This window comes from Girardinichthys multiradiatus, chromosome 18, assembly GCF_021462225.1.
Source record: "Girardinichthys multiradiatus isolate DD_20200921_A chromosome 18, DD_fGirMul_XY1, whole genome shotgun sequence".
Taxonomy (NCBI): domain Eukaryota; kingdom Metazoa; phylum Chordata; class Actinopteri; order Cyprinodontiformes; family Goodeidae; genus Girardinichthys; species Girardinichthys multiradiatus.
This window is the reverse complement of record NC_061810.1, coordinates 26,135,581-26,237,980: the sequence shown is the minus strand read 5'-3', so window position 1 is coordinate 26,237,980 and position 102,400 is coordinate 26,135,581. Positions and strand designations below refer to the sequence as shown.

The window sequence follows — 102,400 nt, the reverse complement described above, 5'->3', positions numbered from 1 at the left end:
GTGTTAAAGTAAATCAATAACGATCGGCCAGAGTTTGACATCTAAGTTTACTGCAAAAATTAGTTCTTGATAATATACATATACTACCGAAATATCATCTTATGAAAGCTCTTGCTGTTAATGTACAGAATGGATGCCCCTATGTTGAGCAGATTTAACAACGTTAAAGCCATTTTTGACCCACTTACTCAAAATGTAGAGTGATCAGATTTAAATGGATTATTTTATACTTACCAATATATTTTGTAACATTAGGTTTGATGTTTGTTAAACCATTATGCAATTTTCTAAAATTAAAAAACAGGTGATTTTGAAGATTTACCTTATTTCTTTCAACCTCCCCTCTAAAAAAAACCGATTGTAACTTTTGATAAATTTAAATGTTATTTTAAACTGACTGTATTGTATTTTTTTGTTTTCAGGAATTGTATAAACTCTCTTACATCGCAAACAGTGTCCGTCATTAATGTAGAATATTTCTGTCCAGGTTTTACCTGTCCATTGAATGTAGTTTTTCAGGTAAGCTGGTCTCAAGCCAATAGAATGCCTGAAAACGGCCTCTTTGAATTTTCACGGAAAAACAAAAATAATATTCTTTAGAAATTATGGCTTCAATGTAAAAACACAGGTTTGAGTGGCAGTCTATGGAAAGTTAAGGTTTTAAGATGGAAGTGGTCTGGAGCAAAAAATACAACAGCAATAAAGTAGCCTTTCAGATGAGTTCAGTTTTTGTTTTATAGAATTTGTCTTCTGTCTGTCTTTAGTGTAGAATAACTCTGTTCAGGTTTGAGTTGTTAGTACATATATATATAAAAAAAAATTAAACCAGAGTATTTATTCTAGTATATTTAAGTATTTAGTTAATTTTACACACAAAGAACCATAAAACTTCCTGACACATACAAAAACAATATTTAGGGCAAGAAATATAAACTGACCATACAAATCAACTAGAGCATTTAAACCATCTACAGTTTAACTCTTAGGGCATAATACCCACTCAGGCCAGATTCTGATAGGTAAACCATCCCATGGTTTAATAAAATAATTGTGTAGTAAGTTTTTAAGATGGACCCAATCTGGCATCAAGACAAAAAAGTCCCATTTGCCCGAGTTTTCAGAAATTGATTGAAATTTGTTTTGAATATAAAATAATCCATAATCCTTATCAAGTCTGAGCACTCAAATTATTGCAGCTACAGCTTGAACCAGTCAGACAAAGGTAGTGAAAACTCCTGATATTCAGTGGAATATTCCTTTTTTGAAGTCCAGAATTTGAAGCTGCAAATGGCTATGATGTTAATCCTTACAACATTTTAAAGTTGGCATCGAACCAACGCCGTTTTGGGGCCGCTGTCTTGGAAACGCCCCTTAAAAGACTTTGCACACCCCGCCTCCTCTGTGCAACGCCACGTTCGCCGGCGCGTTAATGGTGCGGAGCCCGTGCTGTCTGCAGGATGAGCTCACGGGTTATCTCTGCTGAGCGTCATGCGGCTTGTTCCCTGTACAATAATAAATGCTTACTTAGGCGAGCAGGAAGCCTGTTTGTAGGAGCGGCTGCTGGAGCTCTAACCGCTGTCTGGCGAAGCATCACAGGGGAGCTCAGCTTTAATGCAGGTAAATGTCTGCTACACGCTACAGGTCTATGCTTGCCCTAATTTCTTTATAGAAATTCGCAGAAGGTTATAATTTTGTTCGTTGCTAGGAAACAATTTAACTTTAGTAACACTTGTTCGTTGCTAGGAAACAATTTAACTTTAGTAACACTTTTAAGCCAATTTGTCAAGCCAGCTGATGTAAGAATATTTGTTGTACTGTCAGATTTCAGGTATTAACCGTAACCTTTTCTTAGGATTAAAACTGCTCAAGATTTTATGATTTTTTTTTCTTTTGTTAGTCATCTAGCATTAACAAAAATGTGTCTTACTGAATTCAGTTAGTCTTTTCTGGCTTAAAGGACTACATCTTGTCACTGTATTTAATTAAATAATGAGTTAAAGTAAATCAAATATGTTGAAGCTGGAAACAAGCTCTTTTTGTATATTTTCCATATAAGTGTGTATAAGGGCCCTCCATAAAGCCTCTATAACTGGAGCCACTGCTGCAACAATAGGTGTGCAGGAATGAATACGCACCAAGGAGTAGGGCAAAGCCAAGAGCAGGATGAGGTGACAGGACTGGTTTGTCAGGAATCTGATCTGCATGACGGACAGTGAGTAACAACTCGCCACAATTCACTGAAGGGAAAAAGGTCCGATTTTTGAGCAACTGTGGCTCAATTGTTCTTCTTTTGTACATTTTATGTTTTTGCAGAATGAAGGAGGTAACCGTGGAGGACCAGAAGGTGCTGTTGGTCCGTACCAACGGTCAGTACAGTGCAGTTGGAAGCAGGTGCTCCCATTATAATGCCCCTCTCATTAAAGGTAAAACATATTATTACAGATTATTTTTAATATTCTTGATCAGCACACACAAAATGTGACCAAATACTGATTAATAAATTCCCAGGAACACTGGTTGGAGAGAGTGTGAGGTGTCCTTTTCATGGTGCCTGCTTCAATGTGAGAACTGGAGACATCGAGGAGTATCCAGGCCTGGACTGTCTACCAACCTACAAGGTAGAACCATTTTAAAAAGCAGCATTGTCCTTCAACATAACTCGAGGTCGTTTGAACTTAAAGTCACAAACTGAAGACCAGACGTCAGTTCTTGACCTTGAGGGTTTTTCTGTAGCAGAATTTATGGTTCAATCAATTGATTCAAGTTGTCCAGGTCCACAAGCAGAAAAGTAGCCCCAGATCACTACCACCTTGTTTGATTGTCCATGTGATGTACCCTTTTCTAAAATACTGTCAAGTTTACACCAGATGAGATGCGCACCTTCCAGAAAAAGTTCCACTTTTGTCTCGTCAGTCCACAGAATATTTTTCCAAGAATCCTTAGTAAGGATCAGCTTGCTATTTTTTGGTAGATTTGAGATGGGCCAATGTTCTTTTTGGTCAGCAGTGATTTTCTCCTGGTTGGCTAAAAACTGAGAGAAATAAGGCCTACATTTCTTTAGATGTTCTGGGTTCTTTTGTGACATCCTGGGCGAATCTTTGATGTACTTTAAAAGTAATTTTGGTAGGCCATCCCCTTTTGGGAAGGTTCACCACTGTTTCATGTTTTCTCCTTTTGTGGATTATTGTTCTCACTGTGGTTCGCCGCTGTCCCAAAAGCCTCCGGAATGGCTTTCCAACCCTTTCCAGACAGATTAATTTAGGTGAATTAATCTGTCCTTCCATTTCTTTAGATCAGGACATGATGTGTTGTTTTTGAGATGATTTAGCCTACTTCATGTTGTCAGACAGGTTCTATTTTAAAGTTTTCTTTAAATCTGCCACTCTGGTAGTAATCGGCTCTGGATTTGGCTTGTGAAATTGAATAAAAAAAGTGAAGGAGTTAATTTCTTTTACACATAGGGCCAGGTTGGTTTGGATATGTTCCTTCTCTTGATAAATAAAACCATCATTTGAAAACTGCGTTTTATATTTTCTCAGGTTACCTTTGACTCATAATAAAATTAGTCTGACTATCTGAAACCTCTGAGTGTGACGCAAAGAACAAATGGGGGCAAATGTTTGTTCATGGTATTGTAAAGGTAAAAAGTCAAATGATATCAAAACTATCTTTTGGTCTGGAAGCAAATCAAAAAAACATAAAATTGAATCAGCTGCATAAATACCACTCTAAAAGTGTCCATCTACACAGAAATACACCTATAGTTCACTGACCAGAAATGTTATTTTTCTTGCTGCTTCCTGACTCTGTAAAAATAGTTCCTCTATTCATGGCAGGTGCTGTGGTGAACATTTTACTTTTAAAAACATGACTCGGCTCTCAAATGCAAATTATTTGTTTGTTTTTTTTGTTTTTTTTTCCGACAGGTCAATCTCCAAGATGGCAATGTTTATGTTTCTATTAATAAAAAAGTAAGCCATATAAATGATTTGTGCCTTAAATTTATAAAATGTCCTTTCATTTAGTGTTAAATCATTCATAATTTATCGCCCTCAGTCTATGAAGTTGACCAAGAGGGTGAGGGAGATGTGCACAGTTCAACCTGACGTCAAACACACCATTCTGCTGGTAGGAGGAGGTAAGTTCAGGTAGTAGTAGCTCTTTTTCAGGGTCAACTGTTCCTAAATTAGTGGCCAATATGGAAACGATTGGAAAATGTTTGGAAAGCATCAAATCCAGGGCATAAATTCAGTAACTTTCAGGCCCTGCCTCGCTGGTTTGTGCCGAGACTCTTCGTCAGAACTGCTACCAGGGTCGCATCATCATGGTAACCAAGGACAGCCTGCTTCCGTTTGACAAACCCAAACTGAGCAAAGTGAGAAACCTGATCCAAAAAGGGAAAATAACCTTTAAACTCTCTTTAATTGTCACTTTAAGACTGGTGAAATAACATTTTGGCTGTGTTTTTAATTATGTTCAAGGCTATGAACGTGGAGAGCAGCAGTATGCTTCTGCGGCCGCATGACTTCTATCAACAACACGGGATAGAAATGTGGACGAGGAAAGAAGTGAGAGCCAGAACCACCCAGCTACACGTGCATTTGTTGGATTGCTGTCATACTGGGTTCAGCTGTTCCCATGTTTTCCGTCCTGCAGGTGGTTTCTGTGAACCCGGCTAAGAAATTTGTGAAGATGAGCGATGGCACCTCAGAGCGTTATGATCAGCTCCTCCTCTCAACAGGCTGCAGGTGAATCTCAGCATCTTCTAAGCAAACTGTCAGTACACAGTAAATGCACAAAATCAAATGCACAAAATCAACCCAAATTAAAATATTTCTATGTCGACAGAGCGTGCCCTCTCAGGTGTCCTGGATCAGATTTAAAGGGGGTGTATCTGCTGCAGAGTTATGAAGATGCCAAAGGGATTCACACATCCTCTCTCGGCCACAGAGCTGTTGTAATCGGAGCGTCTTTCATAGGTTTTTATTTAGACTTTAATTGTTCGTTTATTGGATCATGATGAATTTTCTCACCACTGGATTGTTTTTCAATTGTAAAACAGGTATGGAGGCAGCTTCATACCTGTCGGACAAAGCTGCCAGCGTGGCTCTGGTCGGTCCCACCAAGTACCCGTTTGAGAAGTCTCTGGGGCCGGCGATTGGCAAGATGACCATGGAGGTAAAAAAGGAGTAGAAACTCATTTTAACTAATGAGTGCTGTGATTTAAAAAAAAAAAAAATCTGATAAGCTTTAGTTTTCTTGTTGTTTTCCCATTGCAAGATGTTGGAGGAAAATAATGTAAAGTTCTTCATGGACAAGAAAGTGACAGAGATCAGAGGGGAGAACGGAAAGGTAACCGTTTCAACTTTGTGTCCTGTTCTCAAAACTCTTTCACACTTTCCCTTGGTAAAGATGTGTAAAAAAACATTAAAAAATATTTTTGTTTGAGTACAGTCATTAGATAAAAATCCCATTGTGTTAAATAATTGTTTTTAACAAATTATTTAACAATCCTTATAAAATAAGTTTTTACGTTAATTTTTTAATTTAATACGAGTGCCTTAAAAATGCGAACAGGTAATCAATGACCTCCTGTTTCCTTGGGGTATAAAAATGACATTAAAACAGCCTCCTATGTCTCTTAGTCTCTCTCCAAAATGACAAACATGCTATTCAAGTAAGGCAGATATGTGTTGATCTTTTCTGTCATTTGACTGCGACAAAAAAACAAATACTAACAAAAATTAGCTCATATTTACAGTATAATAATTAAAGTTTTTAAACAAGTAGGAGCAATTAAGGCTGGACTGGGGCCCACAATTTTATTTTCACCACAGAGTGAGGTGGATGGTACTTCATATCTTGACAGGAAGAAATAATTACAACATTTAAGACAGTGAAAGTGTGACAGGTTTATCTGGTATCATTCCAATGTAAGCAGGGGTTGCAAGGGAGGTGATAAAAACCTGCATAGCTCACTTTTGGTAATCGGCGACTTCCTGTTTCTCTAAGATATAAATACGATGTAATACGAGCCTATTTCTATTATCCCATCTTCAAAATGGGAAAGACAAGAGAAGGTGTCATTCAAGTAAGGGATGAAATGGGTACAGGAAAGCATATTCTCTTCTCAACCTGTCCATATTTACAATCAGACCAAAAATGTAAACATTTTAAAGGAAGAACAACAGCAAGGACATCTTGAAAGGTCTGCAGCAAGGTCACTAAGTCTCCATATCAATAATTTATCCTTAGGCTTTTGTACTACAGGCGTAACGATACACATATTGATGCAGAAGACTATTCGGTACAGGCCTGTCAGGTGTACCGAATGAACGCAGGGTTGTTTTAAAGCTGAACACATGGAACGACTGCAGTCAAGTGAGCCCACGCTTAGAAACACACGGTCGAGCCAGGCAAACGTAGCTCTCTGTTGAAGATTAGCTTTGTGCATACATGGTGCATTAAAGTAAAACAGCAGCACCAGTGCCACTCCAGGCAAAATAATTGAGGAATGTTGAGAAAAAGAGTTGAAAAACCTTTAAAAGCAACTATGTGCAAAACTAAAGAGTGCAATTATATGCTCTGCTGTGCAACAGACACAGAACCAAGCCAAAGCAGAACTCCAAGCTGCTCCCAGCTACCACTAAAGTCTGCAATTAGCGAACATGAAGGTTTCTTATTCAGCTACAGAGAGGTGGATGGAATCAAAGCTTCATGTCAGTGCTTTTCATCAGTGATAAGAAAGGTAGCTCTTAATTACTTATTTACTCAATTTGAGCGATGACGAGCAGAATTTAAACCTCACTGGTACCGAGAAAAATAGGCTAAAGTTCAGTTCCCGCTACCTGTTGCATTCAACCAACCCCCAAATGCAACGTGAGCCTTTCTGATGGCAGACATATAGACCAGGAGTCTGTCCAGTGGCCAGGTTTTCCCAACAATTGTTCTTCTGTGGTGCATTCAGGTACAACTAGTAACTAAATCTCCAATCAGATCTATTCTGGCTACTTTAATTTCTGGAACATACTGATAAAATCAAATTATTGTCAGAGTATTTTAACTTTTTTTGTTTCCTGCTAAAAAAAATATTTATTTTGTATTTCTATGATTGGAATATACTGAAAACGTACCAAACTGTGACTTTAAAACCAAGGTATGTACTGAACCATAATTTTTCTGTACCTTTACAGCCCTATGTTGTACACATCTTTCGTAGGCATGCCAATGACTGTAGAGGGCGCTGCATTAAGGGATAATTAAGTGTAGTAGATACTACAAATCCTCAGTACCTCTCTCATAAGCTCTGAAATGTATTGTCTGTTTTGTTTTATATTGCCTGTATTTAGGTGAAGGAGGTGGTGCTGAATGACGGTACTGTTCTGGCTGCTGATGTGGTGATTGCAGGAATCGGTAGGGTCCATATTTAGGAAGCGCATCAAACCATGTAATTGTTTTACAGATGACATTCAGTCCTATATGCTAGTTAAACTAAGCAGCACTAATGCACTGACACCCTTATTGAACCGTTTGGCTGAAATTAAAATCTGGAAGAGGTTAAATTTTCTAAACCTTAATGAAAGGAAGACTGAGGTCATCAGGTGTGTAAAATCTAATCTCCCCCATTGCAACCTCTTGGTTCTTTAACTACTGGCAGTGACTCTGCAGGACTCTAGGTGTTATTTGGAACAGTTGTCTTAGTGGACAAATAGATAAGTGCTGTTATCAAGTCTCTTATTATCTCGCTTTTAGTCATTCGTGTTTTTATCACTTCTCATCTGGTCTATTGTTACTCTTTTTACATCAGGCTAGATTAGTGGTTCTGAAATTTATTCAGTTGTGCCCTCCTTTTGAAGAATGAATAAATTTCAGGCCTCCCCATCCTAACAAAACGTAAAGACAATAGGTCAAAAATGTAACTGTTATAAAAAAAAGATAATAAATTTTGACTATTCTTTAAAAATAACAAAATGTGCCACCACATATTTTAAGACAGTAATGCAAAGTTGTTTGTGTGCAAAGAAAAAATATTTTTGGTAACAAAAATGAATCATATAGTTTGTACGAACCAACTTAATTGTATCACAGTAATACTCCCTACAATGAGCCTTTTGTCCACACCTTTTCAGTACAAGAGCAATAAGGTGCAACCTGTGCAAAGAACGACATGTCTCTACATATTTTCTCTTCTTGGGATTTGCCGTTTAATCATTGTCCTCAAATGAGTCGGAGTCCTCCGACATTCACATCAGTTCCGTACGTGCGCTGTATTTTATGGACAAAAAAAAAGGTCAGGTTGTTCTTGTGTCAAATCCAGATCTTCAGGCCAAATGTAGTTTTAATTTCAGTTAAAAATTTGGCCTCAATTTTGAGAGAATGTCTGATTATTACATTCAATTTAATAGATCTTGCCGGTTTTTCATGTATTTAGATTGTTTGTTTTATAGTTGAAGTACATAACCACAATTTTTTCCCTTTCAGTTCCCAAGAAAAACACAAAGCTTTTCTTACAAAGACATTTTTGTCTATTTCAATCTTATGGAAAATAAAGAGAGAAAAACATTTAATTTGTGACTTAATGGAAAAAAGTGAGCAAAAATTTAAAAAATGTTAGTTGGACCGTTAGATGTATATATTGCATATAAACACACAAGAAATTTGCTAAAACTAGCATTTGTTATCTTTATCTTTAACCACAGCGCTCGGTTCTTAATCATGTTTGGCCAAGGTTATTAAGAGCCTTTGTAAAGGGGCTAAACAGCCACCTGCAGCTCCACAGCCACTGGTTCCCTGTGGTTTGTTAGCCCAGTGAAAGTTGTTTTCCTTCAGCTAATATTTATTTGTAAAGAAATTAATTTTAAGACTTTTTCCTTTTGTGTTTTAGGTGCAATTCCCAATTCAGACTTCCTAGCAGGAAGTGATGTGGCAGTGGATTCAAGAAAAGCGGTTATTGTTGACAAGGTACCATCCAAAACAAAGGAGAGTATCTGACAAACTCTTATCTCTTTCATGGAAATGCAGAAACACTTTTGTTACTGCTTTTTTGACAATAATTTAAAAAATACATTGAAAATCTATACCTCCCCCAAATCTAGCCACTAAAAGAGACGCAGTTAATTCATAAAGGAACTGTTATGTGATTCAGGTTCACAGAAACATTATTTTCCAGGCAGTGTGGAGCTGGATGTCTCTTTGGGATGCGATGCTTTAGGCCTTTAGGCAAATCATTCACATGTACAAAAACATTAAATTAATAACATTATTATCACATTCTGTTAAGAAGAACAGTGACAGAGAGTTTACTATTTATTGCTTAAGTAATGGATTTAATTATAGTGCAAAAGGCTAGCTCTGAGTTGAAGGACTGAAAACGTGTCAGAAAAGGACCTCAGGTGTTGTGAAACTTGTCACTTTGATTCTGGATCTAACGATAAATCTTTCCAAGGATGAGATGAGACATGATGTCTGAAAGCCAATCTGAATGTAAGCGTGAGGCAGCAGTTTTCCGTCTCACTGATACGGCAGGTTGCAACAAAGGGAAGACTTTACAGCTCTATTTTTATGACAGACTGATTTTTTAAATATTCTACCTGATATGAAAGCAGTGCGGTTTTTATTTTCATTTTTAGAGGTAATCTGGCTGTGTTGAAGGTGAGACATTGGCATTGGACTCATTATCTGTCCCATCTGTTCTCCCAGTTCATGAGGACCAATAAAGCCGACATTTTCGGTGCTGGAGACGTTACCTCCTTCCCTCTGAGCATTCGCGGGGACCAAAGAGTCAATATCGGTCACTGGCAGATGTCCCACGCTCACGGTTAGAAGCTTCAAGATTTAAAAAAAAATCTATACTTTCCTTTCACCTTTTTGAGCTGTATTTTTATTACACACATTTTACTCTGTTATAAACCTTAACTTGGTTTTAACACCAGGAAGAATAGCAGCTCTGAGCATGCTGAATAAACCAACTCCGATCGAGTCAGTTCCTTTCTTCTGGTCCATGTTTGCTGGAAAGAGCATCAGATACGCAGGTCGAGTATTCAATATGAAGTCTCCTTTTTTTAGTTCATGCTTTTGTTACTAATTATTTTTTTAATAACAAAATGTTTTTCTAAAAACTGCAACTTTTTTGATTCAAAGTTGAATCCTCCTTTCACTTTCATCCCTCTCTTTAGGTTATGGTGAGGGCTACACAGAAATCATATTTAAAGGCAAAGTGGAAGAGCGGAAATTTCTGGCCTTCTACATAAAGTGAGCAGTTGTGGAGTGACTGTTTGTACAGCTGGGGATAAATCTGCACTGGTCCTGTTAAAATGCCTCCTGTTTGTGTTGCAAACAGGGATGAGGTGGTGGTAGCTGCGGCCAGCCTGATGTTTGATCCTGCCGTGGCTCATGTGGCAGAGCTGATGGCTAAAGGCAACGTCATAACAAAGGCCAAGGCTCAGTAAGTCAAACTAGAACGCATGCAAAGATGCGTCTTTCAATAAATTCATCTTTTATTGCAGAGGTATAGTTTCAAATGAAAAAACTCAACCTTCGAGTCAATTTATTCAGTGGGGAAAAATTAATATTCATCTCTGATTGTTTCTTGGCAAATCAACAATGCAACAATTAGCAGCAACACAGTACAATTCATGTATAAAGTAAATTCAATGGAAGCATCTTTTTAATTTTAAGATGGCAAGAGTGTCTTCTAACCTTTAAGCAGTAATCCCTAAACTGTATGAATATGTTATAAGTATATAAATAAAACGTGACCCGGAAGATCATTTTATTTAACCACTTTTTAAATTGTGAAAGACAATTGTGGAGGGTGCTGAACATGATGAGGATGTTTTGTATTTCACTTTGACTGCATTTTTATTACCATTGACAATGAAGCTCCCCGGACTTCTTGAGAGATGAAATTTAGAAGTATTACAAAGATGCAGCCGCAAAATGGTATTGGACTTCACATTTTCATAAAAACAAAACAGATTTTTTTCATGTGTGTTCCATATAATCACCTCCCACTCCACCTATCCTGACATTGAGTTAAAAGGAGAAGACAAAAAAACTAATACTAATTCTAATACCAATAATAATAATAACAACACAGGCACAGATGGACTCCATTCTGGAGAAGTCCATAACGGCAGTTCACTCCAGGGCCGTCAACCTGCCTCGTTCATTACCCAAAAAGTTACACTGAGTGCCTCGAACATGGGTCATTTGATAGCAACCGCGGAGCCACTGGGAGAGTGGGAGCCTGGTGGGTGTGTGTGTGTTCAGGAACAGGTGGAAGCAGAGCAGTATAACCTAGACGACGGTAGCGGTAAAACCTGAATGGTGACTCAGAATGGACTAATTGTAAGTTACAGCTAATCACTGATTCACCCAGCAAGACATGAGGTGGAGGTTCACTAATGAGCATCATCGGGGTCATGAAGAGGGACTTTCACCTGAGCTGCAGTTAAATTATCTGGCTGTGATAGAAAACAGTAGCAACCTTCTCTGTGAGCTTCTGGCTGGATTTGCATCATAATGTGAAAATATCTGGTCCTTTACTTCAGTCAAAGTAAAAGCATTTAATCCTAACGTAGCTGAACACATTAAAAGGTCCTTCAGATCAACACATTACATCTCATTGCTGCAGACAGTCTTATAGTCTAGTTCTACATGTAGACAGAAAAAAGTGTTGCTCAATAAACTAGGAAAATATCTCCTGGTGCCAGTAAGACGTAGTAGAAAGTATAAAAGTAAGCCTCCCTCTTCTCTTTCATATCTTCTGTGCTGATTCTAAACATACAGCTCTGGGTTTAAAGATGCAGTATAATTAAGAAATAAATCACAGTTAATTACAGGTGGACCATTGATTAATTAACTATTATAGTTTTCTGAAACACTCATGTAATATTATATAAACTAAACTAATTAAACAAGGATAGTTTTACTGAAGGTGAGACATACATACCATATGTATACAGTTATTAATAACTGTAATATTAGTACTGATAAGGTCCAGGGTGAGGCTTTATGCAATATTTTAAACACCACAACTTAACACCCTTTCCTCTCAAAGTGTTTAATAGTAAGAACTGCACTAATGTCTCACATGCAGAACAAAAGACTGTTGAAAAATGTTTCTTTTATTATTTTTGGCAGGACAACTTTCTCCAGAAGTGGAATGAAGGGCTGAAAAGATGGCGATAAAATAGAACAGGTTCATAAAAGAAGGAACAATTTTAATAAAATGTTTTGAAAGCTCTTGGCATAATTAAAATAAATAAATGTGTTTTAGGATTTTATCATTTGACTAAGATTTAAGAAAATCAACCTTATTCCACTTTCCTTTTTTGAAATAAAAGAATAAAGACAATAGAGCTTTAGGAGTGGAGGTGATTTATGTAGATGACAAAAGAAGCACATTTATCTGGCCCAAAGTAAACATCTCTGAGTTTAAGGAAACGTTTTGTCAGTAAAGATTCAGATTAAGTTTTTTTTAGAAATACCTCAAAATGTGCCATTATCTGCTTCAGCAAAATGGCTTTTCGTCAGTCCTAAACTCTGTTTCCTTCATTCAGCTTCTAACCAAAATAAAAACCAAGTTAAATTATTGTAAACCTTTTTTGTTTGATTCACAATAACTTACATTCAGTCTAAAACCAGCTGAGACAGAGAACTGGTACAATATGTCCTATGTTATTTTAACTTTAAAATACTTATAAACTGTCTCATGGAAATGTAAGTACTTTGGGGTTGGGCTAAAGCTCCCAATGTTTTGAGACCCTAAAAACGCCCCTGTATTGTATGCTTAGTTTATCGTTGAGCTGGTGGACACGACTAGCCTTAACAGTCCATGTTTGGGAAAACATAAAGCAAATATTTAAAAAGTTTTGAAAGAGAAGAAGATGGATAACATTTATTCTTGTTGAGTCTTAATGGCAATAACAGTTTATTTTTGACGACTTTAAACAGTATAAAGTCTGCATGAAGATTAAATGAATAATCGTTACTGACAGTAAAATTCTGTATAATAACTAAGTTGCTGATCTTTGCAGAGCTGAAGACCTGAGCTGGCTGCAGATGTAGCCGGGTATCGTCAGAAGCAGGAACATCCCTGCGATCAATTGATGTTGTCTCCATCTTCTTGTTTTCTGTCATCCTCTACAGTGCCTACTTTGATTGGTCCATTAATTGCTTTAGGCGTCGCAGTCAACTAATCTTTTCTTACTTAATAATGCTGTTACCATAGCAGCCAATAAAACTTAATTGCCGTAACCGTCTGTTTGTTTCACTGTTGAATTGTTTGTGCTATGTCTGACTTGTTCACTGTGTAATATGCTTTGACCAATTAAGTGCAATAAAATTGGTTTCAGTTTAACAGAGCGTTAAGAGTTCCTGCTGAACGCGTGCGTCAGAGACTCATGAAGGTGCTTTTAGTGTGATTCTAACAAAATCAACGCTACTTCGTTAATCTACTTGTGTTGTAGGAGGATGAATAGGACACTACACTCTCTTTATATTTACATTTAAGTCTGTGGTGCTGATTATCTTTTAAAACTTGAAAACCATCATAATGTTAGGCATCTTCCATACTGTTTGTTATCCCATCAAAACATGCATACAGGGTCCTACTTCAACAAGTTGCTACAAAGCTCATAAATATAATTGAAATACTGTTTAAAGATCTGCACAAAAGCATTGAAGGACGTTTTTTCTGGAGACTTGGTGATCCCAAAGTGTTGCTCCCACAGCTCTCTATCTGCAAGCTTTGGAGATGTCTTTATGTCTATTAGCATGTGTGTCCATGTGAGATTATGCTGCTGCAATAAAAAATATTTGTGGACCTTTTACCCATTATGGTGCCTAAATACTTGTGGAGGTTGCTATATAAATCTCTCAGGTTCATGTGTGAAGAGCTAACATGTCTTATGTGTTTTAAAATCAAATTATAAAACTAAAGTGATGCACTTTGTCTTCTGCTTCTAATAAAATACCTGCCTAATAGATACCGAAACTGTTTATTTCTCCTCAAACTATTGTTCATATAACCTGATTTCTCACCCTGTACACCATTTTCTTGGTTTGTGAGCACATCTGTCAGACGTTTACGTACTCTTTTGTATGTTGAAGAATTAATATGCAAGAAATGCCAATACTTTTTAAGAGCAAGAGCTTGATGCAAAAGTTTTAATTTATTGTGGATTCTCTCTAATCCACACAGGCACAAAACTACAGAAGCTTAAATGTGTACAGAAACCCACACTAACACTTTGTCAAAGTGGACAACTGTGGTTCAGTGGGTGGAAGAGTTATCCTGCAGTTAGAAAGTTGTGGGTTCGATTCCAGCCACATGGAGAAAGCTAGTGAAAAAACGATTTATGGTCAGAGGAGATACAGACTGAGGTGTTTAGTTACAGTAACAATCAGTATGTTTGGATTTGTCCAGGTGAGGTTTTCAAATCTAAGAACAGCAGACCTTGTCAAGTATGGTGGTGGTAGCATCATGCTGAGGGTCTGTCTTGTTGCCTTTGATACTCATGCCTTGCACAAAGTGATTGGAATTATGAAGACAAGTTCAACACGGACATAATTAGGTGTTTTAATCCCGATAATGGTCCTAAACCAACATCAAAACAGATTGTTGAATGGAGAGTAGGCTGACAATAACCCTCTTGTTTGCCCCCATACTTGACATTATTGACAATGTGTGGACCATCTATAGAAGCCAGGTCCATAATAAAAAAAAAACAACCAAATTTATATAAAATACCAATTCCGATTAGAAGAGAGCTCAACTATGCTGCTAGAAATACATCAAAAGCTCATTGAAGGGTACTAAAGATGTGTGATTCCTCTGCAACTAGCCAATAAAGATAAATTAAATATTAGCATGAATGTGTGTATTTATTTGGGCCTGTATATGTAATCTGACCCTGTGTGGATTAGAGAAAATCTGCAATAAATTCCAACCTATACACCCCAGTTTTGCATCAGAATTGTACACCATTAAAAAACAAAACTTAACATTCAAATTGCCCTTGAGTATTAGGATGCCTTTATTTTCTTCATAGCTGTCAGATGAGATTTTCTCTTTTCTATAGTACTCTGATCACTCACTACTCCAAAAAACATTTTTGTAAATGTAATTATTTCTTTCAGTCTTCCCCATCTTTACTATGTATTAAGGTGACGTTTTGCGTCCATTTAGCAAAATCACATCCAACTAAATTTAATTCCTTCATTCATTCCTTCACAGATATTAGTAGTTATAGACACAAATTACATGTACATTATGAATTAAACATAGGAAAAAAAAATACACGTCTGTGCAGTATTTTCCTTTCAGATAATTTCAGCTGGTTGTTCTGTTTATCTGGACGTTTTGGAGCACTGTTTCACAGAGGACCCCCATCTGTCAGCCAACAGGAATGGGTTGAGGTGGCAGTACTGCAAAGAATAAATAATAACTGTAGTTACATCATAAAGTAGTCCATAGCTATCAGAATAATAACAACACACATGTGAAAGTCAAATTACCCAATAATTAAACTCTAATGAAATAGAATGTCAGAAACACCACTATAAAAAAAGTATTTGTCATCTGTTTGTTTCTGTTTTTTGCTTTATTGTCACATATAAATGTTTTTAAATCATGAAGCACATTTTATTATAACAACAAAATACCGAATTCTGAGTGAATACAGAATGCGGTTTTGAAAATATGGGAAAAAATAATCATCACTGTTATTAAATAATGAATTAACTGTCATTAACAACATTTTCTGTAAAGCTGAGTTCCAGCTATAAGCCACTCCCAGCTTATTACTCCTGGACCAAAATCACTTCAATAGAACCTGTCTGACAGCATGAAGTAGGTGAAAAGATCTCAAAAGCAAACACATTATTGCCCAATTTAAACAAAATTCAAGAACATAGAAGAAAAAAAGACACAAAGGAATAGACTGGTTAGAACCACTTCTACCAGTAAACCCTGAAGAAGAATGTCCAGCCATCAGTTCATGAGCTTCATCTGAACCGCACTTGGATTATGCAGCAGGACAATGATCCACAGCATACCAGCAAGGATGTCTCAAAATAAAGAAGGTCCAGAAATGGTCCAGTCAAAGCAGGACAATGGTCCAAAGCACACCAGCAAGTCCACCTCTGAATGTCTTAAAAAAATGACATGGAGTTTTTGGTATGGTCTTGTTAAAGTCAGGACTTAAATCCAACTGATATGCTGCAGCATGACCTCAGACAGACTGTTGATGGATCAAATCCCTGTCCCGGCGACCTTGTCTGCACACCCTTCCCCCACTCTTTCCACCATTTCCTGTCTGCTTACTATTAAAAATAATAAAATGAAGGCTACTAGTGCTGCAAAAACATTTAAAAAGACAGACTGTTGATGCTTGAAAGGTCTCCTATTTGAATAATTAAAACAATTATGCAAAGAATTCCACAACAAATCTGCTGAGTTACCATAGAAAAGATAGGTCACATAATTAAACTATACATTTATACAAAAACCTGTAAAATTTTGCTTTGATTAAATGCTTTTAATCTGTAATGTCAGCTTCACACTGCACCAAGAAAACATATATCATAAGCTACCTGTGGTGTTGACTCGGAATCAGACTTGTGTGTATCCAACATCCTGACTGTGAAATCTGAGGAGAGTCTGGAAACCTGGAGGATCGCTGCCATCTCTGCATCTACCTCCACCTCCTGATCCTTCTGCACAGGAAAAAAAAAAGCAAAAAACAAAACAAATCTTGGTTATTGAAGCAGAGTTTAATGCTGATTTTTGCTTTATCAGAGTGATAAATATTCTGTTAATAAATGTCCCTGAGTAAATATCGATAAAAAAGCATTTGTCCAATTGGCCTCCTCACCTTGAAACAGTGCGAGGAATCAAAGTCCAGCTGATCTGGAAACTCGGGAATGGTTCCCTTATAAATCACAGCAGCGCCTGACTTCCCTGGTTGTTGAGGCAACTTGAAGAGCCTGTAGGTGCCTGAAGCATACCTGATGTCACCTGGAAAACAAAAGGCTTAAGATGAGTTGTGGAGCCAACTCTTATACAGGTCCTTCTAAAAAAATTAGCATATTGTGATAAAGTTAATTATTTTCCATAATGTCATGATGAAAATTTAACATTCATATATTTTAGATTCATTGCACACTAACTGATATATTTCAGGTCTTTTATTGTCTTAATACGGATGATTTTGGCATACAGCTCATGAAAACCCAAAATTCCTATCTCACAAAATTAGCATATCATTAAAAGGGTCTCTAAACGAGCTATGAACCTAATCATCTGAATCAACGAGTTAACTCTAAACACCTGCAAAAGATTCCTGAGGACTTTAAAACTCCCAGCCTGGTTCATCACTCAAAACCCCAATCATGGGTAAGACTGCCGACCTGACTGCTGTCCAGAAGGCCACTATTGACACCCTCAAGCAAGAGGGTAAGACACAGAAAGAAATTTCTAAACGAATAGGCTGTTCCCAGAATGCTGTATCAAGGCACCTCAGTGGGAAGTCTGTGGGAAGGAAAAAGTGTGGCAGAAAACGCTGCACAACGAGAAGAGGTGACCGGACCCTGAGGAAGATTGTGGAGAAGGGCCGATTCCAGACCTTGGGGGACCTGCGGAAGCAGTGGACTGAGTCTGGAGTAGAAACATCCAGAGTCACCGTGCACAGGCGTGTGCAGGAAATGGGCTACAGGTGCCGCATTCCCCAGGTCAAGCTACATTTGAACCAGAAACAGCGGCAGAAGCACCTGACCTGGGCTACAGAGAAGCAGCACTGGACTGTTGCTCAGTGGTCCAAAGTACTTTTTTCGGATGAAAGCAAATTCTGCATGTCATTCGGAAATCAAGGTGCCAGAGTCTGGAGGAAGACTGGGGAGAAGGAAATGCCAAAATGCCAGAAGTCCAGTGTCAAGTACCCACAGTCAGTGATGGTCTGGGGTGCCGTGTCAGCTGCTGGTGTTGGTCCACTGTGTTTTATCAAGGGCAGGGTCAATGCAGCTAGCTATCAGGAGATTTTGGAGCACTTCATGCTTCCATCTGCTGAAAAGCTTTATGGAGATGAAGATTTCATTTTTCAGCACGACCTGGCACCTGCTCACAGTGCCAAAACCACTGGTAAATGGTTTACTGACCATCGTATCACTGTGCTCAATTGGCCTGCCAACTCTCCTGACCTGAACCCCATAGAGAATCTGTGGGATATTGTGAAGAGAACGTTGAGAGACTCAAGACCCAACACTCTGGATGAGCGAAAGGCCGCTATCGAAGCATCCTGGGCCTCCATAAGACCTCAGCAGTGCCACAGGCTGATTGCCTCCATGCCACGCCGCATTGAAGCAGTCATTTCTGCAAAAGGATTCCCGACCAAGTATTGAGTGCATAACTGTACATGATTATTTGAAGGTTGACGTTGTTTGTATTAAAAACACTTTTATTTTATTGGTCGGATGAAATATGCTAATTTTATGAGATAGGAATTTTGGGTTTTCATGAGCTGTATGCCAAAATCATCCGTATTAAGACAATAAAGGACCTGAAATATTTCAGTTAGTGTGCAATGAATCTAAAATATATGAATGTTAAATTTTCATCATTACATTATAGAAAATAATGAACTTTATCACAATATGCTAATTTTTTGAGAAGGACCTGTATATGGTGTTACCTGGAGCTACCTTTCACAACCTGCTTTTGCTTTGAGTTGGCTGTTGTGGACCTCAATATGGCTTGCTGAAACCAGAAGTGGAGTGCTGAAGCCCACACTGTGGGCCAGGAAGACGAGATCTTTCCAGAACAGAGAGCCACCCATTCCCTCACCTGCAACAACAAATAAAAGGGGATTCTAACCAGGGTAGTTTTTTATGCGAGGCTTCCCTTTGGTTCCAATAAAGTTGTAATGTTACCCCACAGGACAGGATCCTGCTTCATGTGATCTGGAATGATATTGCTGGCATACATGTCACTGAAGTACAGCTCTCCTCCATCCTATTTAAAATGATGAAGAGTTAAAAACACAAAACAGGGTGAGGTTTTACACATCACTGCAGTAACTTCTGAAACTAACCTTCAGAACATCGTAGGCTTGTTGCAGCACTGATTTTTTATCAGGACAAAGACAGATCACACAGTTGGAACTGAAAAAGAGAGATTATGCTCCTTCATCCATCAGATCCCTTTAGTTGGCTAAAGAATCACAGCTAAACTCTTAACCCACATCAGAACATCCATGGAGTCTCTCTGTATCCCTGCTTCACAGAGCTTTTCCATGTATCCCTGGATAAATGTGACATTGGGCTCCTTATGGCCGAACTTCCTCTGATGGTACTCGACAAACTGGCGAGATGCTGTAATCTACAGAAGCATGACTGAATCAGCAGCAGAAAAAGGCACAGGGATGAGGTGTGATGTGCTCGTGTATGTGTATCTTACCAGCTGCTCCGTCATATCGATGCCTGTCACATGTCCACTCGGTCCAACAAGTTTACTGAAGGCAAAACAGTCCCGTCCTGATCCGCTGCCGAGGTCCAGGACTCTGCAGCCCTCAAGCTTCGCTGGAACCGGAATGCCGCACCCGAAGAATCTGGAAAAGCGTATTACTAATAGAAGCGCATTGCCTTGAACTTTTCCACATTAGTCCCTCCAAAACCCAAATACTTCAATGTATTTTATATGGGCTTGTATGTGATAAACCAACACAAAGTAGTGCATAAAGGGAAAGTGGAATTAAAAGGACGGTTTTCAAACTTTTCACACAAATCAAAAATCTGAAAAGTCTGTTGTGCGTTTTTATTCAGCCTCCTTCAGTCAATACTTTGTAGAACCGCCTGTTGCTGCAATTACAGCTGCAAGTTCTTTAGGGAATGTCTCTACACCTACAGACTAAAATGTTTCCCATTCCCAATGTCTGAATAGCTCAAGGTCAGTCAGATTGGATAGAGAGCGTCTGTGAACATCAGTTTTTAAGTCTTGCCACAGATTCTCAACAGAATGTAAATCTGGACTTTTTTTTTTTACTAACTGGGTGACCTATGAAGACAATTGGCAGCATTGGATTTTTGCTTACATAAAAATGCATGCCACACTTTTCATCATTTGTCTTCTACTTTACAAATATGTACTACTTTGTTTTAGGTTTATTGCTCAGATCTCCCCAAGATTAGTTGATGCCTGTGTTTGTGACGTGACAAAACATGAACAGGGGCGCCATAAATGCAAGGCACAGTATATTATATTTTAGAAAAAGTAAACAGCATGTAGGTAAACTCCTGGTAGATGCAAATATTCGACTATATGTTCAGGGAAATAAACAATGAGCAAGCTATACAATACACTTGAATACTTCCCATAAAAAACATTTATATGTTATTATCTGCAATTTATAGGCAACATTCTGGTTTTGTTGTCACCATTTGGATTTAAGCAGAAGTACCTTTTGATGACTTCAGGGTGAACCAGACTCAGCGCCTCTGTTACACTGCTTGGCAGCGGGCTGCGGGGCAAACTGCAGGAAGTAGCGCTGGTTTGCAAGTCACTGGAGGACTCCAGGCGACTGCCATAGTACCTCTGAATGGGTGAATGTTTGCTTTAAACATACTATTGCTTGTAATCTATATGGAAGTGAAGGTAAAGTTGCATTAAAGCTACAGATATTCATGGTTATTTAATGTCGGAGTTTTATTTTCTTATGTGTCTGAAACTTTGTCTGGAGGCACAGTGTTAATTTGAGCTCATGGTAAAACCTTAAAACAGCAACAACCACAAAAACGCTCCTGAGCAATAAGAATCAAGCGGTAACAAGCAGCAGCTATTATAACATATATGGCAAAACGTTTGTAAAACTTTTCCATGAAATAAGCATAAAGTTTGATCCACATTAACCAGTGACGTACCTTCACATTCTCCCGCATTTCGTCACTCTTCGACATTCTTCTTTAGAAACACAATGTCAAACTGATAGAAAGAAAATGAACTTCGGGCAATAAAAAACACCACTGGGGTCAGATTTTTTGCCTTTTCCGCGTTAACATTTCAGAATAAAAGCTTAATCATACACACAACAACAATACATTTTTAAGATTTGTTCTCGAAGATGTATGAAAGGACTTTTGGTGCTTTTAAAATCTAGATTTCTGTCTTGTCCAGATATCTTAAATTACAAAATATCGTAAAAACAACTGCAGTGTACTCGCAAAAAATAGAAAAGTATACAAATGGAAGGGGAAAAAAGGAAGTATTTCAAATGTCTTCTTAGGACATAAGGAAGAGGACTTCAAAATATCTACTAAATTGGGAGATGCAGATTAGTCCTTCCATCAGCCATCCTGTTTGCTAATTTTAGATCGATAACTTTATTGTCATTGAGAAGCACATCAAAAGTTTTTTTTTCCTGCGACATATGCGTATGACTTAATAATAAAACGAAAGTACTGAGTTAAGAAAGAGTAAATAGATATACTGTATAAAAAAATAAAACACAGCTGAATGAAATGTTTAAAAAAACACGTTTAAAATGTCCTGTTCCTCGTACACCAGATTTATTGAAGAAGCAAAAAGACGTTTTGCATATAAATAATCTTGTAACAGCTAGAACGCTCTCATACTACACATACTACACGTTTACTACACACTTTCCTTTATAATGGACAGTGGACAAAAAAATCATTAAAAAATAGTAACATAAGCAGAGTTGAATTAAAACACCTATTTTACTATTACAAAAGAATAAAACGTTTTAATCACTTTAACAAGGCTGTACACTTGTGTGAAGTATAACGAGTATCCTCCTCTGTTGGCTGTCTCAGGTTAAAATGTGATTTAACTCGATTTAATCCGCTGCGTTATGCCCTCCAAGACCGCAGGGGACAGTAGTGTGCCGGAAATCAAATTGGTATTCACAAAACAGCGCTTCTTTAAAGTTTGCGCATCTTTTTTGCGTAGGGGCCATCTCAGTGTGTTGGCAGAAGCAAACACTTAGGCGTAAGTGTTATATGTGAATCATTCCGAATCGCGTTAATCGTGGGGTTACCGTCGTGCGTTGGAGCAGCTCGGTACAACGCTGAAGCGGAAAAAAGCACGATACGGTCACACGAGTGGGGAGAGATGTTGTAGAAGCTGTTATTGACTGGTCAGAGGCTGTTTTTAACGTAAAGAATCGTCCTTGGTGCAAAAGTATTGAGGTGTGTAATCTTTAATATTCTTTTTTGTTGTTACTTAACATGCAGCCGTTAGCCACTATGCAAACGTTAGCATTAGGCTAGCGTTTACCTTGCACCATGTTGGGCCTGCAGTTAGTAATTTATGTAGTGATACTAATTTGCAGCAAAGTGGATGTTTAACTATTCCTACTTTGCTAACGTTAAATTGAGACGACTTTGTAAACGTTTGCCGGGTGATGTTGCGGTTTTATTTCTGGTTGTTTTACATGGTTTGTGTTTGCGCCGCCTGATGAAGCCGTGTTGAGCTAACTAAGTTAGCAAGGTCCGCAAACAAGAAGCTGCTGTTTTTCACCTAGGGTTGTTGCTAAACAATATATTTTTAATATAAATGTCTAATTTGAAGTGCTATTGTCTTTAACCTAAACCGTGGAGTGTCGGCCTTTACTTTGATTTTAGTTTTAGACTCATGCTAATTTAATCGAGGAAAATACAGTCACTTAGCAGACACAAAGACTAAAACCACTAAAAGGAACAGAGGGGTTTGGGTTTTGGCGAAGCTTTTTCGGTACAAATCATATTATTTGAAATTGTATTTAAAAAACTTTGCACAATGTGTGTAATTTCAGAATGACAGCTACAGCCTTCAAAAAGCTGAAATTCTAGGGTATTTATGCTCCTCAACTTGCCTTCAAATTATAACAAATTGTTTAATTTCAAAATTTTTTGAAATATCCAGGAGATGTTGAATAGTTCTTTAATGAATCTAACAGAGACAGAGAATATTCTGCCTTGGCCAAAAACATAAATGACTTACATTGTTTCTGAAAATAAACACTATAGTGACTGAAATTAATATTAAAACTGTGATTGAATCTAGGTGTTGAGCATCCTGTTTAAGCATGTGTGGGGAAAAAAATCAAGTCGGTTAAGTTTTGTATTTAGGTAGATGAAAAACATGGACCAACAGATTATTTGGTGGATTAAAAAACAAACCTATCTTCAGTTAAATCAGATGATTTTTTTTTTTTTTTTGTAGAACCAAAGCTTTACAATAAGCCTATAAATAACCCCCAGAACAAATTATGTTCTGGGTATTTTTACTTTACGTTTGCGATTGGAATTCCTTAAACTGTATCCTGCATAAGCAAAAACATAGGTATTAAGTGATGGAAGGAAAAATCGCATTTGCTGAATGGCTGACAGTCACAGACATAATAAAAGGGTTGTGGATTTATCGGATTTTTTTGCTGCTCCTTGTGTTTATCGCTAGCTTAATATGAAACATAACTGTCTGAGGGATGCAAGGTATTTCCCTTAATACCTATAAAGTTATTTTTGCTATGCCCTAAAAAATAAAACCATGTGTATTTGTCATAAGTTATCTTAATAAATGTATTAAATGTATGTGTGTGTGCATTGTAATAATAAAAACCCAATCCTGATGAGTGGTCGTTTTTTCTCTCAATCTTTTGTTTTGGCCAGTGAGGCAGCATGGCAGCTGCCTTTCCCTACAGAGGAGTCCCTCCAGGGATGCCACCAGGTGTTCCTCCTGGTGTACCTCCAGTTGTTCCCCCAGGTCTTCCACCAGGGGTCCCCCCTGTTGTCCCCCCTCCTGCGCCTGTTCCAGACTACATGTCTGAGGAGAAACTACAGGAAAAAGGTTTTACTTTTGGTTTAAATCAGGACATACTACATCATTTTTGTAAAATTAGCCAAATAATTACTGAAATGTTTGATAACAAATGTTTTCAGCAAGGAAATGGCAGCAGTTGCAGGCTAAACGCTATGCAGAGAAGAGGAAGTTTGGTTTTGTGGATGCTCAGAAGGAAGACATGCCTCCTGAACACGTCCGCAAGATCATAAGGGACCATGGAGACATGACCAATAGAAAGTTTCGTCACGACAAAAGAGTCTACCTAGGGTAAAACTCAATTGTACTAAGAGTGTTTCTTTTTTGGCTAAGTAACATTTTCTTTTATGTACTGAAGTGATAATTTTGTAATTGCCTGCATGATTTTGTTTCACAGTTAATTGAAATATTTTTTTCCATCCCCTTTTAAGATAATCAACCACTTGGACTTCAGCTTCTTTAGATCTCATCATGTGTATTTGTTCTTGTTGAGCAGTGCCCTGAAGTACATGCCTCACGCAGTGCTGAAGCTTCTGGAAAACATGCCGATGCCCTGGGAGCAGATCAGAGATGTGCCTGTGCTCTACCACATCACTGGAGCCATTTCCTTTGTGAATGAAATCCCTTGGGTCATAGAGCCTGTCTACATCGCTCAGTGGGGGTGAGAGATTTGGTCATGCTTCTATTTTGTGCCGTTTTTATTTGCTCACCTAAAAGTTCGTGCTGGATGCTGTTTGCATGTCCATTTTTTTTTATTTTATTTTTTGCATAACTGTCAGTGTTATTTCTTACAAAATCTCAGAACCATGTGGATCATGATGCGTCGTGAGAAGCGTGACAGGAGACACTTCAAAAGGATGCGCTTTCCACCGTTTGACGACGAGGAGCCGCCACTGGACTACGCTGACAACATCCTGGATGTGGAACCTCTGGAGGCCATTCAGATGGAGCTTGATACTGAGGAAGATTCTTCAGTTGTGGAGTGGCTGTATGAGCACCAGCCCCTCAAAGACAATCCCAAGTGAGTCTTAAGTTATTTAAAATGTAAACTTCAGCTGTAAACTGACTTGGTATCACGAACATTTATTGTTCATCTTTCAGGTTTGTGAATGGCACCACTTACCGTCGCTGGCAGTTCACACTCCCCATGATGTCGACGCTGTATCGTCTGGCCAATCAGCTTTTAACAGATCTGGTGGACTATAATTACTTTTATCTGTTTGACCTGAAGGCGTTCTTCACTTCAAAAGCCTTGAACATGGCCATTCCAGGAGGACCAAAGTTTGAGCCCCTGGTCAGAGACATCAACCTACAGTACGTACCTTCTACTCAGTCCGGACTGTATTGTTTGCCGGGCTGTTGGAGAATTTTCTCAATTGATCAGAAATTGTTATATTATCGTTTGCTTCACCCTAAGCCAGAGGTGGAAATTATTTTCTTTCGAGTTTGGCTGGAGGAAGAAAAGTCTTTATTTTGTATAAACAAATTTTCTAGTTCTGGAAAAGTATAGGAAAAAAATTGAGTTTCCATACTTTATTCTTTTTTCTAAAAGATGAAAACAGTCCCAAAAAAAGGGTAATACTATTTGTGTTTAGTTTATCTTACCTTTCATATTTTTCAATATTAATTAGTTTTAGAGTTAGTCAGAGGAAGCTACTGACAAAAGATTTGTTTTCAAAAAGTAAAATTCACTGCACCTGTGTAGTTTTAAAACTTGGTCTGATTTAGGTGTCCAACTAATAATGAAGGAATCAGAGATGTGCACACTGTATATCATGTAGGAGAATTATGTCCATTTGAAATATTTTCAAGTTTCATTTATTTAAAGGTTGAGCTGATTCCAAAAAATAACTTCCTAAACCAGTGTCCTTTACCACACATCTGGATCAAAAGCCAGCCTCGCCTCAGCGTTGTTTTTGCATGGTTCATAGAACACGAAACCCAACCAGTGGAAATATTTCTGTGCTGAAATATTGTGGAAAATCTTTTTAAAATTTAAAATGTGCAGGGGGCCCCCATCCCTTCACCACAGCTGATTATAATGTTTGTTCTGCAGGGATGAAGACTGGAACGAGTTCAACGACATCAACAAAATCATCATCAGGCAGCCTATCAGGACCGAGTACAAGATTGCTTTCCCCTACCTGTACAATAACTTGCCTCACCATGTGCACCTTACTTGGTGAGAACTGAATGGTGGACTCTCTGTTAGAACAAAGATATGTTCGGTTGCATCCCTTATTTCTGTTGAAACATATATTTTTCTACGATGCATTTTTTTTGTGCGAGCTGGGTTTTTACAGCTGTTTTTCTGCAGGTACCATACACCCAATGTGGTATTTATCAAGACCGAGGACCCGGATCTTCCAGCGTTCTACTTTGATCCGCTGATCAACCCCATATCTCACAGACATTCTGTCAAGGTTTGCGGTTCATTTTTATTTAGCTGCTAATGACTCATAAAGCGGTGCCTTATGAAAAGGTCCTCTTACAAAGGCGCACTTGCATTGGCCTGCTTGCATGTGCGTAAGAACAAGAGGAACATTAACACGAATGGTGACTGTTTCTTACACTTGTCTGCAGCTGCAGAGCACTCCTCACCATTCAGATATACTTTCTAATCACAATTTCTCCTTTTCTTGACTATTTTTCTCAAACTCTTATTACAATGTTCTTAATTTCCTTTTCTCAATTAGAGCCAGGAGCCTCTCCCTGATGACGATGAGGAGTTTGAACTTCCAGAGTTTGTGGAACCGTTCCTGAAAGAGACACCTCTCTACACTGACAACACGGCCAATGGCATCGCTCTGCTTTGGGCCCCGAGACCCTTTAACCTGCGCTCTGGTCGCACAAGGCGTGCCATTGATATCCCCCTGGTCAAAAACTGGTAAGTCAACAACCATAATGTTGTAAAAATAGAAATAAAAGTGTTTATTCAGCTCTGATATAGATTTTCAGAAACTTTAAACTAGAGTGAATTATTCTTCAGGTACCGAGAGCATTGCCCTGCAGGACAGCCGGTGAAAGTGCGCGTGTCGTACCAGAAACTGCTGAAGTACTACGTGCTCAATGCTCTCAAACACAGACCCCCCAAGGCTCAGAAGAAGAGGTGACGATCAGTTGCTATAATTTTCATTTCTGTTAAAATAAGTCTTGAATTTAAAGGTGTTTAATCGTCATTTGTTATGTTTTCTGTAAAGTTTCTGCCTCTGTTGCCTTTCAGGTATCTGTTCCGCTCCTTCAAGGCAACCAAGTTCTTCCAGTCCACCAAGCTGGACTGGGTGGAGGTCGGCCTGCAGGTCTGCAGACAGGGATACAACATGCTTAATCTGCTTATTCACCGTAAGAACCTCAACTACCTACATCTGGACTACAACTTCAACCTAAAGCCTGTCAAAACACTCACAACAAAGGTACAATTCCCAGCACAGATGATTCTGTTTAGGTGATGAAATCTGGTGCTAAAAACTTCCTAAATGTGTTGAATACTCCAATATTGAGCGTAAACTGTGGTATGGTACACGTTTAACCTGCAGGAAAGAAAGAAGTCCAGATTCGGCAACGCCTTCCATCTGTGCAGAGAGGTGCTACGTCTGAGCAAGCTGGTGGTGGACAGCCACGTCCAGTACAGGCTGGGAAACGTGGATGCTTTTCAGGTGTGCCTTTTTAAAATGTTCTCCTGTTTGTTCTGTATCAACTACAGGCTTTTTGTTTGTAAACAGCATATATCTACCTTTCTAGATGCACATTTTGAGCTACATAGAGCACCTGAACATTTTGCTGGGCACCAATGTTACAGTTTAACCCCTTGAAGTACTAGACTGGAGAACATACGTCCTTTTTTGCAGTTGGTCTCCTGATACTCTCAAAGTTTATCTTTAGTCGATCTGTTTTAGCATTAGCTGGCTGGGCTTATTGTACAGAATACGACCTCTCTTTGCTGTATTGCAGTTCTGGCAGTGTGCAGCAACAGATGAAGAAAGCATAGTTCTGCATTACTCAAGGCTACATGTAGCCAAAGAAAAGTCAGACCTGCACTTTCTCTGGCATCTTACCAGTAGGCCTTTAAGTCATAAACATATTTTTATTTGAAGATTGCAGTAGTTTGGAAACCGTAACTTTGTAAACCTTTGTTGGGTCCTGATATGAGAAACCGGGCCATGCCCAGTTGGATTTGGCCTTGTGGATCATTTTACATAGTGACTTATGTTTCTGTGTGTGTTATAGCTGGCTGACGGGCTGCAGTACATTTTTGCTCATGTGGGACAGCTGACGGGCATGTACCGCTACAAGTACAAGCTGATGAGACAAATCCGCATGTGCAAAGACCTGAAACACCTCGTCTACTACCGGTTCAACACTGTGAGTTAACACACAATGTACCTCCACTGTTTCTAAACGCAAGGTGATTTCAACATGCATTTAAAGAATCTCCAATAATGAGAGCTTTTAGACCTCTGAAGCTGTCTCATTCATGGTTGATCAGGGGCCTGTGGGCAAGGGACCAGGCTGTGGCTTCTGGGCTTCTGGCTGGAGAGTGTGGCTCTTCTTCATGCGGGGCATCACTCCACTGTTGGAGAGGTGGCTTGGGAATTTGCTGGCCAGGCAGTTTGAAGGTAAGGCATCCTACAGCACTTCGAGTGCTGTTGTGCACATGTTCAGATGTTGTATATGGGAACCAGTGTAAGCAGCACAATTGCTCTGTTGAATTCCTCAACAGGACGTCATTCCAAGGGCGTGGCCAAGACCGTGACCAAACAGCGTGTGGAGTCTCACTTTGACCTGGAGTTGCGTGCTGCAGTGATGCACGACATCCTGGATATGATGCCTGAAGGAATCAAACAGAACAAGGCCAGAACCATCCTTCAGCACCTCAGTGAGTCTTGGAGGTGCTGGAAAGCCAACATCCCATGGAAGGTCAGTGCTCCATAGAGATCGTCTACAAGGTTATCCCAAGAGATACGAGAATTCTTGGAGCTTCAGTTTATAGGGTGATATAAGGTGGTGTTAGGGGTCATTATTTGACATTAGGAACTGACTGTGTGAAACAGGGTTTTACTGTTTTTAAAAGCTTCTTTTATTAGTGATAATGGGCACTAGCATAACTAAGCAGCCCTCTCCATGTGTATTCCCTAGAGGATTCAAGCTGCTCCTTATAACTTAAAGATTTAATTAGATAGGATAGGCTGCCTACATTTTCAAATCCACCGTGTTTCATGGAAGCTCAACAGGATAAGACCGAGCAGCTTTGCCTAACTCCATTCAGCCTTCCTAGTATCTCCTCAAGGTTTCTCTCTCATGTAGCCTGAATGAACCGCCCTGATGCTAAAACAATTTCATTTTGCTCTTTTTTTTTTTTGCCTCTATTTTAAACACCTCACTGGTACAGAAAAACCCAACTTTGAGACATTTTCAATCAGTATGAGCATCCACGCTAAAATGCAACCTTGTCGGTTTGGTGCGTTCACTGATTAAAAATAAAAATGTTGATTTGGTGAAACCTGCCGGTCAAGGTCAATCAAGCTGAAATCATCTGATTCCAATCACCTCCAGGTTTCTCTCTGCATCTCTAGTTGTCCTCATTGAATTTCTCAGTATAGTCACTGTGTTACTTTAGCTGCTCAGGGTGTGATATCACCTCATGTTTGCCTATATGTTAAATGTTCCTCATAAAAATAATTGTTGTCTTAGTTTCAGAAGTTTATGATTATCTTGAGTATATAAACACCAGTTACCAGCGGCACAAAACTGGTTCAAATTCTAGATTTTCACCTACTGTAACAATGAATAAAATAGTTTTTTTTGCTTAACCATTAATTAGGTGCCCGGCCTCCCCACTCCCATTGAGAACATGATCCTGCGATACGTGAAGGCCAAAGCTGACTGGTGGACCAACACGGCTCACTACAACAGAGAGAGAATTCGTCGCGGAGCCACTGTGGACAAAACCGTGTGTAAGAAGAACCTGGGCAGGCTGACCCGTCTATACCTGAAAGCCGAGCAGGAAAGACAGCACAACTATCTGAAGGTAATTTTCTCTCAGCACGTAGAAACTGTTTCTTCTCACAGTTCAGTCGTGAGGTAAAGGAGTTTCCGTTTGACTCCTCAGTTAGAAAACACGAATATTCATCAAAACAATCCAATTTCATCATTTTTGAAGTCCTCTTACAAAGGCGCACTTGCATTGGTCAGCTTGTCTGTGCGTAAGAACTGGAGGAACATAAAATTGAATGGTTGATTTAATGTAGCTGGCTGCATGAGCAGTTGGCTTCTTCACTGTTTAGACACTTGGTTATAAGATTTATACAAGCTAATGCATAGAATAGCAAAATGTTTCACTAAGAAGTTTCTTTTTCACTAAAATCGATCTTGATTTGTGTTTTCTGCCTCCAGGATGGACCCTACATCACTGCAGAAGAGGCCGTTGCCATTTACACCACCACTGTGCACTGGCTGGAGAGTCGGCGGTTCTCTCCCATACCTTTCCCCCCACTGTCTTACAAACACGACACCAAGCTGCTGATCCTGGCTCTGGAGAGGCTCAAAGAGGCATACAGGTAAATGCATCTTTATGACAATCGTCAACAATGTTCGGTGCCGTAGCATTTAATAAATAATCTTTGGATGTTTTTGTGTCCGGTAGCGTGAAGTCTCGTCTGAATCAGAGTCAGAGGGAGGAGCTTGGCCTGATAGAGCAGGCCTATGACAACCCTCACGAGGCCCTTTCTAGGATCAAACGTCACCTGCTCACACAGAGAGCCTTCAAAGAGGTCAGCACCAAGAAATGCAGACAGTTGGAGAATTTTAGCTGCAGTTTTCTCTTCAAGGCAGGGACTTGCAAGCTCAAAACATTGTTTGAAAATTTTTCAAAACCTTTTAAAATGACCTCGGGTCGGTTTGAGAACATTAAGACGTGACAATCATTTTGTCGGTTTCTTCTAAAATAGCTTTGAAGTCAGCCCTGATATCTTTCTAGACCAACGCTTAAATGTATTAAAGAGTTTTCTTCTCCACCAGGTGTGATTTCTTTATCAGACTTTATGTATTTTCTTCCTTTGCAGGTTGGTATCGAGTTCATGGACTTGTACAGCCACCTCGTGCCTGTGTACGATGTGGAACCTTTGGAGAAGATCACTGACGCGTACCTGGACCAGTACCTGTGGTACGAGGCAGACAAGAGACGTCTTTTCCCTCCCTGGATCAAACCTGCTGACACTGAGCCTCCACCGCTTCTGGTCTACAAGTGGTGCCAAGGTGCATTCGCATGTCGCTTGTTGATATTGGAAAAACATTTTACACTATTGGAGCCTTGAATTTCATGACAGGTTTGCTATAGAGTCAATAAGTATGGACCTTGATTTTTTTAGCATTTTCCAAATCTGGATAAGTAATCTAAACTTCAAATTTCCAAACTATTTTTCAATACCTAAGAAAATAACTAAGCCTTTTCAATTTTATTTGTCTAAAGGTCTCCTCGGATCATATTTTTAACCCGGTTCTTACACTGGGTCTGGATTACATTTCCAATAAAGCGTTGTTTTTTACAAACAAAATAAAGAATGAGAGATGACAAACTGTGAGGGAAAGAATCTGAATTTATTGTAATTCCATTTCAAAATATTGACTTTTGAAATGGTGCCTTTTTTAGGTTTTACTACCTCCAAAAAAAAAAGGTGAAATAGTCCTAGAATGCAGAACCTAAAATCATCTTCAGCTTTCTGTTGTGTTGTGATAAAACTGAACTACATAAATGTTTTCTACTGAAATGTCCATTGAATGTTGTAGAAAATAATAGAAAAATCCATACATTTGAAGATGGAAAAAGTGTAACAGTTTGAAATATAAAGTTTGTAGAACCCTGTAATAGTTTCTAAATATTTCCTAAAACCTTAACATGTCTGTTTATTCTTCAGGCATCAACAACTTGCAGGATGTGTGGGAAACGTCTGAAGGCGAGTGCAACGTGATGCTAGAGTCTCGCTATGAGAAGATGTACGAGAAGATCGATCTAACCTTGCTCAACAGACTGCTGCGTCTTATTGTGGACCACAACATTGCCGACTACATGACGGCCAAGAATAACGTGGTGATAAACTACAAGGTAATCTCTTTTGTCGATTTTAGGACGTAATTTGCCAGTCCGGTTCTGGGAGACAAATGCTTTTACCTTTCTTGCAGGACATGAACCACACCAACTCTTACGGCATCATCAGGGGACTCCAGTTTGCCTCGTTCATTGTTCAGTACTACGGCCTGGTGATGGACCTGCTGGTGCTCGGTTTGCATCGTGCCAGCGAGATGGCAGGGCCTCCCCAGATGCCCAATGACTTCCTGAGTTTCCAGGACACCACCACCGAGTCGGCCCATCCTATCAGGCTGTACTGCCGTTACATCGACCGCATTCACATCTTCTTCAGGTAGGGTTAAAACAACACGACAGGATGGTTGTTTTCAGTTCGGATCGGTTTGCTTTACTTGAAGGCTATAGGAACTTTTAAACAATATTAACTATGTTATTGATTGTGCAGATTTTCTGCTGATGAGGCGAGGGACCTGATTCAGCGGTATCTGACGGAGCACCCAGACCCCAACAACGAGAACATCGTGGGATACAACAACAAGAAGTGCTGGCCTCGTGATGCCCGCATGAGGCTGATGAAGCACGATGTCAACCTGTAAGTTTAACCTTAATCAGCCAGAGGTTTGGGTTGAATAGACTTTGTAAAAGAGTTATTTGAGAGAGCTGTAGAGTTAAAGCCTCCTCTTAATGTCCTCAGTGGACGAGCAGTGTTCTGGGACATCAAGAATCGCCTGCCGAGGTCCGTGACCACAGTCCAGTGGGAGAACAGCTTTGTGTCAGTCTACAGCAAAGACAACCCCAACCTACTCTTCAACATGTGTGGCTTTGAGTGCCGCATCCTCCCCAAATGCCGCACCAGCTATGAAGAGTTCACTCACAAAGATGGCGTTTGGAACCTGCAGAATGAGGTGGGAAATAACCAACTGATTAGTTAAACGGTGAAATTTGAAGTCAGAAGTTCAGCAGTACGTGCTTTTCTTCTTCAAATGAGTCTGAAGGTCTCTTGTCTTGCAGGTCACCAAGGAAAGGACAGCACAGTGTTTCCTGCGTGTGGACGATGAATCCATGCAACGCTTCCACAACAGAGTGCGTCAGATTCTCATGGCTTCTGGATCCACCACTTTCACCAAGGTTAGAAAACGATATTTGCAACCACAAGCTACTGTGGAAACACACCGTTCATTGACGGGCAAGAATCAACTTAATATATATTGTTCTTGCGTTCAGATTGTGAACAAATGGAACACGGCTCTGATCGGTCTGATGACGTACTTCCGTGAAGCTGTAGTCAACACACAGGAGCTCCTGGACCTTCTTGTAAAATGCGAGAACAAGATCCAGACCCGTATCAAGATCGGGCTGAACTCTAAAATGCCTAGCCGTTTCCCTCCTGTGGTCTTCTACACTCCCAAAGAGTTGGGCGGTCTTGGCATGTTGTCCATGGGTCACGTGCTCATCCCACAGTCTGACCTACGGTAAGGACATCTGCTGAGCTCCATCAGATTGGTTGTTATGCCTGAACAGCTGACTCATTTGGTTGTGTCTTTGTTTGCCAGGTGGTCCAAACAGACAGATGTGGGTATCACCCACTTCAGGTCTGGAATGAGTCATGAAGAAGATCAGCTCATTCCTAACTTGTACCGGTACATTCAGCCGTGGGAGAGCGAGTTCATTGACTCTCAGCGAGTCTGGGCCGAGTATGCCCTCAAGAGACAGGAGGCCATTGCCCAGAACAGGTATGCCCTTAAGCAACAAGTTGAATCTATTTTATACAGATCTTACTGTGCCTTGAAAGACTATATACACCCCTCTAATCTTTTTACACAGAGTCTTTTGTTGCCAATCATTGCAGACTAGCTCTAGCTCAGTCAGATTGGACCGTCTAACAGGTTTTCATCTAGTATTATCCTGTATTGAATGTCTGTCCATCTTCCCATCAACTCTAACCAAGTTCCCTCTGAAGAATCGTATCACCCCAGCATGATGGTGCTACCACCATGTTTCACATTTGTGCTGCAGCGTTTGTTTTCCAACACCCATAGCATGTTGCATGTAGCCCAAGAAGTTCGATTTTGTCCTAATCTGACCAGAGCACTTGTTTGCTTTGTCCCTCTCATGGCTTGGGACGACCTGCAAATGGTTTTCCTCTTGTTCTTCTTTCAAACCAGCCAGTTTAGGTAAACCGTAAACACTGCCATGTCTTGCAGGCCATTTTGAGATGATCAGTTGAATAGTGTTGAAACTTCTTAGCTCCTGACCTTTCTGCTGTGTTCCTTGGTTTTTATGATGCTGTTTGTTCTCGGAGGCTTTCACAGAACAGTTTTCTTGGTACTTGAATCTAATTATACAGAGCACTTTGCTAATAAGGTGACATCTGACTGGATTTTATTTCAGGGTATAAAAGTAAAGGGGGCCAAAGACAAATCCCACTGCTGCTTTAGATTTTCTTGTGGAAAAAAACAATTCCAGTATATATTGTTTTTCTTTTGTTTCAGTTATGGGATATATGTTGGTTTATGCTGTAAAATCCCAATAAAACACATTAAGATTTGTGGTTTAAAAAAACCTTAAGGGACATGAATACATTTCCAAGGTATTGTAAATTAATTTTGCTTTAATTAATTGTGCTACAATATTTGTTTGTTCCAGGCGTCTCACTCTGGAGGATTTGGAGGACTCCTGGGACAGAGGAATCCCTCGGATCAACACACTTTTCCAGAAGGACAGACACACACTGGCTTATGACAAAGGCTGGAGAGTCAGGACAGACTTCAAACAGTATCAGGTACAGTTGGGCTATTGAGACAACGGAGGAAGTTAAGCTACTTGATAACATGTTTTGCATACTGGAGTTTCCTTAGACAGTCTCTGATGTGATTCCCAGCTGAAGGGCATTAAACTTAGAAAAATTTACCTACATCGCTCACTATGATCATGTTAATGTCTCTCTCCTGAGTTCAGGTGCTGAAGCAGAATCCGTTCTGGTGGACCCACCAGAGGCACGATGGTAAGCTGTGGAACCTGAACAACTACCGCACAGACATGATCCAGGCTCTGGGTGGTGTGGAGGGCATCCTGGAGCACACGCTCTTTAAAGGCACTTACTTCCCCACCTGGGAGGGTCTCTTCTGGTACGTCGGGTTTACCACTGAGCATGATAATGGTTCATTTGATGGACCTCTCAAAGCAAAGCTAATTGGAACAATTTCTCTACTATTTCTGAGCTCATCGTGTTTTTTTTCCCCCTGTGACTAAATACTTCAGCTTGTCATTACTGTTATAGCGCTCAGTCCGATGATCAGCTTTTCATTTAGTTATTACTTGCTTCAGGGAAAAGGCCAGCGGCTTTGAAGAGTCGATGAAATGGAAGAAGCTGACAAACGCCCAGAGGTCTGGTCTGAACCAAATCCCGAACCGTCGCTTCACTCTGTGGTGGTCACCCACCATCAACAGGGCCAACGTTAGTACAGATGTTTCTAAATGAACTTGTCTACTGGCTGTGAATGTCTGCTCTAAGTTTTTATTCTGTCTTGTCTCCAGGTCTACGTGGGTTTCCAAGTACAGCTTGACTTGACAGGAATCTTTATGCACGGCAAGATCCCCACACTGAAGATCTCCCTCATTCAGATCTTCAGGGCTCACTTGTGGCAGAAGATTCATGAGAGCATCGTCATGGATCTCTGTCAGGTGGGTTCTCATCGCTTACAGTATTTTGCCAGTAGTTAAGGAGACTTGTCCACAAAGAAAATCTCAGAACAAAAGTCTGACTGTTCCAGAAGACTTAATAAGTTGTCCTTCTTGGATCTCAGGTGTTTGACCAGGAGCTTGATGCTCTGGAGATCGAAACTGTGCAGAAGGAGACCATCCACCCCAGGAAGTCCTACAAGATGAACTCCTCCTGTGCAGACATCCTCCTGTTTGCGTCATACAAGTGGAACGTGTCGCGCCCATCCCTGCTCGCTGACTCAAAGTAGGTCTTTTGGAGAAAAGGTTTTAAAAATGTAACATAAAATACTGATCTGCATGCAAGTAAATCTGACCTGTGACCTTCTTCTGCAGGGATGTGATGGACAGCACCACCACACAGAAATACTGGATTGACATTCAGCTCCGATGGGGCGACTACGACTCTCACGACATTGAGCGCTACGCCAGAGCCAAATTCCTGGACTATACCACGGACAACATGAGTATCTACCCCTCCCCCACTGGGGTGCTCATTGCTATTGACCTGGCTTACAACCTGCACAGGTGTCCGTTGTTTGATGGATTATACTAAACCTAGACCTTTTTATTGAATAATTTTCTGTATTTCCTGGGATTGGGTGAAATCGGTGTATTTAACGTTGTCTTTCATCTGCTTTTCATTTAGCGCCTATGGTAACTGGTTCCCCGGGAGCAAGCCTCTGATCCAGCAGGCCATGGCCAAGATCATGAAGGCCAACCCGGCTCTGTATGTGCTCCGAGAGCGCATCCGCAAGGGTCTGCAGCTATACTCCTCAGAGCCCACTGAGCCTTACCTGTCCTCTCAGAACTACGGCGAACTGTTCTCCAACCAGATCATCTGGTTTGTGGATGACACAAATGTGTACAGAGTCACTATCCACAAGGTCAGAACTGTTACTGTAAAATAAATGTCAGGATGCAGTTTTTACACCTAAATTTACAAAAAATGTGTTTGGAATTCTGTCATGTTTATGATTTAATTTGTGCCGACAGACTTTTGAAGGAAACTTGACCACAAAGCCCATCAACGGAGCCATTTTCATCTTCAACCCCAGGACAGGTCAACTATTCCTCAAGATCATCCACACATCTGTGTGGGCTGGACAGAAACGTCTTGGCCAGGTGAAAACCACTTAGCCTATTTGATTGAATTCACCCTTCTGGTTTACATTTCATTCCAAAATATTGTTTTATTTATGTTCATTCTATTTATTAGAAATGTCTTAGAAATAATGTGGGTTCTTGTTTTGTCTTCACTTTAAACCATTTAAAAGTAAAATTTTACCTTGAATTCCCAGAATTTGGTTAATTGATTGTTTTGTCATTTTATGGTTTTTGTCTGTTTTTGCTAAATGTCTTTAACATTATCTTTTTATTTTTGTAGCTGGCCAAATGGAAAACAGCTGAAGAAGTTGCTGCCCTGATCCGCTCCCTTCCTGTGGAGGAGCAGCCAAAACAGATCATTGTGACCAGGAAGGGCATGCTGGACCCTCTGGAGGTAAGACGTTCCTCTACTTTAACAGTTTCTTTGAGAATTGTCCTCCATAGATGGGAAATTTAGTGCCTAAAGTCTTTTTACAGTTATGGTCACTGCTGTCTTCATTTAGGTCCACTTGCTCGACTTCCCCAACATCGTGATCAAGGGCTCGGAGTTACAGCTGCCCTTCCAGGCTTGTTTGAAGGTGGAAAAGTTTGGAGACCTGATCCTGAAGGCCACAGAGCCACAGATGGTGCTGTTCAACCTCTACGATGATTGGCTGAAGACCATTTCATCTTACACTGTGAGTGTAGCTTAGTTGAAAACTTCTGAGAGTTTTACTCTTAAACAAGCTTCTCTTCCAGGTTGACCCAAGCTGATTTTCCAATAAACACTGTTGGAGATCCTTCTGAATTCTTGCAACAAACTGACTTTCTCAGTGTGAAAAGCTTCTTTGGTTCTCTCCTCCACATCCAGGCCTTCTCCCGTCTAATCCTGATCCTAAGGGCGCTCCACGTCAACAACGACCGTGCCAAGGTGATCCTGAAACCTGACAAAACCACAATAACTGAGCCTCATCACATCTGGCCCACGCTCACTGATGAGGAGTGGATCAAGGTGGAAGTTCAACTTAAGGATCTCATTCTGGCCGATTATGGCAAAAAGAACAAGTAAGAGCTGATTTGTTCATTTATTTAGGATGTAGTGTAAGTAATTTTAAGGAGCAGAAAAAAGCAGAGCTGGTATTTTGCAGTAACAGCTCGTCTTCTCTGTGTGCAGCGTGAACGTTGCCTCACTGACCCAGTCTGAGATCCGTGACATCATCCTGGGTATGGAGATCTCAGCCCCGTCTCAGCAGCGTCAGCAGATCGCTGAGATTGAAAAACAGACCAAAGAGCAGTCACAGCTCACAGCCACACAGACCCGCACCGTCAACAAACATGGAGACGAGATCATCACCTCCACCACCTCCAATTACGAGACGCAGACCTTCTCCTCTAAGACTGAGTGGAGAGTCAGGTATGTGGAGACTTAGGTTTGAGGTATTATTTGTGAAGGTATTAACTGGAGTCTTCCATGCTAGCTTACTGTAATACGTTTTGATGTATTTTTATCAGTTGGCTTTAATTGTCCTCGCTTTTCTCTGCCAGGGCCATATCTGCTGCCAACCTCCATCTCCGAACCAACCACATCTACGTGTCTTCTGATGACATCAAGGAGACGGGTTACACATACATCCTGCCCAAGAACGTTCTCAAGAAGTTCATCTGCATCTCCGATCTGCGAGCACAGGTATGACCCCCTTAAGCTACACAGGAATCAGGCGCCTCTTGCTCCATAATGTCATTGCTCTGCTGTCATGTTTTGACAGAGTATCTGAATGAAAGTTATTCTTGTTAATGTTGCGTTGCTCTAGATTGCAGGCTACCTGTATGGCACCAGCCCACCAGACAACCCCCAGGTGAAGGAGATCCGTTGTATCGTCATGGTACCACAGTGGGGGACACATCAGACTGTCCACCTCCCCAACCAGCTGCCTTCCCATGAATACCTTAAAGTAAGAGCACAAAATAAATTCTGTCCTCTCTAATTTATGATACATGGGTATTAGTAGTTCAATTATAAACTTACTTATTTTGCTTGATCAGGAAATGGAGCCCCTTGGCTGGATCCACACGCAGCCGAACGAGTCGCCACAGCTGTCCCCACAGGACGTCACAACCCACGCTAAGATCATGGCTGATAACCCGTCATGGGATGGAGAGAAGACCATCATAATCACATGCAGGTGGGTTTCATTTCAGCTTATTTCCTGTGAGTGTGGATACAACTAGAAACTTTACTTTAAGAAAGATCAAAAAGTGTGAAAAGCATGTGAAACAATGTAATCAATGAGTTTTCTGACTGATTTTACATTTTGTTTCAGCTTCACGCCTGGTTCCTGCACACTTACAGCCTACAAGCTGACACCCAGTGGCTATGAATGGGGTCGCCAGAACACCGATAAAGGCAACAACCCTAAAGGATACCTGCCATCCCACTATGAAAGAGTTCAAATGCTGCTTTCTGATCGCTTCCTGGCCTTTTTCATGGTTCCAGGCCAAGTCTCCTGGAACTACAATTTCATGGGTCAGTAGCCTTACTTTACTTTCACCCTTTTTATTATTTTTTTTGTCCCGGAACTGGTAGAAATTATGATTTTTGTCAACAGGTGTGCGCCACGATCCCAACATGAAGTACGACCTGCAGCTCTCCAACCCCAAAGAGTTCTACCATGAAGTCCATCGGCCATCGCACTTCTTAAACTTCGCCTCGCTGCAGGAGGGTGAGATTTACAACGCCGACCGAGAGGACATGTTCAGCTGAGCGCCATCTTTCTGCTCTTCAAATGTTTGTAGATAGATCTGCCAGAATCATGAAGATCAGGTGCAGAAATGTCTCTGTAATATTTCTTCTGAGTACATGTAATTGTGATATTTTGTTTTTTTTTATGTGAAGACTTGAGGAACTTTTAATAACTAGTTTTGTTTATTTTTCATGAATGTTTTGTTCCTTCTGCTGTCACATTACAGTAAAACTCGCAGTAAGTCTTGGTTCTTGTGGCTTCTCCTAAATCTTTTACGTGAACTAGTATTTTCCAGGACACAATATTTGGTGTAACTTTTGATATTATTTCAGAAGGTTAAACACAGCTTCCTCTTCTTAAATGAAATTGAAAGTTGCATTTCCATACTAGAAATACCCTGTTAACATGTTCCAACTGTACATCCTGTGATGTTGTACGCTGGGTTTAAATAAAGATTAGTTTCTATAAAAGATTTTTGGATAATGTCCTTCTGATGCTTTCCCTGAGATTTACATGACGAGTGATTAAAGAGGAAGTTATTCTTCTAGATTTACTATGGTTGTACAAGTGAACATTAGTGCACAGGTTAGGAAAAAAGTCATAAGCATGATTATGAGCTAAAACATCCCAAGCTTCGAACATCTCTCAGAAAACTGTTGATTTCCACATCTGAAAATAGATACTATTGGACAACTCCAATTTAACTCCTATTTAATAGTTCCCACTATCCATATTGAGACACTAAACGGGTTGCAGAAGATGCTCTAGTCAGATGAGACCAAAACAAATGCAAAATATGGTGGAAAACTACCTACACACCATCCCTACTGTGAAACATGGCAACGTCATGCAGTTGGAATAATTTTCTTCTGCTGTAACTGGATGAAGCTAAAAACGGCAATCTTGGGGAAGGGGTTCATTTTCCAGCAGACCAGACACAGTCAGAGCTGCAATAGAAAGGTTCACACAGAACCACTTTCAGATGTTAGTGTCCTAGTCAAAGTCCAGACCTGAATTCAATTGAGAATCTGGCGAGGCTTGAAAAAGTTGTATCTTAAACCCTTTGCTTAGGGGCGGAGGGTGAATACAAAGCACGCCACACGTTTCAGATTTGTCTTTAATACGTTAAAGTTTGTAACGAAGCATGAAGCCTTTTTAAGGAATGTGAATATTTTTGGGAGTATCCTGCCACTCGAGCATGCATTTGCAGACTAATGGTGGTTTTAGCTGCAGAGAGGAAGCCCAGCATTCACGCTCAGCTGGCAGCGAGTAGATGCATGAATCTGATCTGGCGTTACATTGGTCAGAAGAGGAGGAGGTTCCTGCAGCGGGTTCACAACAGAACTCTGCCCAGCCTTGTTCCACCACACCGCTTCTTGTAGGGTTTCATAGGAGACCTAACATTAAGTAATTGAGAGCTGGGAACGTGAGCAGGCATGTTGGCAGCGTACGTTCAGCCTATTGCGCTTTAATGTGCACACCAAAGCAGGCGGGTGTTCAACTTTTTCGGGAGATTTAACTTTCTCTGTTTCACTTTCGCATCGAGCGAACGAGCCAGCTTTTAGTGGGGTGAGCATGTGAAGCGAACTCCGACTGCTGCTGCAGAGGACATCATGGACACGGACACGGAGACCAGTGTCCCGCAGGAGTCCTGCTGCTTCAACAGGACCTTCTCCGCCCTAACCGTCGACGATGTGTACGAAATAGCCAAGCTGGTCGGCGCCGAGGTGGAGAAGCTTATCGACGGCTACGGCAAAGAGAGCGTCGAGGGTCTGGTTCCGAAGATAGTGAAAGTGCTGGAGCTCCTGGAGAGCTTCGCCTCCCGGAACCAGGCGTTCGGTCTGAGGGAAGACGAGCTGCTGAAGACCTTCGAGCAGATCCAGCTACAGCAGCAGAGGAAGCGCGGGGCGAAGGACAGCGACGACGGCAACGAGAAGAATGAAATACGAGTGAGCTTTAAAATACAGCCACCATTTTGGAAACATTAATAGCAACTATGTATATATCTAATAACTCCGTCCTAACAAACAGCTCTGTGTCGTCAGGCTGCCGACGGCTGACATGGCTGAATGTTGCTAAAACATGTTATTTGACATTTAAAGTGTATTAAACAGTAATATAGATAATAAAATGCAAATTAGTGCTGGATGTAAGTACACGATATATATATATATATCTTTGTTTGGTTAGCCTTTTTTTTTTTATAAATAACCCCTTCTAAATCCCTCATCGTCAAGGCAACAAGATCAGTACAGTTACTTAGTTAACGTCTTGATTGATTATTTTAAATACTGAATAACATTACTGTTTACACATAGGTAAACCGTTATATGTATGAAAACCTATTTTCACCTCTGTGAAGAAAAATCCATCATATCTGTAACATAGCTGTTTTATTAATGGGATATAAGGTACTTCCTTGTTTTTATTTCGCTATCTCATACTGTCTCATAATAATGAGATACTATCCTGCAACCTCCACAGTTAAGAGGATAAAGATAATGGATGGATATCTAATAATAATGTAAGATAGTATCGCACCTATGTGATAATGTCTTAATTAGAAAGCTGTGATTATCAGATTACTTTCTCATAAGTAGTTATTACAATGTAGTATCTCATACTTATATCTTACTTAAGGTATTATATCATAATTAAGACTTATTTATCTCTATGATATGTCCTAATTATCAGATCTCATAATTATGACATAGCTCAATCATAATTATGAGACCAGTGGCAGTCTTTGATTTGGGGGCATATAGGCAGGTGCCCAGGGTGGCATTAGGTAAGTGGGTGCAGGAGCACCAGATAATAGAATGTAAGTTATCTGTCTATTGACCCCTGAAGACATTTTCTATTGCTTTTATGCATGTCAATTGTAGTTCACTGCTTGCTGCTGAGAACAGGGAGACTTCTTATTCTCCCCCACAATCTGAAATAATTTTAATTGGAGGGCGGCGCAGGGAGGGGCTCACACAAGGATCCGTTTATGCGAGAGCCGCCACTGTATAAGATAGTATTTCAGAATAAATAGTAATTATAAGATAGAATTAGCTGTATCATATTTTGAGAAAAGTATCTAATATTTCTGAAATATTTCATTATTTTGACTTGGGTATCTTTCAAGTTATAATAATAATAAATACAGTAAATATTTATTATTATAAGATAGCATCTCATAAATATGTCTTAGCTATTTCTACCTTATACTTTTGGTAAGATCATCTTCCATATAAATGCGTTGTATCACACAACTACAAGTTAGAAATCTTATAATTATGAAATACTACTTTAGAATTATGACTTAGCTATGTCATAACAAGCCATGACTATAAGGTCATAATTAGGAGATAGTATCTCATAATAATTGTTGATTATAAGATAGAAAATTAATTGCTAAATCATGAACATGAGATAATATAGAAACTAATGGCTATGACCTGGCTTTCTAAATATTAAGAAATACAATTTTATGACATAGCTATCTCAAAGTTATTGGATAATATCTCATAATAAATCATGATTGTAAGATTGAGATCGCTAAGTCATAATACTATTTTGAGATAGTAGTTTATAAATATGTATAAAATCATAATATAGTGATAGTATCTCAATTTACTCACCAAATTGGCAATGATGGACAGAGTAGGGGAAAAATGAGAAACGTTATGGAAAAAACCAGTAAGGAACTATTTTACATCTCCTGATGTTTTGTAAAGACTGTAAGCCAGTGTGGTGTAGACTTCACAGATGAAAAGCACGATTTTTCACAAGGCTCCATGATTCTTACATAACATTTGCCTGAAAGGTTTTAGGCATTGGATCACATCATAGTTTAATGTCCTTTTAAGGAACTCTGACACTTGTGGTTTGTGCTGTTTTATTGACCTACTAACCAGGTCTTTGTATATTAAGTTCTTTGACTCGACTCATGCATGCCTGTCTCCGCTCTCACTTTAGCCCGTAGTAGTGAGTTAAAAAGAAAACATATCAGATAAACAACAAATCATTACTGGAAGAGCTATGAGGTGTGGTTGTTACTTGGCAGTTTAGATGTCTTCGCAATAATATACATACCATCTTTGATAACTCAATAACAAGACGACACACCCACTGTGGATGGATCAATAAACTGGTCCAGGTTCTCAAATGTTGATGAGAGAAACATTATATCTAGTTCTTCTGGAGTCATGTTTTTTTCCTCATTTCCCTCCTATTCTGGGAGCAGGAGCTGCAGCAGAAGGAGGAACAGTGGGAGAGGAGATGTGAGGAGTTGCAGATCCAAGTGCAGCAGCTCCAGGAGGACAGGAAGGAGCTGCAGAGCAGGTTAGAGGGCAACAATGCTCAGGAAGGTACGTTCATTGATAACATGTTTAATTAACTAAGCTCTACCTGCTCTAATCTGTTGGGTTTATTATTATGATGTAGTTCAAACTTTCTGTGACAGAAAACACATTTCAAACAGGATATGTTTGGATCTGATTCTTTTTTGTTTTTTTTGGGGGGCTTTTCAAAGTTGCAAACATTTGCTGCACCATCTTTTTGCTTTGCTTCAACCAAGTCAACCCACCTCCAGGCCTTGTGGTTACCCTGTTTTCATTCCCAAATTCAGTCATGCTGGCATATGTAATAGATTCAGCTGTATGGAAATTTATCAGCCGGTTACTGCACAAATTCAAAACTTTGGTTTAACTGTAAGGCCTGCATGCTAAGCCTGAAAGCAGCCCAACTGGTTAACTCTGGGCTCACAATGCACACACTCTGCTCTGTTCTTGTTAGTTCTATATCAGAAGCTGCTTTAAACATGTGTTTACTTTGCCAACATAAAGAGGAGGCTCACACTGACAGAAGGGTAGGATTCCGTAGAGGAATATAGCTTCACTCCTCATGGGTACGAACACCATAATAAGTTGGCCCACCCACTTTTGCAGCCATCAACAAGGTTCTGGGACATTTCTGGTTGGATATTACACCACTCCGCTCAGTGGAACTGGTGGAGTTCATGTAGATCGTTTGGGTTCTTGGCACAGTCAGCGTTTGAAAGTGTAGTTCACGTATTTTCTGTACTGTTGAGGTTGACGTGATACAAAACCTGAATGTATGAATGCTAGGATGTTCTAGAACAACCCAGGAACCACCAAGGCTCAAGGCTATTCTCAACACCAATGTGTTTTAATGTGCTTCAATTTTAATGTGATTCATACATAAGTTGGATTTAGAAGCTCCTGCTTCAATCTGAAATACGCTGCTGCCTACAATATAAACAAGCCAACAGCCTTCTGGAAAAAAGCTTTAGGGTCAAATTTCCACCCACAGTTTGGATGAGTCAAATTAAAGCTTCCAAACCTAAGCATATTGCAAGCTGTTAAGCATGGTAGTGGTAGCATCATGCTAAAGGCCTATTTTGCTGAAAAACAATAAAAATAGAGGACTGCAAATTCTTCAACTTCACCTTAAAATCAACAGCAAGAAACGTTAACATGGTTGAATGCACCAGCAGGGCAAAGGTCATACATGATCATCACTACAGGTTTTAAAACGTATGAAGCAGGCTAATATTAAGCTTCTGTGAGGGACTCCAACCTCAAACCTTTAATATGAATGGGTTATGTTTAAAAGTACGCAACAGAAAACCAACCAGTTAGAATGAGATCTACCACTTCTGATATATACAAGCCTTTGTGTTTAATTATGACTGTGTGTGGATGTTAGGAAATCCTTCATAAAATCAAACATGTGTGGACCATTTTTTGTCTTTTTGTCTAAAAACAGAAAAAAATTGCATTATCAGTCTTCAGCAAAGGAAGAGAGCTCCAAAAAAAAGTATGGAAAGTTTATAATTAAAATGACACTCATGCTTATGATAAGTACAATAGGCATCTGTTTGGAGCAGAATAATAAATGTGTATTATATTAATATAAATAATCTTAAGGCTGTGAAAAATATTTTAGGATTTATGATTTAATTTCAACACACTTGAACAATAAAATACCTAAAAAGGCTAAATCTGACACATGAAAATGAGCTTGGAGTTATGCTGACTCGTGTTTTTTATGATGAGGAAAATAAAAGAGGAACTAAATTTACCAGTGTAAGTAAAAATTAATGGGCTTCTGTGTTTCCTGCTCGGGTCAACGCTAAGGTCAAATATCAAACTTCATGTTTATTGGACTAAAATTGGCAGGTTTTAAATGTCCTCTTTTGATGTATCTGAATTGTAAGATGAAACCTGCGTCTTCCCATGTTCTGTTCCCGTTCAGTGGGCAGGAGACAAGGCGAGTTTATTTTTTAGCACATTTTAGCAACAACACAATTCAAAGTGCTTTACATGATGACAAAAAAAAAAAAAAAACACCAGAAAGTACATTGCAGTGGCTTGAAAAAGAAAAGTAAAGAAACTACAGATAAAAAAAATCGTAAGACTAAACAAACCCCCTGCAGAAAAATGTAAATCCTTAACCCATTCATTGATGCACTCGCTTTTTGGTCCATATTTATTCACCATAAAATCAGACGTTCCTCCCTGGCGAGGTATTTCCTTACAACCCTTCTGGGTAATGGGGGAATATTCCTTTTACACTTGTCCAAGTCTGGACCAAGAGTCAGAGCCTTCTTGGTGCTTTTTAACCTTCCCCCTATAACTCTTGTTAGGAGAGCCCAGCTCAGCCACAGTCAGTCAGGGAGGGGTCTTCTGCAGTGAACTGCTTATCACTGCACACAGCAAGGTCCACCTCGCTCGGTTCTAAGGTGGAAACTCTAAAGTGGGGATCGCCAGTCAGTCACACAGATCTAAAACCATGCATGGACACACTCAGACCTAACGGCAAATTTGAGTCACCAATTAACCCAACGTGAATTATTTAGGACAGCAGCAGTAAGCTGTGGGACCTGCAGAGAATCTATGTATAGGGAGACCTTGTATCCTCCATGCAGAAAGGCCCAACGGGACCTTCTTGCTGCAAGGCAACAATACTCACAACTGCTCCTAAAAGGCAAACAGAAAGATTAAATCTACGGTGTTATATTTTTCCAAATTCAAGCACATCCTTATCTCTGTGCAGTAACATCGTGCAGGTGGTTGAGTCACTGCTGGCTGATTTTCTTGTACTAAAACAGAAAAACATGCCGTCTCTGTATGTTTTGGATTGATTTGAAAAGAGACGTGTGTGGCAGGTGAAAGCGGAAACTGTTTAATGTTTTGATGGTGCTGAAGCTATTTCTCCTCATGAACCAAACGTTTACGTCAAAGTCTTGGTTTTAGGACAGGAACTTTGTTCCTTGCCTTAGTGCAGCCCCAGTTTAGTCAGATATGATAAAAAGCGTATCTTACTTTGAATGGTATCGGTGTGATGTATCTATCTTTCTGTGCTCAGGTTTAGACATGCACCAATGTGTTTTGGTCTGTGTTGTACCATACAGTAGAATAGTGATGAATAGAAAGTTATTTGTGGTATGTTTGGCTTAGCTTTGCTTTGTTGTGAAATGTTTGCTTAACACAGTATTCTAGTTGGATGACTGGGAATTCTCAGCGCAAACTGAGAAGTCCCCACTTACAGATATTTCTCAGGGTTGTCCATGGTGCACTTTGGTGTTTTATTTATCAGATATTTATGTGATATCTCTTTCTATTATATCACAATTAGAGTGCTACTTATCTCTATATGAAGTAACGGTAGCATCGTTTTAAAGGCACGCGCTTCAAAGCTTATCAAACGTAAAACTGCATGGAAGGCACACTAACACTAGGTGGGTTGCATTACTTTCAATATTTAATAATAGCAAAACGTTTTCTAATGACAGTAAAGCATGAAAGAAGATAAATGTATTAATGCCTCTTGTTTTCTTCTGCCTCTAATGAGCATGTTTGTCCTTTTTAGATCGTACTCAGAAGCAGGAGCGGGAGGTGATGCTGAAGCTGAAGGAGGTGGTGGACAAGCAGAGAGATGAGCTGAGGGCTAAAGTCCAGGAGATTGCCACAGTCTCCAAAGAGGTGGAGGCGGTAAGAAGGCGCAAAAATATTCACCCTTACCATCCACTCCTATAACCTCAGTCTGAAAAAAACACTGTGACAGATATCCGGGGTTACAGTCCAATTTACAGAATATAGTGCTGAAGCACCAGTGAGGCGATTCCCATAGAGTTATTATCTGACTATTAGTTGGCGAAATAGTAGGTGATCACCTGAAATTCTTATGCACTCACTACATAATATGCTGCCCAAGGTCAGCTACTGGAAAGGAAAGTCCGGCAAAAGCTGCCAAAGTCCAACAAAAAAACATCAGAAAGTCTGGAGAACTAATGATCAAGGTCACTTTAAAACACTACAGGAAGGCCTGGCTCCTTGGAAACAAAGCATGAACTCAGAAATGTTTTATGAAGCACAGAGAGACAAGTTAGAACATGTAAACAACACAAATAACGGCACTGGACCAGTGGGAATATGTTAATGGTTAGTAAAAGAGTGAAGAGGTTGTTCTAATTGTTACTGGTAGAAAATTTCAGGCAAGTCCGGGCGTTGTTTTTGCCCACACAGCTTCTGTGTGTGTGTGTGTGTGTGTGTGTGTGTGTGTGTGTGTGTGTGTGTGTGTGTGTGTGTGTGTGTGTGTGTGTGTGTGTGTACTCTGGAATGATTGCTTGTATGTGTCTCTGCATCTGTCAGGGCACGAACATCACATGATTTATACAGCGGCCAAATCTGGGTGTGTTTGTTAATGCTTAACTTGTTGCTCCCAATCAGTTGACATAAAGGATAAAAAAAACAAAAACTTTAATGTCAGCTGGTGGAGTTTAGCCGATGACGTATGTTTGTCTCTTTAACTAAATACATTTGTTTTGACAGTGTGTGGTTTATTTTTTAGCATGTGCAGTGCTTCAAGCTGAGTTTCTGTTCAGGTGTCATGCATATAGTTGATTTGAGAAAGGTCTGTCATGAGTGCGGTTATAAAATACCCGAGAGGCTGACTTAAGTGAAACAGAGACCTTTAATAATAAAATAAGGAGAACTTACAGAAGGGAATTTTCCGATAGAGCAAGTAATGCAGTATGGGCACAATAACATACTAGGCAGTCTAACTGACACAGTAATGGCAGAATCCAACCGGAAAAATGAGAACCAGCGAGCTTATATACTGAGGCAGGGGTGGAAAATGACAAATGAACCAAGAGCTAATCACAGGAAATGTGGAGTGGCAGTGGCAGAATGAAGGCAGGGAGACTGAGGGAGAGAGACTAATTAACACAGAAGGAGCAGAACTAAGACACCAAGAAACTTCAAACCAACTAGACTAACACTGAACTGAGAGAAATAAATTCAAATGGACAAAGAACACAAGAGTAAACTAAGAAACTTAACACGGAGTAAACAGATATGGAAACACCTTACTGACAATAATGAACCCAGAGAAATGTGTATACAGCAAGACCTACTAGAGCATAATAAGCAAGGAAAAGATGAAAACACAAAAGAAAACCAAAAACCAAACATCAGTGGATTGTGCCACGCAGTCAAAGGTCAGGAATATTAGGATTCCAGTATATTCCTTCCTTCCTTCCTTCCTTCCTTCCTTGTTTTACAATGTTCCATATTTAAAGCCTATTCATTGTAGAAACATCGGTTTTGTTTTTTGTTATCTAGTTTTGGCCCGTCTGTCTTTACGTTCAACACTGGGATATTGATTGTAGCTCTATTTTTAGCCACAGAGAAAAACAGCAAACATCTGTGCCATTGTTCATGATGCCGATTGAAATCTGTGTGTGTTCATGTCTGTGCAGCTCCAGGAGCAGTTGGACCGCTTCATGAAGATGAACTCAGAGTTGCGGCACAGGCAGAACGTGCTGCAGACGCAGCTAAAGAGCATTGTGGAGAGGAAGGCTGACGTGGAGACCGACCTGAAGGAGAAAAATAAAGAGATAGAAAGGCTCCAAACACTGCTAAATAATGCCAATGGAAACAGCCCTGTATGTAGCCTTTTTTTTTTTTACACAAATTGCTTCATTTTTTTATATATTTTATAGTTGAAAAATCATTCAGTGGTATACTCGTTACATCTAGAACTGTTTCAAAATAAAAGCAGTGTGTTTAAAAAGTGAGTAAAACTTCAAAATCTTTACAATAGCAAATACAATGCGAACAATGCATGTGGCGAAGTTGGTAGCACTGTTGCCTTGCAGCAAGAAGGTCCTGGGTTTGGCTCCCAGCCAGGGATCTTTCTGAAAGGAGTTTGTATGTTCTCCCTGTTCATGCCTGGCTTCTCTCCGGGTACTCTGGCTCCCTGCCACAGTCCAAAAACATGACTGTTAGGTTAATTGGTCTCTAAATTGCCCCCAAATGTGAGTGTGTGTGTAAATGGGTGTTTTTCCTGTGTCTCTGTGATGGACTGGCGATCTGTCCAGGGTGTACCCTGCCTCTCGTTCAATCACTAATGGAGATAGGGACCAGCTCCTCCGCGACCTCGCACGGACAAGCACGTATAGATAGTGGATGGATGGATTAAGGAAAATATTTAACTTTTTCTTTTTTTTTTTTTTTGACAAATCTCTACAAATTGAAGCAAATTAAACATTAGGCTGATCCAAAATGTGTTCTGTATAAAATGAGACTCTGTGGGCACTTCTTGCTGATAGCTTGGCTTCACATGGGCTTCTTCTAATTGTTTCAGGACTCAGGGTAACTGTAGTCCTTCTTTGATCAAGCCAGAGCTGATCATTGGCTCAGTCTAAATTTATCTTTGGTCCATTCGATTAATGGTGTTCTGTTTGCTTCTCCCATTTTAAAGCATTAGTGATCCTTTCATTGGAGTAACATGTCATTTTGTGCACTTCTTTATAAGTATTCCTCCCTCCTGTCAACTTTTTAATCAGAATTTGCTCTTTCTCTGCACAATGTCTGGAGCGACCCATTTTAGTCCGATTTTCAGAGCGGAATAACCAGCATGTGCAACATTTGCTGTTTTCATGCATAAATAAGACCCACCAGTGTGACCTCACTGATTGAAGTCCACTCTGCTGTCAGTGTGAACATGGCACTTTCAATTAATTATCGAATCACAAAGAACTGACCGTGCATTGACAACTTAGTGTGCACAAATAAATACAAATGCCAAATCCGATCTGCACTGACTGCATGGTGATAATAGAGTTATATTTGCCCTTTTTACAAAACAAACATGTCAGTTAACAGGTTTAATTTGCAAATGAAGGTTCTGAACGGCTGAGATGAACAACGCAGAGGAGTGGGAAGCATTTGGCCTGTTTAGTTCCCTGAAAGCTTTTTAGACGTAGTTTGGTTGCTCTTTATGGAAGGTTGTGAGCAGTTTATTATTGTATAGGTTAAGGAGTCTCTGTTCTCCCCTCAGTCCAGTCCAAGTCGAGCAGTAAAAGAGTTGACCCAAAAGCCAACCACTGTGCAGGATGATTCTAATCAGCCATGCTTCACAAAGAAGGAGGTGCGGGACATTCTGTTTGAGAGGAACGAGCTGAAAACCAACCTCTTCCTGGTGCAGGAGGAGCTCAACTACTATCAAAGGTGGGTCTTGAAAAGCTTCTGTTGAGTATCGGTGTGGAGTTTACGTTTTAGATTCAGGTGCACTTGCTTTTTGAGTATGTGGTCTTTAGAGTCTGCTACTGTTTTTCATCACAATAGATCAGAATGGTATAATCTCATTTTTGCAGGGAAATTTTAAATGAGGAAAGGTGTCCAGGCTTCATTTTGGAAGCTGTCCGGTCGGTAATCAAAAAACGAAGGAGGCTGATAAAGGCAAAGATGCTTGGGATTCCTCTCAACGACTGTAGCATCAGGTATCTGAACACAAAATGCATTCCTCGTAAGCACAAATTCACCAAGAAATAAGGTCTGGATGTAGAAACATGTTATGGAGGTGAAGAATATGGGCATGTTGTTTTTTTCCTCAGTGATGAGGAGGAGACGAGTTCTCTGTACAGGCAGACAAAAGAGGACAGCTCAGAAGTAGATGGGCCTAACAAACCTGCTGAGTCACACATTCAAAAGCTGTAAGTCCTTCTCCACTGAGACACTCAGCTGTTCAGACTGAAAACAGGAAAACTGTTTCCTCAGTATCTCATCCTGCTTGCAGTGGGTTGCAAAAGTATTCACACCCATTGAACCTGTCTGCATTTTGTCCTGTTTTAACCCTGGCGTGTATATGTATTCAACACCATGAACTCTGATACCCCTAAATAAACGAATGTAACCATCTGCCTTCAGAGCTACTTAATTATGAAATACAGTCCAACTGTCTGTTATTTAATCTCAGTGTAAATCCAGCTGTTCTGTGAAGGCCTCAGAGGTCTGTTAGAGAACATTAGAGAACAAACATCATCATGAAGACCAAGGAACACAGCAGACAGGTCATGGAGAAAGTCCTGGTTTCATTTTAAAGCAGTATTGTTTATAAAACAATATTCAAGCTGCAAATATCTCACAAAGCACTGTTCGATCCATCATCTGAAAAGGCTAGGAGTATAGCACATGTGCAAAGTTGCAAACCTACATGCAGGACAGTGGGTCTTCAGGACCAAGGTTGGGAACCTGTGCTGTAAGGGACACGGCAAACATGTGGAACAAGCTTCTCTGGTCAAATGAGACCAAAATGTAACATTATGCTGTGTGGATGCTTTTCATCAGCGCGGTCAGGGAACCTGGACAATGCTGTCTCTCCAATCCAACTATGATCTTATTTGTTTATAAGAATTGTCAAAAACTTCTGTCTCTTCAAGTGCAAACCTGATGGAGACATTCCCTAAAAGACTGACAGCTGCATTTGCAGTGAAACTGGATTCATCAAAGGTTTGGGTCCTGGGGTTGAATACAAATGCACTCCACACCTTTCAGATTTGTATTTGTAAAAAAGTTGTATACATGATATATTGTTTCCACTTTGCAATTAAACACTACTTTGTGTTGGTCTGTCACATAAAATGCTAATAAAATACATTGAAGTTTGTGGTTGTGTCGTGACAAAATGTGAAAAAACTTGCCTTTTGCAAGGCACTGTATTTATGTGACTTTTCAACAATAAGAATGGAAAGAAAGTATCAAATAAACCCAAACGACACCACTGAAAGCCATGAAGCAGAAAAAAGAGCGACATGAGTTCCACTCCACTGCCTCTGTCACTGTCCTGATGATTTGCCAATCCTTGTCTATATTTAGCTGTAATCCCTGACTACATGTCTGACCTGAGGCTTGTCTCTTTCATTCTGTCGGCTGCAGCTTCGGCTTCCTGACGCGCTCGGGCAGCAGCAGGAGTCCCACCCACATGAGCAACTCTGCCTCCAGCTGGGAAATCCTGGGAGAAACAGAGGCCAGCGAGGAGACAGAGCAACAGCCGACTTTCTGAGTCCCACGGAGGGTCTGCAGTGAGATTCCCTTCTGCTTGACAGCCACTCCTCTCCTCATTCTGAAACTCGAAACAGAGAATCTGGTTGTTGGCTCAGCGAAAGGCAGTTTTATTGCACCCCAAGCTTGGGTAACACAAAACTAAGTATCTAATAGGAAAAAGACATAAGATGTCAGCAATTTTAAACAATCCCATTGATTGCCTCATTTTTTAAGCTCTATTTCAATCATGAATTTTGCTCAGTATGACCTTAAACACTGTATAAATGGTACAAAGTAAACGCATTAAGTGGGACACTTGTAAAATTCTTATTTTGTATGGTTCAGAAGTTAAAACAATCAGTGATATGTATACATAAAAAACATTGAAATATTTTTAGATATTGTGAAATCTAGCGTAGTATATATATTTTTATATTTATCCTGAAAGATTTTCTGCTGAGACCAAAGACAGAGAAAAATCGTTTCATTTTTCTCAGCTGTTCAGCTGTTAGAAGATGAATCTCCAAATGAACTTTCAAATCCAATAAAAATTTCCCTTTCCTAGAATATTGGTTTGCTTCAGGGTTTCTAAATTGTCCAGATGATGGATTAACCCATATTTTATGGTACAGATATGTTAAGAGAAGTTCTTATCTGTTCCACATAGGGGCATTTTATTATAAGTGAATATATGTTTCTAGGTAATTATTGAGTTTACTTCAATAGTTTTCATGATTTTAGGCACTTTTATCCACAGGAAAAAAGATATGCTTTTTTACCCCGTATGCCTTAACTTACTGTTTCTAATGTTGAAGATGCATTTTCCTGCTATTAAGTCATTAGTTAGTTGAACAGAGCAACAGTTTTGGCTGGTGTGTATTCGATGGTGGTGCCATATGAATGTGATTGGCTGTTGTTCATGCCTCTGCATGGTGATGACTTCCTTTTATGCATGTTTTTAAACCCCACACTTCCAGCTAACATTTAGGTACAAAGTCACCACTTGTACTGAATCTGGCCCCTCCTCTAAATGCACTGTTCAGACAGGTCAGTGAGGGACAATAAGTGAACACCCAAAGAGACCGTCTTCTGAAACAAAATGTTTGGAGTTTATTTTTGTGAATAAGTTCTTTGGATGTGAAATATCTGCAAAATGGAGATTTTCAATAAAACATAAAAAAAAAAAAAAACTGGTCTTTTGTGAAGACTGAGTGCTGTGTTGAGTGTTGCATGAAATTTAGTGGTCATGTGCTCTGACCTTCCTGACTTATGAGGAGTGACAAAGGCTTTCTTCATCTCCAGGAAGACAACAGATTCTGGGAATAAGGTGAGCCCCACCACGAGTGCGGTAGTGTTTGTACGTGTGGGTGTGTGTGTGTGTGTGTGTGTGCATCATTATTTAAAAAGCCCTACGTCTGGCATGAATAGGAGGAAGTGGCTCCGACTTCCCGAGGAAATGTGGAGAGGAAACTTGGGGGGCTTTGACCTCTCTGGCTGCACCGGAGCCACAAGAAGACTCACCGGACAGAACGAGGGAGGAAGGGAAGGGTGGAGGGTGAGTAGAGAGGAGAAACACTGCCTTTCATTGTGCTAGAACAAGTGAGGAAGAAAGAAGCACTCAGAAGGAGATTTGGTTCCAGACGTAGAACATTTTCGTGCTGGGTTTTCAGTGAAGATGTTTCTCAGAGCTCTGAGCACTCTGCTCTGCTGCTCGCTGTCATCTGCACAGACACTGGATCCTGGTGGGAAAAATGTTTGCAAGGATTCAAGGTAGACGTCACCTGCTGTTTTCTTCCTGTTTTACCCAGTGGCAGCACACATACAGGAGGCTGTCTGATATAGATGTTTGCAGCATTCCTGACCTAAAAATCAAAATTTGTTTGTAATTCATTTTAGACCAATGAAAATGTATTCCTCAAAGCTTTTCAGTAAAGCTATATAGAGTTTGGTCTAACACCTTTAGAGCTGGAGAATTGGCTATTTTTGCTCTCTTTCTGGCATTTTCTGTTTTTATGTACTTCGTTTTAGATTTTCTGAGGCCTTTTTTTGATCATGTAACAAATATTCAGGGACTCCACCCTGGTCTGTTGCTCTGGATGGCGTCAGCAGGGAAAACAGTGCACCATGCGTGAGTTTTAGTAATCTAAAGTTTAGTCTGAAAATACCAGGTTGTGTTGGATTGTTATTTACTTTCATGCTGTGTGTGTTTGTGTGTAGCTGTCTGTGAAGGTGAACACGCGTGTCTTGAGAATGAGATCTGTATGTTTCCTGGAGTGTGTCGCTGCCCACCCGGCTACTACGGAGCTCAGTGTAAAACACGTGAGTTGCTGCAAAGAACAGCAAAAAGTCTGGAACCTTTTTAGCAATATGACATGCCGTGAGTAGAACACGACTGATGCTAAAAATGACGTCAGACGAAAAATTATAATAGGAATGTAATAGGAAAAAATAGCTTTGTTGCATTAAATCAAGGGTGGAATCAGTTAAATGACCAGCACAGCACTGGACAAAATCTGCAGGAACACAGTTGGATGTAAAAAAATTGCAAAAGATGAAATTTCTGCAAACCAAATATGTTCTGCATCGTCCATTACCTGATGTTTCTCTCTGGTGGAGGTCACACACATTTAATTATCAGACAAATATAACCTCAATAAATCAAAAAGGCACTTTTTAAATGGTGCTTTTATGCATTAAGGGAAAAGCTGTGCCAAACTAGCCTGACCCTATGTGATTTTACCCTAAACATAATAACTGGTTCCAGCAAGTGTTTGTGTTAGCAGGCATTGACTCTTTAACATGGCTGTGGAGGAATTGTTTTGATTACTGATCGCAGACAGACCTGTACTATGAAGAAGTCACTTAAATAGAAACTGTTCGACAACATGATGTGGGCTAGAAGATCTCAAAAATGCATCATATCATGTCCCTATCTAAAGAAATTTAACAAAAGATGGGAAACAAAGTCATGGATTCCTTGGAAAGGGATACAAAGCAATTTCATGTACAACCATTCTCCACAAATAGAGCAAACAAGGAAAAGTCCACCTTTTAATGTCTCAAATGTCAGTATGATTGGCTCTAGGAGCTGGACCCAAGTGCAGATGGGCAGGCAGAAGCTGCACTGCGTGCAAGAACTTAATGGCTGCCGTGAAGTAACAGAAGCAGAAAAGGGCTTGACATAGCTTGGAAACATATTTTTGATCAGGTGAGTAAACCAGGGAGAACCAATGAAAAATGGAAAGTATAAATAGCAAGGGGAACAGGTGGAAAGCATGAGTCTGATGAGCAGGCAGCAGCTGAACTGAATGAGCTTAATTACAAGGTGGCTGAGATAGACTAATAAACGTGAATGGAAGCTGAAAACTCAAAGGAAATATCTAACAGATGCAACAAAACATAAAAACGCATCATATCAGAAAGCCACAAGTAAGAAACTAAATCCAGAGGAAAAATAAAACCCAAATATCTACAAAATGGTGACATAAAAAACACAATTAAGGTCTTGGAGTTGCCTAGTCAAAGTCTGTATTAAAATCCAATTGAGATGCTGTTGCATGACCTCTAATAAACCGTTCATGCTTAAAAACCCTCCAATGTGGCTAAATAAAATAATTCTCCAAAGAAGAGTGGGTCAAAGTTCCTCCACAGCGATGCAAAATATTCACATGCAGCTGTTGCCACCAAGGGGGATTTAGGGTGTAATTACTATTTCACGGAAGACCAGGTTTATTTGGAATATCTTTTCCCCCTTATACAAGGAAAACATCAGTTGAAAACGGCATTTTGTGTTTACTCAGATAATCTTTGTCGGATATTAAAACTTGATTGATGATCTGAAACACTGTAAGTGTTGCCAAAAAGCAAAAATAAGAAATCTTAAAGAGGTAAATACTTTTTCACAGCACCATAGTATGAAATTAAGTACTGTTATTATCAGGTAACTGTGGCGACATTTGATTGATCATGCTGCGGTGGAACGGTGATGCTAGAGCGGTATTTGTCTAAGGCAGCTTGCATCTTAATGTTTAAAAAAACTGTTTGGTTCTAAACTTTATTAGCAAGTTGTCAATAGAAACTTAAGGGTTGCTTTTTATTTAACCTTATTTATACATAGTAAATCTTTCGGTACATGTAGCGTTTAGTATCAAAATAGGAGGACGCTGGATGCCAAAATTTGATCTAATCATATTCTAGAATAAACTACTAGATAAATACTAGATAAATATCTGTTGCTTTTTTGTTTTGTTTTTTTGGTGGAAACATGAAATGTGGATGGTGTGAAAATGTCTTCCATCAGCTCTGTAAATAATCCCTGTTTTGTTTTAAACATGAGGCTGTCCTTCTGAGTTCTGGGCCCCAGACTGCCGTCTGGTGTGTCCGTGCTACCCTCATGGCCACTGTAATCCTGTCACTGGCGAGTGTACATGCAACTCCACCCGCTGGGGTCCCCTTTGCCAGAACACCTGCAAGTGCACTCGCAATGGCCGCTGCCACCCTGTCAACGGAAACTGCATCTGCGATAAAGGCTGGTGGTCCCCGACCTGCTCCAAAACGTGCCAGTGCTCCGGTGGTGGATCCATGGACTCCAGCTGTGACCCACTAACAGGCCGCTGCCAGTGCTACAGGGGGTACTGGGGTATGAAATGCCTCGGCAGATGCAACTGTAACCAGTCTCCGTGTAATGAGCGGACTGGCGTGTGTGAGTGTGAGGCAGGCTCCTGGGGACCCAGCTGTGACAGGAAATGTAACTGTGACCTCTCACACAGCACCTGTGACCCGGCCTCTGGGCAGTGCCTTTGCCAACCAGGTTACATGGGTGATTCATGCAACTACCCTTGTAAGGCTGGAGTCTATGGCATTGGCTGCAAAATGAGGTAAAAGATGAATTTAGATCTAATTGTTTCCACATTACGCTTTTACATTCAGTTGTTCTGACTCCATCTCCTGTCTCTAGATGTGGTTACTGTAAAGACAACCAGCCGTGCTCATCCACTGACGGTGCCTGTGCTGCCTGTGAACCCGGCTGGAATGGCACACGATGTGACCGTCCGTGCTCCCCTGGTTTTCACGGCGATGGCTGCAAGAATAAGTGTCCGCGGTGCAGGAAAAATGAAACCTGTGATCCAAAAACCGGGAAATGTTTCAGGTGTGACCCTGGATGGACCGGACCCAGGTGTGCAAGAATTTCTAAGGGAAAAATAAGAGAAATTTCACAACCCTATCAAATTCAAGTCCTTTTTACAATTCCTTGTTGCACAAGGCCTTGTGTTTTGAGAATTTAGTCTCTTCTCATGTCTGATATAATTGGAGGGAAACATCTTAGTAACAGCTTAGTTTGACACAGTTCTGAATAGAAATACAAGATATACAAATGGTATCATATTGATCTTGCCAAGTACAGTGCCATTGCAAAAGTATTCAAAATGTTTCTAATTTGAACCCATTGCAACTACAAACATTAATGGATACTTTTTGTGATTTTATATGATAGACCAACACAAAGTAGTGCATAACTGTGAAGATGAAGATACAGGGTTTTTGGTGCTTTTTGCCAATAACAATCTGAAAAGACGCATATAGAACCCCTTTCTGCTGCAATGATGGCTGCAAGTCTTTTGCCACACATCTCTACCAGCTTCATACATCAAGAGACTAAACTTTTTGCCCATTCTACTTTGGAAAATAGCACAAGTTCAGACAGGCTGGATGGAGAGCGTGGGTTAACAGTGCCTGTTGTGCTACAGATTCTCAGTTAGATTAAAATCTGGACTTTAACTGGGCCAATCTAATTTATGACTATGCTGTGATCTAAACCAATCCAGTCTGGCTGTGTGTTTAGGGTCATCGTCCTGCTGGAAGGTGAACCTCTGTCCAAGTCTCAAGTCTCTTTTTCATATATATATATTTTGTGGCACTAGTAGCCTTTATTTTTTCAAGGTAGACGGACAGTAAGTGGGGTGGAGAGAGGGGGAAGGCATGCAGCAGAGGTCTATGGGTCTGGACTTGAACCCGGGGCTGTGTCAAGGATTGAGGCCTGCGTATATGGGTCGCGTGCTACGCTGCGCCCCTTTTTAAATTTTTTTCATGATGCTGCCATCGCCATTCACCATGGAGATGGTGTGTTTAGGTTGACAATGTTAACTTTCTGCCACACATAGCATTTATGTATTTTGTTTTCGAGCCCAACCATTTTTTACCTTCACAACTATATCCCTGACCTGTTCTTCATGGTTCTGTCTGTTCTCTAATGCTATCTAACGAACCTCTGAGGCCTTCACACAACATTTGAGATCAATTTACACACCGGAGGACTTTTATCACTACTGAGGGTAACTGAGGATATTTCTGTAGGCAATTGGTTTCAGTGGGTTTTATTTAGGGCTATCAAATTAAAGGGGGGTGAGTACAAATACACGCCACATTTTCAGGTTCTTATTTGTAAAACATTCGGACAACCATGTGTCATTTATCTTCCCTTTCAGTTAGACTTTACTTTGTGTTTTTCATTTCAAATCCCAATTAAATACATTGAAGTTTGTGGTTTTAATGTAACAAAATGTGGAAAAAGTAATTCAAGAGGATTGAATATTTGTTCACTGAAACCAGTGAAAAGAGTGACTCAGATTGTCCCAACAATTTTACTGGAAATAATGTTGACTAAGCCTAAATTTCTATTAGTTTCAAGAACTTGAAGAAACCTGACATTATAACATATAAATAGACAAAAACTGTGTGTAAACTGTAATATGTAAATATGTAAAATATGAGACTATCTGGAATATTGTGAAAGCAAGGCTGCATAATATCAACAAAACATGCAATATAAAATAGTGTCAGTGAATGTCATGATGATGAAATGACTTGCCATCAATAAATACTTCACTAAACGGTGATGCGTTGCTGATATCGTGCACTGTAATTTTGTAATAACCATTAATTAGCATTTTATCATGCAGCCCTGATGGACATACAACTATATCTGCCTTTGGTGACCATATGCATGTGTAAGAAACGAGACAAAGATTTCAGTTCTTTAATCTTCACGATTTTGTGTCCTCTTCCAGGTGTGAGGAGCCCTGCTCTGATGGGACGTTTGGAGACGCCTGCCACTTCTTGTGTAATCCCTGTTTTCATGGCAACTGCCATCATGTGACAGGAAGATGTGTCTGTCAGCCAGGTTTTCAAGGAGAAAGGCAAGCTGTCAGAACAACACTCGAAATATAGATTTTTTTTTTTTCTAGAAATAAAGTTATGACTTCACACAGACACATATACCACAACCTGCCACACTGAATGTCTTTCATCTAACTAACACCGAGACAAGACAAAGAAATATGCATGTTGTTTTCTAAAAAAACTCAAAACAAAACAAAAAACTTTCACACCAGACTGTTGTAAGGATTTATTGTTTATGCTGGATCTCTGTGAAGTATTTATAGAATATTATTAAATATTACACAGTAATATGCTTTTTATTTGTATTTGCGGGTTGATGACATTAACATACCCAGAATATCATTCATGTTTTTTTTTTTCCATTGTTAACCACATACCTGGGGTTTGTTGCTGACGTTTTCTGTATGATGAAACCATGTTTGATTTACCTAATGATAAGAAGATTATTTTTTGCATCAACGAAACCATATGTTAATGTTTTCAACCCCCTGTAATACAAAAGTCAACTAATTTATAAATAACTTATTAATAAGTTTTCGCTTGAATGGAGCCTTGGGCAAGCCACTCATTCCAATTAAAATCAGAGAAATGACCGTAGAATATGGAGACTTGTTCAACTCAACAGCTCACAATTGACAAATGAGTTATTAAATATAATCTGGCGCCTGTGCTCACCCGTTTCTAATGCTGCCCCGGGTGATTGCCCATATTAAAAATTATCCCATATCAAAAACTAGATTTGATATGAGGGCACATGCTTAATTAGTCTGCACAAGGTCCAGCTTCCATCAGAAATTTCTAATGATTTATTCTTTCATTTCAGGATTTAAGTATAATATTTACTGTGAAAAATAATGCAAGACGAATGTCTTTTTGTCTCGAGACAGAATATTATCTGACAGAAAAATCTTTCAACGCTAAAACGTCTCCAACGATGCTGAGCAGACAATGTAGCCTGCAGATTTACTACTGACTGGCAGATTACCATAACAAACTCCACTGGTACAAACTTAATATGATCAGAAAATCTAACGGGTGCATCTTTTTATATATTTTAGACATGTCTTTATATGTTGTTTATTAGATTCCAGTGTGTTTTTTTTTTATCTAAACCTGCAATAAATATTTAGCTCGAAGCTTTAACATCAGGAGTACAGTCAGCCAAAGTTGGATGCGATCCATTTCTACCAACGGTGGTAATTATTATTGGGTAAAGATGAAATGCCAAATAATTATTCCCTGAGGCAGCTTGCAGCTCCTGGTAACAACTAGAAAATAACAAATACTGATTTTCAATCTCTTTTACAGTTTAATTTCACACCTCTTTTTCTGTTGTTCAGCAAGCACATTAAATCAGTAACGACATGATTTAATGTTATTAAACAGTTTTTAGTATAAAGCATTGCTCTGAATGTCACTATATTCTCCAGCTGTAACAGCACCTGTCCTGCTCTGCTGTTTGGGCTCAATTGTTCGTCCATCTGTGACTGTGGTGAGGGGGTCAGCTGCCACCCTGTCACTGGTACCTGCCCCTACAGTATGTACAACCACTCACTGGATTTGTCTTTTGTGAAGCAAGTGTTTGCCTTCGAGCCTTAAGGACACCTCTTATGTTGTGTGTTTGCCAGGTGGAAGAGGCGCTGTGCTTGCAGGCGTACTGGTTCCTCTGTTCCTGCTGTTTTTTGCCGTTCTCTGTTGCTGCCTGTGTTGTGGTGGAGGTCCGGCTGATGGGAAAAACAGGTGCTTCCCACTTACATTTATTAAAATTACACGTTTAAGTAGATGTATGGGATGTGTTGTCATCTAAATCTAACAATTTCAAACAAAAGACCAGCATCATATACATTATTGAAGTTCATTGGATCCATCATAATGTCATTTAAAGAGCCCTAATTATGTTCATGCACTTGTTAAAACAAAAAATTTTAATCCTTTATGTTTAAAAAAATATTGAATGCCTTTAGTATAGTAAATTAAACTTCCATTTCCTTTTTGGCAAAAGATTTGTCTCCCCCTTCTGGCAGTAAGAATGATTGCACAAATCTTCTTGCTCAAGTTGATGCTTTCCTTTGATGACAACTAGTTACATTACTTTTCACTGACAGTGAGCCTGCAGGTCATTTTTGAAACTAATAAAAATAAAAAGTTCCACACTTGCAGAACTATAAACCCTTACATTTTGGGGGGTAAAACTGTATAAAAGCTCCTTAACCTTTTATTTTTACCATCTGCTCCTGTCTTCTTTCTGTTGTGGCAGTGCTATTGTGGCTGATGGAGGTCTGTTGGTCAGGATGAAATATCACGTCTACAGTGTCCTGGCAAACATCGGTGCTGCCCTGCCCTGTATGTCTGACTGGTCCTCCGGCCTGCCTCGGGTCACTGGTCAGTACCACCAGAGAGTGTTTTTCCTCAGTCAGTTACTCTCCTAAAGTCCATATTAAGCTGTTTCCTGCTGTCGATACTGACATTTGTGTATTTTTAATGTCTGAGAGCTCACAAAGAGTGGTGAAGACAATGTGATGAAGGAAAAGGAGGAAAACACCAAGAAAGAAGTGGGATTATTGCAATTTATATCGTCATTGCAGAGCTCAGCAGTAGCATTACAATTACAGGTTTTCCTGATATGCAGCCCTATAGTTTCTGGTTGTGCGACACTCTTTCCATTATCCGATGATGGATGGAACGGTGCTGTGTGAGATGTTCAAAGCTTGTAAAGCTGTTTTATAACCTGACCCTTCGTCTCCACAACTTTCTCCCTGACCTGTCTGCTGGGTTCCTTGGTCTTCATTATGGTGTTCCTTCACTAACAAACCTCTGAGGCCTTCACAGGACAGCTGGATTTATACTGAGATTAAATGACACACAGGAAGACTGTGTTTATTGATTAGGTGAACGTTGAAGGCAGTATGGATTTTTCCTAGGGGTATCAGAGTAAAGGGGGCAGATTTAGTTGATCTATCACATAAAGTCCTGATAAAATACATGGCGGTGGGTGGTTGTAACACACAAAATGTGTTAAAGTTGAAGGAGTATGAATACCTTTGCAAAACAGTTTATATTAAGAGCTTCATTTCTTTCCCATGTTTAAATTTAACAAGCTTGATGTCTTGATTTGTTTCAGAAATCTTTTGGACATTAAGTATTTCTGCTTCGTTTACTCACAGTGTCTCATCATGACCCAGAGCTGACTTTTAACCACAGCTTCATTGAGCCTCCGTCCTCTGGCTGGGTCACTGAGGGGTCGTCCTTCGACAGCGATGAAGAGGAGGGAGAGGCTCTCTACTGCGTTCCTCCAAGAGAAGGTAGGAGCACAAATACTGCTGGGTAGCAGGAGGTTTATAGTAACAAACTTCCTCTCTACATCCCCTCTGCAGATATCCCAGCCGTGGCGGGTGGGGAGTTCCAAGAGATGAGCTCCAAGTGTAACATGTTCCTAGACCCATCTGGGTTCAGCAGCGAGGACATCACCTCGTCCTTCAACATTCCTCGCACCTCCAGCATTGCCAAGTCCAAGCGGCCGTCTGTGTCATTTGCTGAGGGCACCCGCTTTAGTCCTAAAGAGAGGAGTGGATCTGGTCAGGACCCTGGTGCTCCTCCACGCAGCAAAGCTAAGACCACCTGGGGGGTTCTGATGCTGTCGGCCCTCCAAGGTCAGGGGGGCACCGCTAGGACTGGGGAAGAGGATGGAACTGAGGAAGAGGAGAGGGAAAATGGGGAAAATGTTCAAACAACAGAGAACCAGGAGTCAAGCTTTGAGGTTGTGGACCAGGAAGTTGACAAAACCCCATCATATGTGAATTTACAAGTTCCTGGGACATCAGGACGAAGACGGACCATGTCCAACACAGCTGCTCATAAAGGAACCCCGCCGCTGACATCTGATGGCGAGGTGGGAGCTTCTCATAAGATTACTACAGTATATGTGACAGTTACTAAAGCTGGCAGGCCCATAACAAAAACAGAGTCGAGCTCTGAAGGACCCGTCCAGGCCATGCTGCGCAGACTCGGCAGCCTGCAGAGACAAAAAGAACAGGACGGTGGGAAGTCAAAGTCAAAGGCAGCTGAGGGGATCACAAAACCCCCAAGAAGGAAGCTGGGAGTTCGGGCTGCCGTGTGGGAGCAGGGAGGCCCATCAGGAGTGGAGCCTAAGCCAATCAGGCGGAAGAAGGCCTTTAATGCTGCTTCAGAGGCTCCTCCATCAGAGGGAAACACTCCAAAACGGCCTCTCTCATCGATCCTGAAGAGCGTCCCGGAAGTGGCCGCCACTGCTTGTGGGTCAGGTCCAAGAGGTGAAGGAGGAACCATGCAGGGGGTGGATGCAGCTGCAGGACTAATAGAGAGCAGCTATCTGACAGTGGGACCAGCAGGAGAGGCCACTCAGTTTATCACCAACCAAGGAGCAGCAAACGATGAACCCTGCTATGAAAATGTCTTAATTACACAACCATAACGCAGAGACACCTAGTCAGCAGGTCTGATCATGATGCAACTTATTTATCCCACTGCAGTTACAACGTAACAGACAGAAACTGCTGCTTTTTGGATGACGGTGCTTTAGTACATAAATTTACAGAAGTACAGTTTACATGATAATACTTGTTTTTGGTGATGAAAATGTCTTAAAATATCAATTACAATCTGTTTATGTTAGGTTTAAAGATTGATGCAAAATGTAAATACCATGAAAACATGTTAGAACAAGAGGTAAACACTATCTGTAGAAAAATCGTCTTTTTTATTAATATCTGTGGATGTTTCTGTGTTGCTTGATATGAATTATCATTCACAGACTGGGTCACAGTCAAATGAAACTGTACAGGGGTGATCTGACTGTGTCTTGTAGAAATGTGTGAAAACATAATTCTACAAGTCAACCCATTAAAGATTTTTTTATTTAAAACATAATCAGATATCGGTGTTTCATCCTATTTTGTTATCTCTTGAAAACAGAGTGATTTATTGCACTTAAACTACAAAATAACCTTGATTTACTTCTGAAACAAAAGAGATAAAGAAAATTGTGATTTCTGGCTGAGGAAAAAAGCCGAACTAGCTACTCAGTCTTACCTTGTTTGGGTGAAATAACTTCAGTGAGACACTTCTTGTAGCCACCTGCCTCTGATATCAGTCTGAGGAAAGTTTTCCCCACTCCTCTCTAAAGGGGTTTCTTGCTGTTCAGCCTGTTTCAAGTCATCCTGAAGCATCTCAGTGGGATCAAGATCTGGGCTTTGACTCCACCCAAGACTTTCCATTACTTAATTCTGAGCCAGATTTTGGTGGATTTGCAGTGCTGGTCTGATTTGTGTTGGGTCATTGCCATGTTGCAGGTTCCAGTTCTGTTTCAGCTTCAATGTTTTTACCGACGATCTCACATTTTTCTCAAGCATCCTCTCATACTGGGAATTTTTGCAACAAAGCATCCTTCATGTTTTTGTAAAAGAGCACACCCCTCTTTCTGTTTGTACACTTAATGACTTTTATATGAACAGTAGAAAGATCCTACTGATGACATTTTAGGGGTTTTGGAGACTTATTTTAGCATCTTCTCAGACTGAAGTGGATGACCAGACCTTGGCACGTTGGCAGTTGTTTTGAATGGTAAACGGCTGAATTTATATAGAACTTTTCCAGTCATACTGACTGCTCAAAGTGCTTTACGCTATAGCCGCATTCACCCAATCGGGGTTTGGTGCCTTGCCCAGGGGCACATTGACATGTGACAGAGGGTATCAGACTCATAAGCTGCTAAAACTCTTCCAGGTTGTTTCACCAGACCATGATGTTCACTCCAAACTACTTGTCTAAGGTTTAAACATGCCAAACCTCTCTTAAAATGCTGAGTTATGATGATTTCTCAGTACGGTTCAAATTTATATTAAATATCAGTGTCTCCAGCTATGTCTGAAAAACACAGAGGCTGTTGTGGGGTGTCTTGATTTTTTTAATGACACTGTAGATTTCTTGTTGTTGAATAAAAACAGAAGAGAAAAAACTGGAGTTGTGAGCATGCTTTCACATCCACAGCTGGATGATCACAGGAAACCACCCAGCATGAGGCGCTGCTGATTGTTAATAACATCTCTGCAGTTTATTGTTATTTATTCACTCAATAAAATTAAAGTTGCAGATGGAAAACATGACTTAGAAAACATTTAGTACACTTTTTTTGTCCTTTGAAGTCAGACTATAGTGTTAGTTCTTTGCCATCTGTGACTGTCTGAACTGAGTCTGTTTTGCGTGCCGCCGTGTTTGATAAAATCCATCAGCTGACGCTGCAAACACACAAGATAGCCACTCAGAAAATCAGCCATCTGAACTTTGACCGTTTGGACTTTCTCTGGTGGCTGATCTTTATGAGTTACTCTGCAAATATTTGGTGAATTTTTCACAACCAGCACAGATAGTACCTGTGAAAATGACTCATGCATTACGTATTATTTCACACTCACACGACTCACACAACCAGAACAATGTGTCAAACTACTTCTTCTCTGCTCCAGTTGTGTCTGGACAGCCGAGCCAGTACTTGGCAATGGATCTGGGGTATGGAGGCATAGCGGGATCAACTCTCTTGGTTCTGAGGTCCACTCTGTAGTATTTATCTAGAAACAAAAGCAAGGCAGCCTTTTAAAAACCAGAAACTCTCCAACATTTTATAAGATTCATCATTGCTCCAAGGACCACCATACTGGTAGGTATTTTACAGCAATATAACAACAAGACCTTTTTGTTTTGTTGGGTTATGTCATTAAAACAGGTAAAATAACATAATGATACCAGGGCATCACAATAATAAGCAGTGCTTATCCGTTAGAATTGCAGTTTTGTTTAGGGGGACGCAATTCAAGTGTTATTTTGACACAGAAGTTGATATTTTTAAGATTAAATTGGAAAAACAAACAAAAAATACAATAAAGTTTAAATTTAAGGTGGGAAGGTCTGAGGTTTCTCACCAACCCTGATCTCAAAATCCAATATGGCCACGTATTAGGTCAAGATTTCCGTGTTATTAAATTTGTATCACAGTAATGTACAACCTTCTTAAGGTAAATTGTGGCGTTTGAAAGTATGAAATGCAGAGAAATACATTTTATTAGCTTGTTTTGCTAATAGTAGGTAGCCTCATCACTGAGCATTTTTATTAGAAAATCCCACTTGGGACACAGAGAAGTTGGGTTTGATGTCATTTGACAGTTCAAGGTCCAACAGTAGTAAAAACACCTTCCTGACCCTCCTTTCAAACACGGTTTGAAATAATGAAACACATAAATCAACTGCATTCACTGTCTTCTCTGAGAATATTGTAATTACTTGTAGTACTTTTGATTACAACCCTGAATAGCTGTTCAGTGTGAGAGAGGCACGCAGAAACTATCACACAGCAAGAGAGTTTAAAGAGGAACAACTGATTTTAGCCATTTCCGTTTTTGTCACGAGGACAAATACACAGCATATGAAACTGGTTACTATAATGTTTTCCAGACAGAGCAGGAGGGATAACCAAATTGTTTTCTCCACTAAATTCACTTCTAAACTCAGACTGAGTTTAGAAGATCTGTTTGCATGAAAATTTGCAGAATCTTTGTATCTTTTTTTGTTCTGGGTTTCAGATGTAAATTTGTTTTGCCTAAATAAAAGTTGACCTGAAACCTGAAACATGTGACCTGTTTTAAACAACAAAACACATGACCTATTTAGCCTTTACCTCTGGATCAGAAAACTATTATGGTCTAGGAAAGATGGTGACAACTGGTTGCATTTATGTCACATAATGTTTGTCTTTGACCAAAAAAACTTTTTGCTTTGTTTAATGTTAAAACGTATGTGGCTGGATTACAGCTCTCATGATCCTTTGAAAACCTTTCTAACAAACGAGTAGTTTTATAATATAATATAATATAATATAATATAATATAATATAATATAATATAATATAATATAATTGATATACTGCTTACCTGCTTTAAAGAAGAACACACTCTGGATGGGCATTTGCCTCTGGATGAACTGACCATTTCTGGTGTCGTAGTTGCCTCTGTTGTTCTGGTTGTAACGATCCCAGTCCTGATCCCACCTTCTGTTCTGGTCCCAGTCCTGATTCCATTGTCTGTCCTGGTACCAGTCACGATCCCACCGCCTGTCCCCATCTCGGCCCAGCCTCTCCTCCATCTCCATCCTCCTCTCTGCCAGTCTCAGACCCATTTCCATGCCCCTCTCAGCAAACCCCTGTCCCATGGTCATCCCCTGCTCGGCCATGGACCCCCAGGAGGGAGACCGGTTCCTCCGCCTCTGACCTCTCAGTTGTCTATTCTGCTGGTACTGCTGGTCCCACCGAAGACCCCACTGCTGGTCAGGCCGGGAGGATGACCTCCAAGGAGCGACGTAGATCCTGCCGGCCATGGCAGCATCCACTGGAGACTTGAGGCCTTTCCAGTCTTTATTGATGAAGTGATGCTTGTCATGATGCTGAGGCACTGCGTAAGATAAGAGTCATCAACACGCAATGTGTTAATGATTGACCTACCCCAAGGTAGCACATAGATGTGAAATGTAAGAAAAAAGATCCATGGTTTTCCTTTTTTAAAATTCAGCCCCCTTGAGTCAATAATTTGCAGAACCATATTTTGCTGCAATTACAGCTACAAGCGTTTGGGGGTATATCACCAGTGGCTTTGCACACATGAAGACAGACATTTTTCCCAGTCTTGGCAAAATAGGTCAGGTTTTGTAAGATTGAATGCAGAATATCTGAGAACATTAGTTTCTTAAATCTTTCAACAAATTCTCAATTTTGATCTAGGTCTGGACTTTGACTTGGCCATTCGAACACATATATCTGCTTTGATCTAAACTATTCTATTGTAGCTCCAACTGCATGTTTAGGGTTGTTGTTCTGCAGGAAGGAGACACACACACACACACACACACACACACACACACACACACACACACACACACACGCCCCTGAGATTTTTATCTGTAAGAAATAAAATAAAAAACTATTTATCCTTTTTCTTCAACTTCACAATTATGCACATTATGTGGGTCATTTACATAAAATCCTTATTAAATACGTTTGTGGTTGTAAAGTTAGAAAATGTAAAAAGGTCAAGCTGTATGAATCCTCTTATTAAACTTACAGTCAGAGAAGAGTTCGCTGAAGAAACGCTCATTGTTGCTGTAGTACAGATCTGTGTAGCGCCTGAACAGTGTGGAAGGAGACCTCTCAGACATGTCTGCACACTCCTCATGGGAGGGTTGGTGCAAAAACTCATACACGTAGTACTGGTCACCTGGACGAAACCACAGCATAAAAACGGTCAAGCATCTAGGCATCGTTGCTGCTGATCACTTTTAAACCAGTAGAAAATATCTGAAATACAACAGAAAATCTTGAAAATCATGAAAATACCTTTGAAAAAGTAAACCTTCTCTTTTCCATGGTGGCTGTGAGCAGGAAGGGCAAAAGCTGCATCCACGTGATCAGGAATCTTGTCAAAACCAACACTGATGTCCCGTGGATAGTCATCTTCCAGCATGCCGTCGTCAAACCTCCAGTACTTGTTTCCCTGATGGACGTTTTCATCAGATCAAATGTTAGAAACCAGGGGAGAATGATGGTTAACAGGTGATAATATCCCCATGCTGTCACCTTAAGGATGTAGGTCTTCCCCTGACAGTTGATGCGGGTGAATGCAGCATCAATTGGCCCGCTGATGCCCCACACATCTCTTATCAGTTTTGGATAACCGGGAAGAACTGACTTCTGGTCCAGCTCAAAGAAGTACTCCCCTGGAACAGAAAGCTTACATTAAAGTTTTCATGACAACAAAACAACAGCACGACTATTTATGGAATATTTTTGAATTTGGGATACAATGTGTGTCACCTCTGAAGGCGTAGATGGAGCCGTTTTTAAGCTGCATGAAGGAGTCAAAAGGCCTCCCACTACAGACCTCAGCATCTGGGTCAGGTGGTGTTGTGGTGATGGGAACAGCGGTGGTGGTTGAAGGAGTTGGAGTAGCTTCAGTTGTGGTGGCTAGCTCACTTTTGGGGGTCACTCTTTGATTTACAAGTCGTGGAGGTTTTGTCATTTTGAGATTGGTCTCTAAAGGTCGAAGCAGTCTATGGTTGAAGTCTGGGACAGGAGGCTGGGTGTATGCAACTACTGCGGGACCTTCAGGAGATGGAGTAGTGGTTTCAAGCAAGTCATCATCATCATCTTCTGCAAACACAAACGTGTCGCCACGAGCTGATGGGGGGACAAGGGTAATGTCGATAACAGTGCTAGTCTGAGGATTTGGAGTAGAGTCTGTGTAAAATGTGCAGTTTATGGTTCGGAGTGAATGGGCGGTGAGGTTTCTTACTTGTCATGCCACAGACGGCCTCATAGTCAGAGCAGCAGCTTTTGTAATACTTGCACATGGAGTCACACTGGCACTTCCTCTGAGACTCAAAGCCATTTTGACATCGGTCCAGACAGGACTCTTTGGATAAAACGATGCACTTCATTCACGATGTCTCTATGAGTTTACTCTGCTTTGTTAGTGACATTCCCAGACAAATTAATTCCCTGTGGTTCTTGATGAGATTTCATTTGATTACAATTCCCATGTGACTTTGACAGCACACCAGGGCAAAAATCAGGTTTTCCCAATTATAACAAGTTCTACCCTGTTTGGATGCTTTGATAGGTTAGAAGCTCCTTGGTTCAATAATTACTTGAGGGCAGCTCAGAGTTTCGACCATTAAAAGTATAGGAATATATGATTGCATTCAGGCAACTTTGTGAGGCACTTTGCAGCTTTTAGATGTTTTTTACTCAAACAATTATTCATGGCGAAACACTAAGGGCAAATTTTGGGCTCACTGGATGTCAGGCTACGAAATCAATCCAAACTGCTTATTATCAGTGCCTTGCAAAACGTTACAGCCACAGAGTTCCACGTTTCTTAGGGGTTTAAATGAAAATAAGTGAATCATTGTGAAGTGGAACAAAAAAGGATATATGGTTTTCAAAATCTGAAGTCTTGTGTGTAATTGTTTTCATATCCCCTTACTCTGGTTCCCCTAAATAAAATCCAGTGTAGCACGTTGCCTTCAGAAGTCACCTAATTCGCAAACAGCATTAACCTGTTATTGTTTAAGATTTTGTGGTTCTAATGGCATTTGTTGACTGTAATCAAACTGGGCAGAGAGAGAAGAGGGGAAGACATTCATCAAATGTCCCAAAGTTAGGAATTGAAAACCAGACATGTGTGTCAAGGACTTTTAGCTCCAGCCTATGTGTGACGTAACCTTAGTATAAATGCAGGTTTTCTTTGAAGGCCTTAGATGTTTCTCAGAGAGCATTGGTGAACAAACATAACCATGAAGCCCAGGGAACACAGCAGAAAGGATGTGGAGAGGTTTAAAGTTGATTAAACAACTTCAATCCTTCAATCCACACTGTTTAATCCATCATCTGAAAATGAAAAGAGTATGGCACAGCAGTAAACTGTTTACTGTATGGCACAGTTTACTGCCATACCCTAACAGAGGGCCTGTTAGTTCAGACCCTCTGTCTGAACTAATCAGAGTAGCACCCAAGAGGTTTAGGGTAACTTTGGGAAAGCTGCAGAGATCCACTTAAAAGGACAACTAATGGTTATGCACTCCACAATTGTGTCCCAGACTGAATGTAAAACAGTTAGTGTAGTAGAAAACTAACACCCCACATCACATAGATGCCATAGTGAAACATGGTGGTGGCAGCAACACCCTGTGTGCTGTGGGGATGCTTTTCTTCAGTGGAGACAGAAAACCTGTTCAGGGGGGCAGAGGTTGACCTTTAAATAGAACAACAGCAGCAACAGCAGCCAGAGCTACAATGCCATGATTCAAAGCATGTTCATGTTGGACCAGTGAAGGTCCAGACCAATGTACAACTGAGAATCTGTGGCAAGACATGAAGATTGATATTCACAGATTCTCTTCATTCAATCTGGTCAAGGTTGAGTTATTTTAAACGGATCATTTCAATCTCTGTATGAGCAAAGCTGGTAGAGGCATACTGTGTATCTACAAAGCATTTAATCTGGGTGGTTGAACACAAATGCACGCCACACTTTTCAGATTTTTATTAATCGAACATTCTGAAAATCACATTTCCTTTTCCTTCTACTTCTCAGTTATGTTCTGCTTTGAGTTGGTGTTTCACGTAAAATGAAATTTATCATTTTAATGTGAAGCAGATCAAGTTGTGAATACTTTTGCAGAGTGCTCTAAGTTATTTTACTTTGGTTTTGCTTTTCAGGTAATCAGTGAACTCATGGAAGTTCATTGTGAGATGGTTACTTATTATTATTATTATTTTACCCATAAACATAAGATCCATATTCGTGAAAGAGGTCTAAATCTTCAAATAGTTAGCACTTACTGACACCCAACTAGACAAATTCATTCCCTAATGAAACGTTCCTTAATTTACCTTTAGTGTCCTGCCATGTGTGAATTTAAAACATAGGCTTTTGATTAGATCAAAGAGAATCAATAAGTCCATCGTATTCAGAACAAACAACAAATTAATTTCAAAATTATTATATCTGATGACCAGGATAGACAAGACGTTAGTAGCAACAGCAGCAAGAGTTTGCTACCCAGAATAAACCTCTTACAGATTAAATAGGATAAAAAGAAGTTCTTACTGAAGTAGAAAATACTTTTAACCGAATTTTTATTTTATTACTCACCATCTTCAGTGAAGACCCTGGCGCTCAAAGCGAGCAGTAGGAGGACACACAGCTTCATGCTGTCTGTGTTCTGTCAGCAGACAGACTGAGGAGGTAATGATAAACCATGCGTTCTCGGTTATTTGAAACATGTGCCGCTCACCCCTCTTCACTCTGTTTACTTTAACCTCAGTTGTTTGTGAGCAACTAAACCTGGATAAAAAAAGAAAGGAATCAATAAGAAACACAAAGCTGGATCCATCTGACCCTGTAGAGGCCTGAAGGATCCATTTTATCGGTCTTTGTTGTAGTTTATGAAGCTTGAAGCGAGTGGCATATTTTCTGTGGAATGGATAATATTGAATGTTATGTTCAAGTTATGATTTTTCTGTGGAACCTCCTTAATCTATTTGAAAAAGTGAACAGCTCTGTCTGACCAACTGTGCAGAAAGTAGAACACATAGGTGCTTGTAGAGAATAACAGACACAAATCAAAAAACATAATTCCCTTTTAAACAATGCTCTAAAGAAAATAATTACAATACCAAGAAGGGGTAAAGATTATCCCCGAAAGAACAGTTTAACCCCTGGGCATTTCTGCCAGGCTGACTACAACAGCTTTATTATTTTCTACAAAGAATCTGAAGAATTAAGACTAGTTCTAGTGCTTATTTAAGATGAATAAATCTATTTTTTGTTCTGTTGCCTGGTGGGAAGTTGGAAGACACATTTCTGACCCGATATCAATTCGTTTTTCATCTGTACAAATTCATGAAATCCAGTGCAATTACGCTCAGAAGGAACCTAATTAAGAAATACAATCCCCCTATGAGTAACAAAAACTCAGTATAAATCCAGATGTTCTTTGAAGGCCCCAGAGGTTTGTTAGAGAACATCAGTGAACAAACAGCATCAAGAAAACCAAGGAACCCAGCAGACAGGTCAGGGAGAAAGTTGTGGAGATGTTTACAGCAGGTTTAGACTATAAAATCATTTTCTGAGCTTTTTACATCTCATAGAGATGTTCAGTCCACCATCTGAAAATAAAAACTGTACGGCACACCTAAAAAGACATGGTCATACACCTAAACTAACAGGAGCCCAAGAGGCCAGGTTAAATCTGGGGGAGCTGCAGAGATCCACAGCTCAGGTGGTATAATCTGACAAGGACAGTTACTAGTAGGCACAAAATAAATCTGTCCTTCATGGAAAAGTGGTGAGAAGAAAATCATTATTGAAAGAAAGGCTTAACAATCCTTGCAGACACAGCACACATGTGAAAGAAGGTGCTCTGACTAAAGCTGATTCTTCTGGCCTATATGCAAAACGGCAGATGTTTTAGAAAACTAACACTTCACGCTATGCTGAACACAACATCCCTATGGCAACCCACGGTGGTACCTTCTTCTTGCTGTGGGGGAACGTCTCTTCAGCTGATAGAGGAAAGCTTGCCAGACTTGAAAGGGTTGGCATAGAAATACCAAAAAGTGAAAATGAGATACGTTTACCATTTTTTTCTAAGCATAAAGTTTAAAAAAGATAAATGTGTTCAGCTAACTATAAAAACACTTTCTTTATTATCTACTAAAAACACATTTTATCAGTTTCCTTCCTAATTTACCTTTTTAAAAGTTCCCTTTTTTGAGAAATAAAGTAAAACCAAATAATTAAATGCAGAACTAAATAATTTTTTTTGGCACCTGATTGTTTAAACAGGAAAGTTAATTCAAGTGAGCTGTCAAGAATGACAAAACTTTAAACTGTACCACTTTGTTATCAGTATTGAGTAAAAAATGATGGCTATTCCCAGCCACCTGTTTCTAACATTTAAAGCAGTTAGGAACAAAATAGGATGGCTGTAGAAGGGAAAACAAAAAAGTTGAAGCATCCAGTCAGAAAACTAGAAGTAATATGGTTCAAACAAGGAAATTCACAATAACAGAAATAGAGAACAAAATCTCAAAAACAGGAAACACAGCCTTGAGCTAAACTGTATCAAACTGGGAAAGGAATGTGGATCTAGTGAACTACACTACCCTTCAAAAGTCTGGGCACACCTTTGTCATTCAATTCAATTCAGTTTATTTATATAGCGCCAATTCACAACACATGCCTCAAGGCACTTCACAAATGTCAGGTACATACATTCCAATAATTCAATGGCTTTTCTTTATTTTTAGTACCCTCTACAGTATAGATACATGGTGAAGCTAAATATATGTAATTATGTAGCAAATAAAAAATAGTGCAGTAACTCAAAACATCTTTTATATTTAAGAGTCTTTAAATCTCTGATTACTGCTTTGCACACTCTTCTCTCCTTGAGCTCCATAAGGAAGTCACCTGAAATGGTTTTCCAACAGTCTTGAAGGAGTTCCCAGAGGAAGGAATAAAAGTAAAGACAAACTATTGAAGCAGAAAGTGTGTCCAAACGTTTGACTGGTAATGTACATTAAGCATCTTATTAAACATCTAAATGACAGAAAAAAACGGTTATGAAGAGAAGCAGTTATGGACTGTGGGTAACTGGATTTAGATGACATTCATTGGTGAATTACAGATCTGGACTAGATAATGAGATGGTGCTGGAAATTTTGTTTGGTACAGTTTGAAAATACAAGCAAATCTCTACATGACATGAATTTACGTGTGAATATTGAGATTTTTGGCACTCTCCTCATTCCATTAATCAAGTGTAGGTTTGGAGATGATTATGTTATGAATCCACATAATAAAGCATCCTGTTACACTAAAGAGAGTGATAAATACATCACCATAAACAACAAAGTTTATCAAAAGCATCACATGCCTCGAAGACAAGTTTAAATATCAGTCAGACTTAATATTCATGGTAGTTATTGATTTTTTTCTCCGATGTCAAAAGAGCTGACGGAGTACCGAACATTTGGCACTTGCTGGGATTTTATTTATGTTGATTTGAGTTAAATAGATTATTCATTCCATTACAATTTTTTATATTGTTTTCTTCAATTACATAATAATAACAATATTGATAATAATTTTGCATTTACTTCAATGTAATTAATTTTGTTTTGTCATATTTTTCTTCAAACATTCATGTAATTTAGTTACTTTTTAAATTACATTTGATCTAATAGATAATTAATTATTTTATAGTTACTGAATGAATCTTAATACTGTTGTGTAATCAAATTTTATTTAAGTCAGATTTATTTTATTATTATGATTCAATTTAATTCCTATTTATAATAAATGAACATAACTATTTATTTTATTTCAATGAGTAGTTTCATTTGATTACTATTTTTAAGTTTAATTTCATTTAATTATTTTACTTTTATTACTTATCCAATATCTGGTTTTTATTTAAATTAAGGAAACATAAGAATCTAATTAAATTGTTTTACTTGAATTCAATTTCAATTTTATTATTGATTATTCATGTCATATAATCAATAATAAAATTGAAATTGAATTCAAGTAAAACAATTTAATTAGATTCTTATATTTACTTAATTTAAATAAAAACTAGATATTGGATAAGTAATTTTTATTATTGATTATTCATGTCATCAAATGATCCTAGAGGCTATGTTGTCTGGGTCCTAAATGCCCCTGGTAGGGTCTCCCATGGCAAACAGGCTCTAGGTGACGGGTCAGACAAAGAGCAGTTCAAGAATCCTTCATGAGGACTAAAATATCGAGGCACGTGACGTCGCTCGGTACGGCGGAGCCAGGGTACCACCCAGAAGCCAGGCCTGGGGTCGGGACTCGCTGGAGAGCACCTGGTGGCCGGGTCGCTCCTCGCGGGACCCGGCCGGGCCAAGTCCGAACGAGAGACGCAAGGCCATCCCCCAGTGGGCCCACCACCTGCAGGGGGAACCGTGAGGGACCGGTGCAAAGAGGATTGTGTGGCGGACGAAGGTGGAGACCTCGGCGGCCCGATCCCTGGATGCTTAGGCTGGCTCTAGGGATGTGGAATGTCACCTCGCTGGGGGGGAAGGAGTCTGAGCTTGTGCAGGAGGTCGAGAGATATCGACTAGAAATAGTCGGGCTCACCTCCACACACAGCGTGGGCTCTGGAACCCATCTCCTTGAGAGACTCTCTTCTACTCTGGAGTGGCCCATGGGGAGAGGCGGCAGGCTGGTGTGGGTTTGCTTGTTGCCCCCCAGCTCAGCCGTCTCGTGTTGGGGTTTACCCCAGTGGATGAGAGGGTCGCATCCCTGCGCCATCGGGTTGGGGATAGGCCTCTGACTGTCATCTTGGCCTACGGGCCGAGCGGTAGTGCGGAGTACCCAGCCTTCTTGGAATCCCTGTTGGGCGTGCTGGATAGTGCCCCTCCCGGGGACTCCATTATTCTGCTGGGGGACTTCAACGCCCACGTGGGAAACGACAGTGACACCTGGAAAGGCGTGGCCTCCCCGATCTGAATCCGAGTGGTGTTTTGTTATTGGACTTCTGTGCTAGTCACAAATTGTTCATAACGAACACCATGTTCAAACATAAGGGTGTCCATCAGTGCACTTGGCACCAGGACACCCTAGGCTGGAGGTCAATGATCGACGTTGTTGTCGTATCATCAGACCTTCGGTCGCATGTTTTGGACACTCGGGTGAAGAGAAGGGCTGAGCTGTCCACTGATCACCACCTGGTGGTGAGTTGGATCCGCTGGAGGAGGAGAAAGCCGGACAGACTTGGCAGGCCCAAGCGCATAGTGAGGGTCTGCTGGGAACGTCTGGCGGAGCCCTCGGCCAAGGATGTATTCAACTCCCACCTCCGGGAGAGCTTTGACCAGATCCCGGGGGATGTTGGAGACATAGAGTCCGAGTGGACCATGTTCTCTGCATCTATTGTCGATGCTGCTGCCTGTAGCTGCGGCCGTAAGGTCTGCGGTGCCTGTCGCGGCGGCAATCCCAAAACCCGGTGGTGGACACCGGCAGTAAGGGATGCTGTCAAGCTGAAGAAGGAGTCCTATTGGCTGTGGTATTGGTACGCCAGGGTATTGGAGAGGAGAGTCCAGCCGATAGTCGAACCTCAGCTTCAGGAGGAGCAGTGTGGTTTTTGTCCCGGCCGTGGAACACTGGACCAGCTCTATACCCTCTACAGGGTACTCGAGGGTTCAGGGAGTTTGCCCAACCGGTTCACATGTGTTTTGTGGACCTGGTGAAAGCATTCGACTGTGTCCCTAGTGATGCCCTGTGGGGGGTGCTCCAGCAGTATGGAATCGGGGGCCCTTTATTAGGGGCCATCCGGTCCCTGATCGAGCGAAGCAGGAGTTTGGACCGCATTGCCGGCACTAAGTCGGACCTGTTCCCAGTGCATGTTGGACTCCGGCAGGGCTGCCCTTTGTCACCGGTCCTGTTCATAACTTTTATGGACAGGATTTCTAGACGCAGCCATGGGCCGGAGGGGATCTGGTTTGGGGACCAGTGGATTTCGTCTCTTCTTTTTGCAGATGACGTGGTCCTGCTGGCCCCCTCTAGCCAAGACCTACAACATGCGCTGTGGCGGTTCGCAGCCGAGTGTGAAGTGGCTGGGATGAAGATCAGCTCCTCCAAGTCGACCGGAAAAGGGTGGCTTGTCCTCTTCAGGTTGGAGGGGAGTTCCTGCCTTAAGTGGAGGAGTTCAAGTATCTCGGGGTCTTGTTCACGAGTGAGGGAAGAATGGAGCGGGAGATCGACAGATGGATCGGTGCGGCTGCCGCAGTAATGGGGGCACTGTGCCGGTCCGTTGTGGTGAAGAGAGAGCTGAGCCGAAAAGCGAAGCTCTCGATTTACCGGTCGGTCTACGTTCCTACCCTCACCTATGGCCATGAACTTTGGGTCATGACCGAAAGAACGAGATCCCGGATACAACCGGCTGAAATGAGCTTCCTCCATAGGGTGGCCGGGCACTCCCTTAGAGATAGGGTGAGGAGCTCGGCCATCCGGGAGAGGCTTGGAGTAGAGCCGCTTCTTCTCCACATCGAGAGGAGCCAGTTGAGGTGGCTCGGGCATCTATACCAGATGCCTCCTGGACGCCTTCCTCGGGAGGTGTTCCAGGCACGTCCCACCGGGAGGAGGCCCAGGGGACGGCCCAGGACACGCTGGAGGGACTATGTCTCTCGGCTGGCCTGGGAACGCCTTGGGCTCCACCCGGAGTAGCTGGAGGAGGTGTCTGGGAAGAGGGACGTCTGGGCGTCTCTGCTGAATCTGCTGCCCCCGCGACCCGGTCCCGGATAAGCGGAAGACTACGAGTACGAGTATTCATGTCATTTGTCTAACTAGGGTTTACTTCTATTTTATTTTACATTTATCTGTCTTAATATTTATGTATTTATTTTATTTTTAACTTAAGTACAGTTTTTTATTTTACTTAATTAAATTTAAAAAAAAATATTCATTGTAATTGTTTAATGTCTTACTATTTTTAGATACATTTAACTGTTTTAGAGTGTTTTTCTCTGTTCCCCCAGTAGGGGGCCGGAAAATGTTTACAGCACAGAGACGCTGCTCGCTCTGCGCATGCTGTGACCGGTTGTATCAAAGGTGGAGGACAGGAGGATGGAGATTTAGCGGATGAGCGCTTATTAACCCAAACCCTGCGGTAGAATCACGGTCTAAAATTAACTGAATGATGCGATTAGTATTGAACTACTCTGAAGAAGTGTTGTTATTGATGTTTATGCTCCATTAGGCCGTTAAACACCTCGGGTTGCGGTGGAAACGAGGACTATGACAACAACAATCATCCTTTGTCTGCGCTAAATGAGGAAACGCACAATAGTTCTTTCTTCGTCAGAAAGAAGAAGCCCTTTTCTTCGCAGCAGTTAATATTTTGGTGTACTAAGCTTCAGTTTGTGCTTGTTTGGAGAAAAACAAAGAAATGTCATTGGAGGACAGAGCTGTAGACTAAACATCTGCTGAGCTGAAGATCTGCTTTTGACACCATCAGAGTGGAGGTGATTCAATGCGATGAAAGCTGTCAGGTGGTATCTGTAGTATCTTTAGGACTCAGTATTAACTTTAATGTGGTGCTGTGTAATATCAACTGGATCAGCCTGAACCACAGGCCTCTGTAAACAGCTACAGGCCTGGACCGTCCTCTGTCTCTGTCAGTAGATGCTCTTGTCGTTGACGCTCTTGCTGTTCAAGCTCTATCAACATTTCACCCTCATGTTCAGCTCAGACAGACTCACTGTCCCGGATTATGTCAGCCGGCTGCAGAGAGGGAGGAGCGGCTCCGGCTGCGAGCCCAAGCCGGTCTCCCCGGGTCTCAGCGCCGACGTCCAGGCTGCCCTGAAGGACTCCCTCCCCGCCCTGCGGGAAGCCATCAGGAGCCTCAAATCAGCAAAGGAGAACTCAGATTCAGACGAGACCCGCAGGGCCATCGCGGAGATCTATCAGCTTGTGGAGGAGGCCTGGGTTCTACCCACCGTGGGCCGTCAGGTGGCCGAGGAGATGTGCAACAGGATCCGGTTGGATGGAGGCCTGGAGCAGCTGCTTCAGCTGCAGCAGACATCAGCTGTGGAGATCATCTATGAGTCTGCAAAGCTGCTGGAGCAGATCCTGATCTCAGAGAACAGGTACTGACTCTGTCAGAGTGAGGACGTTTAAACAGTGAGAATGTTTGTTTTGTTTGGAATAAAAGCTACATTTATATTTCTATGATCAGCCTTGAGATTCTGGTTTTTGTTTCATCTGCTTAAGGTCTAAAATCTCAGAAGATGAAATATTTTATTGGAGAAAACCACAATGTAGGAAAGTTATAGTTTAAAATTAAACAAAAAGAAAAAGCAGCCCACCTATTGCCTACCTGCAATTTTGCACTATTGATATATTCTGAGAAATAATAGCCTAACTATAATAATGTTTTTTTTAATTCTAATGATTAGAAAATACTGCACACTTTGTGTTTTGGACTGTTTGCAGTAAAATATTTACAGTTCATAAAATGTTTGAGTTCATTCTCCCCAAGCTATAAAACATGGTTTTTAAATAGATTCAATCTATGACCAATACTTCCAGTAATTTACAGGCACTCACTGTGGGCATGGATGTGATGATTATTTTAGACATTTGAGTTGAAGTCAGTGTTTTGTTTTAAGCCATTCCAGAAGCTTAACATTGTCTGCTTTATCCATTTTAATTCAGGTTTTAATGTGGCTCTGGGGTCGTTGCCCTGTGTTAGCATCCGTGTGGGTCCCAGTTTCAACCATTAAACTGTCGTTTGAGGTGAATTTGGAGGAATTTCTTCCTTTTGGCTTGAAAGCCTCAGCTTGACTTCTCCTTGTCTAATCTAATCACAAAACTTAGTACTAATTGCTTGGTTTGTACCCTCTTAGTCCATAATGGTGTGAAACTGACTTCACTGTGGACAGTCCTTGGTGGTTCTGGGCTACAGCTGGTTAATGTAAAGCTTCTGGATCAGTTCAATTCAAAATGCCTTATTAATCCCAAAGGTAAATGAAATGTTGTTATAGCTTATATTATGCAGGTTTCTTCAAAGAGCTGTTGTAGATGCTGATGGCTGTGGGCAGGAAAGATCTCCTGTAGAGGTCCGTCTTACAGCAGATCTCAAGAAGCCTCTGACTGAAGACACTGTTGTTGTAGGACAGTATCATGAAGAGGATGCTCAGGGTTCTCCAAAATTGTTCTTTATTTTATGAAGAATCCTTCTTTGTAAAATGATCTCCAGAGGTTCTAGAGGAGTCCCAAGAACAGAGCCAGACTTCTTTATCAGCTTGTTGAGTTTTTTTTTAAGTCCCTGGTTCTGATGCTGCTTCCCCAGCAGATGATGGCAGCAGAGATCACACTTTCCACAACAGACTTATAGAAGATATGCAGCATGTTGGAATTATGAATCTGAGAATATTATTTAATATTTAATATTAATATTTTAATATTTTATTAAATAATATTTCGGTCTATTAAGGGTTGTCCTGTGAATACCAGCCCAGTAAGGCGATGGTATTAGGACAAAATAGAAAGGTGTGAGATGAGCTCTGACATTATTGAACAGCATAAACTCTGCACATATATGGAATGAATTCACACAATTTCTTAAAATACGAGAATTTATTAACAAAAATAAGTCAACTCAAAGTAAAACATATTTCATTAAACAAACTCTTCACTATGCTAAAACAATCCAACTAAACTACCAAGCAGAATTAAAGAATAGGGAAGATTAATGGGCTATGTACAATATAAACAAGTTGATCAAAGATGAGTGAAAATCATGACCAAAAAGAGTGATGCAACATTACCATGCAATGTTTATGTTTGAGAACCAAGGATTATCTTGAGGAATCTGGAAATGAAGTTAAGTTAGTCTTGGAACCAATTTAGGGAATAATCAGCAACATCTAGACAACCCTTCACAATGCAAGATCAGATAGAATATTATTTTAATTAAATAATGTTTTAAATAATGATCTGCTGAATAAAACCAACCTTCTGGATGACTAATTCTCAACGGTGTCTAATTAGCTGCCTTTATTTATTGAAATAATATTTGAAGAAATATTATTAAGGGAGTATTTTGGAAACGAGCCAAATCTTTCTGGAGAAATGGGGCTTAATGGTGTTTACTTAGTTATCAAATCTAGTCAATGATGTTCAGGGACTATTATTTAATAGCTTGAAAACTAACAACCTTTCTGTTAAATACTCTTTAGTAGCAAGCACGTGTTCTTACCGGTTAGTAGTTGAGCTAACAAAAGAAGCTAATAACTTAGCACCAGAATCAAAACATACCTTTAAAATACCAGGGTTAATTAAAGGGTTAAAATGCATAAGCACGGATGGCGCGTTATGATCAATCTTCTGTTTAAAATCACCCTTGAAGTAAAGTTTGACTTAACTTTAAAAACACAAAACACAAACAGGGCACATGTGCTGCAGATAGCCTGCTAGCACTAAGATAGCCGAGTTTCACACAAACAAAACCAAACTTCATAAAAATGAAAAACGTTTAGATTATTTCAATCTAAATCACTTCTATATTATTCTGCCCAAACACTTAACCTCATGAATTGTGGTGAGGAACGTTGTCCAAGCGACGATGAAGTTTGAAGAAGGTATCCACAGTGAACAAAGGTTAGCCACAGCTGCCTCCTTAGCTGTGGGGGGTTTGAAGGTGCTCTGTGAACAAAGGGTTAGCTTCCCGCTAACCTCCAGCTGTGGATGAAGAACTGCTCGTTGTGTCCATCAACCACACTGCACGGTGGTGCGGTCTCTGCTGTCTTCCTTCCAGGAGACCGCTCCGCTCGGCTTCGTAGACACCGCTTCTCTGTAGGGAACTTCACTGGGATAGTTTGCTTCTGCAGGCCTCAGAGGAAAAAGTAAGCAACTCTTACACCTTAATTTCCCCGTTCATGAATGAAAATACCGGATACACAGACAGTATTTCATTCGTACTTATCTTTGCATATGATCGATGATCATATGGCTTCCTTGGATCCAGTTGAAGAGTTTATGTATGTTTGCCAGCAAAAAGACATTAGCGCGCTTTGTTCCCCTCCTATCCCGATGAAAACCGCCTTGGAAGAGGTCGGCTTGTTGGAGAGGTGGTGCTCTTATTCAGACAGTAGCATCACGGAAGTCTGCTGCTACCCCCATTTCCTCAGATGCTGGAAGTCAGTTAAATGCAATTTATTTTGAAAGTTCCAGAGGAGTCCGTACCGGAGTTTAATGTTGTAACTCATGGCTGTGGGTCCCAACAAGCATCTTGCTGCAATCACCGAAGGTTCTAAGCCTCACAGTCATAAACTTCACAGTGGTGTCTCCACTCCAATCTGTTGTCCAGGTGAACACCGATATATTTATACTCCTCCCCCACCTCCACTTCTTCTCCCATCATGAAAATAGTGTTTGACCTAATCCCGTTGCTCCCTAAATCTACAATCTCCTTTCTTTTATTTACATTTAAGAAGACCATGCCACAAAGCAGTCCACCAGTTCCCTGTACTCAGCTTCTTGTCCATCTCATACACCCTGGTACTGGAGAATCATCCGAATATTTCTGCAGATGACAGGAGTCTGTCATGCTGGAAGTCTGAGGAGTACAAAGTGAAAAGGAATCCACAGCGATAAGCAAACTGCAGGGGGTCCTGATAGTTACTTGTTTGCTTCCTCAGGTGGGCCAACAGGAGTCTCACCTCTGCCTTAATCAACATTTATGGACTTTGCTTAAAAGCTGGGTCATTGAATATGTTTTTTGTATCATCAGCCCACCTTGGTACAAACGCAATATTAAAAACCCAAAGTTTATGTGAAACTAATGGCCCTGATGAGTAGATGTAAACCTCTGATTGAAAATGTATATTGAGTAAATAAACATGGTTTAAAATTAGATCTGTTAGATGGGTAAATCATTTATTAGTTGATCAAGCCTACCCACAGTCTACCAGTTGGTACCTCCCCTGTTTGATCGTTATCTCATCCCTCTGTTCACAGGGACTATGTAGCACGCATCGGTCTGGGGGTCATCCTTAACTTGACTCGACAGCAGAACGATGCCCAGCTGGCTCGCAGCGTCTCCGGCATCCTAGAGCACATGTTCAAACACACGGCGGAAACGTCCGTCCACCTCATCTCCAATGGTGCCCTGGACGCCCTCCTCTTCTGGTGTAGGGGCACGGACCCCATCGTGCTACGTCACTGTGCCGTGGCACTGGCCAACTGCGCAATGTACGGCGGCCACCGCTGTCAGCGATGGATGATTGAGAAGCAGGCGGCCGAGTGGCTCTTTCCTCTAGCGTTTTCCAAAGAGGACGAGCTCATCCGCTTCCATGCCTGCCTGGCCGTGACAGTTTTGGCTGCAAACAGGGAGATAGAGAAAGAGGTGGTGAAATCTGGAACCTTGGAGCTGGTGGAGCCGTTCATTGCCTCTTTGGATCCGGATGACTTCGCCCGCTGCTTATTGGACAGTGCAGACTGCATGCAGGGAAAGACAGCATCTGACCTTCAGCACCTTTTGCCATTACTAGATGGCACGAGAGTGGAGGGAAAATGTATTGCGGCCTTTTATCTTTGTGTTGAGACCAGTATCAAGTCTCGCCAGCGGAATACCAAGGTACAATCACTCACAAACCTCAATTAATACTGGTGTGAGGGCCTAGTTTTGATTTGTCATGATAATGTTTTCTCCTTTTTAAGATATTTCAAGAGATTGGTGCAGTGCAGAGCCTCAAAAGAATCGTCATGTACTCCAGTAATGGCACGGCCTGCAGTCTCGCCAAACGGGCCCTGAGTATGATGGGAGAAGAAGTCCCAAAACAAATCTTGTCTTGTGTGCCCAACTGGAAGACCTGCGAGGTGCAGACATGGCTGCAGCAGGTTGGCTTCAGTGCCTACAGTGACCGTTTTCAGGTAAGTCTAAGCTCAGACACTAGGGACTTCCCAGAGATGCACTTCACTTCACTGTGAAAAAATAGTGAGAAAATCTCTAACGGCTGGTTTCTGGTTGTTTGGTGTGACAGATTATCCAACAGCAAACTTAGCTCTCTCCCAATGACCTACAGTGTGAGAAATTATATGGGAAGATTGAGCAGTTTGGCCACTGCTGCGACCAATGTGATTCTTCTCCTTCTTTCTGTTCTGATGCATGTTATAGGAGCTTCAGGTGGATGGGGATCTCCTGCTGAATGTTACAGATCAAGATCTGAGCTCTGATCTCAGCATGGCTGCAGGTCTCACCCGCAGGAGGCAAGTAACGAAGACCCCTGCGCAACACAAGACTGAGGTAACATGTCCCTGGTCTGAAAGAGACTCCTGCTGTGTGTCTTCATCCAGGTTTCTGAGAGACTTACGTGTGCTGAAGACCTACGCCGACTACTCCACATGTGACCCCGACAACATGGCTGACTGGCTGGCCGAGGTGGATCCCCGTTTTCGACAGTACACCTACGGTCTGGTCCAGTCAGGAGTGGACCGCAACAATGTCGAGAACCTGACTGACCAGCAGCTGCAGCTCGACTGCCACATTGACAACGGAGTCCATCGAGCAAAGATTTTGTCCGCCACACGCAGGCCATTAAAGCCGTGCCACACAGATGCCCAGCCTCCAGGGCCCGATGTGTTCATCAGCTACCGTCGAACCACCGGCTCCCAACTGGCCAGGTATAGTCTGACAGGGAATTAAAAAAAATATATATACTCCCAAATTAATGTAAAACATAGCAATTACAGGTCCTTCTCAAAATATTAGCATATTGTGATAAAGTTCATTATTTTCCATAATGTCATGGTGAAAATGTAACATTCATATATTTTAGATTCATTGTACACTAACTGAAATATTTCAGGTCTTTTATTGTCTTAATACGGATGATTTTGGCATACAGCTCATGAAAACCCAAAATTCCTATCTCACAAAATTAGCATATTTCATCCGACCAATAAAAGAAAAGTGTTTTTAATACAAAAAACGTCAACCTTCAAATAATCATGTACAGTTATGCACTCAATACTTGGTCGGGAATCCTTTTGCAGAAATGACTGCTTCAATGCGGCGTGGCATGGAGGCAATCAGCCTGTGGCACTGCTGAGGTCTTATGGAGGCCCAGGACGCTTCGATAGCGGCCTTTAGCTCATCCAGAGTGTTGGGTCTTGAGTCTCTCAACGTTTTCTTCACAATATCCCACAGATTCTCTATGGGGTTCAGGTCAGGAGAGTTGGCAGGCCAATTGAGCACAGTGATACCATGGTCAGTAAACCATTTACCAGTGGTTTTGGCACTGTGAGCAGGTGCCAGGTCGTGCTGAAAAATGAAATCTTCATCTCCATAAAGCTTTTCAGCAGATGGAAGCATGAAGTGCTCCACAATCTCCTGATAGCTAGCTGCATTGACCCTGCCCTTGATAAAACACAGTGGACCAACACCAGCAGCTGACACGGCACCCCAGACCATCACTGACTGTGGGTACTTGACACTGGGCTTCTGGCATTTTGGCATTTCCTTCTCCCCAGTCTTCCTCCAGACTCTGGCACCTTGATTTCCGAATGACATGCAGAATTTGCTTTCATCCGAAAAAAGTACTTTGGACCACTGAGCAACAGTCCAGTGCTGCTTCTCTGTAGTTCAGGTCTGGGGAATGCGGCACCTGTAGCCCATTTCCTGCACACGCCTGTGCACGGTGGCTCTGGATGTTTCTACTCCAGACTCAGTCCACTGCTTCCGCAGGTCCCCCAAGGTCTGGAATTGGCCCTTCACCACAATCTTCCTCAGGGTCCGGTCACCTCTTCTCGTTGTGCAGCGTTTTCTGCCACACTTTTTCCTTCCCACAGACTTCCCACTGAGGTGCCTTGATACAGCACTCTGGGAACAGCCTATTTGTTCAGAAATTTCTTTCTGTGTCTTACCCTCTTGCTTGAGGGTGTCAATAGTGGCCTTCTGGACAGCAGTCAGGTCGGCAGTCTTACCCATGATTGGGGTTTTGAGTGATGAACCAGGCTGGGAGTTTTAAAGGCCTCAGGAATCTTTTGCAGGTGTTTAGAGTTAACTCGTTGATTCAGATGATTAGGTTCATAGCTCGTTTAGAGACCCTTTTAATGATATGCTAATTTTGTGAAATAGGAATTTTGGGTTTTCATGAGCTGTATGCCAAAATCATCCGTATTAAGACAATAAAAGACCTGAAATATTTCAGTTAGTGTGAAATAAATCTAAAATATATGAATGTTAAATTTTCATCATGACATTATGGAAAAATAATGAACTTTATCACAATATGCTAATATTTTGAGAAGGATCTGTAATTCATTTTTCTCATTCTCCAGCCTTCTTAAGGTGCACCTACAGGTCAGAGGATACAGTGTTTTTATAGATGTGGAGAAGCTGGAGGCCGGTAAATTTCAAGACAAATTGATTCAGAGCGTACAGAGGGCACGAAACTTCATCCTGGTCCTGTCCGCCAGCGCGCTCGATAAGTGCATGGGCGACACTGCCATGAAGGACTGGGTGCATAAGGTCAGGAAATTTATCCAGCCTCAGACAACTAATGTTAGATATGCATATTTTCTAAAAAGTCAGTTAAACCTAAACATAGAGGCATTTCTGAGTATCAAATATGTAGCGATTGTTGGAGATATGTTTAAATGTGTTGAGATCGACTGTCAGAGTTTGGTTGTTTAAAATTATGTGCAGAGACACATTCAGCGTTTCCAGGAAGTTAAAGATGTTTGTCCAAGCTTAACTGCAGTGACCGTGGCATAAAACATGGATGCATTTCTTGTTTTTAGACTGTTTTATGTCTTTGCTGTTCATCAGCTTCATGTTTTATATCTGTTTAGCTTTAATGTGTATCTGATGATTTCAATAAAATCCAACAGATGCCATCTTAAGAGACTTTATAAGACTTAACAGGTCAAATTCAACTCCAGTTATATTGACTCAGTTGTGGTCAAGGCAACCTAACCTGAGACTGTGTCATGACCGAGACCAAAGCATATCAAGTCAAGGCTAAGACTTTAAGGGAGGCAAGACCATTTTCAAGACTTTTGCATTAATCGTAATAATGTATTAGTTGCTGCAAATGTTTAAAGAAAACTGTCCTGTGTCAGCTTATTGGCAAGCTTATCTAAAACAGAGCTCCACACACACGGGTTGCCTTTGAAAAGCATTTTATGTGGGTCTAAACGTGTGAAAATGAAGAGGATTTTGTGAAACATCAAGGCCTGTCGTATCTTAGAAGTATGTATGTCCCTTTTGATACGTTCCCCTTTGAATATTACATGTATACTGAGATCATTGGGGTGGAGTTCAGTGTTATGCTGCATCATGGCAGGATGGCTGTTATTTTTATTCAACATTACTGTCTTGTTTAATTATTTTTTCAAACTAATAAATGAACTGACCCTCTGGGAATGATATTTCAATACCCTGAATGGCCCCAAGTGGTCCTTTAGGTGATACAGGTGCATTATTTTTCACATGCATTATGTCTTCCCACGCCACTGAAATAAAGGTATTTTGACAGAGTATTACTTTCTTTAATAAAATGGTAAACCCTACAGATAAAAAAAGACACACTTAAAACCTTAAATAAAAGATTAGGCATTATCTGTGTAATTGTTTTGTTGGGGTTACTATATATAATCAGGATGAATTCACTCCTTTATTCCTTTTGGTTTTCAAACATTTAGAATTATGGTGATAAATAAATTTCAAACACATACTTAAATTTCCTTGGATATTAGTTTCTAAAGCATAGATCTGAAAGTTCAGTCCTCGATGGCTGATGTTCTGGACCTTAACATGTGTCCCTGATCCTACACGCCTGAATCAACCATACACTGCTTTGTTGTTTCTCGTTTCACAATTTGTTTTATTTTACTGTTCTGTGACTAAGGTTGTGTTTTCCACCTCAGGTTTCCCCTCTTGACATCTTCCCTGCATGAGTTATTCAGTTAAAATATCAAAAATCAAGCTACTGTGATGCTGTACATGCAAGTATTCCTTTATGCATTTAGCTGTTCGAATGTAATGTTTAAAGTGCTGTTAATATTGCAGGAAATAGTCACGGCCCTGGCTGGTAAAATGAACATCGTCCCTGTCACAGATAACTTCATGTGGCCAGACCCCACGTCCCTACCAGAGGATATGAGACCTATTCTCAACTTCAATGGCATAAAGTGAGTATTATTAGACTTCAAGCGTCTAAGCCTTACTTTGTATATAACCTGAGGGAAAAATATTTTTCTTTACAGGTCTGTTTTCTTGGGTTTTGTAATCATTGGTACAAGACTTGTATTTACACCCCTCCCCGTTTCTATGAAAAAAGTTTCAGTGTCCTTGTGCTGCCTCTTGTCACAGATGGTCCCATGAATATCAGGAAGCCACGATCGAAAAGATCATCCGCTTTCTCAAAGGACGCCACGACACAACCGACGCCCCAGACGAATCCAAAGAGCAGAAGAAGAAATAAGGCAATCCAAGCGCACCTATAAAACTGTTTGTGATACCATCTTCCACATGTCCAGTGAACGGCTGTCTGCCCGTTTTCCCTGCTCTGCCTAAAAGCATGAGAAGTATATGTCTAGTCTGTTTACACAAACGCCTCACAAACAGATTTAATCCTTAAACAATAAGATTTAAAAAGGGAATTCCAGTCTGTATGTGACGACCTTTAAGCCTTTAATGTCATTCCTCACTAACTGCTGTATTGGTGTAGCCATTTTCAGCATATGCCTTCGGTATCTCAGGAAAGTGAGCGATAGACCAGCTGTCATTGGCACCCAGCAACTTCATCCATAGCAATTTCTGAAGGCTCCACCAACCCCTCAGTCTCAAAAGTTCTTGTATATGCAGTTATTGCAGTAATCCTTTCTGTAACATGCATATAAAAAATAAATAAATTAGCCAAGGCCTCTGATATGACTCTGCGGTTATAGATTTTATGCTATACTTCGAAAGAAAGTTTTTGTTTTTGATAGAAATGACTTCAGGTGGTTTGACCCAAGCTGCAGGTGTGACATCTTTACCGCAGGGGGGAGAGCAGTCTCCAACCTAACCAAAACCTCATATTAAAAAGTCCAAAACAGGTGAAAAATATGTGGTATTAAACACAACCGGAGACAACTGTGCAGTGAAACCTGTTGCATTCATTACACCTGACCTGCAAACCTTCTGCTTGTCACCCGGCGTACATTTTAAAACCTGAATTCACCCGTGAACATGGAACACAGAGGTATTGTTCCAGCAGTTCAAATCAAGACAACAATCGTCTTCTGCTGATGCAGGCAGGATGTGGTTATCGAGAGAACGTCTGCGATGGCTCTAAAATCTGCAGCCCTGCCGTCAGAGTTTACAGGCAGTCTGTCGTTCCATCAACAGACGTTACTAATCTTCAATAACTTTTTTAATTAGCATTATGCTCTTGTGGGTTTTACAAGTAAAAATGTATATCTTGTTATCTGATATTGCTGTAACACTATTGACCTCTAGCGACCCCTATATAAAGCAGATTTATTACACCTCAATTTAGTACTTCCCTACCTGTTGTAAAAGCTGGTCAGATAAATTTACATTTAAGTTTTTTTCATTCTTTGCTCCATATTTACTGTTTTGTATAAGAACCTGCCAAGTAAAATAATGAACGACAGCTTTAAATGAAGAACAAAACCAGAGTAAAAGGAAAATGAAAACATTCTGCCTAGATGTGCAAAGCTGGCTTGAGATGAACTTTTAAAACACCTGCGGACGTAATTTTTTAATTCTGCAAATGTGGAAAATGTATAAATACTATTGCAAGGGACTATATAGTTGATGCTAACCCATCTTGATTGAATTATTAGATTTCTGACTGGACACAATACCTAATAAATCCTAAAAGTGGTAGGTGTTAATAAAGCAGCAATTTCTTTAGTCCAGATGATTTCCCAGACATTTAGGATCCAGATGTTATAGGTGGACAGCTCTAGCTTAACCATCTAACAGTAACACTTCAAAGCTGCAGTAAGTAATTATACATTTAGGAGGTATATTTTAACCCCTACTTTCAGATTTTTTGTCTTGTGTAATATTTTTTGGAAAAGTCCATTTTAAGAACATCAAAAACATTCCTTCAGAGGGATGACCAGAACATGTGGATGTGGTCACCTGTGTGGGGTCCATAATTTGTTCAAGATATGCTGGGTCAACTCTGGGATAACAATGAATATTTAATACAATTGAATTTGTGACCAGGAGTGTTTTAGACCCATGTTTCCTGGGAGGTGGCCGCATTGGTCCCATGTCTTCCTAATATGCTGGGTATCATGTTTTCATAGAAATGAATTATAGGTTTTACAAATTAATTGCTTGTAATTTACATTATGGTTCAGTACATAATGTCATATCAAATCTGTAGACCTTTCCAGCGTCAAACATCCAGAATTTACAGTTCGTTTTTAATCTAATTTTTGAATTATGAATGTCCAACTGTGGCAAACCTGCAGGTAATGAATACAGTGGTCAGGTTTTATATGGAACCTGGGAAAACCACAGACTTTAAGCAAGATGGATGGACGAATTCAACTTTTAACAATGGGATAAGGAAGAACTTCCAGAGATAAAAATATTTTTCCATACTTATCCAGACCTGGAAATCCCTACCTTCCAATACATTTCCAGACAGCATAGGAAACCTGTCTTATTTTAAATTGTTTATGATAGGCTAAAAAAAAACTTCCCCTCGGCCAGATAAATTAACATTTTCAATCGGATCTTCTGATATAAACAATTACCTCAATTTGTCTAAAAAAAAAAAATCAAAAACATTAAAACTTCCAACTTGAACAATTTCCAATGGCGCAGTTTATTTAATAAAACACTGCCAGCCTGTGATATTAAAACATGGGCAAGTCAGCTGGATATTTTTTTTATGGACAAAGTCTTTGACCAGATGAACCATCAGCAGCAGAAATGTGAAGAATATTTCTAAGCAAATAACTGATTCAAAGTTAATTAAGAGAGTTTATTTTCCATCCAAGTGCAAAAACCAAAACAGGTGTTACATCATTACAGCATAAAAACAACCACCAAACATTTAATTGGAGTTGTCCAAATTTGCATGGTATCATCTGTATTTAACTTTTAATATTCCCAAAATGATTTGATAAATAAGTAGTCTGAGTATAAAATCCACCATGACCATAAAAAAACTCAAGCTTATTGTCATCTCTTCGTTTAAAACGACTCAAATTAAAATTTTAAAACCAAAGATCATTTGGATCCCGCATTGTCTTTTTTTTTTTTTCCCTTCAGTTTTTGGCAAACTGCTTTCAATATTTGTTGATTTTTACGTTTTGGTGACAAAATGTCACTTAGACGTAAAACCGATCAACCAGGACCCAGGTAGAAGAAAACGTTTTCCAGATCTTAGACTAGTTAAAAAAAAATGTTTAGCAGAACGTCCAGAATTTCTTTTAAAAGAGAGCTTTAACTTCTGGTTGAACAGACATTAAGTGTGTCAAGGCTGTCTCCCGTTTTGATTACTAATGTAACCAGAAAACATCCCTGATTTAAATCTTGCTAAAAAGGAACAAAAACATCTAACGCAGCACTCAACTAGCTGTACAAAAAAACATAGAAAATCATGTAGAAAGCCTTCATGTGTGTCCGTGTGTGTGGATGTCTTGATGAAATGATGTAGGACTGTGGACCTCTTTGTACGATAACGCCATGCTCTGCTGACTCACGAAACGAGGAGGTTTAGCTGCAACGTCTCCCATACGGTTGTTTCTTCTTTCTTTGGTCTTGACAGTTTACTGCCACTTCTTTGAAGGATCCCTTTGCAGAATAGAAGTCTTTATGTTTGTTAGGATTACAGTTTCTAACACCATCACAGAGTGGATGAGTACCTTGTTCTCCGTTTCCCTGACATCACTTAGGACGCATCAGAGTCCCTGTGTTCCCGCCGCTGGTCGAAACACTGCAGAGCTCTACAAAGACAGACAAATATGTAGATTTTTGCATTTCAATGAATTAACGAATGTTGGAAGAACAGATTGATGATACATTGTTGGATAAATAAATAAGGAGGTATAATATACATGCTGATGCATGATGGATGGATGTTATTGCATGGGTGATGGGGAAAATGGAGGGATGGATTGACTGACGTTTACCAGGCAAACTCACCCAATTATTCCAGCAGGGATGACGAGGATGATGGCAGCAAACAGGAACGTGAAACCCTTCATGAAATGTAGTGTGGCTGGATAGAGGGTGTTGAAGACGCTGCTGCCCACAAGGAAACATAAGCTCTCCACACAGGCAACGGAGGCAAACAGGGTCCCTAAGGGACATAAAACTCATGTTTATAGAAACCAACGTGTAGGACCTGAACGCCGGCCCCGTGAAATCAAACTGCACTGCTGCATTACTCATCTAATTATCCCCCAGAGTTCGCTCTCAGACCCAGATGTGCGCTAAACATCTGTCAAACTAAAACCCCACATGCACAGGATCCAAAGCCTGCTCACCTTGCTCTGACGGGTCAACCAACTTGGAAAGCTTTGACCTGAGGACAGGGGTTGAAGCCATGAAGAGGAAGCACAGGCCGTAACCTGGACACAAAACCCAGATGTAGTTTTTTACTTAATGTAATTTGGATTATTATGGATAACAACAGAAGAAAAACCAAAATTCAGTTTCTGAATTTGTTTTGTATCAAATAAGACCAAAAAAAACCCAACTTTAATATAGAAATGTTGGCCTGCTGGAAGCTAAGTCCATGTACTGTACAGTGTGTGTACAGGTTGCTTCAATATCAGCCTTCAGCTCGTCAGCAATACTGGGGCTGGTGTCTCACCTTCCTCTTGACAATACCCCACAGTCTCTGCATCAGGTGAAGGTCAGGCCCGGTTTGCTGACCAACCCAGCTCAGTGATCCTACAGTCATGAAAACATACCAAACTCCAACTGGAAAATGAGATCAGAATCTCCATAAAGCTTCTCATTGGAGATAAACATGAAGTGCTCTTAAGTTTCCTGGCAGACAGCTGCATTGACCTTGGACCTAACCCTATATGCTAAAAAATGACTAACATCAGCCGATACCAAAGTTGATGCAGATATATCGTGCATCCCTAGTTATAAAATTTATTCTTTTGGCAACTTTAAGTTATCTAAAATCTGTTCAATGACATGTAATAAAATTTTTTTTTTTTTGTTCTCACCTGTGAACATAAGCTGGGTGGTATCCGCCACAGAGAAGACCACCAACCCAGTTATATTTGAGACCAGGCCAACCAGAGCCACCCAGGAGTCCTGAAGGCAGCGCTGCATGATCCTCAGCCCCAGCAGGCTGCTCAGGTAGGCAAGGTTATGAGCTGCCAATCCGTAGCCAATGAGGGCCGAGCCCCAGCACAGCGGGGAGCTCAGCTGGTACAGTACGTACAGCTCTCTGCTGCCGAAGTGAACGCCCACCACCAGGAAGAAGCACAGCGTGTAGAGCCACAGCTTGCCCCTGTGAAGTGGTCCACCACCTTCACTGCTGACGCCTCCTGTGGAGTACAGGTGCCAGACAGCTTTATGGTGGCGAGTGGTGAAAAGCCTAGCGCTGGGGTCCGGATGGACAGACTCTCGGACGAAGAGGTAGGCGTAGAGAGCTGAGGCCAGGTTGGTGGCCAGGACCAGCCAGAATGGGTTGATGTAACTGGGAAGAAAACCATAAAGAGGAGTTTATATAAGTGATGTTTTTTACAGCAGAGGTGCACACAGCAAATATTTTTTACCCCTGTGCCCGCCGCCACTGGCCTCCTATGATGCTGGCCAACATCCCCGAAACTCCCAGACAAGCTTCCAAAACCGCCACCCTGAAGGTGCGGGACCTCTTATCACTGATGTCTGCCACATATGCAAAGCAGCCAGCCAGGATGGCATTAAAATCCCCCGAGAGCCCACTGAGCAGCCGACCTACCAGAAAGTAGACCACAGGTAGCTTGAGGTACATCACCACAAGGTAGACCACAGCCTGCAGGGCCAGGCCGAAGTTGGGGAGGATGAGGACAGGTCTGCGACCTGCAACATCACTCCACGAGCCCAGGAGAGGGACCACCAAGAGCCCGACAGAAAAGCCCCCCAGGCTAATGTACAGGTTCCAGTGGGCTGTTAGAGTTTCAACTTCCTGAATAGAAACAACAACAAATCGGTGAATGGGGTGCAGCTGTCTGCTTCTTGGTGCAACTTCATCTTTTTTCTTTTAATAATGAACCTATTTATAACCAAGTTATATTCAGTGTCCTGAGTAACACTGAAACGTTTTAAATTCTACGTGCTCATCAAATTCCTCTCACTTAGTTTCAACATGTGATGCTGTTCCTCGTGGCTGGACAACTTTTGCAGCAGTAACTTTATCCTTTCATCAACAATGCTCAAAAGTTTGGTTAACTGTGGGTTTCTTCTAAAAAAGCATCTAAAAGAGAGTTTATAGCACTTTTATAGCAATAATATTAATAAATATGAATACACTAACACGTTATGAATATTTAATACATTTATTTTCAGTATGACGTTTTTGTATTTTCATATATATTAATAATAATAGTTAATATTATTATATTATAATTTATTATAATAATAGGCCATAACATATATTTAAGTTTAAATTAGAATATGATTGTTTTCTGTAACATTAATAATGATAAAAAGTTTGAAAATAAGTTTAAAATGTATTCATAAATAGGTTATACATTTATTTACAAAATGATATTTTTTAGAATAATAGTAGTGATAATAATATTAAAAAGGCAATAAAATATGTTTAAATTTAATTTAGGATTGCTATAAATACTACTACTAATAATAAATAGGTTAATAATGTATATTAATATTAGAATATGATAATAAACACAAGTTTTAATACTGACAATATCTGTTAAAATATATAATTTATTCTAATAGTTTCTATAAATATTGATTTTTTTATGATTTATTGTACTAAGGCCCCTGTAACTGTTGACCTCTTTCAGCAGGAGTGAAAGGGTCATGATGGAGGTACTTTTGTTATTTCAAGCTAGAGTATTTGTGGTAAATCGCTGCTTACCTTCTGCAGAGGGTCTGGATCCACTGAGCTGTTGCTGCACTCCGACCTCTTGGAGCCGTTGAAGCCGAGGTCCTCGCTAATTCGGTCCCATAGATACTGCGTGGAAAGAGGTGCCTGGAGGGCCAGTGAGAACATGGAGAGGAAGAGCACCGGCTCCACGGACACCGGCACAGGGCACGTACACGGCGACGGCACGGACCTGGTGGTGGTCGGTAGACCCGCTTCCTCTTTCCGGTCCACAGAATCAGACAGCTGGTCGTCCGTTGATGAGGCGCCGAGGAGGTCTCCGGGAAGGATCGCTGCCGTGTCCGGCTCGTCCATGTCGAACCGACTGGGCTGTTAAACACCAAGGAAGTATGTTTTTACAGAGGTAAAACATGAAGTCACGGCGGTGACATGATTCTGGGGCTGAGCAGCAAGGAGTGCTCTATGTGTTACCGAGAAAACGAGGGAAACCAACAAGCTCAGCTAAAATAGGGAATGTTTTGTTAAAAAGTGGTATGTTGGCTCCATCTGGTGGATGAATAATAGAACTGGAGTTTAAAACGGACAATAATGAACTTGCAAGAAAATGATACACTGTTGATTTAAATAATAATAATAATAATAATAAAAAATCTGAATAGAGTGAAATGCATTTCACACTCTAGACTTGAAACTGGCTTAGAGTTTATCTGCTTAACTGTCTTTCTCTCCTATGAAGACACTAAAGGAGCTACCACCAATTAATGCTTTACTTTTCCTTCCCATAGATCAGTGCTTCTTTGTTAGGCCCGAGCAGGAAAACTATTGTAATCGCTCGAATTCTTATTCTTTGTTTTTTCCGGGGACTTTGCCATGCCCCAAAACTCACCAAATTTTATCCAAAATTGTCCCCCGCGTGAAATTTTCGTTCTTTAATGTCGTCGTCAGTGGGCGTGGCCAAACCACGTAGCCACGCCCCCAAACGTGAGATAGGCCGAACCGTAAGTCGTAGAGATCTGAAATTTGGCGCAATGCTAGAACTCCTCAAACCAAGAAAAAAAGTCTCTTGAGGGTATGCCCTAAAATGCACAGGAAGTCGGCCATTTTGGGTCAAAGGCCGATTTTTGCCCGTTTTTCACTTTTACTCACCTCGAACTTTAACGAACTCCTCCTAGGCATTTTGAGCTATCGGCTTCATATTTGGTCAACGTGCAGTTAAGGCATGGGGGATTAAAAGTTATCAAAATCGTGGGTTTTTGGCCATGTTTAGGGGGCGTGGCTGGGCCACGAACTTGGCGTTTGCGCTGAAAGTTAAAAATTGCAATAACTTTCCCAAAAAAATTCCAAATCACACCAAAGTTGGCATGAAGGACGACCTTCGGGTTCCCGATGATCCTATGGGGTCATATGCTGACATCATCAAAGCCACGCCCCCTCAGAACCGGAAGTCACTTTTTTCACTTGGAAAGGTGCCTCTCTGACCCTCTTGACCCAATCAACTTGAAAGTGAGTCAGAAGACAGATAACTAGTGGGTCTAACTTCGTTTGAGGCACAGTGACTTTTCATAAAAGGGCGTGGCCATGGCGGTGCCGCGAAGTCAGACGTCACGCCATGGCCATACGTTTGCCTCTAAATTCCACATATATCACCTGATCTGCACCAAATTCAATGTGATTGAACCTTGTCAAGTTCTCAACAGAGATCTGATGATATATTCGGTGGGCGTGGCCTAATTCGTACACAGCGCCCCCTAGAAAATTTCAGAAAATCACCCCCAAGCCATGCTTTGACCGAGAATTCTGAAATTTGGTACACGTATGTAACTTCTCAAGACCTACAAAAAAGTCTATTGGAGCATTGGTCCAAACACCACAGGAAGTCGTCCATTTTGGATTGAAGTTGCCATTTTTACAATTTTTTGGGCGTTTCTAACCCGCATATCTGAGCGAACTCCTCCTACAGCTTTTGACTTAGAGACTTGAAAATCACTCAGTAAACTCTTAAGGGATTGGGGATCAAAAGTTATCAAAAGCTTTTTGATACATGAAAGCGTGTGGGCGTGGCCCCGCCTCAAAATATGACTTCTCGCCATAAAAGACTAAATTGACATAACTCCTACAAGGAAAGTCACAGACACATCAAAGCTTCTGGGATTGATCTGCCTCTAGGCCTGAACAATATTCACTGGTCAGATGCTGACATCATTGAAGCCCCGCCCCCTGTGAACAGGAAGTGTCCCCTTTTCCTTTAGAGAATCAATGTTTGATGATCTTCACCTTATCAATGTTAAACTGTCTCAAGTAACAGATAATATGATGGTCTTAGACAGTCGACAGTACTTACTGCTTTAGCTGGAGGGTGTGAATATGATGTTGTGGCGAATTCTGATGTCACGCCACGCCCATACGTTTGCCTCTAAATTACACATGCATGGTCCGATTCACTCCAAACTGAATATGCTTGATCTTTGTCAGCCCCCAAACAGCTCTATTGGATTACATTTAAATTTGAATCAACAGCGCCCCCTAGGACACTTCAAGGGCTATATCTCCCTCATACATCATCGGATCCACTTGAAATGTAGTATAGATGATCATGACTTAATGATGGACATTTTGACACAGTCAATTGATGATGTCGTTTTAGCCCCGCTCACAAACAAACAAGTGAGTGCAGCTCCCATCTGGAAGGTCCGATTTACTCCAAATTTTTAATGCTTTTTGCCAGACTGAAACTCTGCATGACCGAAGATCATATGACATGTTGCTCAAAGTGCCACCTACTGGCGACGTGTTGAAGTGACGCGGTGTCATTGTATGTGGCGTGTGATGCCAGGCTCTTGCGGTCGCACAACAGCCCGAGTTGCGCTGAGGTTGCGAGGGCCTTCAAAGCTGCTTGCAGGTTTCTAGTTCTTTTTGTGTCTCTGCTCTGTTCTCTCAAACCCCCAGTTGGTCGTGGCAGATGGTCGCTCACACTGAGCCTGGTTCTGCTGGAGGTTTCTTCCTGTTAAAAGGAAGTTTTTCCTCCTCACTGTCGCTACATGCATGCTCAGTATGAGGGATTGCTGCAAAGTCAATGCAAGCGACTGTCCACTGTTGCTACATGCTCATCCAGGAGGAGTGAATGCTGCAAGTCACTGACTGGATGCAATCGGCTGGGTTTCCTTAGATAGAAATACTTTTTTACCTATTTGAATGATAAACTGAATCTGACTGCCCTGTTTGATAACTAGGATCAGTTGGAATGTATTTACCTGACTTGAAAATCTGTATGATTCGATTGAATTGACTTTGTAAAGTGCGTTAAGATGACATGTGTTGTGAATTGGTGCTATATAAATACATTGAATGAACTGAATTGAAATTTATGTTCAGCCCCTTTGCACTCATACCCCAAAATAAAATCCGGTGCGAACAATTGCCTTCAAAAGTCAGCTAATTAGTAAATAGAGTCCATCTGCGTGAAACATGGCAGTGACAGTATTATGGTGGAGGGGACAAGGAAGCTGGTCCAAGGTGATGGGGAGATGGATGAAGCTAAATACAGGGCAATCCTGGACAAAAACCTGTCAGAGGCTGCGAAGGACTGGGGACTGGGGTCGAAGTTCAGCATTAAGTAGGACATCCCTAAAGCCCCATAAAGCTAGAGCTCTGGCAAGAGTTGAAAACTAATTTTCAAATATGCAGTCCATCCAGGCTGACTGGTCATAAACTATTTTACAACAAACACTGAGCGAAATTCTCAGTCTAGATGTGCAAATCTGGTAAAGTATGAGCTGTAAAGCTATGGGGTCTACAACGTTTTCACTCAGGGGGGGTTGAAAACAAATGCAACCACACTTTGAGATTTTTATTTGTTAAAAAAAGATATCATGTACAGTGCCTTGCAAAAGTATTCGGCCCCCTTGAACCTTTCAGCCTCTTGCCACATTTCGGGCTTCAAACATAAAGATATAAAATTCTAATTTTTTGTGAAGAATCAACAACAAGTGGGACACAATCGTGAAGTGGAATGAAATTTAATGGATGTGTCAAACTTTTTTAACAAATAAAAAACTGAAAAGTGGGGCGTGCAATATTATTCGGCCCCCTTGCGTTAATACTTTGCTGCAATTACAGCTGCATGTCTCTTGGGGTATGTCTCTATCAGTTTTCACATCGAGAGACTGAAATTCTTGCCCATTCTTCCTTGTAAAACAGCTGGAGCTCAGTGAGGTTGGATGGAGAGCGTTCATGAACAGCAGTCTTCAGCTCTTTCCACAGATTCTCGATTGGATTCAGGTCTGGACTTTGACTAGGCCATTCCAACATTTTGGATACATTTTTTTGTGAACCATTACATTGTAGATTTGGCTTTATGTTTTGGATCATTGTCTTGTTGGAAGATAAATCTCCGTCCCAGTCTCAGGTCTCTTGCAGACTCCAACAGGTTTTCTTCCAGAATGGTCCTGTATTTGGCCCCATCCATCTTCCCATCAATTTTGACCATCTTCCCTGTCCCTGCTGATGAAAAGAAGGCCCAAACCATGATGCTGCCACCACCATGTTTGACACTGGGGATGGTGTGTTCAGGGTGATGAGCTGTGTTGCTTTTACGCCAAACATATCGTTTTGCATTGTGGCCGAACAGTTGGATTTTGGTTTCATCTGACCAGAGCACCTTCTTCCACATGTTTGGTGTGTCTCCCAGGTGGCTTGTTGCAAACTTTAAACTAGACTTTTTATGGATATCTTCGAGGAATGGCTTTCTTCTTGCCACTGTTCCATAAAGGCCAGATTTGTGCAGTGTACAACTGATTGTTGTCCTATGGACAGACTCTCCCACCTCAGCTGTAGATCTCTGCAGTTCATCCAGAGTGATCATGGGCCTCTTGGCTGCATCTCTGATCAGTCTTCTCCTTGTTCGAGATGAAAGTTTAGAGGGACGGCCGGGTCTTGGTAGATTTGTAGTGGTCTGATACTCCTTCCATTTCAATATGATTGCTTGCACAGTGCCCCTTGGGATGTTTAAAGCTTGGGAAATCTTTTTGTATCCAAATCCAGCTTTAAACTTCTCCACAACAGTATCTCGGACCTGCCTGGTGTGTTCCTTGGTCTTCATGATGCTCTCTGCACTTTGAACAGAACCCTGAGACTATCACAGAGCAGGTGCATTTATATGGAGACTTGATTACACACAGGTGGATTCTATTTATCATCATCAGTCATTTGGGACAACATTGGATCATTCAGAGATCCTCACTGAACTTCTGGAGTGAGTTTGCTGCACTGAAAGTTAAGGGGCCGAATAATATTACACGCCCCACTTTTCAGTTTTTTATTTGTTAAAAAAGTTTGACACATCCAATAAATTTCATTCCACTTCACGATTGTGTCCCACTTGTTGTTGATTCTTCACAGAAAATTTGAATTTGATATCTTTATGTTTGAAGCCTGAAATGTGGAAAGAGGTTGAAAAGTTCAAGGGGGCCGAATACTTTCACAAGGCACTGTACTTTTTGTGGGTTTATCATATAAAATCCCCAAAAAATGCATTGAAGCTTGTGGTTGTAACGTGACAAAATGTGAACAGGTTCAAGGGATAGGAATACTTTTGCAAGAGAATGTAATGTTATGAAGGAGGGTGATCGGGTTAGTCAACATTTCAGCTCCAGTGAGAGCCTTGTCTGGAATGAGGTCTTTCGTCTTTCACTTATTTTTTGTCACTGCACCAAATTAACAAGATTTATATCCTGATCCTTATGGTGATGTGCAGTATCAGAAAAAAACCTAATCACTTTCACTGAAAGGTTTTAAAAGGTAATGTAAACTGGCACAGATCCAGGTTCCACATCTTTTTGCTTATTGGAAAATCTTTCACATCTTCATCCACAGAAATAAAAATTATAATATTTCATTACACATGGTAAAAGAATAAATATATATATATATATATACATATATATATACATATATATATATGTATATAAATAAAAAGGAGATGTTCACCCTATTTATGTGTTAATGTGTTGTGTACAAATGATGAATGAAGCATTATTGATGTATTCAGTGAAACCTGTACTTCAACCTGTCCATTAAATATCATCTGGTATCATTTTAATGAAGTAATCAATAACACTAAGACTACAACTGAAATGCTATGTTTATTATAGTTTAAGTATGTTTTGCATGTATATGCAAATTAATGAAAACATTTCCAAAAATGTTGTTACTGGATGAATTTCTGAGCTGCTGGTGAGAAGAATAACAAATTTATGAACACAGGTC

The 102,400-nt window shown here is 40.6% G+C and overlaps 8 protein-coding genes and 1 long non-coding RNA gene across 19 annotated transcripts; 5 read left to right on the top strand and 4 right to left on the bottom strand.

Annotated features, from left to right (window-relative positions):
* Nucleotides 1-1,394: 1,394 nt before the first annotated feature.
* On the top strand, nt 1,395-13,260 carry aifm4 (apoptosis inducing factor mitochondria associated 4). 6 transcript variants are annotated; one of them, XM_047392016.1, is made up of 19 exons: nt 1,395-1,617; nt 2,114-2,212; nt 2,314-2,423; nt 2,509-2,618; nt 3,927-3,971; nt 4,057-4,138; nt 4,263-4,375; nt 4,482-4,568; nt 4,657-4,748; nt 4,849-4,979; nt 5,063-5,178; nt 5,281-5,352; nt 7,350-7,413; nt 8,885-8,961; nt 9,700-9,817; nt 9,933-10,031; nt 10,176-10,251; nt 10,340-10,444; nt 13,041-13,260. In XM_047392016.1, the coding sequence occupies exons 2-19, from the start codon at nt 2,124-2,126 to the stop codon at nt 13,069-13,071; spliced, it is 1,617 nt and encodes a 538-aa protein (XP_047247972.1). In that variant the 5' UTR covers nt 1,395-1,617; nt 2,114-2,123; the 3' UTR covers nt 13,072-13,260. The 6 variants fall into 6 exon arrangements, with proteins under 6 accessions (XP_047247972.1, XP_047247968.1, XP_047247969.1 ...); XM_047392012.1 differs by having other exon boundaries at nt 2,057-2,212; XM_047392013.1 differs by lacking the exon at nt 1,395-1,617 and adding an exon at nt 1,745-1,828 and having other exon boundaries at nt 2,057-2,212.
* A 1,763-nt stretch (nt 13,261-15,023) lies between these two features.
* On the bottom strand, nt 15,024-21,044 carry zgc:153372 (uncharacterized protein LOC767695 homolog). The gene is made up of 10 exons (XM_047392019.1): nt 20,917-21,044; nt 20,457-20,590; nt 19,457-19,607; nt 19,242-19,378; nt 19,092-19,161; nt 18,931-19,012; nt 18,713-18,844; nt 16,881-17,023; nt 16,600-16,722; nt 15,024-15,432 (listed from the first exon to the last, which is right to left on the bottom strand). Exons 1-10 carry the CDS (start codon nt 20,950-20,952, stop codon nt 15,355-15,357), a joined length of 1,086 nt encoding a protein of 361 aa, XP_047247975.1. The 5' UTR covers nt 20,953-21,044; the 3' UTR covers nt 15,024-15,354.
* LOC124884228 lies at nt 15,579-16,592 on the bottom strand. The gene is made up of 2 exons (XR_007042404.1): nt 16,238-16,592; nt 15,579-16,157 (listed from the first exon to the last, which is right to left on the bottom strand). It is a non-coding gene; the product is annotated as an uncharacterized LOC124884228 (long non-coding RNA).
* A 1,001-nt stretch (nt 21,045-22,045) lies between the features above and the next one.
* Nucleotides 22,046-39,914, top strand: prpf8 (pre-mRNA processing factor 8). The gene is made up of 43 exons (XM_047392011.1): nt 22,046-22,203; nt 23,665-23,842; nt 23,935-24,103; nt 24,309-24,473; nt 24,615-24,833; nt 24,914-25,126; nt 25,869-25,994; nt 26,130-26,235; nt 26,509-26,699; nt 26,802-26,921; nt 27,036-27,225; nt 27,349-27,468; nt 28,040-28,174; nt 28,299-28,428; nt 28,533-28,729; nt 29,634-29,840; nt 30,206-30,369; nt 30,456-30,582; nt 30,874-31,066; nt 31,726-31,913; nt 31,991-32,229; nt 32,341-32,487; nt 32,590-32,800; nt 32,907-33,023; nt 33,120-33,367; nt 33,449-33,628; nt 34,542-34,677; nt 34,854-35,023; nt 35,223-35,352; nt 35,433-35,579; nt 35,702-35,862; nt 35,952-36,143; nt 36,265-36,502; nt 36,612-36,740; nt 37,003-37,116; nt 37,226-37,399; nt 37,573-37,766; nt 37,876-38,115; nt 38,247-38,388; nt 38,513-38,653; nt 38,745-38,884; nt 39,023-39,225; nt 39,308-39,914. Exons 2-43 carry the CDS (start codon nt 23,674-23,676, stop codon nt 39,460-39,462), a joined length of 7,077 nt encoding a protein of 2,358 aa, XP_047247967.1. The 5' UTR covers nt 22,046-22,203; nt 23,665-23,673; the 3' UTR covers nt 39,463-39,914.
* Nucleotides 39,915-40,760: 846 nt separating this feature from the next.
* Nucleotides 40,761-53,975, top strand: LOC124884608 (Rab interacting lysosomal protein). The gene is made up of 8 exons (XM_047392620.1): nt 40,761-41,391; nt 43,674-43,797; nt 47,324-47,445; nt 49,218-49,403; nt 50,801-50,970; nt 51,117-51,242; nt 51,357-51,455; nt 52,678-53,975. The coding sequence occupies exons 1-8, from the start codon at nt 41,056-41,058 to the stop codon at nt 52,802-52,804; spliced, it is 1,290 nt and encodes a 429-aa protein (XP_047248576.1). The 5' UTR covers nt 40,761-41,055; the 3' UTR covers nt 52,805-53,975.
* Nucleotides 53,976-54,313: 338 nt separating this feature from the next.
* Nucleotides 54,314-64,874, top strand: scarf1 (scavenger receptor class F, member 1). Its single transcript, XM_047392551.1, has 11 exons — nt 54,314-54,555; nt 54,855-54,913; nt 55,003-55,104; nt 57,122-57,662; nt 57,743-57,961; nt 59,853-59,981; nt 61,395-61,501; nt 61,593-61,704; nt 62,222-62,346; nt 63,129-63,266; nt 63,339-64,874. Exons 1-11 carry the CDS (start codon nt 54,461-54,463, stop codon nt 64,412-64,414), a joined length of 2,703 nt encoding a protein of 900 aa, XP_047248507.1. The 5' UTR covers nt 54,314-54,460; the 3' UTR covers nt 64,415-64,874.
* A 1,153-nt stretch (nt 64,875-66,027) lies between these two features.
* On the bottom strand, nt 66,028-72,785 carry vtna (vitronectin a). Its single transcript, XM_047392552.1, has 8 exons — nt 72,696-72,785; nt 70,332-70,451; nt 69,854-70,216; nt 69,617-69,756; nt 69,377-69,533; nt 69,105-69,257; nt 67,923-68,438; nt 66,028-66,566 (listed from the first exon to the last, which is right to left on the bottom strand). The coding sequence occupies exons 1-8, from the start codon at nt 72,751-72,753 to the stop codon at nt 66,445-66,447; spliced, it is 1,629 nt and encodes a 542-aa protein (XP_047248508.1). The 5' UTR covers nt 72,754-72,785; the 3' UTR covers nt 66,028-66,444.
* A 6,340-nt stretch (nt 72,786-79,125) lies between these two features.
* On the top strand, nt 79,126-90,013 carry sarm1 (sterile alpha and TIR motif containing 1). 2 transcript variants are annotated; one of them, XM_047391902.1, is made up of 9 exons: nt 79,130-79,242; nt 79,333-80,221; nt 84,096-84,714; nt 84,798-85,010; nt 85,255-85,346; nt 85,434-85,760; nt 87,420-87,609; nt 89,152-89,273; nt 89,455-90,013. In XM_047391902.1, the coding sequence occupies exons 2-9, from the start codon at nt 79,758-79,760 to the stop codon at nt 89,564-89,566; spliced, it is 2,139 nt and encodes a 712-aa protein (XP_047247858.1). In that variant the 5' UTR covers nt 79,130-79,242; nt 79,333-79,757; the 3' UTR covers nt 89,567-90,013. The 2 variants fall into 2 exon arrangements, with proteins under 2 accessions (XP_047247857.1, XP_047247858.1); XM_047391901.1 differs by having other exon boundaries at nt 79,126-80,221.
* A 2,068-nt stretch (nt 90,014-92,081) lies between these two features.
* Nucleotides 92,082-96,649, bottom strand: slc46a1 (solute carrier family 46 member 1). 5 transcript variants are annotated; one of them, XM_047391906.1, is made up of 7 exons: nt 96,170-96,645; nt 94,860-95,251; nt 94,302-94,780; nt 93,606-93,689; nt 93,262-93,418; nt 92,982-93,062; nt 92,082-92,927 (listed from the first exon to the last, which is right to left on the bottom strand). In XM_047391906.1, exons 1-6 carry the CDS (start codon nt 96,488-96,490, stop codon nt 93,008-93,010), a joined length of 1,488 nt encoding a protein of 495 aa, XP_047247862.1. In that variant the 5' UTR covers nt 96,491-96,645; the 3' UTR covers nt 92,082-92,927; nt 92,982-93,007. The 5 variants fall into 5 exon arrangements, 4 of the variants coding, with proteins under 4 accessions (XP_047247862.1, XP_047247861.1, XP_047247860.1 ...); XM_047391905.1 differs by having other exon boundaries at nt 92,082-92,910; XM_047391904.1 differs by having other exon boundaries at nt 92,082-93,062.
* Nucleotides 96,650-102,400: the final 5,751 nt, after the last annotated feature.

What these genes read in the sequence shown, in the direction of transcription:
- aifm4 (XM_047392016.1), top strand. Translation starts at nt 2,124, where the DNA reads ATGAATACGCACCAAGGAGTAGGGCAAAGCCAAGAGCAGGATGAGGTG. An exon ending in ACAAACCCAAACTGAGCAAA is followed by an intron (nt 4,376 to 4,481) that starts GTGAGAAACCTG and finishes ATTATGTTCAAG; the next exon opens with GCTATGAACGTGGAGAGCAG. An exon ending in AATCGGAGCGTCTTTCATAG is followed by an intron (nt 4,980 to 5,062) that starts GTTTTTATTTAG and finishes ATTGTAAAACAG; the next exon opens with GTATGGAGGCAGCTTCATAC.
- zgc:153372 (XM_047392019.1), bottom strand. Translation starts at nt 20,952, where the DNA reads ATGTCGAAGAGTGACGAAATGCGGGAGAATGTGAAG. An exon ending in AAATGCGGGAGAATGTGAAG is followed by an intron (nt 20,591 to 20,916) that starts GTACGTCACTGG and finishes TCACCCATTCAG; the next exon opens with AGGTACTATGGCAGTCGCCT. An exon ending in GCAGGATCCTGTCCTGTGGG is followed by an intron (nt 18,845 to 18,930) that starts GTAACATTACAA and finishes TTGTTGTTGCAG; the next exon opens with GTGAGGGAATGGGTGGCTCT.
- prpf8 (XM_047392011.1), top strand. Translation starts at nt 23,674, where the DNA reads ATGGCAGCTGCCTTTCCCTACAGAGGAGTCCCTCCAGGGATGCCACCA. An exon ending in GTCAGAGACATCAACCTACA is followed by an intron (nt 25,127 to 25,868) that starts GTACGTACCTTC and finishes TTTGTTCTGCAG; the next exon opens with GGATGAAGACTGGAACGAGT. An exon ending in GACAGAAACGTCTTGGCCAG is followed by an intron (nt 36,741 to 37,002) that starts GTGAAAACCACT and finishes TTATTTTTGTAG; the next exon opens with CTGGCCAAATGGAAAACAGC.
- LOC124884608 (XM_047392620.1), top strand. Translation starts at nt 41,056, where the DNA reads ATGGACACGGACACGGAGACCAGTGTCCCGCAGGAGTCCTGCTGCTTC. An exon ending in TCTCCAAAGAGGTGGAGGCG is followed by an intron (nt 47,446 to 49,217) that starts GTAAGAAGGCGC and finishes ATGTCTGTGCAG; the next exon opens with CTCCAGGAGCAGTTGGACCG. An exon ending in GAGTCACACATTCAAAAGCT is followed by an intron (nt 51,456 to 52,677) that starts GTAAGTCCTTCT and finishes TGTCGGCTGCAG; the next exon opens with CTTCGGCTTCCTGACGCGCT.
- scarf1 (XM_047392551.1), top strand. Translation starts at nt 54,461, where the DNA reads ATGTTTCTCAGAGCTCTGAGCACTCTGCTCTGCTGCTCGCTGTCATCT. An exon ending in GGGAAAACAGTGCACCATGC is followed by an intron (nt 54,914 to 55,002) that starts GTGAGTTTTAGT and finishes GTTTGTGTGTAG; the next exon opens with CTGTCTGTGAAGGTGAACAC. An exon ending in CCTGGATGGACCGGACCCAG is followed by an intron (nt 57,962 to 59,852) that starts GTGTGCAAGAAT and finishes GTCCTCTTCCAG; the next exon opens with GTGTGAGGAGCCCTGCTCTG.
- vtna (XM_047392552.1), bottom strand. Translation starts at nt 72,753, where the DNA reads ATGAAGCTGTGTGTCCTCCTACTGCTCGCTTTGAGCGCCAGGGTCTTC. An exon ending in GGCCGTCTGTGGCATGACAA is followed by an intron (nt 70,217 to 70,331) that starts GTAAGAAACCTC and finishes TCCCCCCATCAG; the next exon opens with CTCGTGGCGACACGTTTGTG. An exon ending in CTCCATCTACGCCTTCAGAG is followed by an intron (nt 69,757 to 69,853) that starts GTGACACACATT and finishes TTTCTGTTCCAG; the next exon opens with GGGAGTACTTCTTTGAGCTG.
- sarm1 (XM_047391901.1), top strand. Translation starts at nt 79,758, where the DNA reads ATGCTCTTGTCGTTGACGCTCTTGCTGTTCAAGCTCTATCAACATTTC. An exon ending in CCTACAGTGACCGTTTTCAG is followed by an intron (nt 85,011 to 85,254) that starts GTAAGTCTAAGC and finishes TGCATGTTATAG; the next exon opens with GAGCTTCAGGTGGATGGGGA. An exon ending in ACCGGCTCCCAACTGGCCAG is followed by an intron (nt 85,761 to 87,419) that starts GTATAGTCTGAC and finishes CTCATTCTCCAG; the next exon opens with CCTTCTTAAGGTGCACCTAC.
- slc46a1 (XM_047391904.1), bottom strand. Translation starts at nt 96,490, where the DNA reads ATGGACGAGCCGGACACGGCAGCGATCCTTCCCGGAGACCTCCTCGGC. An exon ending in CAGTGGCGGCGGGCACAGGG is followed by an intron (nt 94,781 to 94,859) that starts GTAAAAAATATT and finishes TTTTCTTCCCAG; the next exon opens with TTACATCAACCCATTCTGGC. An exon ending in CACCCAGCTTATGTTCACAG is followed by an intron (nt 93,690 to 94,301) that starts GTGAGAACAAAA and finishes TTTTGTGTCCAG; the next exon opens with GTTACGGCCTGTGCTTCCTC.